Source organism: Rattus rattus, chromosome 15 (assembly GCF_011064425.1).
Source record: "Rattus rattus isolate New Zealand chromosome 15, Rrattus_CSIRO_v1, whole genome shotgun sequence".
NCBI classification, from domain to species: Eukaryota; Metazoa; Chordata; class Mammalia; order Rodentia; family Muridae; genus Rattus; species Rattus rattus.
Genome location: NC_046168.1, coordinates 52,823,412 through 52,967,590, shown reverse-complemented (window position 1 = coordinate 52,967,590; position 144,179 = coordinate 52,823,412).

The window sequence follows — 144,179 nt, the reverse complement described above, 5'->3', positions numbered from 1 at the left end:
CAGAAGATTCCTAGAGACCTACTGGTCTTCAGTTTCTAGTGGAACACTGGAGAGGTAGGTGACATAGGATACCAGTGAAACAGAGCTTCTGGAGCACTTGCCAATGACAATGAAGACAAGCGAGCAAACCACAAAAGCTTCCTTCTTCTATGTCCTTTGATGTGTCTTTCTCCACAGGTTTACAATAATCGTTTGTCATGGTGCTTACAAGATTCTCATTGTAGCTGTGTTGCCCACATTACTCTGTTGCAGGCTTGCAAAGTGGGCCATCCATAGGAGACAGTCCTGGGATGTCAATGCGGAATGAGGCCAGGTTGGACCTTTTAAAGTAAACTAGCAATATAACTCAGGTTTGCTGAGTTGCTGTTCTGGAATACTGTTTTTCAGGGGAGAAGTCTTCAGATAATTTAGGAAAAGTTAGAAATGTACACTTTTTCTTGTTTGAGATTTCTGAGCTGTTCTTTTTTTTTTTTTTATTGTAGAAGCTTAAAAATCAAAGAAAATGGAAGCGATATTTGATTACCAAAGAAAACAATGCTTGTGTCCTAGAAATAGGCAGGTTACTCTTTCTGAATAGCAAGGTCTAAAACATTGATTCTCAGCCTGTGGATCAGGACTCCCTTGGCAAATCTCTATCTCTCAAAAAGTTTATGTTACAATTCATAATACTATCAAAATTAGAATTATGAAGTAGCAACAAAAATAATTTTATGGTTGGGGTCATCATAACGTGGGGAGTTGTATTAAAGGGTCGCAGCATTAGGACGGTTAAGAAGCACTGCTCTGTGACGTCTTGCTGAGTGTGAACTCTCCATCTTTCCATAAACCTTCTTGGAATTCCTCCTAAGTTGTGTTACTTTGAGTGGAAAAGAAAAAGACGTTAATTGGAGATGCATGTAAATGCTTGATACGTTTTCATAGTGTCGATCATCAAAAGGCATTACTTTGCAAATAGCTTCAAAGAGCTCAACTGGGAAGCCTTAAGAGAAGGCAGGGCCCTTCCAATGGAGCTCCTTATAACACTTGGCTGCTGCTGCCACCTCCAGGAGCCACACTGCACACTAGTGCCCCTGTGCCCACAGACCCACCACTGTGGAATACAGCAATGTAGAGAAGCTTGCAGGGAGATTCTACCAAGATCAACATGAGCAAGTAACAAGAAGATTACAGGAAAAAAAATGTTTTTTATTATTAACTTGAGTATTTCTTATTTACATTTTGAGTGTTATTCCCTTTCCCGGTTTCCAGGCCAACTTCCCCTAACCCCTCCCCCTCCCCTTCTTTATGGATGTTCCCAACCCCATCCTCCCCCCATTGCCGCCCTCCCCCAAACAATCACATTCACTGGGGGGTTCAGTCTTAGCAGGACCAAGGGCTTCCCCTTCCACTGGTGATCTTACTAGGATATTCATTGCTACCTATGAGGTCAGAGTCCAGGGTCAGTCCATGTATAGTCTTTAGGTAGTGGCTTAGTCCCTGAAAGCTCTGGTTGCTTGGCATTCTTGTTCATATGGGGTCTCAAGCCCCTTCAAGCTCTTCCAGTTCTTTCTCTGATTCCTTCAACAGGGGTCCTGGTCTCAGTTCAGTGGTTTGCTGTACAGGAAAATGTTTATTGGCGACTTGAGCTGGGACATAAAGTGATAAAGATTTGACTGAGTGCTCGTCTTGATTTGGGAAAGTTATTGATTGCACAATTAAAGCAGATCTAGCCATTGGGAGATTGAGAGGGTTTGCATTTGAGCCTTTCAAAGACGCTGCTACTGATAATAGATGCTGGAAACGAAAGAATGGAAGCTGTGTCATAAACGGACACACCCTGAATCCTTGAGACATTAAAAAGGAAGGAATCCTTTAAAAAGATTTTAGGGGTGGATTGAATTCAGATAGTTCCAGAAGCAAATTTAAGGTTATTTTGGAGCCTTGGAAAGTGAAAACATGGAACTTCCAGCGGGTACAGAAACAAATGAAAGAAGAGGATTCACTCTGTAACTTATCCAGATGAAGTTTAAGGAAAGAAATCGTTAGGAACCAAAGAATATCAAATAGTTTCTGGGTAGCGAAGGTCAGAGTTGCACAACCCAAGGTATTTACAGGCAGCAATACCAAGAGCAGAAAGAGGAAGAGATGCTATTCCTGCTCGAAGGTCACACTAGGGGTCATAGATGAGGTGAGGGCCAAAACTGAACCCAAGGATTTAACAACTGCTGGGATCAAAACCAGAGGATTATAGTTGTGTTGATGATGGAGAGCAAAGTCACGGTGGCCATGGTGGCGTCGTTAAACTGGGTGTAACTGTGGTTCCAATGGATAGGGATGGGGACAGGCAGGGTATAGCAGTCAACAGAGCACATCCAGCAAAGCTTCCTGAGGGTATGGCAAAACAGCTAACAGCCAGAGTAAAGGAGGACACTGGAAGAAAGCAGGAGATATAAAGAAACCATCTTCAGGACCCCACTGGGAATGGCTCTATCTTTTACTACTGTGAGACAGTTGTTTGGTAAAACATCTTTTAGTGTACACGGCACAACCGTGTCCAGCTGTGCCCAGGCAGCAACTTGTCTCTTTGCCTTTATTTAGTCCTTTGCTCTCTGTGTTATGACTCAATGTAAATTTGCATTTATACAAATTTTATGGGAAAGATTTCATGCTAGACCTCAAAGAAACACTTTCTTACACGTAAAAATAATGTAGAAAGGGAAGAAAACTTAAGCAACCCTTTTTTATTCTTTGTTGTTGTTGTTGTTGTTGTTGTTGTTGTTGGTGGTGGTGGTGGTGGTGGTGGTGGTGGTGGTGGTGGTGGTGGTGGTGGTGGTGGTGAGCATACACACTTTAACTTTTAGAGGCTGTCTCTCCTGGATAATTAATCTTAGATCAGCCAACTAATCAATCTTATGCTCCACTGAATCAATTTATAAATGTAAGAGATGACTTCTACTCTTTTTGTTTTCTTCCTTAACTTACATGATATGCAAATACAATATGACACACAGTCATCTAACCTTACCCTCCTGCTTGTCCTTTATCTATTTTTGATTGTCATTCTCCAGGGTGACTGATGTCCCATCTCTTTTGATATGGTCCCCTTCTCATGTCACTGAACGTATTCTCTGGGGCTCATTATTTGACCTTTTTGATGTCTCAGCTATAGCTGAAGGAGATAGCAAGCTTCTCCCTTTGTGCCTATGTATTGTTTCCAAAGCTTCTCTGCCTTTTTGGCTCCAATAGCTCATGGAAAGGGGAGAGTGGGTGTGGCAGACAGTTCAGCTAAGGTGAACCATGCTTATTGCCCCAAATGATTGTTCAAAATAAAGTGGAAGGAGAAAGAAACAGGATTCTACATTCCAAGTTCAGAAGAAGCAGCATGTGGCCATGAGTAATATATATTAAACTAGATCCAGTAATGTTTGAATCTAAATCATGAGTAAAATCAAAGAGGCTTTGAAACTTCAACTACTGTCAAAGCTGGATCTAGGCTAAGGAGGCTTTCATTTAAGTGACTGTAAATTATTTTTAATGATCCCTTGGGTAGAGGTTGATATTGTGTTTGTGCCGCACTCTTGGTTAGGAACAAACTGATTGTGCATTTTTTATGAAAGGACTTAATTTCCTGTTTTTCCTGTTACCTCCTGATTGCAGTCAAGTCTAACTCGTCATCCTGAGTCCTTTGTGACTTGTACTCATACCAGTGGGTTGAGTCCATTTGTTCTGGTCTCAGCCTACTTCTCAAAAGAATGATACAAAGGCACAGAGTGGGGAAAAGGTAAATCAAGGCACTTTACTAAATTTGGGGTGAGTATCTGTTAGGTCCCCTATGTCAAGTCTCAAATACTCAGAAGTAATGTTGCTGCACTTGTGGAAAAACTTACTCTTTTGTTATTGAAGAAATTGAAGTTGTCCCTTTGAGTTCTTTGTTTAATAAAAATAATTTAAAAATTGGCCTGGGAGGAAGCTTGAGGAAAGTTTTATTCTCGTTAAAAAAAGAGCAACAGGGCAAGAAAACTCTAACATCTTGGAAGTGAAGAAGACGTGCTCTTTTGTAAGTAGCCACAGGCAGCCACATGGTGAGAACTTGGAGCAGGAGGGGATTCAGAGAAAAGAGAAAGCTCAAAGTGTGAGGGAAGACGTGCGCAAGAGTGTGATAGGAAATAAAAAGGGAAACTTACAGATTGTGCGTTAGAGCTGAGAAAAGTGAACACAGGCTGCAGTGTTACGGGTCTGGGACTCTGCCTGAGACCATACTGTGGGTGGAGGTCTGGGAAAGGAAACACACATTATCTCACTAAGGAAATAATTGCTTCAGTCTTTTCTCTAACTCCTCTATAGGGGTCCCCATGCTCAGTCCAATGGTTAGCTGCAAGCATCCTCTTCTGTATCAGTAGGGCTCTGGCAGAGCCTCTCAGGAGAAACCCATATCCAGCTCCTGTCAGCAAGCACTTCTTGGCATCAGCAATAGTGACTGGGTTTGGAGTCTGTATATGGGATGGATCCCTGGGTGAGGCAGTCTCTGGATGGCCTTTTCTTCAGTCCTGCTCCACTCTTTTTCCTTGTATTTCCTCCCATGAGTATTTTGTTCCTCCTCCTAAGAAGGATTGAAGCATCCACATTTTTGGTCTTCCTTCTTCTTCAGTTTCATATTGTCTGTGAATTTTTTCTTAGGTATTCCAAGCTTTTGGACTAATATCCACTTATCAGTGAGTGCATACCGTGTGTGTTCTTTTGAGACTGGGTTACCTCATTCAGGATATTTTCTAGTTTCATCCATTTACCTAAGAATTTCTTGTAGTCGTTTTTGATAGCTGAGTAGTACTCCATTGTCTAGATGTACCTACCACATTTTCTGTATCCATTCCTCTGTTGAAGGACATCTGGGTTTCTTTCTAGCTTTTGGCTATTATAAATAAGGCTGCTATGAACATAGTAGAGCGTGTGTCCTTGTTACACGTTGGAACATCTTTTGGGTATATGCCCAGGATTAAGTAGTATAGCTGGGTCCTCAGGAAAATCCAGACTGATTTCCAGAGTGGTTGTTCCAGCTTGCAATCTGACCAACAATGGAGGAATGTTACTCTTTCTCTACATCCTTGCCAGCAGCTGCTGTCACCTGAGTTTTTAATCTTAGCCATTCTGACTGGTGTGAGGTGGAATCTCAGGGTTGTTTTGATTTGCATTTCCCTGATGACTAAAGATGTTGAACATTTCTTTTGGTGCTTCTTACCATTTGGTATTCCTCAGGTGAGAATTCTTTGTTTAGCTTTGTACTCCATTTTTAATAGGATTATTTGATTCTCTGGAGTCTAACTTCTTGAGTTCTTTGTATATATTAGATATTAATCCTCTATCAGATGAAGGATTGGTAAAGATCTTTTCCAAATCTGTTGGTTGCCATTTTGTCCTACTGACAGTGTCCTTTGCCTTACAGAAGCTTTGAAATTTTATGAGGTCCCATTTGTTGATTCTTGATCTTAGAGCATAAGCCATTGGTATTCTTTTCAGGAAAATTTCCCCAGTGCCCATGTGTTCGAGGCTCTTCCTCACTTTATCTTCTATTAGTGTCAGTGTATCTGGTTTGATGTCTTTGACCCACTTGGACTTAAGCTTTGTACAAGGAGATAAGAATGAGCCAATTTACATTCTTCTACTTGAAAGGGTTTTCAACCCCATAGGAAGAACAACAATATCAACCAACCAGACCCCACTAGACCTCCCAGGGACTAAACCACTGACCAATGAGTACACACTGGGGGACCCAGGGCTCTAGCTGCATATGTAGCAGAGGATGGCATTGCCCAGCATCAACAGGAGAGAAAGCCCTTGGTCCTGTGAAGGCTCATTTCCCCAGTGTAGGAGAATGCCAGGGTGTTGAGGTGGGAGTGGGTGGGAGGGAGTGGGAGTATCCTCATAGAAGCAGGAGGAGGGGGTATGGGAGAAGGGGGAAAGGGGATAACATTTGAAATGTAAATACATAAAATATCCAAAAAATAAAGTTTTTTTAAAAAGGAAATAATTGCTTATTCTGTCTCCTTAGGATGTTAGCCTTTTTGAGGAGGAATCTCTTGGCCAAGTGACTGACAGGCTGAGTGTAATTAAGTCATGCAGGAGAAGAAAAAAAATATAATTTTCTATAATTTGGAGCAAATAAGAATGTAATATCTCCACCCAGAGTCAGAGGCATGTTTCATTAGATAGTGGTCCAATCTCAGTGGCCTTTTTTTTTTTCCAGAGCTGGGGACCGAACCCAGGGCCTTGCGCTTGCTAGGCAAGCACTCTATCACTGAGTTAAATCCCCAAACCCCCTCAGTGGCCTTTAAGGCTCCGATAACACTTTAAGCATCTCAAGTTTTCTCTACCTTTCTCCCTCCCTCCATTTCTCCCTGCCTCTCCCTTTCCTATTTAATTCCCTCCCTCCTTCCCTCCCTCGTCCCTTCCTTCCTTTTTAAAGAAAAAAGAGAAAGAAGGAAAGGAAGGAAAGAAAGAAAAATCAAAACATAAAACAAAGCAAAACAGAGACACCCAAACTCTAAACACCATAATTATTCAGTAAAAACTTTAAGCACTAAATAGTCACTTAATATTAAAATGGAAACAAGTATGCATCTACAAGTTAGTAGCTATCTGAAAAATAACCTTGTGAAGAGAAAGAATTGTTTTATTCTTAAAATAGCCCAATGTTTTTTCTAAGAATCCAAGCAGGCCTGTTAGGCACAATATAATTTCTCAAGCCGTAAGCACTTCAATTCTTCAGTTTTTGTTCTGATCGGGGCAGGAGGGGACAAGGACCCCTGGCTGGACCTGCAGTCCTGACCGACTCATTCTTTCCCCTTCCCTCATCCTTCTTTCTGCGTAAGTCCTTCAAAGGCCCCAGATTAGCAGCTCTCCCTGCCCTTGCACATGGGTTCTCTGTTCTTTCTTTCTTTGTGCTCCCTAAGCTCCCACCTATGGACCCAAAAAAATGAAATTCGCTCTAAGACATACCCTCTGTGGTCTTTCAATTTCATTCTTCAAATCCTTGAGGGAAGACCCTGAACACCTTTCTGGCTTGGGGCTTTGGTCGCTGTCAAGTTTCAAGTTTCTAGCACCCCAACTATCCACTAACGGCATCAATGCTTTCCAAGATACCCCAATATTTCTGTATAATTTCTGCCTTGGTGTTTGTTCAGTTTCTTTTTGACTCACTGGTACAGATGACCATCAAGCTTTTCAATGAAACAGGATGATCAAGAGGAACATAAAGCAATTTTGAAACCATGAACTCTCTGGAGCCAATAGTTCGTTTTGTGTCTGACAGACATCAATTATTGCTTTTTTTTTTCTTCACAGAAATGAAGAATATGGGAAAACATTTTGCTATCATTTCTGTAACATTTTGATACATCTTAGCTAATAAAAAAAAGGCCAAAGAATCAACTGTGAATCATAGCCCTGAGTCAGTTAGCTAACATTGTAACACTGGACAAATCATTTGAACTTTCTCCAGTATGTTTCCTTACTGCTCTGGAGGATGTTTGAAGGATTTGTCAACCCTTGTGGTTCCTTCTGTTTGGGTATCAAAAGTGGTCTTATTCTATGAGTGCCCCGAAGGAAGCTTAGAAAGAATTTCTTACCTATGTAGCAGAGAATCATACTTCTGGTCTTGAATTCAGACACCTCAATGCCCTACTACCCTCCCAACCTCTGTTAAGTTCTGCATGTTTAAATTCCTTTTGGAGGAGTTCTGTAAGGAATCCCACACGTGCTTACCTCCAGCCCCGAGAAGCAGGGGAAACAAAGGAGCCTGAATATTCTGATGCTTTGAAATAGTCTCCTTATTGACACACAAGAAACACCCTCTAAACACTTTTTTCCTTTTCAAAGAGACTCGTTTGAGAGGATGAAGGCTTTCTAATCAGCACCTGTGAAAGCATATGGAGTTCGGGCTGGAAGAGAGGATGATTTGCTTACTAATTTTTTAATAGCAAGGATGAATATTATCTGGAGTAGGTCAAGTGAAAAAGCCATATGTAAAAGTTTCCAAAAGGAAAACACGGAGAAAAATTTTCTTCACTGGTGTTTTTCACTAAAGAGAAAGCCCCACTTATTTATAAATCATTGCTCCTTTTTAATTTGATTTTCATTTGTGAGCCTCATTCCACCAGGTCTCTTGACCCTTACTTGTGTTTTTATTGTATGGCTTTGTGCTATGTATGAGCATAGAAGAGGGCAAATTCTCTATTCTTCAATTCATTTTTGATAACTTATCTCATTAGCTTGTTCCTATAATTAGATACCTTGGTCTATTTTGTGTCCCTATAATAGACAAGATGAAGCTGTGTTATTATAATGAAGAGAAATTCATTAACTAATGGCTCTAGAGGCTGATAAATCAAAGACTGAGAGTTTAGCCTTCAGTGAGGAACAACATGTTATGCCTCAACATGTGTGGGGACAAGACTGGGTCAAGGACAAAAGGGAAAGTAGGTAAAAGAGAGTCACATTTCCCGGTTTTATAAGGAACAAAAAATAATACTATTTATTTGGCCTTTCTGGCCTAATTATCAGGCATTTAGTCTTCTTTTCTGATACTGTTGCAATGAGAACTAAGTTTGCAATGTGTCCTTTTGGGGACACATATTGAAACCATAGCAGGAAGTAACACAGGGTTTCAGAGAGGTATCATATGGAAGATGTACACCATGGGATACAGTTAGAAGCAACAAGTTAGATAGCATTCCACAAAGTATCCTTAATAGATAATTAAAATAAGCAGGGAGAGGGGTAACAAAATGAGGTGTACAGTGCAATAGCTTTTATGAGAAAATTAAAGCACATAGATTTAAAATAAAATATACTTAATCTTAAGAGCACATCAAAAGGAGCAACAGAATCATTAAGCCTATCCGAGGTGCTCTCTGCTAGGTAGAGTAATAATTGTAAGTAATAAAGCTAGATAACAAATATTAAAAAGAAAAAATTAAAATAAAAAGGGGTTTATATTTTAATGTAGCAAACTATATCTAAAATAAAATATAATGGTGATTTTGAAAATAGAATAAAAAACAGCAGGACAAACTTCCCTTATTTTTCGGGTTGGGACTAGAGGGACATTCTTTCCATTATGTCATTTTTGGATGGACAGAAGGAGAGAAAGAAAGAAAGAAAGAAAGAAAGAAAGAAAGAAAGAAAGAAAGAAAGAAAGAAAGAAGAGAGAGGGAGAGAGGAGAGAGAGAGAGAGAAAAGTAGCAGAGTACCCAGTTCTACTCTGCAAGTCTGTGCTTATAAACAATCAACCCACTCAGTGAGTACTCAGAGACTCCTCACGGGAAGGGGTTGCGTCATTGAATAGTGTCTCTTGTTAGTTATTGATATTGCTCAGAACCAACCAGTGGGGGAAGACTATCCCAAGAATCTCCAGTGATCTCTCTGGGAGGCCCCAGATGTAAACATGAACAGACCCTGAAGCCACTCAGCATCCACTGCTTCAAAGAAAGTATCTCTTCATCCAGGAGCACTGTGCCCTAACAACACTGTCTTGTCTTTTTGTCAATTATCTTTAACTCCAAAATAAACACTCTTCCTTTAACGATAAGCTGCCTGAAGGTGCATTTTCGATGCAGTTGTCCTGAGGGTCAGAAAAGGAAACATAGGAGGAGAAAGAAAGCACAGAAATAAAGCTTAAAACAGAGTTGCGGGTCTTGAGTAGAATTCTACTGAAGAGCTTTGCGTGAGCCTCAGTCCAGGGAGGAGGAGAAGATGGAGATAGCAGGTGCTTCAGGGGTCTTCATTTGCAAAACCAGCCATTCGTATGGGGGAGCTATGAGGCAGGTCGTGTTTTCTTTACAAAGCCCGACTTACTAGTTAGTGAACCGGAAGCATTTTATTCACATGCATGTACACATACTTATGTTTGCTTCTATTCTCTTTGAGGGAGAGAATGTTATTCAAATTCTTATTCCCTATATTTTCCCATTTCCATCTTTCTCCCGGAACGGCACCAATGGCAGTGTGCTTTTCCCTTCCCTTCCTTCCCCGAGTCTCTCTGTGCTTAGCAAATATGAAATCCAGAAGTTCACCTGCTAATTAGTGTGAGCGTGATTTGCAGCCTGCCCAGAGTGGCCAGAAAGTGAAATGGAACCTTTTCAAGTTCCACGGCGATCATGGAATGCAAGTCAGAACAAAGATACAGCCCGCAGACGGAGCGGTAGAGGAGGGGTTGAGATTTGTCCAGTGAAAGTTCAACTGTGACGTGTCACCTGCAGGGGACAGTGTGCTAAAACGAGACTTTCTAGACCAAGCACAAGGAAGAACCTGTCTTATTGGAATGAGCTGTTAAATGTGGGAACCCGAGAACTGGGAAGCCTGTTTTTAATCAGATGCAAAGATTATTTGCCCTCCTCTTCAGTTCTTGAAATGACAGCTTTCAAATAGCTTTGGAGGAATAATAAATACTTGGTTGTCTAATTATTAGCTTAGATAGTTTTGGGATTTTTCTTCTCCTCCCCCTCCTGTTCCTCCTGCTCCTCCCCCTGTTCTTTCTGCTCCGCCTCCTGCTCCTCCTCCTGCTCTTTCTGCTCCACCCCCTGAGCCTCTTGCCCCTCCCCCCGCTCCTCCTCCTCTTTACTTCATCTCTCCTTACTTCTGCTAAAGTCAGGAAGATTTTTATTCTTTTAATCAAATCGCCAGTTCTTAAAACCTTATTTCTCCGGGGCGTTTTAACACAAGTCTTGCCCACCTAGAATTCCATTTTACTTTGTAGAGTCTGGGCTGTTAAATTTATTTTAACCAATGTTTGCACATAAACATGGAAGCAGTATTTTCCCTACAGGGAATTGTAAGGTAGACAAGCAGGCTGGCCTGAGCGGCAAACTCTCATTCTAGGGTTCACATAATAGTGATAATAGCATTTCGAGAATTAGAGTTCTTGGACTTAAAATCCAAATAGCTATTAAGGAGTTTTGGCTGCTACAGAGAAGCTTAGCCGGCTCGGGGAGTCTTTTTTATTGTTTGAGAATTTCACACATATATTTAATGCCTTTTGACCAAATCAACCCCAGCTCTGTCTCCTCTACAGTTTTCTCTGACCCTTCTCTCACTAGCGTTTCTGCCTAATGTCACACGCTCTGCACTTAAACCCAGCAAGCTGACTTTATATCAGATATGGATGTACACAAGCATCAACAATCTGCTGGATTATGAATATCCTAGAACCCCACGCTCCAGGAAAATGGACCATTCTTCGTTTAGAAGCTATCAGTTCCCCACATCAGTGCCAACATTTGTTCTCCTTCTTCTCCTTTTCCTCCTCCTACTCCTTCTTTTTGTTATTGGCTATTTTATTTATTTATATTTCAAATGTTATTCCCTTTCCCGGTTTCCCCTCTGAAAAGCCCCATCCTATCCCTCCTTCCCCTGCTTCTATGAGGATGCTTCACTCCCACCCACCCACCCACTCCTATCTTCCCCATCTTGGGGGTAGTCTGAATTGAAGACCCGGAAATGAACCCTATGGTCACTTATTCCTTGACAAAGGAGCTAACATCAGCCGGTGGAAAAAATACAGCATTTTCAACAAATGGTGCTGGTTCAACTGGTGGTCAGCATGTAGAAGAAAGCAGATCGATCCACTCTCATCTCCTTTGTACAAAGTTCAAGTTCCAGTGGATCAAAGACCTCCACATAAAACCAGATACATTGAAACTAATGGAAGAGAAAGTGGGGAAGAGCCCTGTCCCATTTTTCAGTTGTTGGTCTTAATGCTACAGGGGGTCTAGTTCAGAAAGTATTTCATTGTCTCTAAAAGAGGCAAACCCATTTTCTGCTTTTCTCTCTTTGACAGTCAGGGTGTTAGGCTTTAAGTTGAGGTCCTTGATCTATTTGGAGTTGAGATTTGTGTAGGGTGAAAGAAAATGTTCTAGTCCATTCTACATGAGGCTATCCAGTTTGCCTACTTGAAGATGCTGTTTTTCTCCAGTGTGTGTTTTGGGCCTCGTTGTGAAAAGTCTGGTGGCTGTAGGAGTACAGTCTTCTCTCTGGTCCTCTTTTCCATTCCAGTGTCAACGTGATTTCATGTCTTTCCCATGCTGCTTCAGTCTGCTGGATTTCTTCAAATCAGGGATGGTGATCTCTCCTGCAGTATTTTTATTGTTCAGGATCGTTTGGCTGTCTTCAGTTTTCTATAGGCAGTTTTAGGGTTTTTTGGTTTGTTTTCGTGTTTTGTAATTTCTGTGAAGAACTGTGTTGAGATTTTGATGATGAGTGTGTTGAATCTGTAGATTGCTTCGGGCAGGATAGCTGTTTTCATAATACTAATCCCAGCAGTCCACGAGCATGGGTCTTGCCCACTTCTGGTATCTTCATCTGATTTGTTCTTCAGGGCCATAGGATTTTCTTTCTGCCATAAGATTTTGCTTCTGTGGTAAAATTTATCCCAAGGTATTTTTTGAGGCTATGCGAATAGGACTATTTTCCTGATTCCTTTCTTATTACGGTTGTCATTTCTGTATGAAAAGACTACCAATGTTTGTCTGTTAATTTTGTGTCCTGTGGCCTTGTCGAATCTGTTTGCTAGTTTTAGGAGATTACTCATGAAATGTTTAATGTATATATTCTGCAAAATAGAATGTTTTGACTCATTTTTCCTTTCATATTTCATCCCCCCTTACCTTCATATTTCGTTTTCTTGTTCTAGCTAATACTTCAAGTACTATATTGAATAGAAATGGAGAAAGTTGCTATCCTCGTCATATTTCTGATTTTGTCGTTAATGCTTTGAATTTTCGTCTATTTGGCATGATGTTGGCTGTGGGCTTATATTGTCATTACCACCTTTATTGTTCATCTGTGCCCTGTATCCCTGGAAACTCCAGCATTTTATCATGAAGAAGTGTTGGTTTTGTTAAAAACAAACAAACAAACCTTTTCTCCATGTAAAGAGGTGATCCTGTGGTTTCATTCTTTGAGTGTATTTATGAGACGCATTACATTTATAGATTTATGTATAATGAATCATACCTGAATTCGTGGGAAGAAGCAGACTTCATTGTAGTAGATGATTTTTATTTTGATGTATTCTTTGCAAGTTTGCTTTGTTTTTTTGTTTTTTTTTGTTTTTTTTGTTTTGTTTTGTTTTCGGTTTTCTTCTTCTTCTTCTTTTTTTAACCTATGATCCTCAGAAAGATTTAACTACTTTAGCCCATGTTTGGGTCTCTATTTGGTTTGGGTACCAGGATAATTCTGGCTTCAAAAAAGAATGTGAAAACATTCTTCCTTTCTTTCCTGTTTTACAAAATATCTTGTGGAGCATCAGTCTTAGTTCCTAGAAGGTCTGGTCGAAGCCTATGTGGATCTCTCTGGCCTTGGGTGTTTTTCAGTTGAGAGGTTTTTAATTACTACTTCTACCTTATTGGTTGTTACAGATGTGTTTAAATTATTACATTTATATTGATTTAGATTTGGTGGTCATATCCATCTAGATATTTTTCAGTTCATTTTAGGTTACCCAGTTTATAGGAATACAGATTTTTAAAGAGCAACCTTAAAATTCTGTGAATTTCCTCAGTGTGAATTATAATATCACCTTTGATCTTATTAACTCAGGTCTCTCTTTTTCTTTCGGTCAATTTGACAGAAGCGCTGTCAATCCTGTTCATCTTTTTTAAGAATCATCCTTTTATTTTATTGATTCTTTGTATCTTTTTCATTTCTATTTCATTAATTATTTCTTTTTGATCTTGTTTTTCTGAGGCCTTCAGGTGTATCACTAAGTCATTAACTTGAGATCTCCCTACACCTTTTGTTTTTTAAACATTTTTTTAAAGTTCATTTTATTTATGTGAGTACACTGCTGCTATTTTCAGACACACCAGAAGAGGGCATCAGTTGTGAGCCACCATGTGGTTCCTGGGATTTGAACTCAGGACTTCTGAAAGAGCAGTCAGTGTTCTTAGCCACTGAGCTCTTCGGTCATTCCCTACATCTTTGAAGTAGGTCTTCACTGCTAACAACTCTTCTCTTAGGACAACCTTCCTTGTGCCTTGGTATGCTGTATTTTTATTTGTTTGAATTCTAGAAAGATTTTTAGTTTGTTTTTCATTTCTTTATATATCAAATTATAACATGTATTGTTTAGGTTCCATGGATTTGTGGGTAATTTTTATGATTTCTTTTCCTCTTGGTATCCATGTTTTTTGCATGTGGTCAGACAAAATTTCAGGATGTTATTTGACTTTCCTAATTTTTTTTTTGAGATGTGCTTTGAGTCCTAATATGTGGGTAATCTTGGAGAAAATTTCATGAGCTGCAGAAAAGAATGTGTATTCTTATATTTTTGATTGTAAGCCTAGACTTTAATGGCTGAGCAATCGCTCCAGCCCAGATTGTGTATTCTTTAGTATTTGAGTTTGAAAGTTCTATAGATATTTATTGGGTCCAATTGATTTATTATATCATTAACTCCAGTATTTCTCTGTTTAATTTTTCATGAATAACTCATCTGTTGGGGAGTATTGAAGTATCACTTGGAGTAATCTCTGGTTTTACAGCTAGTCTAGTTCTTTTTTTTTTTAAATGAAATTTGGTACATTCGTGTTTAGTGTATGTCTTTTTAGAATTGCAATACCCACTTGGTTTATTGTATCTTTGATGAGTATGAAGTGGTTGTCCTTGCCTCTCCTAATTTTAATTTGAAGTCTATTTTGTGAGCTATTACTATTACCTACAGCTACTGATTTTTTGCATCCATTTCCTTGGGTTACCTTTTCCCATCCTTATTCCCTAAGCCTATCATTGATATTAACCCATATGTGCATTTCTTGAAGCCAGTAAAAGAATGGATCATATTTTCTGATTCAGTGCAACTTTTTACTTTTTTTATTGGAAAATAAGGCCATTGACTATTCAGAATTATGATTGACAAATGTGTGTTAATTCACATTTATTGATTTTGTGCTATTTTTGGACTTCTTTTCATCTACTGATATGGTTAGTGTGACATCGTGTGTGTGTGTGTGTGTGTGTCTGTATGTGTGTGTGTGTGTCTGTATGTGTGTGTGTCTGTATGTATGTGTGTGTGTTTTCTCTTAGATTGAAATATTCCTTAGCCATGAATTCTTTTAGTCTATTTTATTATGAAAGTATTTTATTTCTCTTTATATTTTAGCAGACAGTTTTGCTGTCTATAATAGTCTGGTTTGACAGCTATGGTCATTCAGAATTTGGAGTTTACAAGTTTCTGGCAATAACCAAGCATTATTCTGTTCAGCTTGACTTTGAAAGTGACTTGACCTTTCTCTCTTACAGCTTTCAACTCACTGTCACTATTCTGTGTTTTTAATGTTTTAACTTTAGTGTAGTTCTTTGTTTCTTTGTTTGTTTGGTTGGTTTTTGTTGGAGCCAAGTAGATACTGAAACTTTTTTCTAGGTAAGAGAAAATTTTTGTATGACTTTACTTAAAATATGTTCTATGGTGTTCTTCTCCCTTTTCTATGCCTGAAGGATATGTCTTTTCATTGTGTTCTGAAGCTCTCCAATTTTCTATTCCCATATTTATACTTACAAAACTTTACCATTGACCTTTACTAGTTGATCCAATTCCTCTACTTTGTTTTCTGCTTAGTCCTTTCTGTTGGGAAAGCTTTTTACCGAGGTTTTTATTTGACTCATTGAGGTTTGCGTTTCAGTTTGCCTTCTTTGACAATTCTGTCTTTATTGAATTCTATTTCCATGCCTTCTATCGACTTTCTTATTTCAACCATATTTGTTTTGTTTTGCCCTATGTTACTTTTGTAAAGCAGTGCCATTTGTGTCAGTACAGGACACACCCAGACACCAAATTCACAGCTCGAAAGAGGTTCACTTCTCTGGAGGGGCCAGTAGGAGGGGGACATGAGAAGGGGGTGGAACTGCGAAGGCAGAAATCAATCAATCAAGCAGCAGCAGTAGCAACAGGCAGCAAGCAAGCAAGCATTTGTTGCAGGAGTGGGTTTTTAAGGAGAAAGGGGGAAGTAGATCTGTACTAGTGTGAGTTGGTAAAACCTGATTTGGACATATTAGCTAAATAATAAATTGAGTTTTAGACCTAGAAGTTTTTTTTTTTTTTTGGTTCTTTTTTTCGGAGCTGGGGACCAAACCCAGGGCCTTGTGCTTCCTAGGCAAGTGCTCTACCACTGAGCCAAATCCCCAACCCCAGACCTAGAAGTTTTATCTCAGGAATGAGCCAGTGATCAAATAAGGGAATGAACCTTGGGGACTAGATTTAGGAATGCCATCTAATAATTTTTAGCAAGGAGAGAAGGGTAAAAGGGGAAACTTATCAGCACCATGTTCGCCGTGTTTCAGCTTGTGTTTGCCATGCTGGGACTTATTAGAGATCCCTTCAACTTGAACATAGTTGTAACCATGTCTTGGATTTTTTTGTCTGAGAGTACTTTGAAGCCATTTCAAATTGAGGTCAATTACTGTGAGATTCGTAATTTTTGGAGGAGATGTGTTGTCTTGGGGTTTTCATACCGTTTCTATTTGTACTGATATTTATGTATTTGGATTTAGTTGGTTAGTGGAAATATGGCACTGGGAGTGATTACTAATCTGTAACGAGAGCTATGGAGCATGCAGAAGTGTGGGCAGAGTCAGGGACCCCTTCGATATCTGTAGCAGGAGATTGGTAGACAGGACACAGTATTCAAGGCTTGACAAGTTTTACTTATTTGGTGTGGATCGGTAGGTAGACAAGGAGGTGGGGGCAAAGCCAACTTGATGACTCTTAATGAAGGTATTCCTTTGAAAATAATTGATCCACAGTTATTCACTAGACAATAATGTTTGCAAATACATTATGTAAAATCTAGGATGTTTTTAACAGGCTCATGTATTATTAATAAAGAGGTAGCCCAGCATTCCTAATGTCTCTGAATATTGAGTAAGCTGTTAAACTCAGTGCAATAATAATATTCATGATGCATAATTGACAAATAGATTAAGGGACATGTCATATGTTATACAGTTAACATAGAATGGATCTGGGATTACAATTACAATTACAATTTAAAGTCTATTTATTCATCAACTGCAAGTTTCTTAAGAATGTACCATGCCTAAATGTATTTTTGTACTCAATTTATAATGCAACATCTGGTTCCTAAAAGAGGCTCAAGAAATATGTATGAAGGATTGAGTGTATGTGTTAAATAATTCTGTAGGCACTTGATTTAAATTTCTTTCATGAGCTCCAAATCTCATGTACGCTCCATTTAGTTTATACATTTTCTTTTGTTATATCAGACAGAAATCCAGAATTACAACAAAACTCTGAACTTGGTTTGAGTTTGTCTTTTCTATTCTTCCTGGATCTGAGAGTCTACAATGATTATATAATCTGGTGTTGATTTACTACAGCAGTGGCCATTGGCCAACTTGCCAGCAGTGGCTGGAGCTGATGTTATAACTTGAGGAGAATAAAGACACCCTCACCTTGTCTCTATTTTAAAAACACTGGTCTGGACGTTCCATACTTGAAAGTTACAGTCTTCACTGTTAGAAGGTCTAGCTCAGGTCACTCAAGACTTGAATTATTTGATTGAAGTAAGATATTTTCCATTCTTCTGCCCTTTCCTACTTCCCCACCCATTCAGAGTGGATATGTTCACTGATAGTTATTATTACTACTTATGTCTGGCAAGTGTTAGTGCTATAGACAGGAAAGTGTAATATTAGGATGGGAAAACAAACCACAACTAAACCAAGCCAAGCAAAAGCAACAACAGAGAGAGAGAGAGAGAGAGAGAGAGAGAGAGAGAGAGAGAGAAAGAGAGAGAGAAGAAGAAGAAGACAGAGGAGGAGGGGGAGGAGAAGGAGGAGGAGGAGAAGGAGAAGAAGGAGGAGAAGGGGAAGAAGGGGAAGAAGGGGAAGAAGAGGAAGAAGAGGAAGAAGAGGAAGAAGAGGAAGAAGAGGAGGAGGAGGAGGAGGAGGAGGAGGAGGAGGAGGAGGAGGAGGAAGAAGAAGAAGAAGAAGAAGAAGAAGAAGAAGAAGAAGAAGAAGAAGAAGAAGAAGAAGAAGAAGAAGAAGAAGAAGAAGAAGAAGAAGGAGGAGAAAACTGACATGGAGGTTTGCTTTTATAGGAAGTCTGTCAAAGCTAGAATCCTTTACAATTCATGTGTCTTACCATCTTGGATCCAGTACCTTACTTATATTTGTAGTGGAGAGCATTAAAATCCCGAAGGAAGTATCTTTTTAAGGCTCTTCAGGGAGAAAAGAGATAAGTGAGAAGGAAAGAAAGGAAGAACAGTGAGTGTGAGAATTGTCCATGTGCTGTGGTCAGAGATCTTCATATTTTGGATTATCTATGCCTTATTTATTTTCCTTTAGTTAAACATTGTTTTAGTTTATCTATTTGCAGTGTTGGGAATTAAGCACAGGGCCTTGTACTTGAAACACGAGTCCTCTAGCACTGTGCGCTACATGCCTGGTCTTGGTTTTATTAATTCTTTTCCATGACCTTCAGAGAGAAGCTTCTTTTTATACAGAAGAGATAACTCAGTCTTGGAGAGGGAAGGTTACAAGCTCGCATAACTAGAATGGTCCAGATAAGCTATTTATGTAATCCATTCTCCCAGGTCTCCAGTTTAGGATGCTGTCATCTGAATTCTTATCCATGGAAACTCACTGGGAATTTGTTCATTCTGTGCTAACTACACTGCTTGAGGTGACTCAATGCTATGCTTCTCTCCAGTTCATCAACCTGAGTTGTGCTCTGTTCAAACCTAGGCTGGGTATGCTTGATTCTGTGATTCAATGCTGTAAGGCTCTGGGACGAAACAGATACCAGCTCTCTGAAACCAAATTCACTTCAAGCGATGTCAACCAATAAGCAAAGGGAATACATACTTTGCACGATGCGATGTTGATGCAATGTTAAGAATTTAGAGGTTAGCGCGAAGGACAAGGATTTTTGTATTTATAGAGATTACAATATTAAAAGAAATAATGTAAATAAAATATGAGGGGAATTTTGCCACTGCAAGTACAATGTGTTGTGAGAATACATAGCAGGAAAACATAATATAGACTTGGGGCCAAGAGGAGGCTTCCCAAAGGCAACAGCTAGAAGAACAACAGGAGTTAGGGCCACGGAAGATGCAGATGAAGATCCTGGCTGCAGAGATATTCCAGAAGTGGAAATAGTGCTCGCGGATTCTAGCAGTCTAGACACTGTGTTCAGAAATTGCATTTGACCAGAACTGAAAGCAGCTTATTATGGTGGAAAGGGAGGGCAGCAGAGAAGCTGAACTACTCAAGGTAGGAAGTCTCCAGATGGACAAAAGCCACGAAAACCCCATTAAAGTCTTTGGATTTTATCCTACAGCATTGCTAAGCCACTGAAGTTTCCCAATCCCATAAAAATGATCTAAGGATTAAAACGAAGCAGTCACATAAACAGGTTTATAGTTTTCGGGATACTTTGATGGCAATGTGAGTGATGGATTGGGCTGGGCTGTGCTTGGAGGCGGAGAGGCCAGCTAGGAGCTGACTTCATTTGGAGACTGGAGTTGTGTTATTCATCCTCGCAGTTTCAGCACCGAACACACTGCCAGTGCCTAATATGTATTAAACAAACATGGCTCGAGTAGATGTGGAAAGAAATGTTCTCCGGGAACAAAACAGCTCCCAAATATTTCTTGCTCCTTCTCGGCTTCTTTGTTCAACTATTTTCTTCCTCAGCCGGGCGTATCTTTTTTTTTTTTTTTTTTTTTTTTTTTACCATTTATTTCAATGGCTCCCATTTAAACATGGTTTAAAGTTTAACTTGAAGCTCTGTGCTTCTTGAATTGTTCTTCGACTTATATTCATTTTCATTGACTTTTGAGCATGCTCAGTTACAGTGTGGCTTGCATTCTGCTTAAAGCTTTATGATGTCACGCAGCGCCGTGATTCTGATGCTCCTTGTTGTTGACTCCATTTCTCGATTTAGCTTTGAAAAATATTTTAATATTTAAGGCTATAATAATAATATCTATTTCTATGCTAAAATGTTGAACGAGAGAACGTCTTCTGTACAGATTCCTTCCTGGAAAAGCTAATGAACACTTTTACAATATTCAGATCAGTCAACTCAGAAATATTTTTAACTAATACATTTTTGGAACTAAAATATAAGTGCATCATTCCTCCCTTCCCCCTCCCCACTCCATGAAATCCCCATTCTTGCTCTCTCTCAAATGTATTAACTCTTTCTTGTAAGTGTTATGTATATGCCTACAATTTTTCTCTTAAGGGTCTCCGCTAAGCCGAGAGGGAGAAGTTGACACAGTACCCCACCCCTAACAAAGAATTGATATACACTGGCAAAGGGAAAACCTGTTTTCTCCAAAGGAGCCTCACTGGGTATATTAACCTCACTTCAGAGCAGGCCCCTTTCCCGGGAGTCATTGGCCAACACGAAATGAGTTTAATTGTGTTCTGTCTACTTTTAGTTTCATTTTGCTTTGTTTGTTTTTGTTTGTATTTATTTATTTATTTTTTGTTTTGTTTTGGGTTTTTGGAGGGGGGTTTTACTCACCTTTTGCCTTTTTTAAATTTTCATTTGTGTTTTGCAGGCTTTTGTTTGTTTCTCTTTATGGTGTTGTTGCTGTTTCTTTGCTTTTGAAAAAGAGAGAAAAAGAACATGAAGTCGGTGAGTAGGAGAGGATCTGGAAGGGACTGAGGGCGGGGAAAACCATAATCAAAATATTATGTATGGATTTTTTTCAATAAAAGTCTCTGCCAAGGGAATGGTCAGAAATGGTAATAAAATGATACTTTCATCCTTGTCTTTCGGAGTTCTGAGAGACCAGAAGCCGTCTTAGTCAACACGGGAGTGAATGTTAAGGATATCGCATTACATTCATATGTAAAATATGATTAAAAATAGGCTTCAGTGAAACATAACGAAGAGTGCCAATTGAAATGCTAAAATGATAATATAGTCATATGGATTTTTTCTATAATTTTTTTCACAATGATAATATAGTTAAACCACCCATAGAAATATTATGTCAAAGCACAATTATTTTCTGTTTTTCCTACTGCAAACTGCCCAAGTTGGCAAGTAGGACCAGCATTCCATTCAGAGACCGCACCGCACACCTTCTTGGCAGCAGATGCAAAGGGAGAAGAAAGCTCCTTCCAAGTTGGAAGGCAGCGAGATGGCTTTCTTTTCCTTTCCTGGTCTTCAGGCCAACCTTTGGAAGGACTGTAAGGAGCCAAGCCTAAGAGCACCTGTCCAAGCACTGGACTGCTCACATTTGATTTACTTTCTGCAGACGTTCAGAGACATGAAACACTGGCAGGCAGGATGTGGCTATGGCTCAGGACGACACAGGAGCTCCTTCTAATGGGATTCCAGATCTCATTACCTGCCAGGCAGTCTACCTTTCCAGCAACTGCCTATACTCCAGAAGCAATTACTATAGGTCAGATGATCATCCTCCTTTCCTACCTGGAGAATTGTGTTAGACCTGGTTCTTATCCTGTTTAACTGCATTGGGGCATTCTTATAAAGTGTTAGTCAGGGATGGCCTGGCTTATGGTGATGGGATTAAGTGCTACGAGAGTTGTTATCATAAATGTCTCTGAGGTAAGACCCTGAAGTACAGAGTATATCATGATTACACCTTCAGTGAGAAAAAGCAACCGTCTAATATGAAGCAGCAGCAGCAGCAGCAGCAGCCGCCAGACACAAGGACCAGCTTTCAACTCCCCTTTCATGATGCGATAGTCAAAGCGGATAGACATGTTTTTGCGGATCTCACTTGAAATATTTCTTATCTCCTAGGTATAGGCTCTTCTAGCTCTTCTGCAATAAATCAGAATTCAAACTTCAGTAATGAATCAGAATTCATACTTTGTCCTGGATTGAGTTTTAAGATGGACATCTCGCAATAATCACATGCGGTGGATAATATCATAGTCATCACTTCAAGTCACAAATGGAAACATGGAGGCATAAGCCATTGCCCAAGGTCATATAAGTAAGAATTAAAGAGTAAATAAAGATCAATCAATATTCTTGCAATCTGATGTTGAGCCCTACCATAACTATCATAGCTACCATATTGCATTACATTAACATATAAAAATGCTTAGAGCAGTGACTTCTATTCTGTTGATATAAAATAAATGTTAGCTACCATTAACTCATTTTAATAATTCTTATCAGTCTCCAGTTTTATTCAAGGGAATTAAATCACTCTCTCTCTCTCTCTCTCTCTCTCTCTCTCTCTCTTTCTCTTTCTCATACACACATACATACACACACACACACACACACACACACACACACACACATACACACACACCAAAAAATATGACTGATGCATGAATTATTGTCAGACTTCTTTGGATGAGGCAAGAAAGGGTTGTAAAACAAGGACATTGAAGCTGTCTTAGTCTTAGACTTTATACCAAGTTAGGAATGTGTTAAGGATGATGACAGGACATGTCAGGGTGAGGTTACAACCCCCAATTCCACATGACAGTGGCCCCTCAATAGTACATTGTTCCTTTCTTGTGTCAAGCAGGTCATAGAAGAGGGGTGGGGGTAGAAAGAGACAAATGAAAAATATCACTTACAGTCTTGAAGATACTGAGACTTTCATGATACTCACACACCTTTGATGGTCTGTGTCTTACCTGTATTTTATGAGATTATCTTTCCTTCAGTAACTTCTTTTACCTCAATTTGGCCAAACTCCTACTAAAGTATGTTGAACCCAGAAAAGGATCAGGAGAGAAGCAAAAAGTGAAATTCTCTCCCTGCTCTGCTGCATTTAAGGGAATGTTCATGCTGATGGAGTAATGTTAACGCTTCTTATGGAGCATAGAGAATCACTGTTAGGTGACTTATTGACTCCAGTGCCATAAAAGTAAGCAATCACAAGGACTTGGGGCCTTCTGTGGAATGTTTAACGTGCAACCAATATCAATACCTTGGAGGCATGAGTATTAGACTGAAGTACATAACGAAATGGTAGGAAAATCACTTTGAAGAAGACTTAGTCTACTGTTGCTTAGAAACGGAACAGCACCACAAAACTTGACATCCTTTGTACTTGGGACAAATATTTGATTCCTCCATGTAGCTGGATGGTCTCCCACAATTTCATGTTCATGCTATGGCCAAGGCCATTTGATGAAGAAACTCCCCTGGTTCCAGACACAGTGCAAGAGTGGCCAAGCCTTAGAGGACCTTAAACCAGCAATCAATGTTCTGCTTTGAGAGTGACACAAATCACTTATGCCCAAACTCTAGACATAACCCTTGAATGTGCCATTATTTCTTGTCATTGTATGGCTGGACAGGTAGAGATCCTTAGAGAGTAACAGAACTACTGTTAGTATCGGATATGCTGACATTTGATTGATATATTTCAGTCCAAGATGAGGAAGGAAGGGGAAGAACATCTAAGAACCACTGGGAGGGTTCGTGAGAAAATTTAGCAAGGTGTTCTGGCTCATGTGTGCACTCCTAATCCTTCCAACACAGAAGGATTGCTGTGTGTTCAAGGCCAACTTGGGCTACCTGGTTTTGCCCAGCATAGCCTCTATGCAGTGTGAGAAATTGTGTCAAAACAAACAAACAAAAAAAAACCCTACTCAACTCCTAATGAAAGGGCTAATTTAGAATTGTAAAGTCATTCCTTGGAAGAATCTTAAAAATTAGAATTTTGGATTTTTTACTTAAGGTATTGATTTCCAGCTTATATGCTTTTATTTTGTTTTTCAATAAAGATAATTTTAATACAAACTCTTGAGGATCCCAATATGTAAAGTTGCTTTCGAATACAAGGTCAACCTGCCTGTTGTCCTAAGAGAATAGAGAGGCCATGGAAGCTATACCAGTTCCCACTTTCCCTCTGTGGCACTCCCAGCCTTCTTAACACAGCTGAAAATGCCTAATTTTAGGATCTTAAAACCCTGTCTAGTACATTTTAATATCGGGGCTATAATGACAAATGACAACTACTGACTAATTTAAAAGGTAAGTTCAGCTGGGACAGAAGCCTGAAGTTGAGGGTTCACAATACAGCAGAAAGTACCAGGTGTGATGGCATTTAATAGTAATATCAGTATTAAAGATATAGAGGTGGGTGGGTCACTAATTGGAGACTACTTTGAGATGCATAGTAAGTTTTTGCTTTAAAAATAAAAGTAAATAGGACCAATTAATTGGTTCAACAGGTAAAGCTGGGGCTAAGACATCCGTGCCCTCCTTAGCTGGACCTAAGTGCCCTCCCTGAAAGTCACATAGTAGAAGGAGAGACTCAACTTCTGTAAGTTGCCCTATGATCTACACACACACACACACATACACACACATACACACACATACATACACACACATACACACACACATACACACACATGCATACACACACATACACACATACACATACACATACACACACATACATACACACATACACACACATATATACACACACATACACACACACATATACACACACACATACATACACATACACACACATACACACACATACACACACAAATAAATAAATAAATAAATAAATAAGCAAATATTCACCAAAATAAACAATTTTACAGCGTAAAATATTAAGATTCTAGACTCTGGTAATGACCAGGATGGATCTGGCTCAAAGAAATTTTGAGCAAACTGGTGATTGGTTGAACTTGAGAGTTCATAGAAAAAGCCAACCCAAAGAAGACAATATGCATAAAGGTGTGGCGGGATGATGGAGCAATTGGTGTTCATATCAAGATGAGTAGAAAAAAGTTATAAAATTATCCAAAAAGGTCCATTTAACAGCTTGTCTGATGTGAAGCGCTTTGGAAAATATAAAATTATCATCAAATATTTTAGTTTTAAGGAGCAGCCGGTTAGCCTCAGGTAGTTGGTAGCAAACCATTGTTCACAGCTGTAAATATGGCTGCTCATGAGCCAGGCCTAGGCTGGAGTTGTGATTTGGGGGCTTCAGAGGACAACGAAACCTGAAGACAAATGAAGTATTTCTATTTGGAACTGATAACTACAAATGCAGATTTATCCACATCTGACCCAAAGCGTATGCACTAAAGGGGATGGCTCCTCTGTAGTTCCCCTAAAACAGTGAACAGTGACCAGCCAGGGAGATGAAAATGAAGACAATGGGGTGGGGAGGGGACTTCTCCAACAAAATCTCATGCACTAGGGTGGGCTGAAAACGTTAATCTTTTCCTCTGGTGTCCTTGGTGGCGGGTTCATTCTTACAATCCTAAATAAGTAATTTAGATGGCTTCTAATTGCGTCTTCTTATTGAGGCCCTCAAATAGTTGTGTACATTGAAACCATGAGTCCTAGACTAAAATCTGAAGCAGAAGAGTTAGAGTCCATAGTCAATATAGTACTAAGACCTGTACGGGGAATAAGGGGGCCACAAAAACAAAACAAACAAAAAATGTGAATAAAGAAGCCATTCATATATTCTTATGTATTTAATGATCAAAGACACCCAGGTTATTGAGTTTTCTTTCTTCTTTTTATTTTTATTTTTTCTGGGGATGGGGCTATACTTGTCTACCTCCAGCTTTCCAAATGGGTTGAGGGCAAAGAATTCTTGTCACCCTTGTCTTTTGGTTCCATACAGAAGGAGAAGAGAGAAACAGGGTGCAGCTTTCATATATGCCCCCTTGAGTAAATGCTCCCCTCTTTCAATTCTAACCTGAGAGGTTCTATTGATCCATGCAAGACAATGGTGTAGAGGAACTTTAATTCAGCAACAAGACTGTTCTGGCAGGGATCACATCCAACGACCTTCTAGGTTTATGTGATCTGGCTGGAACACATACAGACATGCCCTTAGTACACACTTTTAACTCCTAACAATGAACGTAAGTTTAGTTTGTAGAAGGAAGCAGCCATATTTGAAAGTGACGTCTAATTGAGAGGCAGACAAAGTGACGAATCAGGGAAAGAGTTGAGAGGATGAGTCAGAGATAGCATGTACCCGACTCTCACAGAAACAGAACAGGAAAGAAAGGCTACTTAACAGCAGCACAGGGAGGGAGAAGAGGCTAGACACAGCTGTGGTGTGTGTATGGCAGTTTTCATGGGACAGTTTTACAGAGACAGGTTGCAGAGGGGACAAGTTAGACACAGGTGAAGACAAAATGAGTCAGAGAATGAGAAGGAGCCAGAAGACTGGGACATTTTGCCGAAGTTAGTATGAGGACAAGCAGAGCAACTCAGGCAGAAGCCAAGAGAAGCCAGATTGAAACAGTCAGATTGGAAGATTAGATTGTACAGAGGCTAGCAGCTACTAGGCCTAGGCCTAGGGATAGATAGGACAAAGAAAGAAATGTTCTGGGCTCAGCCTAAGCCTTGTATTCTCATGACTTGGGTATGACTCTCATCTCATCCCATCATCTGAGGAGTAATAGTGGTATGTACAGAGTGGAATGCTTGGCTTATTGGTAAGTCCTAGGAAAATGACATGGGGCGCATGAAGATGTTTCTGTGTCTTGTGTCACCATAATCCTTTTGTTCCTTTCCGTGTGTGTGTGTGCCTGTGTGTGTGCATGTGTGTGTGTGTTTGTGTGTGTGTGTGCCTGTGTGTGTTTGTGTGTGTGTTTGTGTGTATGTATGTGTGTGTGTATGTGTGTGTGTATGTGTGTGTGTGTGTGTGTGTGTGTGTGTGTGTGTGTGTATGGTATGTCAACAACACACATTTATTCAGTGACCAAAGACTGGAAAAGCAGGATTCTGACTTAGAAATCAATCTCTCAGTTCTTCATTTCATGGCTGGAGAAGTCTTCGTGTAGGGTAAACAAAATGTGCAGGGATGATTTAATAACGGGGAGGGACACACATAGATTGCCTGAGAGGAAGAAGAGGTTACCCAGAAATTTGGATGCCGTCTGTGTTTTCTCATTTCCTATCTGCAGAATTGTTGCCAGTTGTCATGGTGAGCAGTGGGGTTGGGGTATCCTTCAAAATGACGATGGAGATAGAGTGTGGTCCACTAGAGTTCGTTTAGGAGGCCACCATAGAACAGAGCATCCGATTGTTTTTGTCACAGAGAATGTTCTTCAGGTGAGCATCTTGCCATGCTCTTTGGTGATGGCAAGTATGCAAAATGGCAGGCCTGATTATTTTGTCAGGAATTTTTTCTTTGGATGACTTTGAATTAAATCTACTCTAGTTTTCTCTTCAGGACCCATTCCTCAGGAGAGGTGATGGAAGCAGAGGTTGAGAAGTCTCATGACCATAAGATGATAAGGCAAAGCAATACATTGGCATCAGATGAGTCCGTCAGAGCAATATGGAGTGGTCAGTGATGACCTGTGGGAAACAGAAAATGGTTTCTTCTACAGCACATACCTCTGGCCTTAGGAGACAAATAATGAGTAAGTCTTAGATCACAAAGTCATGCACAATCAATGAAACTTTAGTCTTCTGGAGTCTTATTTTATAGAGTAGGTAGGAAAATATTGGAACCTGTCCCTTTACTGGGAAGCTAGTTATGAGATTAGACCCATAAGGAGAATTGGGGAGCCAAGAATCTTTATATACACCCCTAAAGTATGTTAACAGTACCGAAGAAAGCTCAGTGGCCTAAATTCCTAAAGCTCAAAATCCTGCCTGTGCGATTACCCAGTGGTACCATCTGGGACAGTTTTCCTCTTTTGACAATACCCCTTGTTGATATAAAATTAAAGATTTGAATTCAAGGTAATTGATTATTTTCTTATTATCATTATCATTTCAAATTAATGTAATTTTTAGATTATTTAGTGTAATGTGAAACCCCAAAAGGTTTATACTAAGCATCTAAATCTCTACTAAGAACTATGCATATATTATCTCATTTAATCCTCAAGTGGCATTTGGAAGAGTATTGATATCTCATAAAAATGGGACAACCAGGTATCAGAAAGATTAAGTGATTAGCTGTGCGGCAAACACGGGGTAAAGCCGGGATTTCAACTTAGTGTGAGCTTCAGGCCTTACACTTTTATCCCCTAAGGTAGATTCCTCTAAAACTACTACTCTATTCAGCATAATCCTTGGCTCCAGTCCCAGTCACAGACTAGCTACAAAGATTTTAGTCTTAAGAATAATGCACTTAATGGTGGGAAGTTCGCACTTTGAACCCATGCTTAGTCTTTGAATCATCAAAATGTAGAATGACTATTAACAAATAATGTTCTTCAATTACCGTGTTATTATGCCTTAAGACATTCCTTGTGTGAAAACTCTGGCAACAAAAAGGCCATCATCTCTTTAGCTCTAAAGCCCCAAGTGTCTGCCCAGGACTCTCGGAGAAGCTCACAGGAGGAGAGAGTTGCCTTCTCTTCACAGGTGATCCCCTAATCCAATGAGAGAGATGTCATTTAAGGCTCAACTCTTCTCATCAGCGTTTGTTATTAGCTGCCCAGCTGACTGTCTTTGCAACCTTTGGAAACACCAATCCGTTTCCTACAGCTGGGCCTTAGAGGAGGCTTTTGGATTTGATAAATAGTTGTGTAATTTTTTATTTTGCACTGTGGGTCACATGCCTTAAGGACAGAAATCACTATGCATTTCTTTGAGCTGTACAGTGTGCCAACCGTAGAGTGCCTCCCTCACAAAAGGACTAAACAATACAGTTCTCTCCCATTCGTAGCTCATCTAGGATGGCCTTGAGGCATCCAGACTCTGAAGACTTCCAACAGGGTAAACACGAAGGTGAGAGTGAGTTTTAAAGATCTTCCAGCCCAACTTCCTATCTATTGACTGGGTATCTTCCCCTTCTGCAATGCTTTTCAGTCTTTCTCTTACAGACCTTGACCTGCCCCAACACCTCTCAGAGATGCTGGCTGCTGGTTGAACTGTTGTTGGGCATCAGTGGTGGTGCCCAGGAGTATCTAATTTTGAAGGAAATAGATGTGACTCAGCTATGAAAATTACATTTTGGCTTTCAAGCCACAGTATAAATTTTTCGAACCGGTGGGGAATAAAGTAAATATTATTTCAGGTCTAGTAAAGATTATTAATACTATGCTCAGAAGAAAAATTCCATCTTGGTGACTGGTTGAAATGAGCTCTCTTGGATATGAATTTTTCTCCAAAGTGCTCTTCTCCTCCAAGATAATATCGAATATTGCTTTCATGCGCTCCCTCTCATTAAAATAAATATTTCTTAGAGATTAGGAGCAGGGAACATTATGATTCGCTTTGTCAGCTGGACGCTGCTGAAGAATAGGAACGTTTTTCTTCTTCATCAGATCATGTCCTCTGTAGTGTCATGGCTGCCACCAGGTAGGACCGAATATGCTTGTTTCTTTCATGAAGCGGTCAATCTGGTGAGTGACAGTTACTTTATTCTCTCAGAGTAGTTGCTATTATCTTGCTTTGAGAGAATGGTGACAGTAGATTGGGATAAAGATAAGGGTTAGATAAATGGGCAAAACTAACAAATACTCTGCCTCCCAGCCTTTCAAGTTACTTCTTTTTACAACGAAGGAGCATGAATTTACACATTTGAGAGAAGAATAAACTACACCAGCATGCGTGACCTATAGGAAGGCAGAGGAAAAGGCAAGATGCAGCGCCATAAAAATAAACTAAACCCGTGGATGTCCTTGAGTTTGTCCATTTGGTGATTCTCCTCAGGACCGGATGCAGGAACAAGAAGGTATTAGTGACTTCTGTCGGGTGGCCTTCTCTTCACCCGTTAACCTCACCATGCAGAATGACAGCGAAATCTCATTTACCCCACCATCTGCTCAGCTGGGAACACTAGTGAGAGGCTGAGTGTGGCTAGTCAGAAGGTTCCCCACATTACCGTAAATGAGGAGGCAGTCAAGAGGGAAGCAACAGGCAGCGAAGCAAATGGCAGCGATTAACTGCAGAACACAAAGGGAACCCCTAGTGGGCTAATCGAGTCAATGCACTCTCCTGACTGCTATTTAATAAATCCTAATTAAATCAGATGCTACTAATTTGAAACTCTTGTTTATTTGGACTGGACCTCGCTAAATGCTGCTGCTACTCTACCCGAGAAAGAAAGGGTTTTCTTAGCAAATTATTGGAGTAAACAAGATTGTAGAGAATTAAAGTGTTTAATAGAAGAGTAGAGAATCAATTTGCAAGAAAACAATCATTGTGCTAATTTTAAGCTGTTCTTACCTGTTCATTAAAGCAGGCCATTAAGGACTCTGCCTCTCAACACTTCCTTCTGTTAGTCTGAGTCATTATGTTTACTAATGAAGAAAGAGAAAGAGTTGGGTCCTGGAAATGCCACAGGCTTCTTCGGAGGCCAGCCAAATGTGAAGTGATGACATCTGTCTGTGGGCAGTCTCAGAGAGACTCTTAAAAAGACACCAGTCAAAGAGTGCACATGGAGCTACCCATGGCTCCAACCGCATATGTAGCAGAGGATGGCCTTGTCAGGCATCAAATGAGAGGGGAGCCCCTTGGTCCTGTGGAGGCTCGATGCCCCAGTGTAGGGAAATGCCAGGGCAGGGAGGTGGGAGTGGATGGGTAGGGAAGCATCCTCAAAGAAGCAGGGAAGAGGGAAGGGATGGGGAGGTTATGGTGGAGAAACTGAGAAGGGGGATAACATTTGAAGTGTAAATAAATAAAATAACTGATAAAAAACTTTTTATGAAAAAAAAATCCTTACATGATAGCCATTTATCCTAAAGTTTAAAGTGGGAGTCATCAGATGTCACCCAGTCCTCTCTCTCTCTCTCTCTCTCTCTCTCTCTCTCTCTCACTCTCTCTCTCTTTCTTTCTCTCTCTCTCTTTCTTTCTCTTTCTTTCTTCCTTCCTTCTTTCCTTCCTTCCCTCCCTCCGTCCCTCCCTCCATCCCTCCTTTCTTTCTTTCTTTCTTTCTTTCTTTCTTTCTTTCTTTCTTTCTTTCTTTCTTTCTTATAAGGATGACATTTAATTGGGTATGGCTTACAGGTTCAGAGGTTCAGTCCGTTATCATCAAGGCAGGAGCATGGCGGCATCCAGGCAGGCACGGTGCAGGAGGAGCTGAGAGTTCTACATCTTCCTCTGAAGGCTGCTAGAAAAAGCCTGGCTTCCAGGCAGCTAGGGTGAGGGTCTTAAAGCCCACGCCCACAGTGACACACCTACTCCAACAAGGTCACACCAACTCCAACAGAGTCACACCTCCTAATAGTGCCACTCTCTGTTCTATACACAAGTTTCTAGTATATTTGGAGAAGGGAATGTCTGTGGTCATGGTTAACAGGAGGTCAGCTTTGTGGCTGAGGTCCATCTTCACACAGATTACTGACTCCTGGGTACCAGGCAGAGGACAGAGCTAAGCTGCTGAAGAAGTTCTAGGTTCACTTGGAAGGACTGATGAAGACTTTTAGAGTATGCCCAGTGAGACGGCTCAGTTTTAAAGGCCCTCGCCGCCAAGTCTGAGATCCCGACCAGGATCCCCGGGATCCTGACAGTTGACAGACCCCTGACAGTTGTTCTCTGACATCACAGCTCCACCGCCTCGCACAGGTGCCCGTGCATCTAATACAACAAATAAAGAGATGAATAAATATAATGAAAGTGAAAAAGAAATAAGTTCCAACACATTAAAAAAGAATATACTTAAAATTTCAATTTTAATTAAACTGTTCCATAAAACAAGTCCACTCTGGTCTTTTAGATGTTGACTATCTAACCCTACACTGCAGTTGTCATTTTGTTATTGTTTTATTATTGAATGTATACAAATGAGAGCTACCCAGTGATCATTAGGAATAATAACAGAATGGAGAAGGAATAAGAAATACAGAAGCAATGGGTACCCAGACAATGCCCTCCCAAGGAGTTGTCCAGGTAATACTTCCCTGGAATCAGAGACTAAGAAAGTCTACAATGGGAGAATTCCATCGCCCAGGGTGCACTGTATCTTGGTGAATTGCACCAGCACAGGTGCAGGGTGAGCTGTGATCTAATTCCTATCAAGCAGCCCAAGGTCGATATTGCTGACTTCACTTAATTAGTATCTTCGAGATGAGTGTGCACATTTGTTTGGGTTTCAAAGATCTCAATCAGAAAAATAAGAATTTTATAGGAAGCTTCATGTTCATTCATACTTAAGACTATAATAAATATATCCAAGACAGTGTTGGGAGTCAAAGAATGCTTTATTCTTTCAGTAGAAGTTGACCCACAGAGTATTGGAATTTGAGATTACTGTACTAGTTTTGAATTTCTAGACCTGGGTTCTAGGGACCTCTATGTTGTGAGCTACTTAGAATCAAGCTGGGCAAACAGGGTTGTGTGGAGGTCTTTCTGTCCAAAAGCCTAGGGAAATGAAGGGGTTCCTCTCTAGATAACTTGTAGGGCTTATCTACAGAATAAATCCTGCATGTATGCCAGAAACAGAGCCTTGTTTAGTTTTGTCACAGCAGTACTTTTCAGTCATAGCAACAGTTGGAACTTCTGGACAAAAAGGGTCTGCACAGATTCCGTATAGGTCTCTCCAGCAGCATTGCTCAGGAAGGCCAGGATGAGACGTCAGACACCAATACTCTAACTGAAAAATGGAGAAGATGCAGAAGGCTGAAAATTTATCACTCAAGGTCACGTGAACAGGGAAGCCCACACATGACCCAATTTGGAACTTAGGTCATTGCCCACAAACTAGTGTGGATCAAGTTGTGATCATTTATTTGAATGATTTTATTTATATTGAATTCACATCAGTGAATGTGCCGAAAGAAGGTCAAATCATTTGGTCAGTGATTAGTCTGTGGAAGTGTCTTTTGATGTGGTCAGTGTTCAGATTGATAGAGTGAAGTAGATGCTATCCGCAATGTAGGTGAGTCCCGTCCAATCATTTGAAGACATGGATGGGATGAGATAACAATCGCACAGTCTCATCAAAGTAAGGATTCACTTTCAGTCACTTTCTGCTGAGTCCCCCTCACCCACATGCACTTCTCTTAGAGTTAAAGGATTGGCTTTTCCTGAGTCTGTAGACTGGCTACCTTGGAGTAGGACCTTTGTCATTGGCCTTCCACTTTCTCCAGTCTGCACCTCATCTCCCAACACTTGTCAGCTTATCCATAACTGTGTGCGCTGATCTCTTGAATCTTTCTCTATATAAACACATACAGTCCATTAGATCTATTTCTTTGGGGGAATACTAATAGGGAAGTTTCACTGGATTACTGTAATCTCTACATTTAATGAGTAGTGTCAGTAGGAGGGGATAATTCTAGAGGAAATCGACTTGACGGCAGAACCATTAGAATGATACCAGTGAAGGTATCCTGGCAACCACCAGAAGGTAACAAGTGGCATGGAGCAGATCCAACACTACTAACACCATGACCTTGGATTTTTGGATTCCTGAACTATGTGGGGACACATATGGGTGCTTGAAGCCACTGAACTGGTTTCCTACACTAGGAAAGATGGGAGTGAAGTGACCAATTTATTTGAAAGATAGAGCTCGAGATAAAATCTCTGATTTTAAAATCTCTTCATTGACTTCATTTATATATTTTCAGTCCTATTTTGTTTTAGAAAATGTGTGTGTGTGTGTGTGTGTGTGTGTGTGTGTGTGTGTGTGTGTGTGTGTGTGTGTGTGTGTGTGTGTGTGTAAACCTAAGGGCAAATGCAGAAAAGTCAAGGCAAGAAATTGTATCTTAAGAAGCAGCAGCAGAATGATCACATAGGTAAACCACCAAGGGCACTCTGTAAGAAACCTGGATCCGTTAGCTGTGTAAGTCACCATCTGTCTATTGGATGACAGAATTGGTTGTTACAATTATCTTATTTAGAGATACGAACACTTTTCTAAAGCTAGCAGATTAAATTTTTAATACTGTAGCAACAACCTTGATGGTTTAAAATGACATGATCTATTACAATACTGGGGGCCAGAAATTCAACACCTTGCATGATGGGTTAAAATCAAGGTATCAGTAGGACTGGGTTTATTTTTTCTGGAACTCAAGGAGGAATCTTCTAGAGGTGAACTGCATTTCTTGGCTTGTGGCCCTGCATCAGTGTGCCCTGTAGGTCTGTCATCAGCAATCCTTTACACCTTTCAATTTCCTGTCTGTCACTTACAGGAACTCTGGCAATTACAGTGGGTTCACTTCATGGTCCAGGAATATCCTCCTGTCTCAAAAACATTAACCCTACCCTAACCGTACAATTCAATTCTCTATAAATGTCACATACTCATGGGCCATAGGGGTTGAATTTTATGGCGGTTTGAATTGGAATGGCCCCCATAGACTCATATGTTTGAATACTTGGCCCATAGGAAGTGATGTTATTAAGAAGTGTGGCCTCGTTGGTTTGGGTGTGGTCCTCTTGGAGGAAGTGGGTCATGGTGGAGGTATGCTTTGACCTGATGCTTAAGCTCCTCTCAGTGACACATCCAATCCCCTCTTGGCTGCCTTTGGATCAAGGTGTAGACTCTCAGTTCTTCTCTAGCACCATGTCCGCCTGCATGCTGCCGTGCTTCCTACCATGATGCTAACACACTAAACCTCGGAAACTATAAGCCAGCCCAATTAAATGTTTTCCTTAATAAGAATTGTCATGGTCATGGTGTCCCTTCTGTCTCTTCATAGCAATGGATACCCTAAATAAGACAAATTGGATATATTTTAAAATACATATTTTCATTTTTAAAAAATTGTGTGTGTGTGTGTGTGTGTGTGTGTGTGTGTGTGTGTGTGTGTGTGTGTGTATAGTGTATGTATGCAGATGCCCATGGAGGCGAAAGAGGGCATCAGACTCACTGGAACACAAGTTACTGGAGACTGTGAGCTGCCTTGTGAGTACTGAGAACCAGGTCCTAGTAATCTGCAAGAATAACAAGTGCTCTTAATCAATGAACCATTTCTTCTTCTTCTTCTTCTTCTTCTTCTTCTTCTTCTTCTTCTTCTTCTTCTTCTTCTTCTTCTTCTTCTTCTTCTTCTTCTTCTTCTTCTTCTTCTTCTTCTTCTTCTTCTTCTTCTCCTCCTCCTCCTCCTCCTCCTCCTCCTCCTCCTCCTCCTCCTCCTCCTCCTCCTCCTTCTTCTTCTTCTTCTTTTATCTTCTACTACTACTACTACTACTACTACTACTACTACTACTTCTACTACTACTTTTTAATTGATTCTTTGTAAAGTTCATATTATGCTTTCCGATCCCACTCATTTTCCCATCCCTTTGATCTACTCTCTGCCCTCACAGCCTCCCTGCCAAAAGAAAATAAAAAGTAAAACAACCACCCCCGCAAACAACAACAAAATCTTCTTGTGGAAGCTGCACTATGTCACAATGGGTCCCCACAATATTCTTTTTTTTTTTTTTGTACTCATCTTTACTTGCAAATGTTCGTTGCAATGAGTCATTGGTATGGTTCAAGGCCTCTGGCTTCTGCTACACTATTAATACTGGATCCAGGACCTCTATTAGATATCCTATGATTGCTCTGTGTGATGGAGATCCTGCAGCTTTGGGCTCTGCATGAACAGCCCCTTCACAAGCTCCAGCATTATAGATTACTCCAGTTTATAGATGGAGTAAATGTTGGGGTCGGCCAACTCAAAACCCTGGATCTGGGTCTGGGTGGTCTGGGTAGGCGAGCTGGTCAGCCCACCAGTTTGCTCACACTCACGCCATCAGGGCGCCCTCCCCAGTACTGCCTCAGCTAAGCTAGCTCACCCAATGTCACAGCTGGGAAGGGGGAAGGTCAGGCTCACCTAATGTCACAGCTGGAAAGGGGCAAGGTCAGCCATGCCCCTCTCGTGCCTTTGAAGCTGGCTCACCCATACCTAGATCTCCAAAGCCAGCTCTATTTTGCTGCCCAGGCAAGGTGCAGGGCCTGCTCTCCTAAGAACTACAGCAAGTGAGGGTTGGGGCCAGCTCTCATGCTCTCATGCCCCATGGGCCAGCTTTCCCACACTACTCAGGCTAGAGGACAGGTCAGCTCTGTAGTCTGCAGAGAGTGGTGGGAGGGAGGGGGCATTTCTCTTACCACCCCAAGGGACCTCATGGGTAGCAAGAGATAGGGCCAGCTCTCTTGCACTCATGCCCTTGGGGCCAGCTCACCTACAACCCCCATACAACCAGGGCTGGCTCTACTGTGCTTCCTGGGTGAGCCTCGAGGTCTACTCTACAGAGTGCTACTCTACAGAGGGAGAGGTAGAGCTAGCTCTTGGGCTCTCACAGCCTTAGGGCCAGTTCTCCCATGATGCTTGGTGAGGGGTGGGGCCAGTTCTCCCATGATGCATGGTGAGGAGTGGGGCCAGTTCTCATTGTTATAGCTGATGAGGGGTGGGGCTACCTTTGTGTAGCCCTCATACATGGCCCCAAGCTGTAGCCAGACCAGGATGTCCCAATGGCTTTTGGTAGTAACAGACGTCAAGTGCTTCAAGGCCAGAGACCCAGACATGGCCCCAGGTGGCAGCACTGGCCAGTACCATACCATGGCTTCAAGTAGCACTGCTGGATCCTCACCTCAGATTGTTAGTATCCTTAAGTCTTCTTTTATTGTGCACACAGACACACCATTTTGCTTTTCTTTCTCTCCCATCTTCCCCCTACTTACTTGATCATCTTAGTGGTGCCTGGGGTCCCTGGATATCTAGGGTCTTCTCAGGAGTGCTATACCCTGCTACCACCTCAGTTAGCCTGGGTGGGTTATCTCAGGCTCGTTCTGCCCATCTGTGCTTCATGAACCATCTTCCTAACTCTCCTCTTCAAATGTGAGTACCTTTCAGGGTAATTGTTATTCATACAACTGCTGCTTGTACTGGGACTGTAGTTAGAATTTATAGTGTAAAGACCTCAGTGCATTGTTCACAGTTATAATAAATGTCGTCACAAGTGGCCTTAAAAATCAGGATTTCTCTTAGAGTCTCAATTAAGCCACAAACTGTACGGAATAATGAACAGAAAGGATCAGAAGCCGCTTACAAACACAGTGCTACAAACTGGGTATTGCTGCTGCTCCATGTAGTAAAATAAAAGCCCCCATCTGTAGAATTAATTCCTCTCTTACTGCAATCTGTGCAGTGCCCCTGGTGGGTCAAACCACAGTTGTGCTGCTATCATGGGGCCTGTGTGCATTTGGCAATAGAGACAACCCTGGGTGATAGGTTATTTCTCTACTGGTGAAATGACTCAATTCAAGCCAGATTAGGTTATATTTAAAAAGGCAGGAGAGTTCACTGGCCCAAGGATTGAGGCCAAAGGATTGCCATGGGGGGGGGGCAGGGGGAAGAAAAGTAGAGATAGGGCAACTATGCACAGGGAGAGAAGGAGAGGGAGAGGGGGTGGGAGAGCTCAAAAGAGGCCAAAATGTCTGGATTGCCTTTTCGGGGAAGGGCAGCCCAGTCCCTGGACTGAAAAGTTTAGGGTCAGGGGCAGGGTATGCTTAGGGACTGAAGGATGCTGGGAGAGCCTAGAGGCCAGGTCTGCTTTGATATGCAAGATACTCAGGGTTGTTTCTTGAAAATGACCTAAGGGTGGTTTTGCTTGCTCCTGCAGGACAATGTTGCTTATGTATACTCGAACGCTGTACGTGTCCATGGGCACATTCATATAGGCAAACACGGGTAATTTCACAACAATACAGAGGGGTAAAGTGGGATAACAATTTATCCTAATGTTTTACACGTTAAAAACCTTGGAGTTGAGTTGAAGCCACGTACTTTGACAGTGAGTGGCTTCTGGGACTCAAGCCTGGGTTCCATGACTTCGACTATCTGGTGCCTCTTTAGATTAGCCTAAAATTATCTAACAGTAGTTGTAATATACAATAGAAATTACAAATTACAACTAAAACATTAGAAACTACCCAAACTAAAGTACACACAGAATAAAAAACAGGGGGCTATATGGAAAGATTATAAGAGATTAAGAGATGTATAGGTCTGTATAAAGATAATATATACATATATATAAAGATAATATATACATATAAAGATAATATATACATATATATAAACATATATATATATACGTATATATATAAACATGTATATATATATATATATATATATATACACACACATGAGCTGAGAGCAAGACGGGGGGGACTAAAAAATGGGTGAAGAGATAATGTCTGATGAGTTATGAGTTTGACAGAGACATAAAATTTTATACCTGAAAGTCCTAGAGGAAAACTTCAGGAAGTGCCTTTTGATAGACATAGGAACTAGTGCAGTAGTTTATCCAACAGGAAAGCTAGGCGCTACTCTGACTTAAAAGACTGGCTCATAGAATTCATGTGCTGTCATTGGATTAGCCAAGCGATCCATTGTTGATATTTAAAAGCAGGCCTTTTGGGACAGTTCATGGTTTTTAATAGGCTATCAAGGGAGTGGCTGAGATAGAAACCAGTTGTTTCAGGCAGAATTGTTTTATCTCACACCACTATGAAATACAGTGCCGAATGCACGAGACTCATCGATATCTCTTTTCTTCTCAAGTTTGACTCTTCAATAGCAGACAGGATCACATAGGATGAGGGACTATCCTAACAACTTGTTTAAACAAATCTTGATCATATCATTAAGATTGTATTTCAAAAAGAAGTCCCATTCTTTGATACCAAGGGTTGGTATCAAATCTGCTTTGAGTAATGATGCCCATCTCACTACCTTCACCATTTTTACTTTTTTTTTTTTTCTTCTGGAGCTGGGGATCCAACCCAGGGCCTTGCGCTTGCTAGGCAAGCGCTCTACCACTGAGCTAAATCCCCAACCCCTCCTTCACCATTTTTAAAGTGAACAGCAGAAAGGTCACAACCTGAATGACCTCAAAGCAGGTAGGGGTGCAGCAGAGGTTATTTTGCGAGTGCTGACAGCAAGAGAGAAAGCAGACTGTGGAGAATGAGTAATACAATGACTGGAAACAGAAAATTCCCAGTCTCTAGTTCTACGCCCATCGAAAACCTTCAAAAATCAATGTGAAATGAAAGCGTGTTTAGGCAAACCAAAGTATTAGCAGAAATGCTACAGGAGGTCTCTCCAATAGGATGACATTCATGAAGAGGAGGAAAGCACACCAGAGAGTGTAAAGTAGGTAAGTACTTCTCACTCCACGCGCATTGTGTAAAATAATAAAAATACCTGGTAATATATGTCCCAAAATTTATGTTAATCCTAATGCAGAACAAGAAGAACATATTAAAGTATGCAAGGCTCTTGCATTGTTGGGGAGTAATGAATATTATAAACCCTAGGAAAATTACTTGCTCAATAATAACAATGAAAGAATGAGTAACACAGAATGAAATAATGGCATGGGATGACAGAAATAGAAACCATTCAAACAGAAGTTGGAAAAGAGTAGAAAAGGGAAGAAAAATCATGGAACAAACAGATGTTAATAACGATATTTAAGACAAGCAGAATAAACATTTGAACAAAAATAAAACTTTTTACTAAATAAAACTTGAAGAGACAAATCACTGCTTCCAGGATTGGGGAAGCAAAGTAAAAGGTAGGCTGAATATTTTATAAAGAAGTGTTCAGAATATGGCATGACATCTCAAATGGGCAGGAGAGCCAACTTTAAAGGGTTCCCACTGGCTAAATCTAATAAAACCTAAGCTTAAAATTGTAGCTGAGTAAAATAATAATATATGTGGAGTATTTTTATAAAAATAAGTGAATGATGAAAAATGGAGTTCAGACTTTAATATCTGACAGTTTTATCAACTGATTCAAATAGTGGCTAAATTTTGAGGACTATTTTTATGTAGTCTCCAAGTCTCTCAAATATTAATTAGTTACAAATGGGATTATAAAAGCTCTACAGAGGAAAGCCCTAGAGGATGATCTTATCAGAGAATTGACAATGTTGTTACCTATAACAATTTGTGATCTCTAACCAGCCATGCCTAAATGAACACGATTCTATTTCTGTAGTATTCTTGCATTTAAAAAAAATCCCCAATTTAATCAATCATGAAGCTCACACACTCTAACAAGGGTTGTTCTGTAACCTTCAAATGGGTAAGCAAGCAATAATAGTATTGTCAATTTCCTTATTTTTCTTATTTTAATTACTTTTTTCATGTAATATATATGATTGTTTTCCTATTCTCTATCTCCTAACAAAGACATAATATGATAACAAACACAAACAAAACAAAAGTAAACAAAAGATCTACAAAAACATCAACAACAATAACAACAAAACATAGAGTGTGTCTTATGTTGGCTAACTACTCCTTGGTATGGGCCTGCCCTGAAATGTGGTTGATCTGTTCAGTGACTCCCCATTGAAGAAAACTGATTTTTTTGCCATTAGCTATCAATTGCAAACAGCTTCTCTGTTAAAGGTGGAAGACTATGTCTACTTCCTACTAACAGATCTGGGATCTCATCTGTATTCAACCTGTGCATGTTTTCTGTGTGCTGCCCATCTCTGTGAGTTCACATGTATAATCAGTCCTGTGGTGTGTGGTGGCTTTTTTTTTTTTTTTGGAGTTCCCCTATCATCTCTGGCTCTTATATTTTCTGCCTCCTCTCTGAGCCTGGATAGGGTGTGGGTTATACTGAAGACTGCCCACTTAAGACTGAGTGCCCCCCAAAACCGTGAAGATTTTACTTCTAGAGCTGATAGAAAAAATTCAGCAAAATTACATGATACAAAATTAAAACAGAGAAAGCAATAGCCACAAATGGCAAATGAGCTGAGAAAGAAATCATGGAAGCTATCTCTCAGAATAACCTCAAAAATACCTTGGATAACACAAGCCAAGCAAGTGAAAGACTATGATTCAAAACAGTAAGATGTTGAAGAAAGAAATTGAAGAAGATGGAAAGATCTCACATGGTCAGGATCAACAGGAATAATGCTATGAAAATAACTATACTACAAAAAGCAATCTACAAGTTCAACGCAATCCCCATCAACATAGAAGTTAAAAAGCAATCTCCAACTTCATATGGAAACAAGAAAACCCAGGATAGCTAAAAACAAAACAACATAACTTAAACATTAATACCAACAAAAGATAGCATCTTCTACAAATGGCGCTAGTCAAGTTAGATGACTGAATGTAGAAGACTCCAAATAGATCCATATCTATCGCTCTGCAGAAAACCAACCCCAAATGGACCAAGGCCATTAAATGAGATCACATATCTTACTCTGATGAAAGAGAAGGTTGCGAATGGTCTTGAATTCATAGGCTCAGGAAAAGAGTTTCTAAACAGGACACCGATTGCAAAGCGCTAAGATCAACGATTAATAAATAGGGCCTCATAACTGGAAAGCTTTGTATGGCAAAGGTCACCATCATTCAGATAAAACCATAGGCCGCAGAATGGGAGAAAAGCTTCCCAATTATTAATTTACATTTTTATGTTTTCCCTTTTATTGAAAATAGATTCTCATAAATCTATCCTGATATCAGTTTTTCCCCCTTCTACTCCTTACTGTCCTTCCCCATGTCTCCTCCACTCAGATTCACTCCCATTCTGTCTTTCATTAGAAAAGAAAAGCTTCTAAGAGATAACAAGCAAACATGACCAAACGTAAGATGCAGCAAAAAAAAAACTATTATATTCCAGTTGGTCATGACAACCCAACAAGAGGGAAAGAGCCCCAAAAACAGGCACAAGAGTCAGAGGCCCACTTGTTCTCACAGTGAGGAGTCCCATAAAAATACTAAGCTAAAAGCTATCACATATACACACATGACTTAATCAGATGTATGGAGGCCCCGTGCTTGCTGCTTACTCTCTGTGAGCTCATATGTGCCTCGTTGATTCAGAGGGCCTTTTCCTCAAGGTGTTTTCTATCCCCTCTGACTGTTAAAATTTTTGAAAATTCCCTGAGCTCTGAGAGGAGAGACTTGACAGAGACCACCTATGGTAATTTGAATAAGAATGGCTCGCATAGACTCATGGGTGTAAATGCTTGGCCCACAGGCAGTGGCACTATTAGGTGGTGTGACCTTGGAGGAAATGTATCACTGTGGAGGCGGGCTTTGATCTCTTATATGCTCAAGTTATGCCGAGTGTGGGTCACAATCTCTTCTGGTACCTGTGGATCAAAGTTGTAGAACTCTTAGAGCCTCTAGTCTACTTCCACACTGCCATGCTTCCCACCATGATGATAATGGATTAAACCTCCGAAACTGTAAGCCAGCCTCGAGTTAATGAGTTTCTTCATAAGAGTTGCTGTGATTGTGGTGTCTTGTCACAGCAATGAAGCCCCAAGACGCCATCCATTTAGACACTCTCTGTGTGTAGTATCTGGCTCTTGGCTTTTGGTTTCTGCATCTGTTCCCATATGCAGCCAGAGGAAGCCTCTTTGATGATGACTAGAAAAGTCACTGATCTATGCATGTATGTATGCAGAATACTATTAGGAGTCATTTTATTAATCCTTTTATTTTGACCAGTAGCATTTGGTTTCATCCTAAGTTTCTGGGCTATCTAGTCCCTTGTTCTTGATTACACTTGCAGTACAAGATATGGGTTTCATTTTGGATTTATCTATATATTTATGTATATGCATACTTTGTCTGCATGTATATCTTCATATCAGAAGACAACATCAGGCAGTTGTGAACTGCCTTGTCAGTGTTGGTAGTTGAACTCAGGACCTTTGGAAGAGCAGTGTGTACTTTTAACAACGGAACCATCTTTCCAGTCCATGGTATGGGCTTTTATCATGGAGTGGGCTTTTGATCAAATCAGATATTAGTTGGCTATTGCCACAAGTTATGTGCTACCATTGATCTAGACTATTTTACAATATTCTACAGATTTTGGGTCAAAGGTTTTGTGGCAGGGTTGGTGTTCATGCTTCTCTTTCTGTAGCATGTAAAGTACCTTCTTGTATCAAAGACACTAGAACATAGAGGTGAAGGCTTCATCTTGGCACTAACTTGACTTCTTCATGTTGAATGAGTTGTGTGGGTGTTATCTTTATCAATGGGGCCCCATTTTCAGTTTGCAGGGAGAATGCTTTGCTTTAGCAATAGCCCGGGTTGCTTTGAGATTTCCATGAGACCTTCTTGGCCAACAACTCAATTGAATGCAGCCAAGTCCTACCACTGAAAGCCTTGGCTGACAATAAGAGATATTCAGTAGATACTCCTTATTTCCAAGACTAGGAGGACCAAGAAACCTCATAAGAATCACCTTCATAAATTCCAGGCATTTTCCCCTGCACTAGTTTTCCCCCATTACATCCCAATAGCTCACCAATTCTAGTCATCTCTACTTACACTCTCTCCTTGCACCTCATCTCTCCTACTACCTGATACCCGACCACTTCAACATCTCCATCTTTTTCTCTCCTAACACCTTTCACAATAGTGTCGAATAATATAAAATATTTTGAGGTAATTCGAACCAAGGAAGTAAAAAACTTGTATGATAAAAAACTTCAAGTATCTGAAGAAAGAAATTGAAGAAGATATCAGAAGATGAAAAGCTCTCCTATGTTGATGGATTGTTAGGATTACCATACATGGCCATCTCAAAGATTCAGAACAGTTTCTATCAAAATTTCTACACAGACCTTGAAAGGACAATTCTTAACTTCATATGGAAAAACAAATAAACAAAAAGACACAACAACAAAAAAACAAAACCCAGGATGTCTAAAACAATCTTGTATAATAAAGGAACTGCTGCAGGTTTCAAGTTGCACCATAGAGCTATAGTAAAGAAATTCACATAGTACTCATGTAGAAATAGAAATGTTGATCAATGGAATTGAATTGAAGACTCAGATATAAAGACACACACATATGGACACCTGATTTTTGATAAGGAAGCCATAACTTACTGGAAAGAAGACAGTGTCTTCAAAACATAGTGCTGGCCAAACTGGATATTTGCATGTAAAACAATGTAAATAGATTCATTTCTATCTCACTGCACAAAACTTAATTCCAAGTGGACAAAAGTCCTCGATATAAAATCAGATATGCTGAATCTGATCAAGAAGAAAGTGGGGAATAACCTTGAACACATTGGCACAGGAGATGACTCTCTGAACAGAACATCAATAGCACAGGCCCCAAGATCAACAGTCAATGTGGCCTCATGAATCCTAATGGTTTCTGTAAGGCCAGGACTCCTTCAACTGGACAAAGTGACAGCCTACGGAATAGAAAAAGACTTTTACTTTTTACATCAGGTAGAGGATTATTATCCAAAACATGTAAAGAACTCAAGGAATTAGAAATTTAAAAATAATTAATCCAATGAGAAATGAGGTACAAACCTAAACAGAGAATTCACCATAGGAGAATCTCAATCAGCTGAGAAACACGTAAAGAAATGTTCAACATCTTTATCCATTAGGGGAAGATTAGATCAAAACTATTTTGAGATTCCATCTTACCCCTGTCAGTACGACAAAGATTAAAAATACATATGACGGCTCATGCTGGAGAGGATGTTGAGCAAGGGAGACACTCCTTTGTTGCTGGTGGCAGTACAAACTTGTATAGACATTATGGAAACCAATATGACAGTTCCTCAGAAATTGGGAATTGATTTACCTCAAGACCAAGCTATATCACTCTTGGGCATATACCCAAAAGATGCTCCATTCTACCACAAGTACCTTTGTGCGTCTGTGTTCACTGTGCCTTTATTCATAATAGCCCAAAACTAGAAGTAACATCTATGCCCCTCAACAGAAGAATAATAAAGAAAATAAGGTATTTTTCCACAATGGAGTATTACTCGGCTGTTGAAAAAAAAATAGAACATCATGAAATTTGCAAGCAAATGGATGGATCTAGAAAAAGTCATCCTGAGTGAGGTAACACAGACCCAGAAATATAAATATGGTATGAATTCACTCATAAATAGATATTAGCTGTTAAGTAAATGATAACCAAGTTATAATCCACAGACCTCTAGAGCCTAGATAAAGAGAGAGAGTCATGGATCTCCCTGGGAGGGGAACAGAGAATAGATTTTATCCATTTATACTTTGATTCAGTACTTTGTTGACAGCCATAGGAAAGAAAATGATGACAGATGGAATAGCCTAAGAAAATGCGTGCAACTCTCCCTTTGCCCCTGTGATGTTGCGTATAAAGATAAAATCTGCTATCTTCTGCACTAGTGTTTGATAGTCATGTGCTCCTGCTGGTTCAGGGTGAGAGCTATGATCAAATAGGATCTTTTAACTTGAGGCTTGTGATAAGAATCATGGAAGTCAGCATTGGTCGGTTTACGAGATACTCAAAACTTATAATTTAAAACAATCACAGAGCTAGATTAAGGTGGCCACTCAAACATTTGCCCCGTCTGAAAGTCTGTCCACCTCAGTGAACTATGCAATTGGAATGAATCTGGGGGGCTTCAGGTGGGGTTTCACACTTACACTGTGAATCATGTTCCATTTTGCCCAAATGGAGAAGATCATGGCAGAATGGAATCTGTAACAGCAATTACCTTTATGATTTCTTTCATGACTCAGGTGTCCATTTGCCTACCTGACCCATTGGCCTGCATCACGTTCTCGTGACCCAGTGACCCTCCTCTAGTCTCCTTACTGAATGTTATATCTGCTAGATCTGCCAGAATAGATTCCTTATTTCACCTATGAAAAATTTGTATGCAATGGATCAAAGACCACAATTTAAGACCTGGGAACGCTAGCAGGACACAGGGAAAAGGTTGCAGGACTTTGGAGTAGGGTGGGTAAGAACTTTCAGAAAGGAACTTCAACAGCACAGGAACAAGCCTCAAGTATCAGTCGGTGAGGGTCCATGGAGTCGGAAAAGTCTGCACAGACAAGACAAATATCAGCAGAGCACACAGACAGCCCACAGAATAAGGGAAAGTATGTATCAGCCACCTGAGATAAGGAACTGATATGCAGAATTTATGAAGAACTTCAGAAATTAAATACCCAAGAAATAAAATTGGCAATCAAAAAATGGGCTGGAAATTTTTTCAAAAGAAGAAGCACAAATGGCCAAATAGCTGTTTGTTGTTATTGTTGTTGTTGTTGTTGTTGTTGTTGCTTTGTTTTTATAAACATTGACAGTCATCAGGGAAACACGAAAATAGCCTCCTTGGAGATATTACTTCAATCAAAATGGCTGCCATTAAGATTGACGATGAATGCAGGGAAGGATGTAGGAGGGAAATAGAGCCCTTTTTACTGTTGGTGAAAGCAGAAATTAATACAGCCTTTATGCCAATCAGCTTGGAGGTTTCCCAAGAAGGAAAAATAGAACTATCATATTACCCAGCTCTTTCATTCTGGGGCATATACCCAGAGAACCCCATATTCCTCCGTACGACCCTGTTTGTGTTACTCCTGTATTTTCTATAGCAGAGAAATGTGAGATGTCCATAGATAGATGAATGGACAATGAAATACTGAGTGCGTACATACAATAGAATATTACTTAGCTTTAAATAAAAGTAAAAAAAATAAAGTTTTCAGAAAAACAACTGGACTTAGAATATGTAATATTAAGAGGTCGTTCAGACTCAGAAAGATAAAAACTGTATGATTTCTCTCATACACAGAATCTAACCTATTGTGAATACTTGCAAACCGCTGTAGGCATTGGCATAGCCTGTTCCTCTTTTAAGACTTGATGTGATTCATTAGCATTTAATAATAATCTTCTTTTTAAATCCCATCTAGAGAAGCTTTTCTTATTTATATTTTTATATAGTATATTTTATCACATTTCCCCTTCTAAAGCTAACTTGTCTATCATCCTACCTGCCTTTCTACACATTAAACTTCATTCTCTCTCTCTCTCTCTCTCTCTCTCTCTCTCTCTCTCTCTCTCTCTCTCTCTCCTTCCCTCCCTCTCTTTCCCTTCCACCCTCTCTCTCTCACACCCACACCCACACACACACACACACATACACGATAAATTTGTATTTTACATTAGATTATTCAGCTTACAGCCCTAAACTAAGCAAATAGCTTAGAAGATCAGAGAAAACAAAAGCAATCTATTTTTTTTATTTCTTCATATCTTACATGTTCTTAAAGCTTTCTCTTCATTCCCTCAATTTTATAGATATTTTGCATTTATGATTGGAATACAAGATGCTCAGAAATGCCTTGAGCATAGAGTTTGATCCAAAGTCTAACAGGAATGTTTGGTCCAGGGAAGAAGCATGGCACGAGTTGTGAGGACGCAGTGATCCACCTCGAGACCAAGCCTCAAATCCCTCCAACTCGTGCTGTAGCTGCACCCAGATGTGACTCTGCAAAGAGCATCTGTCCTCATGGAGCAGATAAAGGTGCTGCAGGAAGAAATGAACAGAGAGCGGAAGGTGAGATCCACCCATTACCACTGCCAGCCTTGGATTTGGACTATCTGGTATCTCAGAATCTGTGTGATTTCATTTCTCTATATTTACTATTTTCTTATCAAGTATGTTTCAAATGTTTATGTCAGGGTTGACAAATGTAAAACCTTATTATTGCTTGGGGGTACCTTCGCTTAGGGGGTACTTCTGAATATTTAAACAGAGATGTCTATGGCATTGCTACAATGTGGTGGTAGTTGAGTAAATCTTTGGCCCACCTTAAACTATGTGGATAATGGTGTCCATGATATTTCTAGATACTACATAGTACATCTGGAGCCAGACAGCTGACATTAAAGATACACACACATACAAACATATATAAAACAATTTTAATTTTTGGTGTGCCAAATTTTAACAAATTACTATTATTATTGTGTATATGCATAGTATGTGTGTATATGTGTGTGTGTGTTTCTGCACACGAGTGCCCACGTATGCACATGTGCTGCAATGGGCATACATATGTCAAAGGATAACTTTCAGTAGCCAGTTCAGTCTGCCCTCTTGAATCTGTCTCTCTTGTTTTTATTATGCAGTATATTTCAGGCGTTTCAGACCTTAGCTTCCTCTCTAATCTTCATCTTTACCTTGCACATTTATGTACAGGGCTGGGTTACATTGTGCATTCCTGCATCTGGCTTTTTTATGAGGGTTCCAAGAATTGAACTTGGGCTGTCAGGCTTTGGGAGCTGGTACTCTTACCAGCTGAGCCCTCTCCCTGGCCACAGTCTTCGTTTTTCATAGCTCCTGGTAAAAAGCAAGACATTTGAAGAATATGCCATTTGCACCTGCACTGTGAGATAAATGCTGTATTTTCTGGCATACAGTTTTCTGGCAGTTAAGACTTCGGCAATAACATAGAGATGAATTTAGTGGTAAAGGAAATACTAAATTGAAATCCAGCAACTTTGGATTGCTGTAGACTCGAGGGACGTGCATGAACCCAACAGATACTCGAAATAAAGTGCGTTTGGCAAAAAGTGAGGATGTAATGTGACAAGAAGACTTCTGTTCTCAATTACCTCAGGAAGGAAGAGGATGCGTGTGGAGAGCCAGGAAGTCAGAGACAAGGTGAGCGAGCGTGAGAGAAAGCCGGGGAAATTTCGAGAAGACTTTCATGAGCAATGTATACAGACAGTTCTGTGGATGTGAGAGAAAACATTAAAAGGGAAGCTTTAATTGCTTCTGCAGTTGAGCAAGGTCGAAGTTTAAGGCTGCAACAGGATCAAGATCTTACTCTTAGGAGATTATAGGTTCTGTGTGTTATCCCGAGAAGAAAACCTATTTTCTCTCAGGAGAAAACAGAAGAGACATCTGGAAGTTCCTTAGTTCCTGTTCGTCTTTCACATGTGTGCCTAATTTGGATCCAACCAGGAACAAAAAAGAACAGGTTCCCTTCTTGTTTGTGAGGAGGGACGATTTGGGACAAAAGACAGTCCTTGTTAGGAAGGACTGTCCTTTTCATGCAAAGAACAATATTGCGATATGTCTGTTTTCCCTTCAGTAATAAGGCGAGGTGGAGTCGTTCCCGGGAAGGCATTTGCAGAAAGGGGAGGATAAGGTGTTTAACCCATGGTGAAATACCTTTTGCTCCACCCGGACACTAAGCTGTAAATGTTTACCTCCTAAGGTCGCTGCCAGTCACTCCTGGGGCATAAGAGGGTAGGAGAGGAAGGGGAGAGGGAGGGGGAGAGGAAGGGGAAGGGGGACCTTTGATGGAATAACACCGGAAATGTCAGAAGCAGCCAGCAGACGACTGTGCTCCCCTTCTTGGGCCACATAATACGGGCTGCTCCTCCAGGTCTTCTGGGAAACAGCGGACTGGACCGGAACCTCTGCAGCTAGGTGTCCAAGGGAGCTCTTAGCGCTTAAACTCTCCAGTGTTTGCTCACAGAAATAAAAGTCTGACTAATTCAGTGTTGCCCTCAGGGATTTTGAAGATACGGAATGTGGTAAATATACCCCCAAAGTTGAGTAATGTCAACTATCTTTTTCAGTATCTGGGACAGAGCACAGGGACTGGCGCATCCTTGGGCAATCGCTGAACTGCTTAATGATACACATCGCCACATCTCTCCTTCAGCGTTTTGCGTCGTCCATTCTGTCTTTGAAGCTGCCTCAGCCTCCTAAGCTACTCGAACCCTAGTTCTATGGCATCAGGCCCAGATAATTAATTATTGGACAATTAATTCCAACACTGTTGATCACTGCCGTCACAGACAACTCTTACTTTTCCCTTCTACCTCCCTCAGAAGTGCTGGGAAATACAGTCAAGAGTCTCAAAATTCAACACGATGAGGTGAGAGACAGGTTTGAGCTTTGGAGTGAGAGTTACCATGGGCTATTTCCTGTATGTCATTGATGACGATAAGTATTCTTACTTAGTTCACTTATAGTTGACTTTACATGTTTGAAAACTAGCTATGATCCATAGGAAGTGACGGGGAAATGAACTCCATGAGGTGGTCCCTCAACACTGTGTAGCTCTAAGTTTAAGTGACGTAAGGCCCCACCAGGTGCATGTGGTAAGACTTCAGTATGTAGACCATGGCGGATGTCACAGAGCCAGACGACTTCTTCTCACCTCCTGCTGGGTTTGATTTGATGAGATGGTACTGCGTTTGAGTTTGTGTAGTACCCAAGGCCCATTCCTATCGTTTGAGAGCTGTTTAGGCTGGAAGCCTTGGATGGGTGTTGTCACTAAAGAACATCACAGGGTGGACTTCAAAATTATTAGTCCTGATATGTGAAAAGAATGCATTTTGATGACAAATCAGCATGCTGGCTAATTTCATGACAACTTGATAGGAGCTGGAGTCAATTTGGAAGAGGCCGCCTCAATCTTAAAATGTCCCCAGCAGAACTGCCTTTTTATATTCAGTCTTCCTCATTCTTTCATGCACTACTATGCACATGTACATTTGTTTTACATATATAGACATGTATGTTAATGCTACATATTGGCTAGACTCTACAAGAGAGAATATGTGGTTTATTTTTTTTTCTGACACTGTGTGACCTCACTTAATATTGAACAACCTGAGTCCATTAACTTTCCTGAAAATCAAAAAAAAAAAATTTAAAAATGTCTTCTTCTTGACCTGCAGAATAATCCTTCCTGCCCCAACTCTTTGCAATAACAGTAGGGTTTTTCTGTTATTTAATATTGATTGATTGATTGATTGATTGATTGATTGATTTTGTGTGTGTGTGTGTGTGTGTGTGTGTGTTGTCTGTCTGTCTGTCAGGGGTGTGGGCTGGGGACACAGTCTCTGGCTTTACACTTGGGGGCAAGATCTATACCACAGAGCAGTGCTGTTAGCCTCTGTTCTACAATATGTATTATATTAGGTGTGTGTAGAATTCCCATTTGTTGTGAATGCAGAAGCTGAGATATTTGCAGGGCTCACTCGTAATGACAGAGCTAGTGACAGAGCAGGCTGGCGTTCCAGTGAGAGCTGCCTTCCTCTGGACCCACTCTTTGCTTTCTACCTTGTGTATTTGTGTTGAGACAACACTTGGGTGGTGGTAAAAGCGAGAGGGTCAGAAAAGTTCTTGGAACGCACACCCGTGGGATGGGTAGCTGCAAAACAAGGAAAGCCATAGGCATGCGCTACTGAGGAGTGAACCATAGGCCCTGGAATCATTCCTTGGCTGCTCTCTCATCGTGCCTGGTACATGCTTGCCTAACGTAAGGCCAGCCTAGCCTGCGGGGGCTCATTAATTGGTGCGAAGAAGCTCTGACATGTTGTGTAACCGTTAGTTAAGGGATAAATAAAATAAAATAAAATACACTCACAATCTCAAATTAGCACCGGAGAACAGTGCTACCCTGTGAAAACCAAGGTGGAGGCGCATGGCTTTGGTGTCTCAGCTAGACCCAAGCCAAATAAAATAATTCATTTTCCATACCCACCTCACTGCTTCCATTTAGGCCCTCGGCACTTCTCCCCTACATTGATGTGACATCATTGACTAGGTCTTGGAAAGTAATGAAACCTACCAGTTTTTAAGAGGGTATAGTATAGGGCTGGAAAGCACTTGGGAGGCTCTGGCTTGCATCTCATGGCTTCATTCTTCAGAAATCCGTAAGATAGACACTGCACCGCACAAACTCCTTACTTACCCAACTCTGTCTATTGTTACATTTCCTCTCTCAGGTTTCTCAGTTTACATCCCAGGTAAATTGAGAAATACCCTCTCCACGGGAAGTATTCATAATTTCTCAAACCAACATGACTTTCTTCAGGGTTCTTGCTCTCAAATACCGTAAGCAGAATGTAAGCCTACCCTTTACAGTTCACATTTTCCCTGGGCTGATCTTTATTCAGTCTGATATAAGGCTCAAGTGTTCAACTCCCTTGGGATCCCTTGTCACTACACTTGATTCATTTCATATGGAAGCTAGACATAGTAGCCATTGGCGATTGGTATGCCACTCCGGGTCTACAGGTACCCTCCAAACACAAAGAGGATAGCGACACAGGTCAGAGGAGGTTACATCACTGAAGCCTATGTAAGCAGGGATTCCTCAGCAACTATGATTTTGTCATCAGATTCTATGAAACACACATTTGAAGACTATTGGTTTAAACTTCTGTTTGTGTTGTTGAAACTAGAAATGAGGTAATGAGAGAGAAGATAGGGTGTGGGTTTTAAATGTGTTTCCTTTTTTTCCACAGAATTTGTTGGCTGGAAAAAGGCTACTAGACAGAAGTACAGATCTTCTAGCTACTAATGCAGTCCTCTTTTATTCCAGCATAAGTCAATTATTTGGGTAAGTGTGATTAAAACTAATCATCGGTCTTCTTGGGGAAAGAAAGGCAAGGTTTTGAGAAAAGAAAATCACTCTGCTTCCAAATCATTATTGGAACTACTGCTGACCTCAGTTCGCCAACCATTCAATTTCATTAAACAACTAGAAATTCAGTTAAATAATTGAGTGGTCGAATATTCTCCATAGTCTACACAGACGGTACTCAATGGGCTGAGTATCTGCACAGATGATACTCAGAAGAGTGAGTGTCTGTTGTATAGATAGCCATAGCCTGATGCTTTCTGAGGTGGCAGCTCCAGAAACAATCACAAGGGAAGCCTATGCACAAAGCTTGGTTCCCCCGAACTACCAAGTCAAGCTGATCAAGCCGGTAACTTTGCTCTGTGTGTGGACTTGTTAGTTATGTATAGGTGTTCTAGGCTTCGCCACTGACAATCAGCCAGGCAGAAAAACCAATTAACTAGTGGATCTAAATCACAAGAAAGGGGAGTCATTTTCTAAATGACTTGGATACAATCTTGGTATTAAATTACTAACTTAATTAATGAATAAATTCCAAGACACTGTTGGTTTGCAACCTCACTCATCAATCACATTTTATGAATCAATTTTTTCCTTCTGCATCAGTCATTGAGAAAAATTATAATTAAAATATATTTCATTTCACATTAAAGAAGGAGATGCTCCAAGTTGATAATTTTAAGTTGATTTTTTTTCTGGACATTTCTTGAATGCATAAGCCTGGGAAGTGAAAGGAAAAGAGAAAGAAAGAGACATCTTTTTATACACTTGATTATAGCTACTAAATGCACCTCTTCATTTTTTATTAATCATTCCATTCATTTACATCTCAAATGATATCCCACTTCCTGGTTACCTCTCCACAAGCCTCCCCATCCCACAACCTCCCTCTCTTCCCTTCCCTTTATGAGGGTGCTACCCCTCCCATGCACCCTCTCCTGCCCCATCTCTCCAGCATTTGCCTATGCTGGGGCATCAAATCTTCATAGGACCAAGGACCTCCCCTCCCATTGATGTGAGACAAGGTCATTCTCTGCTATCTATGTATCTGGAACCATGGATCCCTTCCTATACACTCCTTGGTTGGTGGTCTAGTCCATGGGAGTACTAGGTGGTCTGGTCAGCTAATGTTGTTCTTTCTAATAGGTTGCAATCCCCCTCAGCTCCTCTAATCCTTCCACTAGCTCCCCCACCGGGGTCCCTGAGTTCAGTCTGATGGTTGGCTCCAAGCATCCACAGCTGCATCGGGCAGTTGTTGGCTGGATTTCCAAAGGAGTGATCATACCAGTTATCCTGTCAGCAAGTGCCTCTTGGCAATGGTAACAGTGTCTGGTTTGGTGTCTGGAGACAGGTTGGATCCCCAGGTGGGTCAGTCCTCTGATGGCCCTTCCTTCAGTCTCTGCTCCAGGTTTTGTCCCAGTTCTTCCTTTGGACAGGAACATTTCTGGATTAAAATCTTTGAGAATTGCCCCATCTCACCACCAGGGGCCATGCCTATCTATGGGAGGTAGTGCACCCTCATTTAGAAGATCAGGTTTCTGAAGAAAGGCAGTGACAAGTGACTCACGAAGGTATCACACACATCTTCAGGTAATTGCTTTTTGTTTAAATGCTGATAACTAAATTAGATAATAATTGCTGGAATTTTTTTCTGGTGCCTTTCACAGTATCACATACATTTCATCTTAAATGACTTTCTTTTTTGTTTTAAGAGAAATAGGACAAACACTACCAATTCTGTTTTAACAATGAGAAAACAGACCTAAGACCAGTTACCTTATGTCACAGGCTGCATAACTCAGAGCCATTTATAGCATGTCATGTTGCCTTCTTCAAATACATGCCAATCTTTACATGGGCACTCTTTTACCAATGAGAGACAACTCCCTGCTTATTTTGCTTTCATATAAATGTCTGGATTTATTTAGTGTAGTGATGAGAGACCGTCTCACACTCTCCGTGTTGATGGCTGATAATTGATGAATCCGCATCTTGAAACATTGCTCAGTAACAACTGTCTTCATGTTTCTCTTCTTCCATAGCTGTGTCTAAGAAGGTTCCTTTGAAGGTGACTGTGAAACCTTTCCTACTTCCTCAAAAACACACTGCTCAGTTTAGTCTCTGAACTCTTATAGCAGTACAAAAGAAGACTATTGGAATAGGTAATAGACTCATATTTAATCTACTAGTTAATATTTGTATATAATGCACACACATACACACACACACACACACACACACACACACACACACACACACAGAGGCTTGAGACAACCAGAGATGGAACCATGAAAATTTAAAATATTTTGATGGATTCCAGGCTCTAAAGAGCAAAGGTCTACTGTGCATAGAAAGTGAGAAAAGGTGGGTGTTCCTTGTTTGGTTACATTGACTATTCTAGCTGTCTTCTAATAGTCTATTTGCCTCATCTCTATAATCTCAGGTTTTATGCTTGAATCTGGAAATAAGATTTTTCACCCAGGGAAAAGTTCACAATGGTGAGCGAGCCCAGTGCATGTTAAATCATTGAGTATTAAACCAGGTGAGCGTAAGCTTCCTTCCTCCTAAATCTAAGATGGTCTTACCTGGGAGAGCTACCATCCACCAAAGGCAGTATTATGTTGACATTTCAAAAAGACTGTTTTAAAGGGAACATTTTGGCTCTGAGTTACCTCACTCAGGATGATATTTTCTAGTTCCATTCATTTGCTTGCAAAATTCATGGTGTCCTCTTTCTTAATAGCTGAGTAGCATTCCATTGTGTAAATGTACCACATTTTCTCTATCCATTCTTCCACTGTGGACTATCTGGGTTGTTTTGAGATTCTGGCTATCACAGATAAGGATACTCTGAACATAGTGGAACATGTGCCCCTGTGGTATGTATGGTGGGACATCCTTTGGTTATATGCCCAAGAATGGTACAGCTGGGTCTTTAGGTAGATCTATTTCCAGTTTTCTGAGGAACCTCCAGACTGATTTCCAGAGTGGTTGTACCAGTTTGCAATCCCACCAACAATGGAGGAGTGTTCCTCTTTCTTCACATCCTTGCCAGCATCTGCTGTCACCTGAGTTTTTTATCTTAGCCATTCTGGTTGGTGTGAGCTGGAATCTCAGGGTCGTTTTGATTTGCATTTCCCTAATGATTAAGGACTTGGAACATTTCTTTAGGTGCTTCTCAATCTTTTGAAGTTCCTCTGGTGTGAATTCCCTGTTTAGCTCTATGGCCCCATTTTTGGTTGGGTTGGTGGTTTTTGCTGTTAGCCTCTTGAGTTCTTTATTTATTCTAGATGTTAGCCCTCTGTTGAATGTGGAGTTAGTGATGATTTTTTCCAATCTGTAGGATACTGAGTTGTCCTATTGACTATGTCCTTTGCTTTTCAGTTTCATGGGGTCCCATTATCAATTCTTGATATTACAGCCTGAGTCACCATAGTTCTGTTTAGGAAATTCCCCCCACCCCATGCCAATGAGTTTGAGGTTCTTTTCCACTTTCTCTTCTATTAGACTCAATGTATCTGGTTTTATGTTGCGGTCCTTGATCCACCTGAACTTGAGCTTTGAGCAAGGTGACAAATATGGATCTAACTTTATTTTTCTATATACCAACTGCCAGTTAGACCAGCTCCATTTATTGAAGATGTTTTCTCTTTTCCACTGTGTATATATACACATTGGCAAAGATTTCATGTCCACAAGTTTGTGGGCTTATTTCTGGGTCTTCAATTCTATTCAGTTGATCAATCAGTCTCTCTCTCTGTACAAAATGTAACTTCAAGTAGAAAGAGCATGGAGCAATAAGAGACACATGTTTTATTCTTTGTCCATGTCCTTAAAATGAGGAAAGGTAATTGAGGATACATGGATGAGCTCAAAATGCCAGGAAAAGTTTACTTTATCCATTATTTAGATAGCATTATTGTTAGATAGCATGTTTTTAGATGCTACAGTAATGTAGTCCGTTTGGCCTTAAACTCATGATCCTTCTACCTCAGCCTCCTAGTGCTGAAATTAGTTCTGTGTCTCTGTGTCTGTGTCTGTGTCTGTGTCTGTCTGTCTGTCTGTCTCTCTCTCTCTCTCTCCCTCTCTCTCTCTCTGACACACACACACACACACACACACACACACACACACACACACACACACACACACACATTATATCTAGGATAGTGCAAAATCTCTTTCCAAAACTATGGTGACTATTTTGACAGTTTCCTAAATAAAAAAAAATCACTCTTACGGACGAGAGAAGATTGTTGCATTATAAACTGAAACAAAGGTTCTTAAAAAAGCAACAGAAATGAATATTTAAAACATACTCAGATTTCCTCTACAGAATGAAGCATGCTCAAAAAGTTTAGAAAAACTTGGGAAAGAAAAATAATGAAAATTGCAACTTGGATTCTAAACTTACAATGGCATTTTACAAAACAATGAGAACACAATAACCTTACAAACGCTCGACAGTGTCTTTCATCCTTCTTATCCCTCATGCCAAATAATATTTACTGAAAATTGTAACTTACATTTGTTATCCAACCTCCCCATGAATATTCAACTAGAAAACAAAAATACAATGGTTCTTTTATTCTTGATGGTAGAAGATTATTGCGTTAGAAAGTACATTGAATATTTACAAACAAAAAACATTTGCAAGCAAGTATGTTAAAATTAAGTTTGTTGAGAAGAGAAGGAATCTTGTTAATGGAGTAGTTATCCAGAAAATTAACATAGTGTGTATTGTAAATACATGGGAAACAGACTTTTCTTTCTAGCATTAGCTCTCAACAGTAAGTGACAATCCCAGTTTTCCCCTGCCCCAAGATAGAAAGCTTACAACGATGATGCTTAACTTCCACTTGTGTATCCTTGCATTCAAATGTGGGTTCTTTTGAATGATCACTAATGTTAACTCTTACACTTTTGTTTCTACTTTTGACCTTGGATGCTGCGTGAGCTCTCTGAAGTTTATATTATCCATTAGTTGCTCCAATATAATGATTAGCTTGCCTCCTATTTTTTTCTTGAAAGAAGCAACATGAGACTACACATAACTAGTTATCATTGGCATTTAATAAACTTATGAATTAATTAGAACACAATCTAACGCATTTTAGTTTCCTTTCTATCCAAGCAGACTGAAATACATTCCCATTCCCCTGTCAGGTTCCTAGGTTTTCAGTGTTACTGCATTTTGTATCCTTCCCCTGATGAATGATTCCAAGTCAGTTGTACTGGTGAGGTTGTTTTTGTTGTTGTTGTTGTTTGTTTGTTTGTCTGTTTTATCAACTTGACACATACTACAGTCATCTTTGACAAGGCAACCTCAATTGAGAAAGTATCTTCATTAGAGTGGTCTCCAGGTAAGTGTATGGAACATTTTATTGATTGATAATTAATATGGAATTGCTCAGGCCACTTTGGTTTGGACAAATGGTTGTAGGGCCTCTAAGTCTAAACAGACAATGGAGAGCAAGCCAGTAGGTCATAGTCTTCAATGGCTTCTCCCTCGGTTCTAGTCTCCAGGTTCCTGTCTTGACTTCCTGCCTTGATTTCTCTCTCAATGGACTCTGACCTAGCATATGTAAGCAAATTAAATCCTCTGCTCTTCATGTTGCTTTTGGTTATGTCTTTATTACAACAGAAAGAAAACTAGAGCATTGGTACTTTATTATTGGTACTTTATTGGTTTGTTATCATTTTTTCTGTTCAAATGAGACGTCAGGCTTATCTACAGGATATAGGATGGTACTTTTGGTCCCTCTACATCTTCAGCCAACTTTGTTAAACGCTTCACCCTTAGTAAGCTGGAATTGTCTTTACTTGCATTAAGTGCATAGTTAATATCTATGTAAAACAAAAAAAGAATTAAAGTCACATTAGACTTTTTGCTTAGAGAACAATCATTAATAGATACTCAATATTTAATAAATTGATAATTTCGTGTATCAGGACAATTTTTACTACTAATTCACTTGGAACAAATCAAATTCAAATTAAATCTATTAAGCACTCTATCAAACCATGTTTGAATCAGTCCCCACACACCTAGAGAGAAAGATAATAGGATAGAAGACTGAGAGAAATCCTACAGAGCATAGCCACTTAATATTAAAAAAAATAATACCCAAAACATACATTGTCAAAAGACTGAAAAACTAGTCTTAGGAGAATTCATATATAGAAGACTGAAGCTAGATTCCTATTTCTTATCCTCTACAAAAGTTAACTCCAAAGGTGCGAAAGATCTTAAGACAAGACCTAAAACTCTGAAATTATTAGAGAAAAAGAAAAGGGATAATACCTCAAGTCACAGGTCTAGGTAGGGATTTTCAGGGAAGAACTCCACCACTCAGGGCACAATGCCAAGAGTTGACAAATGAGAATGAATGCAATTAGAAGCCTTTGCACAGCTAAGAAAACAATTGAGTGGAGAGAGAATCTACAGGGTAAGTTAAAAAATGTCTGCTAGCTGTATATTTAAAAAACAAAACTAGTACAAGGGAAAGGGGAAGGGAAGAGAAAGAGGAGACTCTAGAGAAAGGGGACAGAAAATAAAGGAAGGGTGATAGACAAGAGGGCCATACGGTGATCAAGTAACAGTGTGTGTGTATACGTACATGTATATATGTGTGTATATGTGTTGTATAATAAATTTACATATAGAACATATATATTTCCCTATATCTAATACACTCACATGAAGAAAACTTGTGTTGAAGTATCTGTTTTCTATAGCTAAACAGATGATATAGAGGTACGTATGACGTATATGACAGAGAAGTTTCAATTTCATTGGAGAGTGTGAATACTTTAAACACAGAGTAGGTTTTGGATTTTTTAAATCAGGAAAACGGAGAATGCTTCTACCTAGAAGGCAATAGTTTGATTAGGTGATACGTAGTTTTAATTATTCTAAACTCGGTGTAATAATCAAAAATGTAAGCTTCATATTCAGACAAGACAATTTGAATTTTTAAACCCATTACCAAATACTACAGTCAAAGATAAATTACTAATTCCCCTAAGTTTTAGTGTCTTCATATGTAATGAATAGGGGGTGCTAAAAATAACCTACATGTAATTTTAAGACTACACTATAAATATAGGGTACTTGGCATAAAGACTAGAACTTAATAAGTATTTAACAAAACACGATTATGTACATATTAGGGCATCTTCTCTGATAGGTTAATTTATTAAATATTTGGACTAAAATCAGTTAGAAAAAAATTTTAGGTACCCAAACACTGTCTTTGAGGGGTTTATCAGATGCATATGATGATGAAAACTGAAACTAAATCGTGATTCCTGAAGATATTGTAAATCTGAAAAGATAAGCTTTGTGTAGAAATTCAAACTTAAAATGGAAAACATTAGGGTGTCGTTAAATAAAATTAGAGATTCTGTTAGATTTTGAAGTAACAAAATACTTGTTGTCTATCACTCTCATCAGCCACGGTTACGATCCTGATCCTCTGGAGCTAAGGAACTGAGTTTAACTCTTAAAACATCCGTTTCTAGTCAAGTCCCAAATGCGTGTTGTTGGGACCTCTTTTCTGTACCCTCTGATCCAAGGAATTGAGAACGAATTCTTCTTCCACTGGCAAAGTCTGGTGGCCACAGGGAGTGCTCTCAAGTAGTTCCTGCTAAACTCTTGCTCCAAGTATGCTATTGGATGTTGCTTCCGTTCTTTGGTCGAGCTTAAAGGCAGCAAATCACAATTAAGACTGGAGATGGTGTTTACACGACTTGCTTCTAAAGTAGCTTCGCCATGAAAACAAAATAAAAAGACCGGGAGAACGAGGTATGAACTTCCTGAACAGTTAAAGAATATAATCATTGCACTAGAGAGATGTTTCACTGTGAGGATCGCAGGTGCTCCTGCAGAGAACCCACGTTCAATTCTCAGAACACTCATGGCAGCTCAGAACTGCCCGTAACTTCATCTGGCCCCCTCACACAGACACACATAAAGGCAAAAACCAGCAAATAAATATTTTAAAAACAAACAAACAAATAAATATTTTAAAAGTATTAAAAAGCACTCTACCAAAAAAAAAAAAAGCACTCTACCTATTTTGAGGGTAATAAATTTTACGGTAATGTGATGAGTAAACATATTATCTTTTCAAATCACCAATGGGTCATTTGTTTATAACTTCGGCAATCTTTTTCCTCCACTCATATATCTATCATATGGATTGAGCTTATTAAACTTCAGGGAATGTGTACCCCCCCGCCCCCCTAGATTTCATTCAGTTTAATCATGACTCTGTCCAGGACCGGTGTTGAGAGCAGTAGGGTGACTTTTTGCCAAAGCCATTCAGGGTCGTATATTAACCATGCTACCTGTGGTTGCTAAGGCTCCTGGCAGGGCTGTCATGTAGAAGTTGGAAGAACCCAGAAAGAAACACGGGGACATCTGCAGGGGCCAGTTGTGAGAGAGATGATAGCACAAATTATTTAGATTGAATTGTATTGGCTTACATTTCAGACAAAAGGCAGGAGCAAGAGAAATTTGAAGACATTGCAGCTGGGGGGAGGGAAGACCATTGCGAGCTGGCAACAGGCACGGGTGGCTACCCTTCTGCTCAGAAGAACTACTACCCATAGCTATGTCAGGTTCTCAGCAGCTTGTCTTATAACTTAGCATGCTTCGCCTGAGTCAGTATGCAATGACAAGGACACGATTTTGAATATCTCTTATGACACCTTCCTTCAGGGTTAGATGATACTGTCAGTAGGGGATTTGGGGATCTTATTCTCATAATGATATTTCCCACGCCTGCCTGTGATCTCACGCTCTTATCGTTTTTAGTCATGTTTTGTAGAACCAGTAATGGAGCAGTCCCCGAGGACTAACGACTATGAGCGACTGTGAGGTTTTTTACAGTTTTTGAGACATTTCATGGCTACCCGGATGTCTTTGTTAGTTTAAGACAAATCACCACAAGTCTGAAGTGACTTTAATTTGTTCCATCAAACACAAGGCATAAAGAAAACGCAACCACTATTAAAGATTATCCAGCATTGGTTTTTACAGTTTTATAACTTTAGAGCTCAAAATTTTTATATAAAAAAAAGCAAATTTGCTAGCAAACAGTATTTGCAAGACTTCAATCTTGCCGGTGCCTGTGGAGCAACTGGCACTTAAGGACCTTAAGAAATGACAGTTTCTTCGGCACAGCCAAGACCAGATTATGCCAAGATGGGACGCGAAAGTCCAAGGATGGTTCTAAGTCAGAATGTGATGAACTATTTAAACTTCAACTAGCAAGGCACACAAGACCCTTAGGTGACACATCCTCCATTTTAACCAGCTACACATGGGAGCTGCTTACAGAAAAACGTAACGGTAGTAACTGAGTGTGTACAGAGCCATCTCCCTAGCAACGAGTCCCTAAAAAATTCAGTGTAACAACTATTTCTACAGTACTTACAGCCATCCACCATATGATTATAAGTAGTGCAGAGATGATCGAAAGCCTGCAGAGAGTGTCTGTAGGTTATATGCAAAGGCGTGATACCTTACAGACTTGAACATTGTGGATTTTGGTATCCTTAGTCGAGTTCTTCTGGACCTAGCCTCACCTATGCATATCAAGATCCAACTGCCTTTTATTTAGCTTTAAATTTCACATTTGTGTATTTAAAATGGAGTATTAATATCATCTTCGAACATTCTTAAAGTTGTTAGCATTTTCTAAGACAAAAGTTAAAGACCTTTAATTTCATTTGACTTTGACCCGTCAACATAGTCAAGTAGAGCCCAAGAAAATGTGTGAAGAAAATATGTAACCAAGGCAGTGGAGAATATAAAAGTGTAGCAAAAGGAATTATAGAGAGCATTTAGATCAAAGGGGGGGATATAAACAGGTAAATTTGTTTCAGTAAATTTTATAAGCATGTATGTTCTCTATAAAATCCGCATATGAACTTTAAGGCAAAGTTTGAGTTCTGTATTTTTATAGATTACACAAAGGTTAAGACAATATACATTTATCAAACAGATATGTATTGCCTTACTGCCTTACTAGTAAGAATGTGTATAAATGTGTGTGTATACATATATATGTATATATATCTATACATATACATATCTATATATCTATCTCTCTCTATCTATCTCTCTCTATATATATATGTATAAAACCTGTTGAAAGTCTTTGATTCCAGGTTGATTTGCTATTTAGTATTAGCTATAAAAGTCACATCTGAATTGCTGTTACTGTCAGTATCAGCACACCGAGGGAAACATAGCTTATAGACTGTGCTAGAACACCAGAGCTTTTATTCAACACTCTGACTTGGTCTGACATTTACATAAACAAAGCCAGTCAGAAATAGACACGGTGTCTTCAGAGGTCACTAGCCACTTCCTGTGTTCCCTCTACCTACCATTACCTGACTTCTGATCCATGCTGAGAATGTACTCGGTCAGCTTTAAGCCCGTAACTGCAATCAGTGACTACAGCTCAGTGGATAATTGCAATTGGCTAACCCAAGCAGATTGATCTGTTTCACTGAGTGGGACCACACTTGTTTCGTGGTAAAGATTAGAGAGTGATTCAGCATTCATGAGAAAATGTAGCATCAAAAGGTTAGTAGAACAGTCCTGGAAATGAAGCCATATTGGGAGCGATTGCGGAAGGAAATGGTCTGGATTTATTATCTTCATTAAAGAAATTGTGGGTCCCATGGATACCAGGAGTGTCATGGAGACCCAGCTAATAGGTTTTTTATTGGATTATTGTCAGGCTGCTGCACCTGCTTTGAGGAGGAATGCTCGCCTGTTTCCTGGCATAGGCTACAGGCCATGAAGCTGTGAACAGTCACTGGGGTGGGAAGTGAAACTTACTGTTCTTCAGAACATTCTCAGGGGCTGTAAGTCTGACTGCTTAACTGTGGAAATAAATGGGAAAACTAAAAGTCTAGGAAACAGAAAATTCCATTTCTGCTTTCCTATTTTACTTTGAATCCGTGATATTTCTCTAAAAGAAGTTTGCTTAGATAAAATCGTGAAGCCTTGTATTTAATCCGTGAAATCCTTGTGAAGCCCAGAGGTACTCCTGTCCCTCATGTTATATAAACATTGGCTTTAATTTTGTTATTAATACATGTTACTTATACAGAACAATGTACCACTGTGACATTATGGTTAGTGATACAGAACAATGTATCACTGTAACATATTACAGACCCCAATCCTGTCTGTTTCCCATTACCCTAAACACTCCCTATATAGGTGAACATACCCTATATACCCGGTGTGCCTCCACCCATCCCCTGGTTTCCTCTTCTCTTGTAGTGTCTCTAATCCTTTCATGTCTTCCCTTTGATTCCATATGAAAGAAAAAATATGTGGATTTTTTTTTGCTCTAAGGCTAGTTTATTTCACTTCACATAGTGATTTCCATGGCCACCCATTTTCTCACATCTTTATGGGGGAGTAAGACTCTGTTATTTACATAGACCACATTTATAAAAAAAATCCATTCATGCATAGATAGGCACCAAGGCTGATTTTGTAACTTAACTATTGCAAACGACACTGCAGTAACTATGAATATGACAGTATATCTATCACAAATTAATATTGATACTTTATGCAGATATTATTAAAATCTATTTATAAATATGCAATATATATCAGAGTGGACAAACATAAAATATACCTAATGTACTCTGTTTTTTTTTTCCTCTCCCTTATGTTCCCTCTTGTATTTTTTAAGATGCATCACGGATCTCAATTAGTTTTGGAACTTAAGGGTTAATATGAATAGAGGGTCTGTTACTGTCTGACACCTTGTTCAGTAGCAAGCATTGGTAGAGAGCACACAGAAATATTCATGATACTGTGATCTAATTTAATAATTACGTGAATTATCTTAAGTCATTTGGTAACAGGAAGTTAGCCAACAGGAAAAGGACTCCATGTTCTTTCTTCTTCTTCTTCTTCTTCTTCTTCTTCTTCTTCTTCTTCTTCTTCTTCTTCTTCTTCTTCTTCTTCTTCTTCTTCTTCTTCTTCTTCTTCTTCTTCTTCTTCTTCTTCTTCTTCTTCCTCTTTCTTCCTCTTCCTCTCCTTCCTTCTTCCTCTCTCCTCTCTCTCTCTCTCTCTCTCTCTCTCTCTCATATGTTTTTGTGTTTATGAGTGGGTGGGGAGACTCTAAGAGGAACATGGAAAGGGGAAAGATTATGATCCAATGAACCCCGCAGAAGAGGCAAAGGAGGAGTGAGAGGCATAGAGGGGCATGGGAGACCCGGGCTAGTGGTACCAACTAAGCAGGGCTTATAGGGGACTCACAGAGACTGAACTGGTATTCATAGAGCCTGCGTTGGTCTGTGCTGGGTCCTCTGCATACATGTTATAGTTGTTGGCTTGTTTGGGGGGACTCCAAACATTTGGAGTGGGGTTTCTCTGACTCTTTTGTCTGCTCTTGGGATCCTTTTTGTTATTGGGTTTGTTTGCCTAGCTTTGATGTGAAGTTCTGTGTTTAGTCTTATTATATGTTGTTGTGCCATGTCCCTTTGGTGTCCCTGGGAGGTGTGTTCTTTTCTGGGTGAGAAGAAAATTTGTAGTCAAGACGTATTGTATGAGAGAAGAATAAACACAAAATTTTAAAAGAAAAATATTAAAAATTAAACGCCTTACACGGTTGGAGATGATGTTAATAATGAATAAAGCCCATGGTGCCTTGAGTCGGGTCTGCTTCTCTATGTTCCTTTTCATCGTTACCCATGCTTCCCCTGTAGCCTCTTGCCTTTCAAGTAGATCACATTCTCCTCTGAAAAGTTTACATTTTTCCAGGTAGTTCCTCAAAAGGACAACATAAGTCTTTCATAAATCACAAATGTATTCTATGTGAAGTTCCAGGTACATTAGCATGGATACATTTTAGGACAAGCTGCTCCTGAGTCCTTATACAGTAGGCCACTGTCCATTCAAATTTGTACAGCAGGTACAGGTGAGAGGGAACATATATACTCATACTAATTAATCATGATGAAAAGCTCCTTTGAGCCACCTCAGATAGGTAGGACTAGGCTCTTTGACTTCCAGTGAGTACTCCTGCTTATCTGGAAGATATTCCTCTCAATAAGACCCACCTTGAGATGCGAGTCACTAAATCAGCTTCTACTCACAACCAAGGATCAGACACCCAAAACCGCAAGCCATCTTTGCAATGGTTCCGTCACAACTACGTTCAATTTCTTATTTGTTTAATCTAAGTTTTCTTGTGACTTGATTGTGGAGAATGAAGATGTTGGCCTTGGGTTAACCTCTTGCAGCCATGTACGATGTATATACAAGCATATAGAAAGTTTAAGGGCTAGAAACACAGAGAGTCACATCCCACTCCGAAGTCTGCCTGTTGCCAATTACATCTGTTGGTAGAAGGACAAGTGGCCTTGCTTTCTTACGCCTAGTTTCTTCATTTATAAATTGAAGTCATTGGTGCCACATTTTCCTTCCTGTCCTATTTAATGTTTTGCTTATTTATTTTACTACAATAAGAACACTTACCAAGATATCTACTGTGTAAGTTAGGGTTTTACTGTTGTGAACAGACACCATGACCAAGACAACTCTTATAAGGACAACATTTAATTGGGGCAGGCTTACAGGTTCAGAGGTTCAGTCCATTATCATCAAGGCAGGAGCATGGCAGCATCCAGGCAGGCATGGCGCAGGAGGAGCTGAGAGTTCTACATCTTCATCTGAAGGCTGCTAGCAGAACACTGGCTTCCAGGCAACTAGGATGAGGGCCTTAAAGCCCACACCCACGGTGACACACCCACTCCAACAAGGCCACACCTTCTAATAGTGCCACTCCCTGGGCCAAGCATATACAAATCATGACATCTACCTTTGATAATATGTTTTTCCTAATACTGAGGACCAACTGCAGGGGAGCAAGTATTCTGTAATAAAGCTACATCCCCAATGAAGCAAGAGAACAAAGACGTGGTCTATGGATACATGGACAGGAAAGCTGAGATCAGGGTGACAGGGCTCAGATGGAGCATCCTGGAAGCTCAGAATTTTTATTACATGGAATGGAGCAGAGAGGTTGGGTTATTGTGTATAGATAAAAGAGAAGTCATGATTTTTCATACAGATCAACATGGAGGAAGTGTTAGTAAATATAACTGAGCAAGGAACGTGGCTTTGCTCATCTCTGTAGGAGCAGTTTCTGTAGGGAAGCAGTCTTCAGGCCGTAAAGAGGGAGCAGGTTGTGGTGGTTATATCCTGCGTACACTGTCACTATCTATACGTGACCAGAGGAAGGCTTTGCCATCCCCCTGAGTTTCACCCTGAGGGGAAGGCTTTGCCATTTTTCCATGTCTGATACCCAGGCCCTTGACATATCTGTGCCCTTGTCCACAGCACACATTCACTCAGAACTTCATTTGCTCAGGCCTTTTTTCCCTCCGATTCCTACAGTAACTGTTTACAGAGTGTTGTATAGAGTAGCTTATTCATCGTGTACACTTGAAGTATTTCATACGATACCTCTCATTTGCTCCTACCCTCGGTCCATGGCAACTATTGTTTGGGTCTCTGTTTCCATGACTGGTTATTTTAGATATGATTTATAAATGTCATCATGCCATGTCCAGCCGTCTAGGATATTAAGGATTGGATATAGTCTTAGATCCTTGTCATGGTGCTGAGTATAAAATACTTTGATGACAGCTACTTAAGGGAGAAAGAGTTAGTTTAACTCATAGTTCAGAGTTCTAGCATGGCAGGAAGTCAACATTACATCTCTAGTCAGCAGAAAAATACAATGAATGTATCCACGCTAGTGTTCTGTTCACTTTCACCTTTTCACACCCACCAGGATCCCATGGCCAAGGAATAATGCTGTCAACAATTAAGGTAGGTCTTCTCAAATCAATTAGCAGTGAACTTATCCCATTACATTCTGTACACACACACACACACACACACACACACACACACAGACTTGCCTATTTGCTAATACAACACAAAAACCTTCTCACATGTGTGCCAGGAGCCTAAACATCAGGTGATCCTACATCCTGGCAGTTTTACAACATCATCACAAACACTAAATGTCCCAAGGTAATTCACATGTCCCTTGGTCCCTAGGTAGTGGTACAACTGAGACACAGTTGGAGAACAAGGAATCTGATCTAAGCAATGGGTTAACCCATTGGTAGACTCTTATCAGTTCTGTATTAGGCTAACGACAATGACCGTGTAAGGACTTAATGGGAATGAGGTTCGGTGTAGAGCAGGCTGTCCATCACTGAAGCATGCTTGTGAAGAAAGTACTTTGGCTCCTCCTGTTCCTTCCTGCTTCCTGGATACCATGTCAGCAGCAACTCTCCTCTCCTGCACTGTCACCAAAGATGTTCTGCCTTACCATTTCATGTTCAAAACAATGAAACCAGTGAACCATGGACCGAAGCATTTGAAACCATGGGCCAAAACAAAATGTTCACTCTTTCCACTCTTTCTCTTAGGTACTTTGTCACACGCAGGGTAGGCTGGGTGATTTCACTTAATTTAATCTCTTCCAGGTTCTCTCAGCTTGGCACATATGACAGGAAGCAAATTCTCTTTTATTTCATCATTTGATTTATGCCTGGGGCATAGACACTTTGAAAAAAAAATCAGTATTGTGAACACAGAGGTGTGTCATTCCAGGAGGTCAGCACACTCACTTGAGCATGTTACTCTATCAAGTTCAAGAGCTGAAGAGGAAGGAGAGAGCCTTGCTTGATTATTGCTCAGCGAAGCTCTCAGCTTTATGGAGACCGCTGATGTTTGCAGTCGGTGCTGGCGAAACTGTGCTGCTCATGCATCCTCTGCACAAGTGAGCATTTAAGAGCCTCCTTACAAATTGCACTACCTGTTAGTCTGGTATAAGGTCCCATGAAGACCTGCTCTTAGAACAGGGAAAACTCCAAGAAGATGTACAGAGGAGAGGTGCGGGGGAAAGCCCAGAATCTTAGCACCCTGGTCCCTTTGACTGCAGCTCTGGGGTGTTCTTGCAGAGATTATCCAGCCGCTGTGGTGCTTGGCTTCACATGAAAATGGTGGTCCATATTCAGTAAAGTCCTCGGAAAATTTAAGAGATTAAAAATAAGTCCCAAAAAGGTAGAGTGCACAAAAAGCAGTAGATATAAAAAAAATGAGGAAATATTTCGTCAGAAAAAACATGTTCCCTGGCTCAGCTTTAAATGAGCCAGATGTTGTGGGATCTGAAACAGTCATAAATAAGGGGAAACAAACGTGCTTTCTCTTTGGGTCTAGTGGCAGCTGTAACTGGACCCTTCCTTTGTTTCTCTGTGATTCATCACTGTGCACTGAGGAGAGCTGAGACTGGACTTGGCTTGGTAGACCAGAGAAATATTCAGATCCCCCACTGACTAGTTTGAAGAGACTTGGGAACTATGCATTTCTGGGATATATGTATGTATCTGTATATATGCATACATATTTCCCAAAAAGCACAGGTGTTCAGGGGGAAATACTTTCTCATGCATGAAAAACTTCCCAAAGGCTTTTCTTCTTAATATTTTCCCCCTGTTTTTCTTTGGGCAACTTTAGTGGGGGACATCTTCAGAAGGTCGCCGAACACTGAGGTAAATGAAGAGAGGGCAGTGCAGTTTGCCTTCTGAAAGCTGACAGAGAAAACATAAGCGTAAGGGGAAAGCATGATTTACAGCAGAGCACAGAACGTGGTACCCCTGGGTTGTCAGCACAGAGCTCAGGTGGGGCCACAGTTATGATGGCTGTCACTCAGATGCACATACTCAGTGGCAAGGTATAGAAAGGACAGAGTTATAAAAGTCCTCTACCCGTGGTTTTGCTTTGCCATCCAAACTCAGTGCAGAATCCACTCTTGGCCTATGCGAAGCGGGGGGGTTTCTTTTCACATCTTGCTGATCAATGATGACCTCTACCCACTCTCTCCCTTAGAAAACCGTGGGGGCTTAGGCTCCATCGTGGTCTCATACCTGGATCTACCTTCTGCCTGTCTTCTCTATTCTCTTCTTTCTATTGTGAGTGTAGTCACTGCAGGACCGACCAGTGGTCTTCACAATCTTTCTGATGTAAGGTATTGCAAGCACTCGGAGCAAAGTGGAAGGCAAGTAGGAGTCAGAGCTGGCATGTGCTAAGCGCTCTGTTGGAAATGCCACTGGGTTCTTAAGCAAGCCCAGGAAGGTACAAACGCCATTCCCCAATCTGTTAGTGTAATGGGAATGGCTATAAAACCCTGCACCACTTATCAGTCCCCACCTACCTGTCCCTCACGCATGCAGCCTGCATTGCTCGCACTGTTTTGTGGTTTTCCTTGTCTCCTTCATGGTTGTTACATTCTGTGGACCACCACAGCATCCTTAGATCCTTGATCTAACCTAGCTCTCCTTATTTGACACTTGCCAAAGAATCCCTACTTACTGTCCTTGAACTTCCTGCTTTTGTCTCCAGCATTTCCCTTCCCGGTCACCCCTTGCACTCAGCACACTGATGCTCTTTTTTTTTTTTTTTTAACTTGGTGGCTTTCACTCTTGTTCATTTCCTCCCATGAGTCTTCTCCACCCTCACGGCCAAGTCCAGTTCCTCTTACGAACATCTGTTGTGCACCACACCTGGCAGCCACTTCTTGCTCGAATGTCAGCACCTCAACGATTTTCTTTCTGAGGAAATCCCTATTCTCCATTCAGGGAACAAAGGATCTCTAAGGTGACCCCCTTGGAGGAAAAGTGGGGGTGGGTCGGAAGTGGAACACACTAGACTTTCTGCGGAGTCTGTCTTGGAATGAACTGGTACTCAGAGTCAGGGATGAACAGAGCTGATTATTCTGATAACAAGTCCTCCCCTCCCCCCAAGTCTCAGGGAAATGCTCTGTTTGAGGCCTTACTCTTTTGTAAATCATCCACGTTACCCTGCTCCTTTTATGTGTGGCTACATAGGCCGCAATGCATGTCTGCACCTGAGAAGAATTCAGACACACACGATGGAATTACCAGGAGCAAAGCTTACATGACCTGCTGCTTCTCTGTCCTCCTTGAATTCTGATGGACTCAAATTCCTTCACCCTAAACTGTTCCACTGCAATTCTGTCCCCCAAGAGTCAAGTCTTCAAGGACACTATCAGTGTTGGCCTCATCTTTGTGTCACTAGAAGTTGACTAATAAATCGTAAGGTCAGAGGTTATAGCTAATCGGAGTTAGTGAACCCAGAAGGAAGAAGCTTATCTGACTATGGAGTTGGCTGAAGGAAACTGAGCAGGAGGTTGTAAGTCAGAAACCACACAGCCCACAGGGGAAGGAGGAGGACTTGTTCACAGAGGAAGTAAAGAAGAAGAATGGGCGTGGCTTGGAGATCCTGAGACAGAGTCTGGAAACCGAAGGCTTACTCAGGTGTCATTCTACTTTATGGAGCAGGAAGTACACTCATTCTCGGAAAGGATGTACACTGAAGAGCAAACTTTCTTTTGGAAGCTTAGGTCAACAGTAACAGATTTCCAGGGAAGACTGGGCAGTAGGACTAGGGTCTGCTAGTTAAGGTTACAGTGGTGTGTGTGTTCTCCTAAATCTTTACCACTGGGCAGCCACCATCATGGAGCCCTGGCTGCACAGGTTGTGGACAAGGAACTCCAGAAGCTCTGACTTGGAAAACCAATGCTAGCAGGCCCGGTGCCATCTTCTCTGCAGGATTTTCTTGCAATGATAGAGCAAGAGAGGCCGCTGAAAGCCTGTACTCCAGAGGCTCAGAAACAGCAGCCAGTCTGGATTCTCTTGTAGTCTCTCTGGCTGCTCATCCTGCTATCATCTATTCACTGGGTACATTTTTAATATCTGTTACATTGAAAGCTTCCAGAGCTCTGGGGGATTTGTTGAAATCTTGTAGCAGGAACTGCACAGCCACCTCTATGTAAAGGCCAGGGGCCGGGCAGCCACAAAGGCATCTCCTGCAGGAGTACCTAAGTGAGGACTGCCTGAGAGACCAAGGACTGCTGGTGCAGACAGTGTCAGCCAATCGGGAACTGCTGTTTAGAAGAGAGGCTTTCTTGGGACCCCACGGGTGGGGGTTATTAAAGGAGCTAGCAGCAGCGTTCAGATGATCTTGCTGTGGTTGGCATTCTCACCTGCTCCTGTTTGTGAGGCGACACCACCTCACCTCCAACCCTCAAGGCCAGGGTGGGTCAGGCATCGAGTAGTCTAGAGCACAGGTGGCACAGTCTAATGACTCTTTGGAGTCTCTATCCGAAAAAATGAAAAAAGGGACTAAAAAGTGTCCTTACTATCTTAAACATGGACAGAAAATGTTGAGATGTGGCAGAGGATAGTAAACTTTTCTGGAAGCAAAATGCTATTGTAATAACATTTGTTATTATTATAATAACATTGTTATTGCTGCTTCCCACGTAGCCATTCTGCTCTGAGTTCGTATTATGTTTCAGTAGCAGTCACCTGCTTCAGCCTCTTAGAGAAGATGGCCTGGGACCTAACAATACCAACTGAAGTGAACAGGACTTAATATTCCTTCCCCCTTCTCACTCTTCCCTAACCATGTCCTGGTGTCCAGTGAAACACAGCTCTGAGGGGTCAGAGTTTCAAACTTTTCACTTTAGTCTAAGTTGAGGGTAAAAACCTATTTTTTTTTTAATCTCAGCCTTGCTTTTTTACCCCCCTCCTTCAGAAAAGAACCTTAAGAGGCTTATGCAATATATCAATGTATTAGTGTATCAAGATATCAATGTATTAACATATCAATGTATCGCTGTATCAATGTATTAAAATATCGATGTATCACTGTATCAATGTATCATCAATGTGTCAATGTATCAATGTATCAATGGTATGCTTGCCTCTTCTAATTCTTTAGGGCTGCCACAATGGAGTACTAGAGACCAGGTGTTTTTTTGTTTTAGTTTCGCTTTGCACTTATGAAATCCAGGACTTCAAAGCTTTAAAATGGTCAGCTCCTCCCTTCTCTCTTAACTTTGGCCTGTGGTTAATTTTTGCCATTCTATGGCCTCGTCTTTATCTTTACTGGGATATTTCTCTGCCTCATCTAAAAACAACTTTAATTGCGTATACGGATGCTTGTGTGTGTGCACGTGCAGATAGCTGTGCTCAGAGGCCAGAAATGGGCATCAGATCCACTAGAGTTGCAGTTAGTGGTGTCTCTGAGCTGCCCAAAGCCGGTGCTGGGAACTGAACTCGAGTCTTCTTTCAAAGCAGCAGTCACTCTCTTCCCCCTGCTTTCAGAAGACTGTAGACATCTCTTTCTAAAAGTGTCTGCAAGCCCAGTGAGCTTTGGGCTTCAACTTTGCAGAGTACAGAGAAGAAACTACCACACTGATTTCCATAGTGGAAAGTAAGGGCTCCTCTTTCCCCACAACCTCCCTAGTGTTTCTTACTATTTATTTTCTTGAAGCTGTAAACGAACCACTCTTACTAGGACTCTCAAAATGGTGTCAATTTTCATTTCTTTGCCAGCTAGGAATTTTGCATAATTAAAATATTTACTTATTTTTTGTTTTTTGTTTCTTTTTTTAGAACTATTTGTTCAGTTTCTTAGCCTATTTATTGATTGGCATTTTGTTTGGTGGTACATATTTACTATGAACTTTTGGAAGGAAAATGAAATTATGATTTTTTTAAGGAAAATAGATCTGAAACTTATTACATGGAGTAAAGCAGTTCAGAATCAGAAGGACAAGAACCGCGTGTTCTCTCTCATATGGAGAACCTAGCGTTTAACCCTTCTGTGTGTGAGTATGAATGATCATGGGTCAAGAAGCTAGAAGTGGAATGAGGGAAGGTACCGAGGAGGGTCATAGAATGTGTGCAGTATAAAGCGGAGAGGGGCCTGCCCACTCAAAGCAGATGATTCTCTAATGGGGTAGGAAAGGAGCCGAGACAAAAGCCAGAGCAGGAAAAACAACTAAAACAAAGAATGGACAAACTAATCACCATAAAGCCTATTACTTTGAATGCTAGTTTTTAAAGAATATGCTTGCAACACAGAGAAAAGGCTAAAAGGCCAAGTCAACCTACACAGTCAGTTCAGAACTCGAACCTCATCCAGCAGATTGAAGTCTGTAGTTTTTGCCTGAGTCACTGTGGGTGGAAGCATCAACCTGAAGGGCACGTTCTCATTTTTGCAACAACTTATGGAGGTGGCGTACGTGCCACATGAATATTCTACTCATGAGATAGCGCCACGGAGGTCTAAGTTTATTAATGGTTGTTTGTTTTGCTTTGTCAGTGATTCTGACAGAGTATGTAGACATAGAACGTAGGCAGTTGTGCTTGTGAGAGAGGCTCCAGTCAGGTTTAGCCGATGGCGGAAGACTCACCCTGGATGTGGTTGGTTCCACCCATGGCACAGTGCCTAGACTAGATAAAAAGAGAACAGGGAGTATAGCACTCCTTAGCACCCAGTGCTCTCTCCTTCTTGACATCAGACTCTGCGTGACCAGTTGCCCCTCTTCCTACTGCGTGCCTTCCCTCCCATGATGCCCTGTGTCCTTTCAAACCCTGAGCCCAGATTATACATCTTCATTAAGTTGCTTTGGTCAGATTTTTTTTTTTTTGCAACATTCATAAAAGTGCCATGGATGGGATGGAGACCGAATTGTATGTACCATGGATGGGATGAAGAGCGAATTGTATGTATTGTGAAGATACTAAGTATTTGTGTGTGTGCATGTTCCTGTGATACAGTGAACAGTTGGAGCTCAGAGGAGAATCCGTGACATTTTGTTCTCTCTTCTTATCTAGGGATCAAACTCATGTCATCAGACTTGGTAGCAAGCTCCTTTATTTGCCGAGCCAACTTGTCAGCCCCTAGGACATACTTTAAAACCTAAGTTAAAAGTCCTGAAGACATCACAGATCAGTTTTTCTCTGGTGCTTTGTGAAACGTGCTGAGGGGAACAATAAAGGGGAAAAATGCATGAATGAATAAATAAAATAAAATAACACTTGGACAAAATCTTCCCATAGATGCACGTTCATATTCATTCATTTCTCTTTCTGCCAGTCCATTACATATCTGGGTAATGCTTGATCTGACGTTGCAAAAACAACCAGAAAACACAGGATGTCACTAAGTCCAAGATAATTACATAAGTCTGTAAGTTAGACTTATATTCCATTTAGGAAACATTCCATTTGGTTGGTTGTTTAGTACCTGGGTGCTCTGAGGTGTCCAGTGAGTTGATATCATTCTTCCAATGGGGTTGCAATCCTCTTCGACTCCTTCAGTTCTTCCCCTAACTCTTCTATTGGGGTCCCCGGGCTCAGTCCAATGGTTGGCTGTAAGTATCTGCATCTGTCTTAGGTGCTGGCAGAGTCTCATAGAGGACAACCATACCAGGCTCCTGTGTGCAAGCATTTCTTGGCTTCGGCAGTAAGTAGACATGAGTCAGTCCGGGGTCTGCTACATATGTAGCAAATGTCTGCCTTATCTGAGAGCAATGGCAGGGGAGGCACTTTTCCCTGTGGAGACTTGTTGTCCTAGGGAAGGGGGATGCTAGAGGACTGTGGCAGGAGTGGGTGGGTGAGTGGGGAATCACCTTCTTAGAAGCAAAGGGGATATGAGATGGGGTGGGGAGCTTGCAGAGGGAGACTAGGAAGAAGTACAACATTTGGAATGTAAATAAATACTATTACTACTACTACTATTAATAATTAATAATAATGATAATAATAAATAGTTTATTTAAAACATATTTTCAAATGTATTTATTTTATGTGCATGAGTATTTTGCTTACATGTACGCACATATACCATGTGGGTGCCTGGTTACATGGAGATCAGAAGAAGCCATGGGATATCCTACAACTGGAGTGAAGGATGTTTGTAAACCATGGTGTCAAGGATAAGAGTCTAACTTGGAACCTCTGAAGAGCAACAAGTGTTCTTAACTGCCGAGCCATCTGGCCAGCCCCTTTAAAACAATTTCTAATAGTGTTCATTCTATGAGTCTCCTAGTCCATTCAGATCTGTTGGAAAAGCGGTTTTATTTATTTATTTATTTATTTATTTATTTATTTATTTATTTATGTATTTATTTATTTTTGTCCTGTTGACATGAAACATGGTGTCTAGAATGTTGTATGCTCCCGTATCTCCTCCCCCTCATCTCTTCCTCTCTCCCTTTCTCTCCTCCTCTCCCTCTTGTTCCTTTTCTTCTGCTGCTCCCTGACCCCACCCCTTCCAAGTCAGAGTCTCCTGACACAGCCTTTCCGAGACTTACTTATTATGCAGCCACACCTGACCTCAAAATCATGACCGTCCTCTTGCCTCAGCTTCCGAAATGCTGAGATTCCAGACATGTGCCCCTGTACTCAGATGCCCTGTGTCTGGCTGGTGGTCACGTGCTCTGCGCATGTCTGCTACGTTGTGTGGGTATGGCAGAAAAGCAAGGCGGCCACCGTATCCAATGGATTCACTTCTTTCCTCCTGCGGACTGTGTGCAAGCCACATGGACAGAGCAGCTACACTCTAAACTACATGGAAACATTTCCCAATAAACCCTTCTGTTCCACTCTCCTGTTGGAAGGGCTCACCTCCTGAATGGTGCTGCCATGTGCAGAGCCGCCCTGCTATGTAGGCAGCTTACTGCTCTATTCTCTGCTTACAACGCTACAACTTGATGATTTACTCACATTGTTTGCAATGAGGATACACTGAAAGACTCTCTCTCTCTCTCTCTCTCTCTCTCTCTCTCTCTCTCTCTCTCTCTCTCTCTGTGTGTGTGTGTGTGTGTGTGTAAAGTGGCGTGTGTGTGTGTGTTGGAAATCTTTCATTGCAAAACTATTTCTACGCTTTGAAGACAAATATTTCTCTTTCTCCTTCAGTCTCCGCTCCGTTTGTATCCTCCAGGTTTACCTTCCTATGTTCCCTTCACCCTCCAAGATTCCCTTCCAAACACAGACAGGCGTATCTCTGATGGCCCAGTTACAGAAAACAGCACGCACGGTAAATAATTTAAGCACTAGGGTTTTACGTCAGGGCATTATTAAATGACGCACTAAATGAGACACTGAACTAAAAAAGCCAAAAATACATATTAAGGCTCTGGGAATAGCTCCTGAGGCCACTATACTGGATTTGCCCACCAGGAAGCTGCTCATTTTCCATGACGACCAATACTAGCAAAATCCTAAGGTGACATGACTGAGAACGTTCATTACACCCCCGAGCTGCTATTGCTAGAAAGCCACCACTATTGTAGATCTTAGGACTACAGTTGAACAAGCTATAATTTCCATCAGGAAAATGAAAGTCAATGTCCTGATTCTTGACATACATGAAACTGTTGACTAGAGCCACGATCCCTGGTAAGCCCTTCCTGTAAAAGCCAAACATCACTGTGTCCTTGCCTGCTGACAAAGCAGCACAGGCCGGCAGTGGAGCCTCCAATTCATCTCTGCTTTCAAATCACACACATATACATCTCTTTGGCTAAATGTTCTTACTGAACTGTAGCTGCAAGGGCTTCTGGGAAATGTAGTCTTCTGTCTTCTGCTCAGCAGACCAGGATAGTATACTGGGCACGGTGTGCGGGTGCTAGAGAGTGAAATAAATATGACGTGCTCAACCCCATGTGGTGGTTTGGATGAGAAACGTCCCTCATGGCCTCTGGCATTTGGATTCACGCACCCAGTTTGTGACACTGGTGTTTAGGAGGTGAGGCCTTGTGGAAGGAAGAATGTCACCGGGGTGTGCTTTGAGAGTTCTCCCCTGCTCAGCTTCCTGCTCCTGCTGCCTCACCAGTGCTTGCTTGCTGCCATGCTCCCCTGTCATGACCCTTGCAGCAGTAGACACATAGCATCTTCCTTCTGTACGTTGCCTTGGCCATAGCTGTTCCTCACCCCTGTCCCTCCCCGTGGTTATTGCTTCTGCTTTTGTTTCGATCACAGCAAGAGAAAAGTAACCACATCACTACATCTGCTGCAAGCATCTTTTACTTCTTTATCAGTTGTAGCATTTAAGATCGGAGGATGTCCATTGTTGCCACATTGTACGAAGCCTTTCAAATCATGGGGGAGCCCCCACTGTATTCTTTCTGTCTAGCTTAGTTCCGTAATGCTGAAGTCCACATTGTGTCTGGAGCTTGTTGCCTGCTGCTCCACTGTCTACTATTAATGTCTTCTCATCAGTCAGCTTGTTTTATCTGATGCATGTTCTTTGATCTGTTCACTCACGCAGCTCCTTAGTCATTTCCTGACAGCCTACTGTGTGCTAATGAGTGGGCACTGGAAGTCCAATTAGCCCCACTACCTGCTTTTAGGATGGTCAGCCTTCTTTACAGGGGAGGTGGGAAGTGCAGTTCTGGGAAAGAACAGGAAGTTTCTCTCAGCGGAGGAAAGCGGATAATCGGCAAACAAGCAAACAAATTATTTCTCTGCTATCGAACTAATCTTGTAGACTCCTCAGTACTCTCTCCGAGAAAGGAATTAATTCGCAAAGCTCGAGCTTGACCTTCAAAAATCCTGACTCAGACTCATTTATCTGACTCAGTACTTCCCTGTGAAACACAATTCAGGGCTGTTTAATATTCTGCGTGGTCTACTCAATTTGCTAGTTAAGATGTCGCTACTGTTTTATCATTTGTCTATGAAAATCGATTTCCACATGCTGTTCATTGTGCTTCCATAAAGACATTGTTCATGTCACAGCCCTCTCCTGACTATAACATCCCCATAACTGCTTATTGAAATCAGGGCCGAAGTCAAGTCAGGTGCTGCACCTTTTGTAGAGCCTTCCTCAGCGATCCCTGCCCCTGCCCCATGGTACCATCTTCCTTCCTTCTCTTGAACACCTGAGTTCATCGACACCTTTCGGCCTGAGAAACTCTTCCCTGAGAACTTCCCCTTTCAGGTTCCTTTCCGTCTCCCAAGTCTAAGGTCAGGAGCCCCACTCTAAGAGCTTCTGTTGGCTTATTAACGAAAAATTCTAGAGTGGTAGAAGGGAATGGGGTTGTTCATTTGTCTTAGATTGTCATGCTTATGTTTTTTGAACTACTAAAATCCCCGTGAAACCATTCGTCAATTTACTGGTTCCATGTCTGGAGGCACAGTCTACAAGGAGCAGTAATGTGCTTCATTGCTGTGGAATCTAGAACCGTGTCTAGAATGATATAAACATTTGTTCAATTAACAAATTACTGACACCTACATCAACATGTTCTTGATCTTGTATGATGCTTTGTTTTTAAATGCATTTCTGATCAGATCTTCCTGCTCACCGAACTCCTGAACTTCCCTGTTGCTGATTGGCTGTGCCTCTCATTCGAGGTTTACCGCAGGTGCTCCTGGGTATTTTACCTGAATGCATTAAATCCCCATGTCTTGCCGTTTCAATTCCAAAGACTGATTTTGGGGGCCGTCATCCAGATATGTACTTTTGTGCCCTATTCCTGTCAAAGACCTGTTTTCTAAGGCACACAAACCTACTTGACCCTCAGAAGAGAAGGGTAGTGTTCTGACATTGAACTCTTTTGAATTCAATTACTTCTCAAAGTTGTCGAATGAGATAAGAGAAGTGTTGGGGCTATGGGGAGGGCCTGGCAAGGCCGCGTCGTTGGATTAGCTCGCTGTTTCAGAAAGTTACTTCCATATTTGCATTTCCACAGGAGTCGACTTGTCTCAGCAGCGTACTGACAGTTGCAATGATCTCTCTATCGTCTTCAGTCCCCGATGCCTACAGAATTCCTTGTTACAAACTCATCTCTTTGGCCTGGAATGGAGAGCAAATGACATCCTGAATGAGCGTGCATTGTTGACATGAGCAGACCGTGCCTCGGATGCATGGAAAGGCCAGAGGATGATAAGGCCCGAGTACAGATGTTGACAGTGTGCACACCACAGCTCCCTCCTCCTGGATGAATTGTCTAAACTCCATGCCACAGCAGGCAAACTGGCAACTAGAAGAAAGAAAAAAAAAATGGACACATGTTTAGTTTGACGTGAGCTGTATTTTTATAAATTTGATTCAATATTCCAAAATTAGAGCTCTGCATAAAAACTTTCACATTCAAATTGTGTGGGGAAATTAGAAGTTATGTCAATCAGTGGTTCACATTTCCACATGGCAACTGCTATCCTACAGAGATTAGCTAAGCCACTCCCTGTTCATCTGTGTAGAAGAAATGTGCTGAGTTTCAGGGCTGCTGGTGTATGTCAATCAGGGTGCATGGCCCACCCAGTCCCAACTTTTCTATACATGTGTCTGTTATTTTTTTTTTTTTTACTCCCCATATGCCCATGTCATTTCCAAAGCCGAGCAGGTCATCACAACCTTCCCATTTGATTTTCCCCATACTGACTCCATTTCCTAAAGTTAACTCCTATATTAGCAACCATGAAAAAAAAAATGTTTGCAGACACCAACTGTAGAATTGTCCAGTCTCTGTGCCAGACATGAACTACATTTTTAAAAATTTGACTCAATATTCCATATTTTGTACACAATAATTTCACATTCGGATTGTGTGGAGAAATTGGAAACATGTCAACCAGCAGTTTTCACTTCCATGTGGCACCGCAAGTGCACGAGTGAGCAGAAAAATCACTCTCTAAGTGGGTCACACATTAATTTCGAACGGCCCCACTGATCCCGGAACATATGTTGAGTGCTTATGGTCTGGTTCCCTAGGATCGTGTGTTTGAGACACTTGCACCACAGGAAACAGAGCTATCTGATGTGAAGTCACGAGAGGAATTTCCACAGGAGAATGATTCCGTTTGAGTTGTATTTAAAGATATTCTTCTGAATGTTTGTGCGTACTAAGGATGAAAAAGAGAAAAGATTATTTAATGCCGTCCGATTTTCAATTAAGATTCACACGGAAGCCTGCCTGAAAGTCTCAGTCTTGAACTTGACCTGTAGAGATTTTCCTCTTCGTGGTGGGCTCAGACTGGAATGACAGAAATAAAATTGATCTTGTTTTTTATCCGTACATTTTCTATGGGTGCCTATGGAGAGGTTGTGCGCATGCGTTCTCGTCCTCTCTGCTCAGTCCTCTTTCCAGCTCTTCACTCTGCTGTGTTACCTGGGCATAGCTTTCGACAGGATGTGGTATGTGGTTCCTCTATACTAGAGCTCACTGCCTTCTTGGGTCCCACTAGTCCAAAAGTTATAGCTGCCTTTTGTGCTTTACTCGGTGAGGTGAAATGGAATCTTTGCAACCTGGAGCAATCTGGTCATTACTGACCTGAGACATCCAGATGTGATGCACAAAACAGATGATGGGATATGCAGGTGTGTTTTCCTTCTTTACTTTGGTGCATTGGACTAATCCGCTCTAAAACACAGACCTGCTGACGCGGGTCATCCCCGTGTTCTGCCTGGGTGCTATAATCAATCAAAGCTGGAACACAACCGTCCCGTGCAACATGTGTTTAAAGAGCTCTTCCTGGTTTTGTTTAAGTCACTGCTTACTATACTCCTGATTTCAACCAGGGGATTCCTTACATTATCTCATGTCTTTTCCACTATGCAGATACTCTTTCAACAGGGTCCTTCCAAACTTTTACTGCTTTAGTCTTTATACAGTCAGTATCCCAAAACCATTCACCCTGAGAAAGGAATGTTATTCTGTGGTGTTACCTTATCTTAGAGATAGAAGTGCAGGCAGCCAAAATAGTTAATGTGGCACCAAGCTGCTATCTAAAAAAAATATGCATAAACCCACAACTTAATAATGATTAAAGCAACAGTAATTAAAGTGAAGCAAATTGTACCCATATGTATGGAACATGATTCCTCTCAACCAATTCATTTTTATTAAATATTTATTGCACACACAGTGCATGAGGCTAGAAGTTCTGAGAGAAAACACCAAAGGCATGGTTCCTACCCTTTGGGAACTTGTGATCTAAAGCAATTTAGATCTCAATTTGAGACAATCTGTTCTAGCTGTGACTCTGTAGATAAAACAAAGACTCTAGTTCAAAGCACCTGAGTTCCACTGCTCTCTTTTGCTCAGATTTCAAAACCTCTGCTTTACTCTCTCTAGTTAAGAGAATTCTCTTCCTGTCGTTTAGGCATCAGTTAGGAGCTCACCTCTGTGCAGCTTACACTGACCCTCACAGCAGCGTCGGTACCATCATTGATACTTTGACTAAAGTTGGGTGTCTTGTTATACACTGTGTAGGGTTGTCTCGTCCTTTATTTCTATGCTTGTCTCCTACGACACTCGATTCTGAGTTCTCCAGGATCTGAAGACGGTGTGTTATTCTTCATAGCTAGATCAGCACCTGAAAACCTGGGGATCTCTGTTCACATGTTCAATAACTTACAATCACCTCTGCGCTCTTCAGCACTAAATGTATCTATTGGTGGACATGGGAGATTTCAGCCGCGTGATATGCAAGTGCTGGGGTGATGGACAATGATTATGGCATCAGGAGTATAAAAGACACATCTGACTTAAATGTTCTGTAGAAGCTTCCTTACCAAGGTGAAGTGGATAGGGGGATTGAATAAGTAGGACAAGAGCTGGAGAGATGGCTCAGCAGTTAAGAACACGGACTGCTCTTCCAGCGGTTCAATTCCCAGCAACCACATGGTGGCTCACAACCATCTATAATGGGATCTGATGCCCTCTTCTGGTGTGTCTAAGGATGGCTATTGTGTACTCATATAAAAATAAATAAATCAAAGAAGAGGAGGAGGAGGAGGAGGAGGAGGAGGAGGAGGTGGAGGAGGAGGAGGAGGAGGACGATGACAACGACGACGACAATGACGACGACAATGACGACGACGACCCCGGCCTAGAAATCAGATGCTACTCTCTCAAGGACTAGAGAAAGGAAATCATTTTAGCAGCAGGTGACCTCTCATGATATGAAACTCATTCAATCCCTAGAGCTTTGAGCTAGAAACCCATTCTTCCTCAGCTGAGAAGTACCTAAAGAAATATTTAATATCCTTAGTCATCAGGGAAATGCAAATCAAAACAACTCTGAGATTCCATCTCATTCCAGTCAGAATGGCTAAGATCAAAAACTCAGGTGTCAACAGATGCTGGTGAGGATGTGGAGAAATAGGAACACTCCTCCATTGTTGGTGGGATTGCAGACTGGTACAACCACTCTGGAAATCAGTCTGGAGGTTCTTCAGAAAACTGGACATTGTACTACCTGAAGACCCAGCTATACCTCTCTTGGGCATATACCCAAAAGATGCCCCAACATATAACAAAGACACGTGCTCCACTATGTTCATAGCAGCCTTATTTATAATAACCAGAAGCCGGAAAGAACTCAGATGCCCTTTGACAGAGGAATGGACACAGAAAATGTGGTACACCTACACAATGGAGTACTACTCAGCTATCAAAAACAATGACTTCATGAAATTCATAGGCAAATGACTGGAACTAGAAAATACTGTCCTGAGTTAAGTAACCCAATCAGAGAAAAATACACATGGTATGCACTCACTGATATGTGGATATTAGCCCAAAAGCTGGAATTACACAAGATACAATCCACAGGCCACATTAAGTTAAAGAAGAAGGACAACTAAAGTGTGGATGCTTCAGTCCTTTTTAGAGGGAGGAACAAAAATATTCATAGGAAGAGATATGGCGACAAAGTTTGGAGCAGAGACTGAAGGAAAGGTCATTCAGAGCCTACCTCACTTGGGGATCCAGCCCATATGTGTACAACCACCAAAACTAGACAATATTGATGAATCCAAGAAGTGCATGCTGACAGGAGCTTGATGAAGCTGTCTCCTGAGAGGCTCAGCCAGAACGTGACAAATACAGAGGTGGATGCTCACAGCCAACCACTGAACTGAGAAACGGAGTCCCCAGTGGAGGAGATAGAGGAAAGATTGAAGGAGTTGAAGGGGTTTGCAAACCCATAAGAACAACAATATCAACCAACCAGAGCTCTCAGGGACTAACCCATTACCCAAAGAGTACACATGGACAGACCCATGGCTCCAGCTGCATATGTAGCAGAGGATGGCCTTATTGGGCACCAATGGGAGGAAAAGCCCTTGGTCCTGCCAAGGCTATACTCCCCCCCCACCCAGTGTAGGGGTATGTCAGGGCAGGGAGGCTGGAAGGGGAATAACCTTATAGAAGAAGGGTGAGGGGGATGGGATTAGGTAATGTAAATAAAAAATATCCAAGAAGAAAAAAAGAAAAAAAAAACCCATTCTTCAAAATGGCATCCTGGGCTTTATTAGTTCTTTCTATTCTCTTCCATATTTCAAAATTGTACTTTATCTCTACAGAATATTATGCATTGATTCTACGGTCTAAGACTTCCTTGAGTAAATGAATTCCGAGCCTATCGAAACATACCTCCAAAGACATCCAAAGCGATATGTCTAGCAACCTGCCCTACTTAGGCAGCAACACCACAGGGGCCATGGGTAGCCCCTTCCTCTGCTCTATGTGGCCTTTGCTGTTGGAAATTGGCCTTTCATTCCTGACTCACCTTCTTCGGGATGTGGCTTTCAGGTGTCTTTCCAGATTCCATCAGATTTTGTTTTACATATTTTAATTTTTTTTCCCTTTCTCTCATCAACTTTGTGAAAAATTGTCACAAAAACAGAGACAAACTTGTCTTAGTTCTTTTTTATTCTATAGAATATTCAGCATTGAGTCCAGAAATTTCTAGGGACTGTTTTTGTCAGAAACAATGAATACAGAAAACTCAATTGCAGGCAACAATCTTCGTTCAATGATTTTTCAGAAAATATTAACATCAGGAATCATCTCCAAAGTAATGCACAGTCCCCTACACAGTCCCCACATGGTACCCACACAGCACCCACATAGTACCTATACAGTACCCACGCAGTGCCCACATGGCACCCACACAGCACCCACACAGTGCCCACATGGTGCCCACAGCACCCACACAGCGCCACACAGTGCCCACACGGCACCCACACAGTGCCCACACGGTGCCACACAGCACCCACACAGCACCTACACAGTACCCACACAGTGCCTACACAGTGCCTACACAGCGCCTACACAGCGCCTACACAGCGCCTACACAGTACCTAAACAGTGTCTACACGGTGCCTACACAGTACCTACACAGTACCTACATCTGCTCAGTACCATCCAGTTACACCTACTGAACACTAACATCTAAAGCTATGGAAGCAGCAAAGGTTTTGGCAATGGGAGAAGATGCAAAAACAAAGCTACAAATGTAAAATCAAACACACAGTTAATCCAAGGTGTTTCTGGAAGTGTTCCCACGTTGTACCACATACATCCACTCCAGCCCTGGTCCTAGAGAACACACGTGCAATTTGGACAGCATATATTGTCACACCATGCCATGTCAATGAACTTCGCCTGAAACACGTTACCCCAGACTGTGATGCTATAAATTGCAGTGTTTATTTCTTCCAACTGCACACACAAAGCTTTTAGTTTAATTATGTAAAACAAAGACTCTCAATATTTCTTATCATCTTTCCTTAGAATGAAAGTATCAAATTAGTAATTTTAATGAAACACAGTAGGCAATTCAAAAAGCATTTTTTAAAAGTTACACATTTTAACACAGTCCAATCCAAGGAATATACTAAGTAAATTTGACTTGGGGTAGGTCAGAGTTTTCAAGAATATCTGAAGTGTCTCTAAAACCACCTCTGCTATTTTGCACTTTATGTAAAGTGGAATTCTCGGCGTTGGTGATTATATATCTCTATATTGATCAACTCTGAAAAGTTCTATGTGTCCTGTGGTACTAAATAGCCAAGATGTAAGTCTTTTTGTAGAAATAAACAGGCGGGGGTTGGGGATTTAGCTCAGTGGTAGAGGGCTTGCCTAGCAAGCACAAGGCCCTGGGTTCGGTCCCCAGCTCCGGGAAAAAAAAAAAAAAAAAAAAAAATAAATAAAAAGGCATTGCCATTTTTTTTTTTTTTTTTTTTTTTTTTTTTTTATTAACTTGAGTATTTCTTATATACATTTGAGTGTTATTCCCTTTCCCTGGTTTCGGGCAACATCCCCTAGTCCCTCCCCCCCTCCCCTTCTGTAGGCATTCCCTCCCCATCCTCCCCCTTGCCGCCCCCCCAACAATCTAGTTCACTGGGGGTTCAGTCTTAGCAGGACCCAGGGCTTCCCCTTCCACTGGTGCTCTTACTAGGATATTCATTGCTACCTATGAGGTCAGAGTCCAGGGTCAGTCCATGTATAGTCTTTAGGTAGTGGCTTAGTCCCTGGAAGCTCTGGTTGCTTGGCATTGTTGTACATATGGGGTCTCGAGCTCCTTCAAGCTCTTCCAGTTCTTTCTCTGATTCCTTCAACGGGGGTCCTATTCTGTGTTCAGTGGTTTGCTTCTAATGGGCCTTTTTTTTTTTTTTTTTTTTTTTTTTTTTTATTAACTTGAGTATTTCTTATATACATTTCAAATGTTATTCCCTTTCCGGTTTCGGGCAAACATCCCCTCCCCCTCCCCTTCCTTATGGGTGTTCCCTCCCACCCCTCCCCCCATTGCTGCCCTCTCCCCAACAGTCTAGTTCACTAGGGGTTCAGTCTTAGCAGGACCCATGGCTTCCCCTTCCACTGGTGCTCTTACTAGGATATTCATTGCAACCTACGAGGTCAGAGTCCAGGGTCAGTCCATGTATAGTCTTTGGGTAGTGGCTTAGTCCCTGGAAGCTCTGGTTGGTTGGCATTGCTGTATATATGGGGTCTCGGCTCCTTCAAGCTCTTCCAGTTCTTTCTCTGATTCCTTCAACAGGGGTCCTGTTCTCAGTTCAGTGGTTTCCTGCTGGCATACGCCTCTGTATTTGCTGTATTCTGGCTGTGTCTCTCATGAGCGATCTGCATTCACATTTTGATCATCCGTCTTGAGTTTCATTTGTTCTAGGCATCTAGGGTAATTCAAGCATTTGGGCTAATAGCCACTTATCAATGAGTACATACCATGTATGTCTTTCTGTGATTGGGTTAGCTCACTCAGGATGATAGTTTCAGTTCCAACCATTTGCCTCTGAATTTCACAAAGCCATTGTTTTTGATAGCTGAGTAATATTCCATTGTGTAGATGTACCACATTTTCTGTATCCATTCCTCTGTTGAAGGGCATCTGGGTTCTTTCCAGCTTCTGGCTATTATAAATAAGGCTGCGATGAACATAGTGGAGCACGTGTCTTTTTATAGGTTGGGGCATCTTTTGGGTATATGCCCAGGAGAGGTATAGCTGGATCCTCAGGCAGTTCAATGTCCAATTTTCTGAGGAACCTCCAGACTGATTTCCAGAATGGTTGTAGCAGTCTGCAACCCCACCAACAATGGAGGAGTGTTCCTCTTTCTCCACATCCTCGCCAGCATCTGCTGTCACCTGAGTTTTTGATCTTAGCCATTCTCACTGGTGTGAGGTGAAATCTCAGGGTTGTTTTGATTTGCATTTCCTTATGACTAACGATGTTGAACATTTCTTTAGGTGTTTCTCAGCCATTCGGCATTCCTCAGCTGTGAATTCTCTGTTTAGCTCTGAACCCCATTTTTTAATAGGGTTATTTGCCTCCCTGCTGTCTAACTTCTTCAGTTCTTTGTATATTTTGGATATAAGCCCTCTATCTGTTGTAGGATTGGTAAAGATCTTTTCCCAATCTGTTGGTTGCCGTTTTGTCCTAACCACAGTGTCCTTTGCCTTACAGAAGCTTTGCAGTTTTATGAGATCCCATTTGTCGATTCTTGATCTTAGAGCATAAGCCATGGGTGTTTTGTTCAGGAAATTTTTTCCAGTGCCCATGTGTTCCAAATGCTTCCTAGTTTTTCTTCTATTAGTTTGAGTGTATCTGGTTTGATGTGGAGGTCCTTGATCCACTTGGACTTAAGCTTTGTACAGGGTGATAAGCATGGATCGATCTGCATTCTTCTACATGTTGACCTCAGTTGAACCAGCACCATTTGCTGAAAATGCTATCTTTTTTCCATTGGATGGTTTTGGCTCCTTTGTCAAAAAAAAATCAAGTGCCCATAGGTGTGTGGGTTCATTTCTGGGTCTTCAATTCTGTTCCATTGGTCTATCTGTCTGTCTCTGTACCAATACCATGCAGTTTTTATCACTATTGCTCTGTAATACTGCTTGAGATCTGGGACAGTGATTCCCCCTGAAGTCCTTTTATTGTTGAGGATAGTTTTAGCTATCCTGGGTTTTTGTTATTCAGATGAATTTGCAAATTGTTCTGTCTAACTCTTTGAAGAATTGGATTGGTATTTTGATGGGGATTGCATTGAATCTGTAGATCGCTTTTTGGTAGAATGGCCATTTTTATTATATTAATCCTGCCAATCCATGAGCATGGGAGATCTTTCCATCTTCTGAGGTCTTCTTCAATTTCTTTCTTCAGAGTCTTGAAGTTCTTGTTGTACAAATCTTTTACTTGCTTGGTTAAAGTCACACCGAGGTACTTTATATTATTTGGATCTATTATGAAGGGTGTCGTTTTCCTAATTTCTTTCTCGGCCTGTTTCTCTTTTTGTGTAGAGGAAGGCTACTGATTTATTTGAGTTAATTTTATACCCAGCCACTTTGCTGAAGTTGTTTATCAGCTTTAGTAGTTCTCTGGTGGAACTTTTGGGATCACTTAAATATACTATCATATCATCTGCAAATAGTGATATTTTGACTTCTTCTTTTCCGATCTGTATCCCCTTGACCTCCTTTTTGTTGTCTGATTGCTCTGGCTAGAACTTCAAGAACTATATTGAATAAGTAGGGAGAGAGTGGGCAGCCTTGTCTAGTCCCTGATTTTAGTGGGATTGCTTCAGTTTCTCTCCATTTAGTTTAATGTTAGCAACTGGTTTGCTGTATATGGCTTTTACTATGTTTAGGTATGGGCCTTGAATTCCTATTCTTTCCAGGACTTTTATCATGAAGGGTGTTGAATTTTGTCAAATGCTTTCTCAGCATCTAATGAAATGATCATGTGGTTTTGTTCTTTCAGTTTGTTTTATATAATGGATCACGTTGATGGTTTTCCGATATTGAACCATCCCTGCATGCCTGGGATGAAGCCTACTTGATCATGGTGAATGATTGTTTTGATGTGCTCTTGGATTCGGTTTGCCAGAATTTTATTGAGTATTTTTGCATCGATATTCATAAGGGAAATTGGTCTGAAGTTCTCTTTCTTTGTTGGGTCTTTGTGTGGTTTAGGTATAAGAGTAATTGTGGCTTCATAGAAGGAATTTGGTAGTGCTCCATCTGTTTCAATTTTGTGGAATAGTTTGGATAATATTGGTGCGAGGTCTTCTATGAAGGTCTGATAGAATTCTGCACTAAACCCGTCTGGACCTGGGCTCTTTTTGGTTGGGAGACCTTTAATGACTGCTTCTATTTCCTTAGGAGTTATGGGGTTGTTTAACTGGTTTATCTGTTCTGATTTAACTTGGTACCTGGTATCTGTCTAGGAAATTGTCCATTTCCTGCAGATTTTCAAGTTTTGTTGAATATAGGCTTTTATAGTAAGATCTGATGATTTTTTGAATTTCCTCTGAATCTGTAGTTATGTCTCCTTTTCATTTCTGATTTTGTTAATTTGGACACACTCTCTGTGTCCTCTCGTTAATCTGGCCAAGGGTTTATCTATCTTGTTGATTTTTCTCAAAGAACCAACTTTTGGTTCTGTTGATTCTTTCTATGGTCCTTTTTGTTTCTACTTGGTTGATTTAGGCTCTGAGTTTGATTATTTCCTGCCTTCTACTCCTCCTGGGTGTATTTGCTTCTTTTTGTTCTAGAGCTTTTAGGTGTGCTGTCAAGCTGCTGACATATGCTCTTTCCTGTTTCTTTCTGCAGGCACTCAGCGCTATGAGTTTTCCTCTTAACACAGCTTTCATCGTGTCCCATAAGTTTGGGTATGTTGTACCTTCATTTTCATTAAATTCTAAAAAGTTTTTAATTTCTTTCTTTATTTCTTCCTTGACCAGGTTATCATTGAGTAGAGCATTGTTCAATTTCCACGTATATGTGGGCATTCTTCCCTTATTGTTATTGAAGACCAGCTTTAGGCCGTTGTGGTCCGATAGCACGCATGGGATTATTTCTATCTTTCTGTACCTGTTGAGGCCCGTTTTTTGACCAATTATATGGTCAATTTTGGAGAAAGTACCATGAGGAGCTGAGAAGAAGGTATATCCTTTTGCTTTAGGGTAGAACGTTCTATAAATATCCGTTAAGTCCATTTGGCTCATGACTTCTCTTAGTCTGTCTCTGTCTCTGTTTAGTTTCTGTTTCCATGATCTGTCCATTGATGAGGGGTGTTGAAATCTCCTACTATTATTGTGTGGGGTGCAATGTGTGTTTTGAGCTTTAGTAAGGTTTCTTTTACGTATGTAGGTGCCCTTGTATTTGGGGCATAGATATTTAGGATTGAGAGTTCATCTTGGTGGATTTTTCCTTTGATGAATATGAAGTGTCCTTCCTTATCTTTTTTGATGACTTTTAGTTGAAAATTGATTTTATCTGATATTAGAATGGCTACTCCAGCTTGCTTCTTCTGACCATTTGCTTGGAAAGTTGTTTTCCAGCCTTTCACTCTGAGGTAGTGTCTGTCTTTGTCTCTGAGGTGAGTTTCCTGTAGGCAGCAGAATGCAGGGTCCTCGTTGCGTATCCAGTTTGTTAATCTATGTCTTTTTATTGGGGAGTTGAGACCATTGATGTTGAGAGATATTAAGGAATAGTGATTATTGCTTCGGTTGTATTCATATTTGGAAGTGAGGTTATGTTTGTGTGCTTTTCTTCTCTTTGTTTTGTTGCCAAGACGATTAGTTTCTTGCTTCTTCTAGGGTATAGCTGGCCTCCTTATGTTGGGCTTTACCATTTATTATCCTTTGTAGTGCTGGATTTGTAGAAAGATATTGTGTAAATTTGGTTTTGTCATGGAATATCTTGGTTTCTCCATCTATGCTGATTGAGAGTTTTGCAGGATACAGTAACCTGGGCTGGCATTTGTGTTCTCTTAGGGTCTGTATGACATCAGTCCAGGATCTTCTGGCCTTCATTATTTCTGGCGAAAAGTCTGGTGTGATTCTGATAGGTCTGCCTTTATATGTTACTTGACCTTTTCCCTTACTGCTTTTAATATTCTTTTTCTTTATTTTGTGCGTTTGGTGTTTTGACTATTATGTGACGGAGGTGTTTCTTTTCTGGTCCAATCTATTTGGAGTTCTGTAGGCTTCTTGTATGCCTATGGGTATCTCTTTTTTTAGGTTAGGGAAGTTTTCTTCTATGATTTTGTTGAAGATATGTACTGGTCCTTTGAGCTGGGAGTCTTCACTCTCTTCTATACCTATTATCCTTAGGTTTGATCTTCTCATTGAGTCCTGGATTTCCTGTATGTTTTGGACCAGTAGCTTTTTCCGCTTTTTACATTATCTTTGACAGTTGAGTCAATGATTTCTATGGAATCTTCTGCTCCTGAGATTCTCTCTTCCATCTCTTGTATTCTGTTGGTGAAGCTTGTATCTACAGCTCCTTGTCTCTTCTTTTGGTTTTCTATATCCAGGGTTGTTTCCATGTGTTCTTTCTTGATTGCTTCTATTTCCATTTTAATTCCTTCCACTGTTTGATTGTGTTTTTCCTGTAATTCTTTCAGGGATTTTTGTGTCTCCTCTCTTTGGGCTTCTACTTGTTTATTTATGTTTTCCTGGAATTCTTTCAGGCATTTTTGCGATTCCTCTCTGTAGGCTTCTACTTGTTCTCTAAGGAAGTTCATCATGTCTTTCTTGAAGTTCTCCAGCATCATGGTTAAATATGATTTTGAATCTAGATCTTGCTTTTCTGGTGTGTTTGGATATTCCGTGTTTGCTTTGGTGGGAGAATTGGGCTCCGATGATGCCATGTAGTCTTGGTTTCTGTTGCTTGGGTTCCTGCGCTTGCCTCTCGCCATCAGATTATCTCTAGTGTTACTTTGTTCTGCTATTTCTGACAGTGGCTAGACTGTCTTATAAGCCTGTGTCTCAGGAGTGCTGTAGATCTGTTTTCCTGTTGTCTTTCAGCCAGTTATGGGGACAGAGTGTTCTGCTTTCGGGCGCGTAGTTTTTCTTCTCTACAGGTCTTCAGCTGTTCCTGTGAGCCTGTGTCTTGAGTTCACCAGGCAAGTTGTTTGTAGCCGAAAAGTTTGTCTTAACTGTGGTCACCAGGCTCAAGTTTGATAGTGGGGTGTTGCATATGAGCTCTCCACGGCCTCAGCAGCCAGGAAGATCTGCGCCGCCCCTTCCGGGAGGTTCCGTGCACCAGGGTTCCAGATAGCTTTTGTTTTCCTCTGGGGTCAGTACTGTGTGCAGCGTGCAGTCTCTTCTGGTTTCCCAGGCGTGTCCGCCTCTCTGAAGGTTTAGCTCTCCCTCCCACGGGATTTGGGTGCAGAGAGCTGTTTATCCGGTCGGTCCCTTCAGGTGCGGTGTCTCAGACGCAGTTAATCTGCTGCTCCTGGGCCCTCCTCTACGGGTACCCAGAGGCCGTATACAGTACCCTCCTGGGCCAGGGATGTGGGCAGAGGTGGGCGGCGTTGGTGGTCTCCTCCGCTCTGCTGCCTCAGGAGTGCCCGCCCGACCAGGCGGCGAGAACTCCTCTCCAGGGGGCCTGGGAGCAGAGAGCTGCTGCAGGCCGGGATTCTCCGCTGGTCCGGGACTCTGGCCAAACACCGGAAGTGTCCGGCCCCAGAGGAACTCCGCCTCTGTGTACCCGAGATCACCAGGCAAGTCGTTTGTAGCAGAAAAGTTTGTCTTACCTGTGGTCCTCAGGCTCAGGTTTGTTCGCGGGGTGTTGCCTATGAGCTCTCCACGGCCTCAGCAGCCAGGAAGATCTGCGCCGCCCCTTCCGGGAGGTTCCGTGTGCACCAGGGTTCCAGATAGCTTTTGTTTTCTTCTGGGGTCAGTACTGTGTGCAGCGTGCAGTCTCTTCTGGTTTCCCAGGCGTGTCCGCCTCTCTGAAGGTTTAGCTCTCCCTCCCACGGGATTTGGGTGCAGAGAGCTGTTTATCCGGTCGGTCCCTTCAGGTGCGGTGTCTCAGACGCAGTGAATCTGCTGCTCCTGGGCCCTCCTCTACGGGTACCCAGAGGCCGTATACAGTACCCTCCTGGGCCAGGGATGTGGGCAGAGGTGGGCGGCGTTGGTGGTCTCCTCCGCTCTGCTGCCTCAGGAGTGCCCGCCCGACCAGGCGGCGAGAACTCCTCTCCAGGGGGCCTGTGGTCCTCAGGCTCAGGTTTGCTCGCGGGGTGTTGCCTATGAGCTCTCCACGGCCTCAGCCAGGCATGGCCATCTTATCACTTAGAATTTTTTCTCTGGTCTTCAATAAATAGTAAAATTAGGTATCACACAATATTGTCTTCAAATAGGCTTCTTTCTGATTTCTTATTCTTAAGTGTTTGACTTCTGTGTTTGTCTTACATGCCAAAGTACCCAGACCAGCATAAAATTTGGGAGAATGAATAGAGGTCTTGAGTGAAAACAATTGAGAGGCCCTGGATTGGACCATGCAAATGACAACCCTGGGCAAGGGCGTCCATGAAGCTATACCTTTCAGTTCATAAGCGAAAGCAGATAGTCTATCTCGTTTAGCCAAATGCTGCAGGATGTCTGGCTCAGGCCACATATGTTTTTTCATATGGAAGGCAGCAGATATTTGTATCTGTCTTTATAGACTTAAAAGTTTAAGGGACAACATTTTAAATTTTCTATGTGTGACTAATTACAGAGTACCTAACAACGAGGGTAAGTACACACTTCGCCATTTTAAAAAGTTAAGGGCTTTTAGTAGCTTATTCTAATTGCACAAAACACGATTTCATGTTGACATTTCATACATGTATATTACGTGCTTTGGTCATACTTGTGCCATTTGGAAATGAGAAAGTCAAAGCTCCAGAAAGTTGTGCTGTGCTCTAGGTACCAGGGGCCAGGCCGTGAGTCCTCCCCAGCTTTCCCCCATCTTGAGCAGGATATCCACTGCTAGACAAAAGGAGCCTGTGTTCTCTGAGGGCTTTGAGAATGAACTTCGCTCTTGGCCGGGCCATAGCTGAGGTTTCACACGTTGTTCCATCTTGCCCTGAAAAGGGTTGTTAGTGAAGCCCTTTCCAAACTATTCCTGTAATAATTTCCGTCCTGAGTCCCAGAAAAAAAATTGAGAACATGGGGTGGAGTTGTGTCGCTCCAGCAAACCTCTTGGCTTGTTGCTATTTACTTAATGATTAATCCTTCAGCACCGCTTCATTAAATAGAAGGGTAATATTTTCCTTCTGCCTGCACTGGACAGGCTCCCAGCTCCAGTCAGGTACCTTCAGGCCACGGACATGACAACATAGAATATACTTCTTGTGTTAGCTTTTGGAAACAGAGCTCGGGTTGGGGGAGGGGTGAGAATGAAGGATGCTCCAAGCAATGAATTTCCTTCAGGTTTTCAGCTCTAGGGTCAACTGGAGGCCTTAGCAAAACATTTAAAGATAATTTAAGACAGATAGAAGCGAGAGAACACAGAATCAACACCGGGCACGTGTGTCTATACCCTGTAGATACCGTAGGCCACCATACAACCAAACCTCCAAACTGTTGCTTTTGTTATTGTGGAATGTGAAAATCATTATTTCAGTGTGTTCGTCATGAGTGATATTACTGGTATCTGGTTTGGTTGCATTTGTTATAAATGATTCAATCAGAAGGGAAACTAAATCTTCTAAAACTTTGTAACTTAGTTAATTGAGTTCAATATGGAATATGGAAGAAAACAAACAAACAAACAACAACAACAACAGCAACAAAAAGCTATAATAAAAAACACCTTACTGATCTATCAGGCAGTTTGGAACTCTTGGGTATCATGGAGAAATGAATCTGAAAGCATGCTGATATAAAAAGCTTTTCCTAAAAGCACATGAGCATTTCCGGGTGTGTTGTTTCCCGGCTTCCATCTGGGTAGAGAGCTTGCACTGACTCTGTGTTCTCAAACATGTCTATCTGAAGAACTGAGCTTTTGCTTGTGTGGTGGGCAGTGGTATGACACTGTCTGACTATTGTGTCACTGTGGCTTTCTATGATCTCTGAGAATTATTTATTTTTACAAACTTGGAAGCCGTTATGAATTAGATTTTTCAGTGTCTCTTTTTCCTTTAAAATATTTATTTATTTAATATGAACGTATGCATGTGTGCCTTGTGAACTTATGTACCATGTGCGTATAGATGCCTCTGAAGGTCAGAGGACAAGGATCCCTTGGAATTGGAGTTAAAAGTTGTTGTGAGACCCCCGATGTTAGTGCTGGGGACCAAACCTGTATCCTCCTCAAGGATAGCAAACACTTGTAACACCCAAGCCATCTCTCTAACCTCTCTTTTCTCTTTCACATCTTGTTGATTGAAGTTAAATAGTAAAGTTTCCAAAGGACTTTTACAAAATCAAATTTTAAGCAAAACCCCAAACTAGGAGAAATCGTCCTGTAGAGTTATATTTTACAAAGCCATTCAATCTGCAGTGGAATGAAACCAAGCTTGCTACTTTGGTCACTGTTAAATAGGACTAGAATGGAGATGGTTGGTAAGGAATGTGGGCTAAGGTCATCAAACCTGATAGAGCAATAGTTTTACCAACACCCACTCTCCAGAGGAGCTCTGCCAACAACAGTACAATGTACCTCTCTTTAATGGCTCTTATAACCCTTACCAGTCATACTCTACTTCTGTATCCCTACTGTATGGGCAATGTTTACTTACAAAGTAAACACATGGCAATAAAATGTTGTATCTGAAAAACCTGTGCCTTCTGCTACTCTAGCACAAAATCATGCGTATTGTCTTGTCCATACTTCTTTGTAACTTCATGACTTTGTTGAGTTCTGTGTCATTAAGACAGTGTTTAGGATTTCCGCTGTAGCCATTGAGAATGTGCTCTGTCCACATTTGCAGTAGATTGTATAATGTGTCCAGACACAAAAAGAAACCGAGAACCTGATCTTGTACTCGGGGATGTTTATAAGGAGATACATATATACATTCTATATGCTTTTCTTACCCTTAAAGAAATATTAGTTGGACTCTTAATCAAGGAATGAATATATTTTTGCAATTAAGTTAGTTACCCGTTATTACTGTTCAGTCAATATTTCTCTTGCTAACCCTCAGATTTATTTAACAGGGTGAACTTGAGCCTATTTTTAATGAAGTTGAGAAGAAATACCTTCAAGGAAATAAGTAGTGATGGACATTAATTGGTTTACTTTTAACATATTTAGATATGTGATATTCCACCCAATACTCAATGCCATGTCCCATGCAGTGTAAGCTATGCTGGTGGGCAATGCACTGACAGCTCTTTTGTTTTCCTTTGTGGAAATTCCGTTCACAGAGGCTGTCACAAGGCAGAATGGAAACAATGGGAAGACTTTGCTAAGTGTTTTTGAGACTCGGTTGTTTATAAAGTGGCGTTTAAGAACTTTTTTTCTGAGCAGCGGGATTATTATGAAAAGGAAATGGAATAGAGGGTGCCAAGCCTCCCTGGGGTTTCCCTTTCCTAACTGCTAGGGCGTTGTTTTCAAAGTTCAGTAGCCGCTCTATAGGGGAATGGCTGGCTGATGGCTTTTGTCTTAGGAGGCACAGACATTTGAAACTGACTCGACTCTAGGGCCAGGATGTTTGTTGAGTCCATCGTGTGGGACAGGCTGTGGAAAGAAAGCAATGGAAGGAAAAAGGAATACTTTTAAAAAGTCTATGGTCTGTCTGCTCTGATGAAGTTCCTTAGTGTGGTTCTCTGGTGAGATGGGTAAAATCAGACAGCCCTTCAATTATACTTTGGACTTTTAAAAATCTAGGAGCTAGGGGCTGGGGATTTAGCTCAGTGGTAGAGCGCTTACCTAGGAAGCTCAAGGCCCTGGGTTCGGTCCCCAGCTCCGAAAAAAAGAACAACAACAAAAAAATCTAGGAGCTGAAGGGGTTTGCAACCCCATAAAAGCAGCAATACCAACCAACCAGAGCTCCCAGGGACTAAACCACCATCCAAAGAGTACATATGGACGGATGCATATGTAGCAGAAGATGGCCTTGTTGGGCACCAAGGTGAGGAGAGGCCTTTGGTCTTGCCAAGGCTTGATCCCCCCAGTGTAGAAAAATATCAGGGTGGGGAGGCAGGAAGGGGTGGGTGGATGGGTGGGGAACACCCTCATAGAAGAACAGGGTCGGAGCTGATGGGATGGGGGTTTATGGATGGGAAACTGGGAAAGGGGATAACATTTGAAATGTGAATAAATTTTAAAAATCCAATTTAAAAAAAAAGAATGTCGCCAGGCCTCATACCCAAAAGTATTGGCAAAAAAACAAAATAAAACAAAACAACAAAAAAAGCTATAGTCATTATTCTTTCAGGAATTCATATAATAATTCCTTCCATATTCACACTCATCTCCTTAGTTTTATGTCCTCTTTTATTTCCCCAAATAACCTATTGAGAATGTGTTACCCCTAAACTTCTGTGTTAAACCATCCACTAGAGCCTGGTGGCCCACCAGGGTCTACATTTTGAAAGACAACTGATTCTTTCATCCATAGAAGCTATCAGCTGTTCATCTCGCCTTGGTAAGCAATGGATAACTATGGCTCCCTTACCCTTCAATGCTAAAATGTTGACTTGTTTGATTTTGTGCAGGTCTTGCAGAGGCAACCACAGCTACTGTGAGTTCATAAGTATAGTGATCTTGTCATGTACAGAAGACACACTGTCTTGGTCTGATTCTTCCCAATTCTACCCTCTTTTCCATTATGGTTTTCGAGTCTTGGAGGGAGTCTGATACAAATCTTCCACTTGTGGCTGAGTACCTCACAGACACCAACCACTGGACAACAAAACTTCCCTAGTGGGATCTGAGGGGAAAATTAATCGATGCATATAGAGATGTGAATACAGAGGACATTTGATACTATATACATTGGGCAGAATAATAGTAGTATATTCCTTCTAGGTCCTATGAGCTTCCAATCCTAGAAAAGTACAAAAAAGCACACATGTACATAGACATACACACCCATAAAAATACAAGATCAGAAAGCAAAATATATAAGCAAAAGTTTAATAAGGAAAAATAATAGTGCCCAAAGAATTATGAGAAAGAAATTTCCCAGAGTACCCTTGATGTTATTTTGTGTTGTCCATCTACTGCTGGGCATGGTACCCTCCATTGAGTGTGGTTTGTATAGCGAATGAGATTACAGTGGCGATAAGTAATTTCTCTTTTTGGGACTGTGTTAAAGGATGGGGATTTGTTGTGTCCACATCCCCTCTCAGTGCTGGGCCTCCCTTTGGTTTGGATCTGTGCAGGCACTGTGCGTGCTGGCATGGTTTCTGTACGTGTATCGGTTCCGTTGTGTCTGGAAGGCACTGTTTCCTTGGTGTCATTCATTCCTCTGGCATTCACCAATCTTTCTGCTTCTTTTTCCGTGCATCCTTGAGCCTTGAAAAGAAAGGGTGGATGAACACATCTCGTTTAGGACAGTGTGTTCCGCAGTCTCTCATTCTCAGCACATTGTTTCACTTGCTAAAGCTTAGTCACTCATTCCGGAGTAGCATAAAACATCAAGGTACCTTTTATTTCCTTTTTACCTTTAAGGTTGTTGCGGTAAACACTTTTATTGAATTTCTCACCCTTGTGTTTTTCTTCTTCTAGAAGCTCTATTCAGTTCCACAGCCTACTTTTTAACTGGATTGTTTTATTGGTGTATAGGTTTTTTTTCCAGTTCTTATATATTCTAGACACTAACCTCTGTCAGAAGTATACTGTCAAAGATTTTTTTCCCATTCCGTAGGCTGCCTTTTTAGTTGGTTAGAGGCTTCCTTTGTGATAGAGAAGCTTCTTAATTTCATGACATCACACCTGTTGATTTTGTTTTGTTCTGTTTTGTTTTGCTTTATTTCCTGGGCCTCCAAAAACCTCTCCTGGAAATCCTTACCCAAAGCTGTATCTGAAGTGTGGACACCCTGCTCTTTCCTCTAACTTCATAGTTTCTAGTCCAACATCAAGATCTGTGACCCATTTTGAATTGATTGTTCAGGGTAAGAGTTTTGTTCATCTGCATATAGATAACCATTTTCCCCAGTACCATTTGTTCAAGATGGCTTTTCTCCAATGTATGTTTTTTGAATATTTCTCAAAAAAAAGGTAGGTATAGGGGCATCAACTTATGTTTGGGTCCTGATCAATGCTTTCTTGCAAGGACCACATTGTTTTAATGCTACGATTCTGTAGTATAATTGGAAATCATGATGGTAATACTGCCAGCATTTTCTCAGAATTAATCATGCCAATCCATATGTATAGGAGGTTTCTCCACATACTGGTGTCTTCTATCTCTTTCTTCAGTGTTTCATTAATAGGTACTTTACTTCCATTGTCAGATTTATTCCAAGATGTTTTGTTTTTTTCTATTGCTAATGATAGTGTTTTCCTGATTTCTCTTGGTCTGAGTCTCTCTCCCTTTGGTATATAAGAATGCTACTCATTTTAGTATATTAATTTTGTAATCTTCTAGACCATTGAAAGTGTTTATCAGTTTTAGGGATTTCTTGGAGTATTTGAGGTCTGTCTTACGTAGAATGCCATCTGCAAATCACTATACTCTGGCCTTGTTTTTTTCCTGTTTTTATCCATGTTATTTCCTTCTTTATCTTACTGATTTAGTTGAGACTCCAAGAACTATATGGCATTGGACAATTAAAGTGGTCACAATTCCCCTTTTCCTAACCTGACTGGGGATGTGTTTAGTCTTCCTCCGTTTACTCTGATGTTGGTGATCAGCTTGTTACACCAAGTTTGTATATACTTTGCTCATCCCTAGTCTCTCCAGACCTTTCATTTTGAAGGATGCTGGACTTTGTTCAAGGTTGTAATTTGTGTCCTTGAGCTTAGTGATGGTTTAGATTTACTGATTTATGTACATTGAACCATCTCTGGGATGAAGCCAACTCCATCATGGTGAATGATCTTTTGGAGGTGTTCTTGAAAATGGGTTGTAAATCTTTTATTAAGTTCCATACCTAGGTTCATCTAGGACATTGGGCTTGAATTCTCTCTTTTCTGTTGTTTCCCTTTGCACTTTGGCTTCACAGAAATAATTTGAAAGTATTCTTTTCTTTCTTGTAAATTTCGTAAAACAGTTTGAGCAGTATTGCTACTGTTAGTTTTCTTTGAAGGCCTGGGACAATTCTGTGCTGAATCCACCAGCCCTTGTGAATTTTTTAGTCGGGGGATTTTAAATTATGGCTTCTATCTTCATTGATATAGGTCTGTTTAAATTATTTAGGCTATCGTTTAATTTTGGTAGGGCATGTGTGTCTAGAAACCCACTCATTTCTTTTAAATTCTCCAATTTATTGGAATATAAAATGTTAAAGTTATATCTTTATGATTTTCTGAATTTCCTCACTGTCTTTTGAAGTGTCTCCCTTTCCATCTCTACTTTGCTTTTGTTTTTTCTAATTATTGCTCTTGGATCTGGATTGTTCTAGTTTTGTCAATGCTTTAAGGTTCATCCCTTGGGGCTTTCGTGTTCATTTTTGGGTTTTGATTTTTATGTAGGCACTTAGGGATGTAAACTTCATCCTTCAGTCTGCCTTCCTTGTATGCCACAGATTTGGACATATTATATTTTCATTTTTATTTAATGTTAGCAATTAAAAAATTCTTGATTTCTGCAAAGAGTCATTCATCATCTAATAATGCATTGTTTAAGCATATTGAGTTTGCATATTTTCTGTAGTTTCATTTGCTATTGTTTTCTAGTTTTATCCCATTATGGCATGATAAAATATAGGATCATATTAGTTACTTTTTGTTGCCCGAATAAAACACCATGACCCAAAGCAACTTATGGAAGAAATAGTTAATTTGTGTGTTTTTGGCTCTAGAAGGAGAATACGTAATGGTAGGAGAGACATGAAAGCAGTCTACCGGAACAATCCACTGAGAGCTCACATCTTTAACCATCAGCACAAAGCAGAGACTTAGTACATTAAAAGTGGGTTCTGAGGATCAAACGTTCAAGTGCATGATCCTGTGGGAGACATTTCTCATCAAACCAGCACAAAGATGTTTCAGCCTCCTTGGAACTTGGATTGTGCTTAACATGTGCTCTTCTTTACCGACACATCTATGATGTTCTGAGAAAAATGGGCATTTTTTGGTACTTGGGTTGAGTGCTCTGTAAATTTCTGTGAGGTTGATTTGATCTAATCGATGATGTTATTTAATTTCACTGTATCTTTGTTCGTTCTTTTGCACAGTTAGTTTGTCTGATGGTGAGAGTGCAGTATCACTATCACTAGTTCTGGTTAGTCTGGACTTTCAAATATATTAGCGTTTGTTTTTATAAAAGTTGATAAATCTATATCCAAATGGTGTATATATACTTAGAATTGGAATTTCTTATTGTTGGACTGATCAATATGAATTAACCCTCTTTAACTCTTCAGACAAGAATTGCTTTGAAGTTTATTTTTCCGGATGTTACAATACTAATACACTTTCATTTCTTGCTTCCATTTGCTTTGAATACTTTTCTTGATCATTTCACCATAAGATGATATTAACCTTTGGTGAATGAATGAATATACATATATATTCAGTGTGTGTGTGTGTGTGTGTGTGTGTGTGTGTGTGTGTGTGTGTGTGTTAGAGACAGTTAAAAGGATTCAAAGGATTCTACTTTCTAATACAGTCCATAGGTTTGTATCATGGGTATGACTGAAAGGTATATATTGTTTCTTGTCTTAACTTGGTTAAGTCCTTTGTAGTGTTTAAGAATTTCTTAGTTTTGTTTTATGTAATGGATAGCATATCATCATCTGTTTTTTCCTCCTCTCCTCTTCTTGGTGAGTATATTTTTCTCTTATACTGGAATATTCCTTCTAGTGTCTTCTGTAGGGCTAGCTTGGTGATCTTGAATTTTTTCACTTGCTTTGATTGGGGAATGCTTTTATTTCACTATCAATTATGATTTATATTTTGCTGGGTATGGAAATTGGGATCTTTCAGAATGCAGGCTTCATTGCTTCTCTGATTGGGATGGAGAAGTCACCTGTAATTTCAATGGATTGGTTTTCATATGCCACTTAGTCATTCTCTTTTGTTGCTTTCCACATAGTTTCTTTGTTCTTTACATTTAATGTTTTAGCTATAATATAAAGAGAAAGTTTCTTTGCTACTCCTGTTTGCCTCTATCTCTTTGTGGTAGTCTAGTTTCGTATCTTGATTGGCTTCATTCTTTTAAGCGGATCTTATCTTGAGTTCTCTTGGAAGCCATTGAAGTCCTCTTTGAGTAGGCTTATCATTTGTAGACTCATTCCCTTGAATTCTTGGAACGTTGTCTAAGTCATTTTGAAAAGTCTTCCTTTCTCTTTTCCCATACCTATTACTCTTGTTACAGAGCCGGAAGCCCCAAATATAGAATGGGTCATTCTTGGAGGAGACACATTGTCTTGGGGTTTGTACATGTTACTTGTGTTCCTGTGTTAAGACATGCATCACTCGGGTTGGGTCATTAAGGTTCTATATTGTTCTTGCTCTTTAAATTTGGTTTGCCTCCCATTTCAGTGGACATATTTTCAGTGTTCAGAAAACTCGGGGTTTCTGTATAGTTATGGTGATATTTTTTTTCCGCCATTTTGCTGTTCCACATCGCAGGCTCTATTGCCAGTTTGCCCCTGTTGGTTGAGTACTGTCTGTGCAAGAGTCACAATCGAGTAGTTATCTCACTCTGATAATAAAGTAACAGGAGACTATAAGTCAGGTATGTGTTGAGTATAGATCAGTGTAGGGGTAATGCGGCCAACTGTACAATGTATCCTAAAGGATTAGTGTGCGTGGAAAGAAAAAGGCGAGCAATCAGAAGGAGATTACAGGTATTGGGTGGTTAGGTGGGAAGTAGATTAGAGAGACACACGGAGGAGTGGAAATCGAGCCAGAGAGATGAAATTGGATGAGTATGTAGTAGTTTTGGTTCCTGCTAGATAAAAATAGATAAATAATCAAATATTATTCAGCATGCCTGTGCCTGGGCTTTGGACATTGTAAAAAATAAAAATAAAAAGAATGGGAATAAAGGGTGTGCTAAAAGAGAAAGGAAGAGAATAAAAATAAAAGATGAAACCAGACAGACACATAGAGACTAGTAAAGGGTGGTAGGAGGTGAGGAGCGCTGTGGGCCTGCTACAGTGCTGCCCTGCCCTGCCGTGCCTTTGTATGTGAGTACATGGGAGTATGAGTGAACACATTATCAATGACAGTTAAGGGACAGCTGTATTGGTAATGGACAGCTGGATGGAAATACAGGGACATTGGACCACTGGCCTCAATGTTGATTCCCTCTCTTGCTGTATCCCTTGATTCGTCCCTTGACCTTGGCCCAATCTATACTCTGTTGATTTTACCTGTCTGTTCTTCACTTGTGTGCTCCAGGTCCCCTTGTATGTGGTGTCACTTGACTGGGTTCTGTGGGCTATGGAGAGGAGAGGTAGTAAACTACACGTAGAGCTACAGTTGATGCTCTCTTCCACGAGGGTTGGTTAGTGGATGTGCAGCCTCTAAAGTACTAGTGAGGCTTTTATTTCCTCCTATGGCTTACCCTTTCCCTCCCAGAGTGGTATGGTGGCCCTGGCAAGAGCTGCCAGGAGCCTGTTGTATGAAAACCTTGCAGATGCTTCTTTTGTAGATTTCCTTTGGCTCAGTTTGCCTGGCAGGAGTGAGGGATACTGATATGTGCTTGGCAGTAACTACAGTGGATACGGTTGCAAAAGCAGGCTCGGTCTGATGGTAGAGGAAGTCTGTGGCTCTCAAAGTAGACAAGGGGGTGTCTGTTGAGCAGGCTTATATCAGGAGTAAAGAAGTAACAGATGGGACGATGAATGTTCCTTGTCCCTTCACATCCAATCGTGACCAGTCACACGTTCCAACAGGGTTTCTAGTCTGCCACGTTACCCAGAAGTAGCCCCCATACTTCTTCACCAGAGAAGTTTGAGAGACTGGCAGCCCACACAATGAAAGTATCTCATAAGAAGTTTAAAATGTGAACAAAAACCATACAGGTAAAACCTGAAGCACTGATAGACAGGTCAGGGTTAGATGGAAATATTTGGTAAACTGATGCAAAGAGGTGAGAATAAAATCAAAGGACAATATTGGGAACCAAATCAACAGGATAAGTTTTCCACCACGAGACTTTGCATAAAAAGAAATGTGAAACAAAATGTAAAGCTTTTCAGAATTCCTCCATTAACCATTCGGTTCAATTCAGTTTAGTAAGTGAGTATTTATTATGTCAACAATACGAGTTAGTTCCGGAAGTGTAGACAGAATAAGAGGTAAAGACACATTCACCAGTCGCAGCCACTGATTGCAAACAAGAGTCGAGGCTCCAGCAAATTAATCGGAAAAGGACCTCATTGCCAAGATCCTGGACAAGCCCAAGGAAATCGGGAAGGCTTAAGAACAAATCTCAGAAAAGTGAAGTGAACAAGAGAATTGTAGCTGAATTACGTACGACAAGCGGCTACAGGAAGAACCTGACCTGTAACACTGACTATGACTGCTGCTGGCGCTCGCTGCCACGGTTGCCAGGAGATGCATGTCCTTAGCGCTGCTCAAAGGCGTCCCATTGGCTCCCTCTCCCTTTGCCTTATTTGACCTCAGTTAAAGTCTCAGCAGAAACACGTAATTGATTGAGCTTCAATGAAGAGCCCGAGAGTGAGTTCCAGTACCAGCGGACCACAAGGGCGAATCTCGTTCCCATTGCTCTTCCTTCCAACCAATGACGATTTCAGTGTGAACGACATTGTCATCTTGTAACATATGGTAAATTCAATATATCCCAGCTAGTACAGGTCAAGCACATATTAAACCCGTCAGAACACAGTTCCCTTACAAGTTGACCAACCACTATAACTGCTTCTGTTCAGTAGTTTCACTGTAATTATCTGCTCGCTTCTAACTCTTGAAACCTTTTTAGGTACCAAGTATAGCACATCCCAGAGGAAAATTTCTCTCAGATGCAGTTACCAATGATTTCTTCCTCCTGCGAATGTTCTATCTTACTCTTCTTCCACGTATCCCAGAAGCAGGAAGAGCTCTGCTCAGGCGTCTAATGTAGGGCGTGATTGGAGAAGTAGTGTTTAATACAGTTCAGTCAGGTGAAAGAGGGATGTGGATTCTAAATCAAATTGCCACATCAAACCAGTTAAATACACAATCCCTAATTCTCTTATACACAGAAAGTTCTAAGGAGGGTGAGATATGATAATTGGAGGATAAAATTTTGGATAGAAATATTGATGTAGTTTTTCTCATGTGGATTTTCGTGAGATGGAACTTGGTAAGAGTAATTGAAAAAGTTAACTGAACACATTTACTTCCCTGGCTTCAGGCTTTGTTTGCAACACCCTGAAATTGACACATGGCTTGGGGCTTTCAACTTAAAGATATCTAAGAATACACACACACACACACACACACACACACACACACACACATATACAGTTAAGAATATACATATACATATATATATCATGTATAATACATATGGCACAGAGTTTTATGCTCCTAGAAGTGTCTAATGCTAATTGTATAATATGAGAATGACTGGTGAAGCCCTATCCCAGACAAATTCAGAGACTGAGTAGAGGTGTTCAGGAGACAGAACGCTAAAGGATTAAAAAATATGATGATTTCTGATTATGTTCTGTAAATATTTTTTCTGATATTGTAATTATGTTTGTCATGAAAAAGTCTAATAATAGTGACAGTTGTAGGATGCTGTGGATGGCATTTGGGCAAAATGCTTTCCTCTTAGAGGCATGAATTTTTCTGTCTTGCCATTTTTATCGTTTGCCATCACCACTCTTCAGTTCGTGCCTAACACCACAGGGGATGCCTTTGTCGGAGTGCGTATTGTATTGCTGTTTCCAGAATGTTCGTTTCAGACAGAGGATGAACTCAGTTTAATATCCTCCACTTCGATGAGCTGATTCTGGCTGAAGATGATCCTTCCACTAAGGATAACTTCCAAGTTTCTGACATAATTGCTCTGTTTCTTGTTTCGCCTCTTGACTTCTGCTTTCTGTTTTCTTAAGGAGAAACCATTGTATTTCCAAACGCCTTCATGAGCTAGCAAATGTTCAATTCCCAGAAGGCAACAATCAAGTTGTTTTCAATTATTCCTTCATAGAGTCAGTCATCTAATTTAAGTCTAGTTAAGATTTATGTGGTAGTTAATATGCAAGTAATTTTAGAGGTCAAGAGGCCACCTGCTCTCAACTATAATATTACAGGACACAGAAAAAACACCAGGCATGATACTGTCAATAAAAAGGTTAACTACTCAAGTACATGATTAATTCTTTTTAAAATATCACGATATTTAGGATCCATATTCCCAATACTGTGAGTCACAGCTATGGTCACCTCCACTAGATCTTGTGAGCCTTTCATATCCCAGGTCTCCATCATATCCTCGATATGCTACCCACCTACCCAACCCCATCAGTTACAGACTTCCATTCTTTCTCATGACCATCAGGCTATCTCTCTGTCCTACCTCACACCTGATCCTGAACCCCCTCCAATTCCTCTCCCCTCCCCTCTCCCACTCAGTTCTCTCCCTCCATCTGCCTCCTTTGACTATTTTATTCCTCCTTCTAAGTGAGAGTCAAGCATTCTTGCTTGGGACATCCTTCTTGTTTAGCTTCTTTCGGTCTGTGGAGTATAGCATGGGTATCCTCTATTTATGACCGATATCTACTTATAAACAAGTACATACCATACATGTCCTTTAGGGTCTGTGTTTCTTCACTCAGGATGGTATTCTCATCATACATACATTTGTTTGCAAAATTCATGATGTCCTTTTGCTTCTAATAGCCGAAAAGTATTCAATTGTGTAAATATAACACATTTTCTTTATCCATTTTTCAGTCAAGCGACATCTAAGTGGTTTCCAGTTCCTGGCTATTATGAATAAAGATGCTATGAACATGGTTGAGTAAGTCTCATTGTGGGATGGCAGAGCATTTTGGGTACATGCCCAGAACCTGAAGAGGCTACCTCCTATAGCCAGGCAGGAATAGGGACCCAGTAGAGCAACAGGGACACCAACCCATCCACATAATTTTCAACCAAAAATTTATCCTGTCTACAGGAAATGCAGGGATGGAGGAAGGATTAGAGACTGAGGGAATGACTAACCAGTAAACTGCCCAATTTGAGACCCATCCCATGGTCAAGTACCAATTCCTGGCACTATTAATGATACTCTGTTATGCTTGCAAACAGGAATCCAGCATGGCTGTCCTCTGAGAGGGTCTACCTAGTAGATGACTCAGAAGGGTGCAGAGACCCACAGTCAAACAATGGATGGAGCTTGGGAACTCTTATGGAAGGGTTGGGGGAAGGATGGTAGGCCCCAATGTGATAGGAACGCAACAAGAAGACCAACAGAGTCAACTAACCTGGACCCTTGGGGCTCTCAGAGATCACCAACCAAAGAGCTGAGCACCTCCTACCCCTGACACATATGCAGCAGATTTGCACGTTTGTCTGCAGGTGGGTCCTGAACAGCTGTAGCTGATGCCTGTCTGTGGGAAGTTTGTTCTTCTAGATGGGCTGCCTTATTGGGCCTCAGTGGGGAAGGATGCACCTAGCCGTACAGAGACTTGATGTGCCAGGGTGGGGAGATACCCAAGGGGCCTCCACCCTCTCAAAGAAGAAGGGGGAGGGACGGAAGGATTGTGGGAGGCAGCGACCAGGAGAAAGGGCACTGAGTGGGATGTAGAATGAATAAATAAAAATTAAAAAAGGAAAAAGCAAAAGCCATTTATGGAATTTATGTTCGTGGCCATATATCATAGAGATATTTAAGACATTAAGAATTTGGGGAGAAAAATAAATGCCTCATAATATGGGGGAAAACTTACATATTTAAAGGTTTAATCTGCAAAAATAACTTTTCTAATTTCTTGGAATGAACTTATGTTGAGCGAAAATGAATGAGTGAATGGTAATCTACCGTGACAAGTTGTAGTTTGCCCCTTCTCCATGTTTAGGTACAATGAGGATTGATACTTCAATCCAGTAGAACCAGTACCATTACGAATCTCTCCTCATACAAACTGTGCCTGCTCCTTCCTGGCTGACCTTGTTTATGTAATACATTTAACTTGTGGTTTATTGCTAGGATAGATGTCATTTTTTTGACCGTGGGTCTTCAAGATCAATTAGGAGTTTCGCATCCTGTATCACTGTCTTTGGCCTAATATATTATATTTTCAGACTCAAAATCATTTAATTAGCACTGGAATAAAATTCGGAGTTTGTTAACTACTTCAGAATTTGAGGATAAATATATTTTATTGTTTGCAATTTTATTTATAATTCAGTTTCAGTGTGATTAACTAGTTATATAAACAAACATCTCAGGAGGGAAGGTAGCAACAAATACTATATTTTCTCTCATGTGTAATCTGGTCCAACAATGAAAGCAGAGATCTCATTGTATTTTAGGAAAATCATCCTTCAAAGGAACAAAAACCTCAAGCGAAACCGGTCAACCAAACGGACAAACCCAGGATGTCAGCTATACCACCCGTGAGAATATACTCAGAGGACACTGTGTCCATTCACTGCTGCTCTCTTCCCAGTGACTGGGATATAGGATAAGCCTAGTTGTTCATCAAGAAATGAATGGACAACTGAAAATGTCGTCCACATACATAATGGAATTCTACATAACATTAAAACATTAAGTTATGAAATTTTCAGAAAAAGATAGGGAACAGGGACAGATTATAGTACGATTTCCTTGTGTAAGTCGGAGTGAGGGAACAATAGGCCAGGAAACGAGGAAGAAGTCCTGATGATTAATGCAGAATCTCACAAGTAGTCAAAGTGAGGACAATAATTGTCTGTGAAATGTTCAACCACAATGAAGCGTCTAGATCACATCCTCTCCTATTAAAATTATTTTAAAAAGTAACATCTAGGAGGAGGGAGTGAAATGACTTGTAAGAGTCAGAAGTTTGGGTAGCAGAGACAGCGTCTTTTGAATGGGACAGGACCACTGCATTCAGGAACTCACAGCACCTGTGGTTTCCTGCACAGACCTGCACATGGTCAGCGCTCCGACACAGAGTCAACTAATTGATGTCTTGTCAAGATTTAGAGAATGTTTAATATGTAGGAATGGTCAGGTCGGAAGTCATGAGGGCTATTGCTCTAAGCCATAATGTTAAGAAACAGAGAAGAAATACAAGGTCTGTCACAAGTCAATTTGTGGGAAAGAAGGGGGGATTTACACACTCTTACCTCTAGTTGAGAAGCTCTTGATAGCAGAAGGCCTCTGAGGGATAGAGATTCTCTTTTCTTTAAGATATGAGCCCTGGTAACTTTAAGATATAAGCTCATGCTCCAGTGGATAACTCTGCAATCACGAATATATTTAGGCAGCAAAATTAGAAATCAGTATACTATGAAAAAGAGAGGGCATGAAGTTGGGAGAGGTTAGGACCTCTGTGAGGAGAGGGACAGGAAAGGCAGTGAAAGGGTGTGATCAAGATGTACTGTACAGATGTGATGAAAGTATCAAAAATAATAAAATATATTTTGTTAACAAAGAGAACAGTCATGAAGTGTGGTGATGGAGGGTCTTAGTGGGTAATATGAAAATGGAGGGTGAGGAATACTTATTAAAGGCAGAAATGATTAAATGGCTACTGAGGTGGAAGGCACGCTTTGGATACAAGTCACAGAATTCAAGCCAGAGCTGGACTTGAAGCATCTTCTCTGGCTAGTGTTCATAATAAGGTACTCCATAGGCTGCTGGGTCATAAAAGCCATCAATAATTGTAATCAATTATGGATACTGAGTGTTACAATGATGACGATGATGATGATAGTGGTGGTGGTAATGATGATGATGATGATGATGGTGATGATAGTGATGATGATGATAGTCCAGACAAAAATACCCACTGCTGCTACAATGGCATGACAGTTCAGGGAATAACCTACTATATTCTGATTAGATCTGAGGCCCATTCCATAAGAGTGAATACATTGTGGGCCTGTAAACTTAGTCAAAAGCTTGTGACTGCAGAGGTCACAGGTCCTATAGGTAAATTTACTACTGACGCTTTGCTAAACAGACATGTAGTCAAACTTTCCTCTAAATCCACATGTGAAAACACAAATACTTGTAATTAGTGCTCTCTGCTATGATCAATAAAGCCTTTTTACTGCAGAGAGTGACAGTTTAAAAAATCATAACTGGTCAATGGGAAGCAAAAGTGAATATTCAGTCCTTAGACTTGAATGGGACATCTATAACACCCTCTTCTGAATCTACCAGCAAGATCCAGGGAACATCATGAAAAGGGACAGTCAAATGGCAAGGGCAACTATTCAACACTGTTTTCTGGATATGATGTGGCTATCACAATCTATGCCTACTTGCACATCAGGCATATGTGCACACACACAGAGATATACATGCATACATAAATAGACTCATATATACGTGCACACACACATATATACACACACACATATATACATATGCATGCACACACATGCACACACATACACATATTACATGAAGGTAGGCAAGTAATAGGAATGCCATGGTCAATAAGAATGAGAGGGCACAGGGTAATAGAATGCTGGGAGGTGAATATGATCACAATGAATTTTACATGTGTATGAGGCGGGCAACAATTAAATATTAAAAAAGAGTAGAAAGAAATAAAACATGACCTTTTTGATAAAATTTGAGTCGTATGGATAACTCAACATACTTTTATTTATCTCACCCTTCTTTTCAGTTGCATTTCTCAGTGTCACCTACTTCTTTGACATATTAATAGCACTCACTTCTTTTTTATATATTTACACTTATGTATATATATGTATGTATATATGTACACATGTGTATGTGTGTGTATGTATGTATGTATGCATGTATGTATGTGTGCATAGTGTGTGGAGGCCAGAGGACAATTTGTAGGAGTACGTTCTCTCTTTTGACCATGCGGATTCTGGGAATCAAACTGATCTACAACTTAGCAGCAAGCGATGTACTCACTGAGTAATCTCACAGTTTTCAGTTCGTTTTGAACATACTGCCTACATAGATGGATTAGCCAATGAAGCTACTTGCTTGGGGACATAATGGCATTCAGCCTCTGCTTTCTTTTTCTTTTTTTTCTTTTTCTTTTTCTTTTTTTTTTTTTTTTTCGGATCTGGGGACTGAACCCAGGGCCTTGTGCTTGCTAGGCAAGCACTCTACCACTGAGTTAAATCCCCAATCCCCAGCCTCTGCTTTCTTAATGGCCGTTAATGTTGTGATTGGCCAGACATCATAATTGAAAGATAGACGCTGAGAGGTGACATGAGGTGGGACAGCCTCGGTGAAACAGCTCATTTAGTGAGGGAAACAAAATCTGTTTAATCCTTTGGGGGTACAAAGGGGGTTTCAGGATAAGTGTACATCATTGGCCAGGGCCTGAATGCTAGCGATACCAATTAGCAAGAAAAAAAAAAACAACAAAAAAACAAAGGAATTCCAGGTGTTTCTGCCCTTGACGTAATAAGGGGGAAGGGAAGTTTAAGTGGGTTACTGGGTTACTGGGTTACTGGGTTACTCAACCCCTCTAGCAGGCCAAGATGGAGGCTTAGCCAAAGGGCTACATTCACCTGGACGTGCAGGCCGAGCGAATGGGGCAGCAATTCTACTCCCCTGGATCCAAGGACGAGAAATTTCTGCGGTTTACAGATAACTCACCCCACTCTAACTCAGGGCCTGCTCCCTGCAGCTCCAAGGCTCCTTGGCCCAGCAACTTAAACAAGAACCATCAATAAGTGTTAAAATAAGTCTGATGTGAATACTTTACATACTTTCTCTGTTTATGCTACTCTGCCGTTTACAAAAGAGGCTTTCCTTAGCGAGAGGGAATCCAGCGGCAGCCTTGTTAATCCAAACGTGCGTCATAGTAATTAGTGTTTGGGGCCTTCGGATGATGGTCTACGATGCATACAATATCATGTCTGGATCTAACCTAATTATGAAAAATGACTGATAAGTCCAATTTGAGGGACTTTTTATCAAGTAATTAAGCATATTTATAGAAAAAAAAACCAAAGACAAAAGACTTAGGAATTGTTATTGAAGTGTTCCGAGATATAAACAGTAGCTACCACATGTGGTCATTGATGTGTTGAAATACATTTATTAATTATTAAATAAAATTGATTTATAATACTTATTCTTATTTAAAACGTTCTGTGATCACATGTTCGAGGCTGGTCTGGATGGTGAGAAGAGTCAGCATTTGAAGCATTTACCGCATTTGCGACAGCGACGGCGACGATTCTGTGAGACAGTTTTGTTTTAGATAAAGAAAGTAATGTGAAATGATAGCAGCCTATAATACTCGTCCTAAAATTTGATTTTACCATAAAGCAGACAATTGGGAAAATCTGGATAGTATACGGTGTCCATTATGAGTTGATAATAGTTTTGTGGCTATTCATACGTTAGGAAATATGTCTTCATAAAACATTTAGCAATAAAGGGGCATCGCTTCAGAAAATTACTCTCGATAGTTTTAGAAAAAAAAGTTGTATGATCTCTATCCGCACATGGGATATTTATAAACGAATACACATAGCATCAAAGTGCATAATACAAAAAGAAAGGCAAGAAACCTATACTTCTCCAAAAGACCAAGTGCTTCCAAAATCTATGCCCCCGAAAGACCAAATGGGAAAATGAACCATATTTCCACAGATTAAGAAGTGGACTTGCAGATTAGTGTATATATTACCTGTAGTAATTATCAATTTTATCAGAGGCAGAAGATTTCTTAACCGAAGTTTTATTTGGAAACTGGAGATATTATGCAGTCAATAAAAGGACTCAAAGCCCTGCGGAACACAGTGACAAAGCAGCAGGGGGCTCTAGACACAGGTCCACAGACACACTGTCAATTGACGTTTGATAAGGATGCACCGACTATTTAGTAAGGGGTTGAGAAAGCCTTGTAACAAATGATGTCTTGTCAGAGAAGAGCCTAGCCGTGTGGCCAAGGTGTCTGAAAATGTATTTTGAGTCTGAGTCTTATTTCTGGGAGCGTAGGATTGGGACGTAGAACCAAACCTAACTGCTACAGTAAAGTCCAACGCTCCTTGTTCATTTTTAAAAATCTGAATCATTTCATGGGAGAAATAGTTTATTGTCTTTTGACTGTGGTCAATAGGTAGATAGCTATTCTGTCTGATCCTGTTGTCATGGCTTGATGGCATGTTTTGGGCTTGGGTTCTGTACTTACAAAGCTTCTTCCTAGTTGCCAGAGACGGAATAATGATGCATTCGTATCACTATTGTTCTTGTAGAATTCGACGATAGCCCCCTCCATTCTCGTCATTCGGCCCTGTTGGGCCATTTGTGTAAGAGACCATTTTTTTTTTTCTCCTCACAAAAACCTGAGGTGTTCTATTTTGGAGACAATGCTTCCTCTGAGTAATTGCTTTTGGTTAAACTCTTTCAGATCAAAATGATTTTGTGGTGTAATTACCCATCCCCATAAGGACCGAATACCACATTAGGATGTGAAACAATTAATTGAGACAATTAAGTGGATTTTTAAATCTTTATTTTATGTTTTATGTGATAGGAGTTCAGCTCATCCTTCTTCCGGTGAGTTAGGTTTCAAATAGGCCCAGTGTTCGTTATTTCAGGGTAGGAGGGAAATACACCTCTACCCATTTCTGAGAGAATATGCTGATTTCTGTATGTGTTCCTCCCTCTGATATATAACTTTCGCTACTAGGTATGAGGAGAGTTCAATGTCTTTGCGCTTACCTGGAAACTCTCACCATTTGGAGGGTTAGGTCTGTTTTTTTCCAGAATGTTTCCTTATTAACTCTCACACTGGATATGCACAATCCTAGGCAGTAAGGTTAAATAACATTATTATTTTAATTATTGGATGAGGACATTGAGGATCTAAAGGATTATTAACTGGTAGCCAGTGAGTGAGAGATCTATATATTAGGGACCTGGGTCTTTGATTATTTATTCCTAATGAACAAGTTTAATAAAGATGAAGTAGGAGGAGGATTCAAAGAAAGAAAGGAAGGAAGGAAGGCATAAAGCATTTTCGGGCTATAAATGATAGCGTTCTAATATGATGCAAAGACAACCAACACAATTAAGTGGTAAAGGGAGAACTTCAGAAACTCTTTCAGGAAATTGCCTGATTACATTTGGTAACTTCTTTCAGATAAATAAATCTTATTTTACCCTGCTACTTAAGTGCCTTTCTGGCTTAGTCTCACAAATGGTACGTTCTGCTCCTACAAACCGCACCGAAACACTTGTGGCTCTGTCCCCTGGCTCTCGTGTTTCTCTCACACACACTTTTTTTTTATTTTTTATTTTTTTAATGTTATGATTATGGCAACACTGACAGCTGTGTTCACTGTGATCTATGGCTGGATGTACCTTTAAGTACCTGGCTTGGAAATCATTTTTGTCCCTCTAGACTTGAAAAATTACACTCCATCTCCCAATTCAAGACACAGAGACAGAGCTGTGCTGTCTGCGAGAATATTAGTTCTGAGACTAGGATTACAGTCCGCTCCACACACTGGGCTCTCTTGCCAGCCATAATCAAAGCGTGCTGGAATTTCTTTAATGACAAAACCTCCCGCTGTGTTAATTTGGTTTCTCTGTGACACTACATCTTGTCAGAGTCGAGAAATAGGAAAACACACATTAATACTGCTGTCAGATGGCTTGTTCGTTTTTCTGTGCTGATCGTCTCTAGAATGAGAAGGCCTTTGCCTGGCTGCCCCTAGGAAGATCACTCAGTTTTGAGAGTGAAAGGAACTCAGACCTCTGATTGTAGCCAAGGGGGAAGCTTTTCCACTACTACTCTGTTCTGGCATCAAAGGAATTCGAGTTTTCTATCATGATATATTAGTGTGCTATAGAACATTTCATAGCATCCTTTAAATATATCTTATCCTGTGGCATAGCGGAAGAAAAAGGGAATTTGTCAGACATGGTTCCAACTGACTCTCTAGAGACAGAACAGGCGCTCCATTCTTAGGGTACTCACTGGTGAGATTATGACCAACACTGCACTCACTAGACTACTGCAGATGGTCAGAACAAGGTCCAAATGCCTTGGTTATCACAAATCCTGCTCTTTACTCAGAGACGAGAGAGGCCCGAAAAGCAGTGGCATGATTTAGCTAAGATCTGATGTTAACTGTAGTCACACATGCTGTAAAATGTGGCTAAAATAGGGAAATATTGTCTAAAAATATGTCACACGCTTTAGAACTAAGTATTCTCTTGGTCCAGTATGTAAATAGCAAGTGCTATCGCTACTGGATTTACTTGTGTTGCCAAATCATTTTAAGCATCGATATTTTTCTAGAGTTCCAAAGAGCGTTTTCTTCTATGTTGTGCTTTTGAGAAATCTTTATACCATCAAGCCTGGGTTTCTTTTTCAGATGTCAGTGCTCTACTGATGGAGTTTGGTATGAGAAAGCCTTATTATTCCTTTGAGTTAGAAACGGATCCCCTAAGTAGTTTGTTAAAGGGCAGCTGGCACTTTTCTTCTTCCCTTCCCACATCTAGATGATCTAACTTCACAGCAGCCCCTGGAAGCCCGTCAGCATGCCCTTCTTGCTTGCAATCAAGCCGAGCCTTTTGTGAGAAGTTCTCAGGGCCGGTGTTTGGTTTGCCTCTTCCTGTTTGCCTTGTAGCTTTAAATAATGTGGTTGCTTCACGGCCACTTGTTTTTTGAGTAGAGAGCAGGGCATATTTTTCTAGCAGATAAAACGACTTCCCACCACTCACTCTTTGTAATTTCCCCTTTCTGAAGGGCGGTCTGATGAACGCGGGGCACTGTATAATGCATGTTTTCCTGTTTCCTGCTCTTTCTCCATTGGGCTTGTCAGTCAGTCATAGGCTCGGTTCTGGGGAGGATGTGGCATTCGTATGAGAAGGAAGTTACAAAGAATTTGTGTGCGCTACAGTTTTCAGAGTGCCTGGTCTAGTTTGGGAATCAGGCGGTGCTGGCAATGAGCTGTAACTAAGAGGCTACATACACAGACACTACACCTGGGAGCTATCATTAGTCCAGGGAGAACTGACACCAGGACTACATCAGCAGATCCAGAGCTGTCACACCACACATACCTTTACAGTAATCCACAGATGCATCGGGATGTGATGCACAACACAATGAGGATAATTATGTTTAAAATTTAGACTTTTGGGGGCAAGTACTCCTAAACCATCGACTTTTTGTGACCTCTTAGAGCCCAAATCCCTCTGGATAGTTGCCCCCCTGCCCTATCTTTTCTGAAGGCTCAGGATCTAGACAGCTTCCTCTCTTGGTTTACTCTTAAGTTTGTCAGTAAATTTATGCCTACATTTCTCACTTGTTGTTTGAGAGAAGGATGGCACTGACTGCTTGTACCATAGCCAGTGGCCCTCGGAGGTCTGATCGCCATTATAGACATGACCAAGTCTTCCTTATGTTTTTAAAGATTTATCTATTTTATGGGGATGGGTTGTGGTTATATTATTTTTTCTTCCAGCAGCGGTAAGCATAATAAGCACTAATAAAGAAAACGATCTCTGGGTTTCTGGATTAGAGGAGAGGCAAGGCTCTGAGGATCATAGGTTCATGTACCTCTTCCAATTGCAGCATAACCCAGGGGGAGAAACCTCTACAGAAAATAAGTAAAGGAGATGGAAGAGGTTACAATTCCTAGAGTAATAGCAAGGTTTCTTTGGATGCCAGATGCAGTTCACATTTCCCAAGCTCTTGTCCAATACCACTATCATCTCTCAGTAAGAATCTCACAAAAGCCACCGTTGATAGATGAAGGACTGTATAAAAGTTCATGCAAGACTGGGAGGAACATGGATCTTAGTTCAGGCAGAGTCTGTGACTTTATTCATCCTGCAGTGTGACCACAGAACCGGATGTCAACCGGAGAAGGGTTTAGCACATTTATGCAGAAACCCAAAGCAGTATGCTAGGTCCAGCTTGCACTCTCATGTGGCAGAGGGCACGGGGGAAACCCTGAAGGAATTCAAGCTGCTTTATGCTGATGATCACCAGACTGAGGGCTTGAAAACTAAAACAAAATATAGTTTGTTGAATTCTAATAAAAACAACTCTGAAAAAGGAAGCATTATTGCACCCCAAGAAAGCAACGGAACATTCTTTTAACTTGTTTTGGCATTTCCCTTAAACATCAAAGAATTTGGGAGAAGAGAGAAAAGAAATATAATGTAAGGATAGATAAGAAGAAAAGCAACTTAGTTCCTCTGTACTCCTTGCTTGATTGGAAGTTTTGTATTGACTATTTTATATATTTAAATTTCAAATGCTGCCCCATTTCCCAGTTTCCCCTCTGCAAATCCCCTATCCCATCTCCCTCCCCCTGCTTCTTTGAGGGTGCTCTACCACCCATCCACCCACCCATTCCTTCCTCATCATCTTAGCACCCGCCCCCTACTCTGGGGGATGGAGTCTCCACAGGACCAAAGGCCCCCTTCCCATTGATGCCCACCAAGGCCATTCTCGGCTGCATATGCAGCTGGAGCCGTGGGTCCCTCCATGTGTACTCTTCTGAGCTCTGGGGAGGAGATCTGGATAGTTGATTGTTATTCTTCCTAAAGGGTTGCAATCTCCTTCAGCCCCTTTAACTCTTCCATTGGGGTCCTCATGCTCAATCTGAAGGCTGTCTGTGAGCATCCACATCTGTATCAGTAAGGCTCTGGCAGTGTCTCTCAGGGGACAGCTGTATCAGGCTCCTGTCAGCAAGTGCTTCTTGCCATCAGCAATAGTGTCTGGGTTTGGTGGCTGCATATGGGATGGATCTCCAGGTGGGGCAGTCTCTGGGTGGCCTTTCCTTCAGTCTCTGCTCTACTTTTTGTCCCTGCATTTCCTTTAGACAGGAACAATTCTGGGTTAAATTTTTAAGATGGGTGGGTGGCCCCATCCCTTAACTGGGGCCTGTGCCTAACCACTGGATGTCATCTCTACAGCTTCTCCTCCCCTTTGTTGGGAGTTTCAGCTAATCTCCTCCTTGTTGAGTCCTGGGAACCTCTTGCTTCCCTGGCCTCTGGGACTTTCTAGTAGCTACCCCCAGTTTATTTAAAGAACTTTCTCCAGTTTGATAGAACCCAAGTTTTGAGTCTTCCCCTCCTCAGCTGTGAACAATTCAGTTGTTCCAAGATTGTTAAGTTCTCTTTTCTTTTCCATCAAGACTGAGTTTACCATTCTTACCCATGGAGGCCTCTTTCTCATTTACTTAATCGCTTACTCTCGTTTGGTCCCCAGTTTCTGATTATGTGGCAACACTTGGTCTAGCAGATCTCAGAGCATCTAAGAGAGAATCTGAGAGCTACAGCAGAGCATGTGAGGCAGGGAGGCTATCTGTGAAAATGAGAGCAAAGTGGATCATGTTGTAATTGAAAGAACTTCAACGTGAGGAAAGAAACATTGTAGAGAGCACAGAAATGGTTCCCACCAGTGATGGAGAAAAGTTAAAGGTTCCAAAATAGAATGCAAATCAAGTTTATAACCCTTCAATTGCAGTATTTAGAACAATCGTGATTGTCATGTATGAAGAACGCTTGTCTAGGGAATTCTTAAGCTAAGCTAGGGAATTAGATGTTATAATTCCTTCTAGAGCTGAGATTCTATTATGTCAAAGTTATAGAATATCTTTTCTCTCCTTTACGTACTAAAAATGTATATACTCTTAATTTACTGTGCCTATTTATGTTATATTTTGTACAACTTACATTTCATATATAATTACATAAATATGAGAAAGTCTAGAAAACATAGGCAACTCTTACAATGCCTAAGCTCATGTATGTGTTGTCTATAAGAGCAGTGTAGGAATTCTTTAATAGCAAAGAGGGAAAATTACTCTCCAACTGATGTCGTAGCAGTTCTAGAGATAAGAGTAAACAAAATGGCAGTAGGTAAGCAGTTAAATATTTTTTGAAAAATAAAGTAAGGGTTAAGGACTGTGAGATGGGATTTGATTCTGTCTTCCCTGCAAGATGCTGTGGACCTGGACCAAAAGGATGGCTCAGCAGTTAAGACTACTTTTTGCTCACCCTAAGGACCCAGATTTGATTCTTAGCACTGATGTAACTCAAAAGCATCATTTGCTCCAGTTCCAGGGTATCCAATATCCTCTTCTGGCCTTCATGAAATAACAGGTATACATGTGTTGTGCATATATACATGTGGGCTGGACATACAATCACATTAAAAAAATTAAAAAAAAATAAACCTGGGGACCATGCATTTGAGATGGAAGAATTCAAAGTCTAGAAGAATCTTGACTCCTGATTCATCAGTTGACAGAATTTACAAGAAAACCACTCACACACTACATGTGGTATAAAATCACTGCACTATGCCACTGGTTTTTGGGGTTGCTCTGTTTTTATTCAGCTAAAACCTTAAAATGGCTGAGAAGTGGAGAAGTCAGAAGAAGTCCAGGAATTTCTGCTTGCTTTCCCTCCAAAATCCAAGTTAAGAATTTTTCTTCTCTCGGGAATGTTGGTTTTAGCACACACATATCACACTCGCTTAATGGTCATATGAGTTTTATGCCTGTCTATTATACTACATGCTTCAAATATGCATAATGTACTTTCTGTATCTTTATGTCTCTTGAATCTAACCTGAAAAGAACTACAAAGAACAAGCAAAAATATTCATTTTGTTAGTTAAAGACAAACATAAGGTGGTAGACTTGGAAAAAAAACTGTAATTATCATCAATGCATTTTATTTTCAAAGATGAAGAAATTGGTTCCAGAAATTGTAATCATTTTGTCTAGTATCATTCACCTGGGTAGAAGAGGGTATTATAATGAAACCCAGTTCCCCTGAAATGCTATTTCCACTCTATTGTGCATTTCTTCCACTAGGCTGCAAAACAAAGGGCATTTCAACAAAAAGGCCAGTGGATTTTGCTTTCTTTGAAGGTTTCTGTGAACTGCTAAGTCTGCCCAGCAATACACCTTAGAGTTCTGAAGTTCTCAGAAAGAGGAGGGGGAAGATGATGGAGAATCACTGAGAGGAACTGAGTCTTGGACTTTTCTTGAAACTTAGCTGATTAGTATATGCACCTGTTCTGGGGCATCAAAGGAAGTTTAAAAAACCACAACTAGACTGTCTTGTTTCCTTTTCTTTTATTATTATTTTTTTTGAGAATGTTAGATTCTTCCTGAGGTTAGGGGCTCGGAAAAATGGAATAGCTTCCAGGAGACACCACTTCTACTAATGAAATGACCTGAAATTCAATATTCGTCATAGAAGGAGGGACTACAATGGTTCTGTCACTGCAGAGATGTTGCAGGAGGCTTTGATGAAAGGAAACTAAATTAAGAACAAGAGTCCTCTGCCTTTTCGGCCCAGCCCCACTGATTTCAAACCTACTGAGCAAGTGAGCAATTTAAGAAAACAGCTGTCACGCTGGAGAGAGATGAGCAAGCCAGAACAATAGATAAGTCAGTTTTTGAACACATCTGTTGGGGCCTGCATATAATTAAGTCATGATGTTTGCATGCCCTGTAGATGTAACTGATAATACAAACCAAGAAAGACTCTAACTGGTTGTGAGGCCAGAGTCCTGATAGTAAACAGGACATGCATCCACTCTCTGCAAGAACGTGGCTGCAGTTACACGTAAACTCCACAAAACACAAGGGAAAGAGAAAAAACACCAGCGGTCTTTCTGGGATGAAGACGGGAAGTGCCTTCTTTGCTTCTTCGTGAGTAGGATGTGCTCCTACGTAGAAAGAAACAAGAATGGTGACATTTGTACAACATCATTGCATTGTGGCATTAATTATGTTTTAGAGGCTCGAGCGAAAAAAAAATATCATGGGCTGTTGCCAAAATGCATCTTGTGATTAATATTGTATTTAGATTAAGATCCTGAGAATTACCCCTTTTGGGCAAAAGCATTCATTTCAGTGTCTGAGGTCTCACCTAAAAGGCTTCGTATCACCAACAGGCTGGTATCTGTTAAACGACTTCATGTGCAAATATATTTTTATTGGAAAATCAAGTGTGGTTCTGCATCTTGTTTTTGTTTTTTTTGATATAAGCTTTCTTGATATTAAGCCATATAGACTTAATACGTAATGTAAAATGCAGGATCTGCGAACTGTGACCTCACTATCAGAATAATCTTTCTCACTTTTACCTTATCCTATTATCATCACCCCTTCTCTTTACCACATCCAAGAAATTCTTCGCCAAGTTAGCCCAAGATATGATGATGATGATGATGATGATGATGATGATGATGATGATGATGATAATAATATCAAAGCTGTGATATCATTCAGTTTCGTGCTAACCAAACTCAAACCAGAAGAACTGAATCCACTTTTTTTCTATATATTGAGAGCATTTATTGGAATGACTTACAGTCTGTAGTCCAACTAACCCAACCATGGGCAGCTGTGAAAGGGAAGGCTAAGAATCCAGTAGTTGCTCAGTCCATGAGGCTGGGTGTCTCAGCTTATCTTCTGGCAGGTCAGTGCAAGCAGGTGAAGAAAATCGAGTCTTCCTTCTTCCAATGTCTTTGTGTAGGCCTCCATCAGAAGCTTAATCTCAGGTGGCTCTGATTAAAGGTGTGTACAACCATGCCTGGATCTGGGACTTATTCTGTCCAAGGCTGGCCTTGAACTCAGAGATTTGCCTGCCTCAGTCTCCTGGGATTAAAGGTGTGTAGTATATTGTCTGGACCTAAACTTTTCATGGCTACTATGCCTTAAGATCTCCATGTCAAGGTCCGGGTCAGAAGTCTGTGTCTTCAAGCCTCAAGATCTGGATCACAAGTGTGCCCTCTACTTCTGGATTGTAGTTCATTCCAAATGTAGTCAAGTTGACAACCAGGAATAGCTACACAAGGACCCAGATTTATCACTGGCAAAAAGAATGATGGGAACTGTAATTCTGTGGCCCAAAGAAGAAGGCGACTTTTGATAATTTAGGCATTTATATGAAAGCATTTTAGAGTGAAAACCCAGTGCTAACAAAGACTTCAGCAGTGTTCTGTAGCCAACTGAAATGGCTTTAAAAGACTATTATATCACCAATCCTGGATTTCTGATATGCTGTTTGTCGTTTTTGAATTGCATGTCTTGCTTTGCAGCTACAATGTCTATGAAGAAGAACTTAATTGAGAGGTTCTACTCCTCCTGATTTGACTTCAGGATCAAGCAAACTCTGGTCCCTGCATAAGGCCACTCTATAACGGTAGTGAGATAGACAGTGCCCATGCAGATGTATTGTCAATGTTAGTGAAGAGGAGATATTAGGCCCATGCAATCTTTAGTTGAAGGAGCAGTGAGGAAGGTGACTTCTGTGGGAAGGACTTTGGGTTTATTATGAAATTCAAAGTAATAGTACTGCTAGAACCAGTAAAAGTAGCTGGAAAGTCAACAGAAAACAAGCAAGAGCAGGAGCTGGAGAGATAGCTCAGCGGTTAAGAATACTCATTGCTCTGCTGGAGGTCCTGAGTTCATTTCCCAGCAACCACATGGTGACTCACAACCATCTGTAATGAGATCTGATGCCCTTTTCTGGTGTGTCTGAAGACAGCAACAGTGTATTCACATACATAGAATAAATAAATAAATCTTTTTTAAAAAAAGAAAAAAAAAGAAGCTTAAGGTTCCCTGTTTATGGCCTGCTCTCCATCTCCCCTCTGGTCTTCATCGAGCTTAACTCTAGAAATGCTAGCTCTCTTTTGAATTTTAGATTGCATTCAGATATGTGAATCTACTGAAATACATAGATACAGGGTGATTACAGGTCTGTCAGGTCCCTTTTTTTGTAAAAGAACTGATCACCCAAGTACCACTATGTCTATGGAGAACACAACAAATTGAAATAGATCAGAGCCAAGGTTCAGATTGTTCTGATCTGGAATTTGGCATCAGTGTTGAAGTTTTGAACGGCTTAGAATCCCCAAGTAAATTTTTAACTAAGAAACTGTTTCAGAAGTTCTCTTAAGATCTGGTGTGTGTGTGTGTGTAGAAGTGTGATTGCCTGTGTGTGTGTGTGTGTGTGTGTGTGTTCATGATATTTCCTGGATTCCTATGTAATGTTCTATATGTATATCTGGTTCACCAGGTAGCTTAAAACCACACACATCATTGTTTTTCTTTTCTCTCTTTTTCTGTACCTGCCCCTACCTACCACCACCCTGACCTATGCCAGCTTCAACCTGAGTCTTGCTGTTTCTTATATTCATGATTTAGACTGTCAACTGGCCAGTGGAATTCACTGTTTTCTTTCTGCTGCATATTATTTTTGACTGCATTTGCAAAAAGTCTGGAGACTGATAGTGAGAAGGCCATGAACGAGAAATCCAAGTCCCTAATATTCAACCCGCTCTAACCATGATGGCAGTCAAGTCTAAGAGAAAGTATGTTGAAGGAACTAGGGAAGGAACTAATGATTTATCAAAAATCAGTTTGGTCCCAGCCCTCCAGAATAAGGATTGAATTCAGCCACCCTGCTCTTCCTCTCAACCTTGACGGTCCGATGTTGTAACACAGGGAGAGCAGACACAGTGCAGAGGAAAGTTTGCCAAGGGATGAAGTCCTTCATCTCAGACTAGCAACAGCTGCATTAGATACATGTCATCCACTGTTTCTTAGTCCACTAAGGACTGAGGTCTGTTTACAAACTGAAAATGCCAGGATCCCTCACTGTGTGTGACTTCATAAGCAAGTCTCATGTTTTTGAAAAACAGTTTTACCAAAAATGACAAAAGGCAAGTTTCATAGAGGATGTAACACCCAATAATGATAGAAAGGTTTGCCTTTGTGGTGTCATAAGCCTTGCGATCTTTCTAACACCTACAAGGAAATGTGTTACTGCCAATATTTTTACTTTCCTAGAACTGAGCTTTGAATGAGGTCTAGAGTTTCTGGTAGTAAATAGATCCAACTGATTTATTAACCAGGGCAAAATTTAAACGACAGGAGTTAGAGATGCTCTTTCCTTATTTGTAGTCATATTCTGATTTAGTTGGTTGGGCACATGTTGTAAACATGTTTGCAGATAGACAGAAAGCAGAGGAAATTTCAGATAAGGAGAGAATGTACAAAAGGAGCCAATAGAAAAAAATAATAAATCTATGGGCTTTTTTTTTTAATCTGTCAAGACAATTTCTTTGGAAAAAGAAACAAATAATTATGCTTCAGAATGTCCAAGTAGATGATTCATACGTTCCACAGAGTGAAAATGTTAAATCTTGAAGCCTCTAGGCTGTGATTTTCTTGTCTTTCCTGTGTCTTAAAATAGATGGGGTGGAGGGAGGCAGAGGAGGAAAGGGGGGTTAGATGAATCAAGAGGCATACCTTCAAAGCTGCTACAAAATCTGCGGGAAGGCAATGGCAATGCGAAAAAAGTAAAAAGGCTAAAGCCATAAAGACGATGACATTTGTGGAGCAGAGGAAAGAAATGTCAGGAAGGGGCTCCCTGAATTCCAACAACATAGACGTCAAATGTCCTGTAGTCTACATCATATTAGTGGTGCGGCCCATCCAGCCTGCGCTAATTTTATTTATTGTTTTAATTAGTATACAAAGTAACGAGTTTCATTAAGGCAATTTCATGTTAGTATACAAAGTAACATGCATTTCATGCATCCTGTGCTTTAGCACAGCTTCTCCTGAGATCTTTTCTCCTATGCCTTCTCCCCCATCCACCTGGAACCTTTCATCCCCAGGGCACTCATTCCACTTTCTGCTTTCACTTTTCTTCCTGATACCCCCTGTTCCCTTCTCGTGGGAACTTTTATACTTTCCTGACTTATGTCCACAATCAGTTCCCCTACAATATTTATGTATAAAAATTAGAGGTTAAGACCCCAAAGGAGAGAGAACAGGCAGTATTTGTCTTTGCGAATCTTGGATAACTCACTTCATACAACACTTTCCAGATCCATCTATTTTCCCCCAAAATAGCATAATTTAATTTCCCTTATAGTTGAACACAACTGCATTGCGCAATCATAGTGTGCACCACCGTTTTTATTAGCCATTCATCTGTTGGTGCAAATTCACATTGATTCCATCTCCACGTTGTTGTAAATAGAACCCCAGTGTACGTGCACATGCAACTCTCTCTATGGAAGGATACAGGGTCCTTTAGAAATAGGCCCAAGAGTAGTGTAGCTAGGACATATAGTGGATCCATTTTAGTCTTTTGAAAAACCTCCACACTGACTTTCCTAGCTACAGTGCTGGATTATGTTTTCCCCTTGCACTCAGGCTGCTTCTCGCTCTACCTCTGTCAGTGCACTCTTACCTACCATTTGTCTTTTGTGGTTGTCCTTCTTCTCTCCATAGTAGTCATTCTGAGCAGGTATACAGAGAATATGTTTAATTTACATTTTCTTAATGACTAAGGGTCTTAATGCCTTTTCCTGGTGCTGTGTTAAAAGACTCTGGCAGAAGCAACTTAAGGCAGGAAGGATTAATTTGACTCACCGTTCAAGGGTGCAGTAAATTCTGGCTTAGATGGCGAGTTGGAAACAGCTGGGACAGACACTCACGATCAGCTGATCCCAACATTTTATGCGGCGCACGACCCAAGCCCAGGGGATGGGTTGTCAACATTGGGGATGAGTCTTCCCACTTCAATTAACTTAATCAAAATAATCCCTCAAGGTTGTCCACAGAAGCTAGCCTAATTTAAATAATCATATAGGTGTACCTGGGAACCCAACTTCTAGGTGGCTCTAATTCCTAGGTCCTATTAGGTTGATAAAACTAATCAACTTGATAAAGGAGGCTGAATTTAAAACTATTTATTGATCATTTCTATTTTCTGGGGACCTGCTTGTTCAGTGGACTGACCAATTTTATTGGTTATTTGTGCGTGTGTATGAGTGTGTGTGTGTGTGTGTGTGTGTGTGTGTGTGTGTGCCTGTGTTTATTTTATACATTATAGATGTTATGCAGATTCTAAAGATTCTACTGCTAAATTATATATATATATATGTATATATTACCTATATAATACTTAAGTTCTTGTTCTGCATATGAATAATTTGGTACAAACCCCATTGAGAACATTTTGAGACTGGGACATGAGAACCAGTATTACTTTAAAGTCTTTTAGCTTTGGATGTAAGCATCCAGGTCCAGAAAGTTGGCGTACTTGTCTAGGAGCAATAAGAAGAGGTGGATTTAGAGAGCTCTGGGAAGGGCAGACCTCATCCTCATGCACCTACAAAGTCACTGCGCTTCTTGCAGTTCGTGGCAGATGTGCAACATCATCATTGTGAGGTCGGTGAGCTCCTCCTCTTGGTCATGATGGCCAGGTAAGCTTCTTCAGATGCTTATAGAGTTCCATGAATCTTTCACTCTCTGTAGCCCCATGAGCCGTCCTCCCAGCCTTCCTCCCCAGCATGACTTGTTCTCTGGTCACTTTTCATCACATACAGTTGGAAAAGTGTTATGTCATTAGGGTGCATCTCCCAAGTCAGATACCTGATGTCATTGTGCTCAGGGGTGAGCACTTCATGTTTGTCCTTAGCAAAAAGCAGCATAAATTTTCCAATGCCATTTACACAAACAAGGCCATAACGATGGGCTAAGTTTAATTCGGTTTGGTGTCACCAAGCAACCGTTGAGCATTAAAGACAAGTGACCACTGATACTGTCACACTCAGTATTGTGGTGAGAGACCAGAGCCACAGATTTCTTCATCCCAAAGTCCTCTAGTTCCTTGGCCACCAAAACTACTTCTACAATGTCTTCCACAATGTCCTCCTTATTTTTAACCTCTGACACTTAGTAGTTCAGTGAAATACCTCCCCTCCACCTCTGTCTTTTTGTCTTTCTGTCTTTCTCTCTGTCTGTCTCTATCTCCTCTTTCTAGGACATTGTTAAGATCTGACAGCTGGTTTCTCTTTTAATCAACACTCAAAACTGGCAAGCACTGTAAAAAATTATCACCTGTAGCGTCGATATGGATCTCCTACTTCACAGACTCTAGAACCACCGAAGAGCAAACTTCCAGGCATGTCTATAAGGAAGTTTCTAGGTTGAGGTAAATAAGGTGGGGATACCAACCTAAGTTAAGGAAGCCCCATGCCACAGGCTGGAACTTTGGCTAAATAAGAAGGAGAAAATAGAATGAGCGTTAACATTCATCTCCCTGCTTCCTGAGTGAATATAATTTGATCAGCTTCCTCATGCTCTGGTCACAATGTCTTCTCTGCCCTCAGATATTATATTTTCACATGGGAAGGCAAAATAAACTCTTCTCCTTTAAGTTGCTTTTGCGGGATATTTTTGAATAGCAATGAGAAAGGTGACAAATACATCACCTTTTAATTTTGAGATTTTAAGGAGCAACCACAAGAGGGAATACTTTGTCTTGTGTGGCCAGTTGGAGGGTGGGTCATTTGGTCACCTGTGTTTGGTTAATAGAGGCTTCTAGTTGCTCTCACATGAAAACAGGTAGACGTATATTAAAGAGGGTAAACTCGGGGAAATCGGACTTGTTGATGGATATGGAAAAGGAAGAAATAAAAATTAGAACAAACATGTTCAAAGTCATTTGCAACCAGGGAAGTAGCTTAGTTTTCTTTTCTTTAGTCTAATCAGATTGGGTTAAAAAGTAATGGCAATATTTCTTTACATTTAACATTTCCTGATCAATAATCTACAGACTATTATATTTTAAAACCAACACAGTAAAGCATAAATTGACTTTGTATCAATATACTTTAAGTTTCTTTAAGCTTTATATTTTACCCATAATTGACACTACTTAGCTTCAGTTACAAAGGTTCCAGTTCTTTGAATTGCACTTGGTCTATAAAATAAAAGCCCCGCCAGGGGAGCTGATATCTTCTGTATAAAAGTCCTTAAGATCCTGACTTCAGTCTTCTGGCTTTATCATGTCTCTTGCCATTCTTAAACAATTGTGCATTAGCAGCTTCTGTCCATCTTAAATTATTCATCCATTCCTTAGACAATGTCAAGTGTCAGAACTATGCTAGGTCCTAAGGACACCAACAAGTAAGGCAGGTGTGTCCCATGCCTCAGAGCTGCATGGGTTAGAAGGATGTTTAACGATACAACTTCAGAACCAATCACCTGTTTCAAGTGCGATGAGCCTTCTGAAGAAATAGAAGTCAAGTTAAGGTCTAGGGGATCTTTAATGATGGACTAGATCTGGACTAGGCCAAGAAAGACAAGACGATACAAGACAAAGAAAGGGGTTGTGTAAAAGTTTAGTGGTTCAAGATGATTGTAAGTATGAGAAACAGAAAAGAAGCCAAGGATTCTGATGATGACGGTGAGCACTCATTGGCAGTCTTTAGCACACGTGTCCAGCAGTCCTCTAGGCACGTGTTAGGATGCTGTTTACCTGCCCCTTAGTAAGAGCAGCCAGCTTCTGCCGTCTTTTTATTTTAGGCATTTTAGCAGGTGAGATGTGTATGAGATTGCATATGGCTTTAATTGCTTTTCCCTGGTGAATAAGGATATCAAGATATTTCACGATTTTTCCTAATAATTTATACCATGCCTTCTACAGTGAGCATTTGTTCAAATATGTTGCTATAATCTTTTGTTGTTTTAAATTTAGATTATTTAGTGTATTATTAAATTTTGGCAATGGCTCACATGTTTTTTTGGAAACAGTATTCTATCAAAAGACAAAGAAAATACTGTTTAATGGATATTTTCTTCTGTTCACAACACGCCTTCTCTTTTTTTTTGGGGGGGGGTTCTTTTTTTTGGAGCTGGGGACCGAACCCAGGGCCTTGCGCTTCCTAGGTAAGCGCTCTACCACTGAGCTAAATCCCCAGCCCCGCCTTCTCCTTTTCTAAATAAAAGTCATTAGCTTTATTTTACTATCCATTTAATACAAAATTTTCAATCTCTTTATTCATTTGAAAGAATACAAGGCTTTTGTTTATGCGTAAAATATATTATTTCCAACTATCATATAAATCTAGCATTATCCTAGGTCCTCGTTTTGAGGATTTGTAAGTTTACCAATAGGGAAATTAATCTGTTATGTAATAATGAACATTATCAAAATGTATCATAATGATGTATTAGTTTAGTTACATTCTGCTTCTCTTCACCCGACACATTCCAGAAGTTACTCATGACTTACTATGTTTTTATTTTGAAACATATTCTCACCCACTAGCCCAGGTTAGCCTTGAATTAGTGGCTGCTCCACTCGGAGAGTTATCTGGGCATGGTGGACTGAGACTCAGCCGCAGGGTTTTTCCAACAGTAACACTGGTCCACAAATATATAAAACCATATCTTTTTTAAATTTCAATTAAACAAGGGAGATGCAAAAGACTGATGGCTTAGAAATGCCACTTCTCTGCTCTCCAGTTAGTGCAACCAGTGTTACCTACTCCCTTCCCACCTCCGTTGTTCCTACAATGAAATAAACTATATTGGCAGAACTGTTAGGAAACAGTGTTCTCACACAGGCAGGAGGGATTGAAAAGTGATATAAACAGTGTGGAGAGGAATTTCACAACATAAAACAAAATTGCATGGCACTTTTCCTTTTAATTTTAGAAATCTCGTTTTGGGGAATTATCACGAAGACACAAATCAAGGTAGCTGAACAGACAGAAGCACAAATGTGTCCCTTTTCCAGCAATAAGAATTGTCCGATGGACTTTCTGTTCTGCTGCACAGAAGACCTTAGTAAAAGCCCAGGAAAGCCTCTGCGGGCTGCTTTGGAGTCTTTGGTATCGGTATCTGTTGTTAGGGGAACAAATCAAGGCTTTGAAGAGTACCCACGCAATGCCTTTGTTCATGTAAACCACTGGATCTCAATTGGGGGTGGCTTTGTCATCTAGGGATACTTAATAATGCCAGGGCACACTTCTGTTGTCATGGGGGTGGGGGTGGGGTGGAGAGATGCTACTGTATTCATTGGTTAAAGTCCAGGAATGCTTGGATAAAATCCCTAACAGAGAATTATCAATTCAAACATCTAACAATCAGACCTCTCTCCTTACAAAAAAAAAATGTCTAATATTGGATTTGGGATTGGAAAAGTGGAAATTGAGTCCGGACTCTCTTATACCAGAATGCAAAGATACACCAAGAGTCTAGAATGGGCGTGTCAAAAGAAATGGCAAGTCAGCTTGTAGGGACTTTTATTGTTTGACATTGACAAATCTGAGCATCAAGGGTTGCACAGAAAGGGATGAAAAGGTGGTTCAGTCCTTAAGAGCACTGATTGCTCTTCCAGGGAACCCAGCCTGGATTCCCACACCCGATAGAGGCTAACAATAGCCTGTAACTGCAGTCTTACAGCATCGGGGGCTCTCTTTAGGCTCCTACAGGCACTATACGCATGCAGTGCATAGGCAGACATACAGGCAAAACACTTTACACATAAAATCAAAATAAATTAAATCTCTGAAAGGGAGAGTTGCAAGGAAATAATATTTATAATTCATGGATAGCATGAATTGTATCTTTTATTTAGTAACAAGTTATCAAGAAAAATGATTAATAATGAAAAAGCCCAATTTTACTACAGTTAGTGGTAATTATTAGAGTTACTCCTTTTAGGGAGGAAAGGGGGAAAGGAAGAGGGTTAGAGAGCATTGAAAAGACTTCGTCGTTTACCCCTGCTATTTTAGGGAAAGAGTGGTTCATCCTTAGTAGATTATCTCATGGGCCGGAATAACTAAATCATGTACCTTAAACCAAAGACATTTCTTTGGAAGTTAGAAGTCAGGGTGCCAGGTTTGGTAAGGGGTCTTTCTTTAAACTGCAGTCACCTCTAGCTTTTCTCTTTTTATGAGAGTGTAGTGTGGCGGGGGGTCCAGTGCTTTGTCTTAGAGGAACGCCAATTGTTTCGTGAGATCTGTAGTTTTCATTGTCACTTCTTACTCCACTCCAGGTATTACTTACGGGTTTGTGGCTGTGACAAAAGAAATACCCAATCCAAAGAAATTTAAGAGAGGAAGAGTTCATTTGGCTCCTGATTTGTGAATATAATACATCATGCCAAAAGACACAATAGTGTACTTTGGCAGGGAGGCATGGGAGTGGAAGTGAGGCAGGAGGCAGGTGGCTACACGGTGTTCAGTCAGGAATAGAGATGAACACTAGTCACTCACTAACATTATCCTTCAGTACGAGGTCCCAGACTTTGGAACTGGGCTGACCACATTGAGAGACTCTTCTCCCCTCAGTTGAACCTCTTAGGAAACACCCTCATGTAGGCACATGTAGAGGATTACCTCCTAGGGGGTTGTAAATCCAGGCTATCTCACAATTCTGGCCTCTGGGACATCTATAACCCCATGCTTATGTCCATACATAGGCACGTGTCTGTACACATAAATTAAAAATAATGACACAAGTCCTTTAAAAAGAAAGAGGAATAAAGAGAAACGGTTACATTCTCAATGACTCAAATTCCAATCGCCATCACATTCAAGGTTAGAGCTTCAATCTATGGACTTTGGGAGACACAAACTTCCAGTCCATAGAATTTGTTAGGGGAGGATTTCATTGCGAGCACGCCAGTTACAAACACTCGGTTTGCATTAAAAATCGCCAATATTTGCTAAAATAGTTAGCTTTAATTTGCTGAAGATAGGAGGTTTGGGAAGTATCAAATCCTGTTTCCAACTATTATCATAAAAGAAAATCATTCCTCCAGAACAGAGAGAGCTGATGTTTTCCTCATGATTAAATGGTCAGCATAGGTAATGATAGTAATTAATGATTGTTAATGATTGATCTCTTTATCTTGACAGTAGGGAATTCGAAATTTACAGCAGCACTCTAAAGTGCTTTTGTCAAAATATTTAATCTAGCTTTTAGACTTAAATTCCACATAAAGAAACACAGATGTTAGGGATAACACAGTGAAGCAGCAATCAGACAACTCCAGAATATGTAATTATTTATAAAATAATTGACCAGTTCTTTTGGTGAGGAAAAAAATCAATATTAGACTTCAAAACAAAACTTTATAGTCATATCTGGGAGATAATTGAATATGAACAAATTTGAATATGAACAAAATATTAGTTCACTGGAAGATATTATTGATTTACTCAAGAATGGGATTACTATTGAAAGCATGTAAACAATGTATGTCCCCAATTTGCTCTTGTTTTTTGCTTGTTCAGTGCTGGGAACCAAACAAAGGAACCACATAAGTGCTCTATAGGCAGTTTTCTACTGAGCACCATCCCTGGGCGTGATGGTTTTAATGAAAATGGCCCCCTTAGGCTCACAGGGAGTGGCTCAGTTAGGAGATGTGGCCTCTTTGGAACAGGAGGTAGCCTTGTTGGGGGAAATGAGTCACTAGGGATGGGCTTTGAGATTTCAAATGTCCAAGCCAGACCCAGTGTCCTTGTCCCTTCCTGCTGCCTGCTAATGCAGATGGGAACCCTCTCAAGCTACCTCTCCAGCACCATGTCGGCCTGTGTCTCACCATGTGTCCTGCCATGATGGCAGTAAACTGATCTCTGAACTGTAAGTCATCCCCAGTTAAGGGATTTCCTTTACAAAACTTGCTGTGGTCATGGTGTCTCTGGACAGCAATGAAAACTCAAAGATACTGCCTGAATGTCCTTAATTATGTAAAATATAAACTAAAATATTTCACAGAATATTATATCATAAGGTCAGAAATGTCCCTGAAGTGGTTCATCCTATACATGATAATAGAGTGAACAGAGTAAAATTTCATCTGATCTCTAAGTTGAACACAGTATTTTACATTTTCTAAACTTTGAAATTTTATAATAACACAGAATATATGTGAGAAAGATAATAAAAGAATAAAAGAAATTTTGGTCAAGATAGAAATTTCTACAACAGTGTAGTTTTCCTATCATGATGTCAAACATGTATTCACACTGTTTGGGTATGAAATGTGCAAAAATTCCTGCACTAGAAAGAAAACACCCCATGTTGAAGAGGAGCAGCATGTGGTGTGGAGAGCAAGTGTGGGCAGTCCACAGTGCAGGGCTTCTGAGGCTTGTAGGTCACGGCGATGAGTATTTGCTGAGTTCAGTGCTCCTCTGGGAATTCCTAAGGACCAGGGTCAGAAGAAGAGCCCTTTCCCTGTGATCTATGGAGGTAGGGATGTACCAATGGTGTGTGTGGGACCTACAAAAGAAACACCAAACTTAAATAACAAAGGAACCATCTAGAACATCACTACAAGAATTACAAGAAGAAGGGGGGGGTGGTAAACAGTACTTGTGAAGGCAAAATGTGCAAAGGACAAATGTTAAGCGTGCTCTGGAATGTGACAATCCAGAAGTGGGAGCCAATGTGCATGGTCCAGTACAGGACTTATATTGGAGGTCATATTAAGAATCCAGAATAGGAAAGTAATTAGGTTTGTAGACAAGAGAAGAATTTAGTAAGGAAACAGCAGTTATGGAATGAAATGATAGAACCACTAGAAACTAACATCATATTTGTGGGACTAAAATGTGGTAGCAGTAACTCATGGAATGGCATAGCTTAAAAGGGCTGTCGGTGAGTCAGTTGGAAGTGACTGAAGAAGGTTGTTGAGAACTGAGCGGCAGGTAAGAAGGTTGAATGCTGAGTTCTGATATGCTTCTTGTAAGACTAAGAGAAAGGAAAAGAAGATAAAACAGAAGTTTAATAGTTTCCAAGGAGAAATAACAGGTAATGAATAAGTTTGAGTAAATACACAAATATTTATCAAAAATGAGATCACAGCTCTCCTTTTGTTTAAACATGAAGATTATTACTTTTTATTAAAGGTGTTTTCTGAGTCTATAAGACTTTTCTATTACGTGCTAAAATGATGTTACCATTAATGTATTTTTTTGCATTCTGGAATGTCAGTAGAAAAAAATTAAGCTGTAATGGAAAATGAAAAATACCTATACTCTGAGCATAATAATATCAAAACTTAGAAATATCCTCTCTAGTTATTCCATGAATTCAGTTCAATATTAATAGAATTTATATCTGGTGCCCCAGAGAATTTAATACCCATTATTTTAGATTTTATATGATACAGCTAAAACTCGGTAAGAGATAAGAATATATTTGGCACTAAATGTGACAGAAGAGAAAGTGGCGGATAGTCTTAAACGTAATTGGCACAGGAGACGACTTCCTAAATAGATCACCAACAGCTTAGCACTAACATCAACAATTATTAATGGGACCTCATGAAACTGAAAGGCTTCTGTAAAGCAAAGGACACCATCAACAAGACAAAACAGCAGCGTACAGAACGGGAAAAGATCTTCACAGAGCCAAGAGAGAGCTGATATCCAAAATATATAAAGAACTCAATAAATTAGACACCAATAAACCAAGTAACCCAATTTAAAAGTGGGGTACAGATCTAATTAGAATTCACAACAAAGGAATCCCCAATGGCCAAGAAACACTTAAATGTTCAACGCCTTTAGTCACCAGGGAATGCAAATCAAAACGACTCTGAGATTACGTCTTATACCCACCAGAATGGCTGAGATCAAAAACTCAGAGTTGTGAAGCAAGGGGAGCATGCTTCCATTGTTGGTTGTAGTACAACCACTGTGGAAATCAACTTAGTGCTTTTTCAAAATCGAGAATAGTTCTACCTCAAGACCTGATTACAGATGCTGGACAAGGAGCTTAGGGGCCTACTAAACATATCAAGCAGACCTGATCTTCAGGTTCTCCCAGCATCCCTCACTCCCTTACCTATTGCAAAAGTGACTGGCATACCTATTCTCTGCTACAACTTTCCAGCCCAGGGGCTGGTTTTCCTCTTATATATCCAGATATTTTGGTCTCTTCCTACTTCCAGCTAGTGCTCTCTCCCTTCCTCTTCTCCCTCTCTCCCTGTCAGCATGCAATTTCCCTGACCCGTGGTTGGAACTAATGAACCTGCCTGAGAGCTGCCCCAGTAAACCAGAATTTTTTTTAAGTTTAATTTACCTTGAATTGGCTTATTTCTTCAAAACCTATTACCAGCTATACCACTCCTAGGCAAATACCAAAAAGATGTTCTACCATACTACAAGAATGCTTGCTCTACTATGTTCATAAGCAGCTTTATAAGCATTAGTGCTTTATTCATAATAGTCAAAAACTGGAAACACAGTCCCTCAACTGAAGAATGGCTAAAGAAAATGTGGTACATTTATATAAATTATCCAGCTATTAAAAAAAAAAAAAGACGACATCATGACATTTACAAGTGGTGAACTAGAAGTGAGGTAACCCAGACCCAGAAAGATAATATCACTTATAGGTGGATGTTAACCATAAAGTAAAGGATAACTATGCTACAATCCACAGACCCAAAGGAACTAGGGAACAAAGAGAACTCAAGAGGGGGCGCTTGACTATCACTGAGTAGAGGAAATAGGATAGACATCTGGGGTGGATGGATGGAGGGAACTGTGCAGGGGAGGGATAGAGAAGGGGACAGGAGGGATCTAGTGGGGAGACAATGGAGGGAAAGAGTACTGGGAGAGCGAACTGGAATATGTATGTGTGTTGTGGGGGTGTGGAATCTCTGGGATGAGCTAGAAACCTAGGACAATGGAAACTCTCAGGAATCTATGAAGGTGACCCTAGCTAGCTAAGACTCCCTGCAATGGGGAATTTGGAGCCTATCCTCGCCATCTTCTTTAACCAGGCAAGATGTAGAGTGGGGGGAATTGGGACACCATCTCAGCCATGAAACCTTTCACCCACAGTGTCCTGCCTGGGAGAGGTGCAGGGTAAAGATACAGCAGAAATTGAGAGAAAGGGTAATGAAACCCATATATATATATATATAGATAGATAGATAGATAGATAGATAGATAGATAGATAGATAGATAGATAGATAGATAGAACCCCTGACATAGTTAATGAAATTCTGCTATACTGGCAGACAGGTGCTTAGCTGTCTATAACTATGATCTGAGTGGTTTCACCCAGTAACTGATGGAAACAGATGCAGAGACCCATGGCCAAACCTTAGGTAAAGTTGGAGAATCCTGTGGAAGAAAAAGAAGGAGGATCGAAGGAGCCAGAGAGAGAGGTCAAGAAGACCACACGTCATGGTGCCCAGGAGGCAACTGGGAGGGGTCAGGACAGGATAGCTTAGCCAAGGACACACTGCCCAGTGATGTATTTCCTCCCACTAATATCACGCTATGACTTTATCAAGAGATTAACATACATTAACTTATTGCCGGGACACTCACAGAGATATACTTCTCTAATTTCCTAGGCATTTATCAATCCAACTGGACTAATGTTGAAGACCCTTAAGCTCACGTATTCATTTTGAATCCTTGCAAGTCATTATTTGCGTATTCTTTAGCCTCACTTCCCAAACTGCCCCATACTTTGTGTGCGTGGGCTGTGTTTTCACAAACTTACAGATAGTTTTGGCTATTGCATTTTTATTTTATATTTTATGTATTTACATTTCAAATGTTATCCCCTTTCCTCCCTCTCCCAAAATGTGGATGCTTCAATCCTTCTTAGAAGGGAGAGCAGAATTCTCACGGGAGTGTTATTGGTTTCCTGAATTTCTTAATATTGTTTTCTATTTTCTTGAACATAGGGTACATATTTTCTCTTACTTTTTATTTTCCCACGTTTTGGTAAGTCACTAGAGATTTTTTCACCGAAATTACATAACAAACCCAGTGAGGAGGACAGTGCATCTACTAACTTAGGAATTCAATACACTGGAATAGAGAATCCCAAGAAGACAGACAACACATTTTTATGAAGTAACAAGCGAAATAGAACATCTGTGTTTGAGTTGACAGAGGATCTTTTAGGAAAAAATTATTTATTGATTTTTCTTTGAGGGTGTCTACTTTATGGTTGGTCACTTTTCTTAAAATTCTCATCCTCACAACTTGCCATTGAGTTTCAATAAGCTAAGTTAAAAATAACTTACAAACAAATGACACATATATTTTTCATTTTATTTGAGAATATACTGTGATTACCCCATATCTCCCTTCCTGCCACTCCCTCTGAACCCACTCATATGCACCTCATTGGCCTTATTTATGCCCTCTTTATTCATTAACTGTTGTTACATGATTATATGTAAATGTATACACATATGTTTCTAATATAACTTGCTTGACACATAATTTTATTAATTTTATGTTTTAAAAATGCCATGCATTTGTATAAATTTTGTATAATTTACATAATTTATATAAATTTTGTTCATAACCATACTCTGATGCTCCCTCCAATAATTTATACCCTATCTCCCTCACAATATCATGTTCTTTTTTTGTTGTAATTGTTATTAATGAGCCCAAGGCCACTTAGTGCTGCCAATTTATCCTCATGGGTATGGAGTCATTTACTGGAGCATGGACTATTCTCAGTAGCCATATTCTCAGAAGAGAGTGTCTTTCTCTTCTTCCATAACCATTAGCCAACAACAGCTCTTCTGCCAAGGGTGGGGCATCAGGAGCTCCTCTACAATCAATGTTAGACTCTGACTAGCTTAATCATGTGCACAACTTATGTAGGCATCAACAGATGTTGTAAGTTGATATGTCGAAGAGCCATGTCATATCCAGAGGTCATCATTTCACATCTTTCTGTCTGCCGGCCCTTACATTATTTCCATCCCCTCCTCACTGATGTCCCCTGAGTTTTTGATGTCTCTTCTACCTCAGAGGACTTCATAGTACCTTCCACAGCTATGAAAGCCAAGCAGCACAGAGAGTTCCCTGGTTGGTTGATGCTCATTTCTCTATCTCCCATATCCAAAATGAATGGTGCCTTATGAAATAAGGTCTTGCCATCAGAATGGTGAGCAACCAAGAACAATGGCCACAGACTAAGTTGATGTGGGTGCCTTTGGGACTTCCCTGAACAGCAGATTCCACAGAGAGATTTTCAAAGACTAGAAATACGATTTTTATTTAATAACCCATATCTTTTGTGAACAGCATGGTCTATTCATACAAGATATTCCTATTCAAACTTCTTTATCAAAATATCTTTTTAATTTTAAATATATTTTATCAGTAAAATATAATTATTTTATCTCCCCCTCTCCCTTTATTCTCTCCAACATCCCCCATGTAATTTCCTGGATCTCTCTCAAGTTTATTGGATTTTTCCTTTTTCTTTAATTGTGATATATAATTTTAGGTATGTCCTAAGAGTACTCTCAGAATTCTGCTCAGTCTGTATAATGTTATTTATTATAAGTATATGATTTCAAGGCTGAGCACTTGGTGTTGGATAGTTGGTTTGGGAACATGAAGGTCTTCTCAGCTATCCGTCATCTATCTATCTATCTATCTATCTATCTATCTATCTATCTATCTATCTATGTGACAAGATTTCACTATGGAAACAACCCCCTGAGATATCTTGAAACTCACTATGTAGACCAGGTTCCCAGCTGAGTAAAATGCTTGTTCTCTTCTTGCAGTATTAATAGCACCTTCCAGCACCATGAAAGCTCTTTACCAAAAATATCTAATCAACTAATACTGGTGAGAAGCCAGGAACCTGGATTGTTGGGAGGATTCTGTAACCTCCATTACTAAGCGCCATGATGATGTATCTAAAATCTGGCACTGGAGGTCTTGTTTACTAATCTTTGGCATATGGAATCAGCTTTATCCAGTCATGCAGGTTATGTCTCTGCTAACTACCTCTCGTGTATGTATGTTTCTGTATATTCATGCATATACAGGCTTAAAGTGGAGTTATTTCCCCTAATAGCTTGTTTATATACTCTTGGTTTTGATTGGTTCATCTTCTTTCTCTGCTTCTCTATCTTCATCCCAGATTAAACTTTCCACAAGTCATCTTTGTTCTTCTATCGCCTACGTTCATCTGTCCTCTCTACCCTTAGGCATCCTAAACTCCATTAGCACTTTCCACTTATCTTCTGCAGGTACTTTACATTAAAATCACAAATCTAAAGGTTTAAGGCTAGGATCCATGTATGAAAGACCACATGTAACATTTAGGCTTCTTAGCATGAGTTACCTTTTCATCACATTGTCCCAGTTTTATTCACTTACCTTCAAATTTCATAATTTTTGTTTTCTTTAAAGTTAGATTCCACTGTATATATGGAGCACATTTCCTTATTTATTAATTAATTGATGTATATCTATGCTGATTCCAATTTCTAACAAATGTGAATAGAAGAGTTATGAACATAGTTGATTAATTATCTCAGAAATAGGATTGAGATACTAGGGTGTATGCCCAAGAGTGATAAAACTGGGTCATATTGTAGTTATACTTTGAACTTTTTGACGAATTCCGATGCTGATTTTCACAGTGTCTGTGCCAGTGTACAGAATTACATAGAGTAAATAAATGTTCATTTTCTAAGAAACTCTTCAGCATTTATAGTCATTTTAAGGCCTTGATTATATTTTGATTAAAAAGAAATTCAACAATATTTCACTTCAAATATCTATAAAGATGTTATGTTTAACATTTATACATGTTTACTAGCCTTTATGTATTTCTTCTTTTAAAAATTCTCAGTTGAGCTTCATATGGTCTATGGATTGTTTCTTGGGTATTCTGACCTTTTGGGCTAATATCCACTTACCAGTGAGTGCATGCCATATGTGTTCTTTTGTGATTGGGTTACCTCACTCAGAATAATATTTTCTAGTTCCATCTATTTGCCCAAGAATTTCATGTAGTAACTGTTTTGAATAGCTGAGTAGTACTCCATTGTATACATGTACCACATTTTCTGTATCCATTCCTCTGTTGAAGGACATCTAGGGTCTTTCCAGCTTCTGACTATTATAAATAAGGCTGCTATGAATATAGTGGAGCATGTGTCCTTGTTATTGGTTGGAGCATCTTTTGGGTGTATGGCTAGAAATGGTATAGCTGGGTTCTCAGGAAGAAGGAAGACCAAAATGTGTATGCTTCAGTCCTTAGAGGGGGAAACAAAATACTCACTGGAGGAAATACAGGGAGAAAGAGTGAAGCAAGGACTGAAGGAAAGGTTATCTGGAGACTGCCCCACCTGAGAAGTCATCCCATATGCAGCCACCAAACTGTCACTATTGCTGATGCCAAGAAGGACTTGCTGACAGGAGCCTGATATTGGATGTCTCCTGAGAGGCTCTGCCAGAGCCTCACTGATACAGCTGAGGATGCTTGCAGCTAACAATCAGATTGAGCATGAGGACCCCAATGGAGGATTTAGAGAAAGGACTGAAGGAGCTGAAGAGGTTTGCAACACCATAGGAAGAACAACAATATAAACCAACAAAACTCCACCAGAGCTCTCAGGAACTAAACCACCAATCAAAGAGTACAGATGGAGGGTCCCATGGCTCCAGCTGCATATGTAGCAGAGGATGGTATTGTCTGCATCAAAAGGAGGAGAAACCCTTGGTCCTGTGAAGGCTCATTTCCCCAGTGTAGGAGAATGCCAGGGTGTTGAGGTGGGAGTGGGAGGGTGGGAGAGGGAGCATCCTCATAGAAGCAGAGGTTCAGGGGAGGGAGGATAGAAGAGGAGGAGGGGATGACATTTGAAATGTAAATACATAAAATATCCACTAAGAAAATTCTCACTTGAAGTACATGGCTTTTAAATGACGTGGGTTGTTTGTTCCTTTGTGTTATTTTGTTTTTTAAAGTATTTGTCTATTCTGCATGTTTATCCTGTATTGAAGGAATAGCTGAAAAGGTGTTTCTCCTATCCTGTGGACTGCCTCTTTACTCAATTCTACTATTTCCTTTGGTTTGCAAAAGCTTTTTAATGTGATGAGATTTCATTTTTCAGTCACTCCAACTTATTTGCTGTGCTACCAGAGTTTTATTAAAAGTCTTTGCTTACATTTTCCTCAAGCATTTTAAATTATTAAGTCTTATGTAGAGAACCTTGGTCCCTTTGGGGTTGAGTTTGTTCGAGATGAGAGATAAAAATCCAGATTCATTTTTCTACATGTGGATGTTCAGTTTCCCAAGCACAATTTATTGACGATACTGTATTATCACTACAGTATTTTCTTATTGTGTGAGAAATTATCCCAAATGGTTGGATATAGCCTAAAAAGAAGCATAATAAATTATCTAAAATAATTTCATCAATAGAAGATAAAATCATTTTTTTAGATGTACAGCATTTTCTAAATAAGCCAGTTAAAGTAAATGAACAGAGCATGGTGATCCAGGTTTACAGCCATAGGTTCTAAAGAGGCTGAGGTAAGTAGGGGCTACACAGCCAGTCCACATAATTAAAAACGTGGATTTTCAGTTTTGGTGTTTTAAATGAGTAATTAATGAAGGCCAGTTTTACAATGTTTATAAGCAGAATAAGGTTATTGATATTTGCCTCTCATTCATGTATAGTTTAGCATGGTTTCATTCACTATTCTGATTAAGAGAATAGACAAATTGTGAATGACAAGATTAAAGTCATATGGCCATTCGTACTCCACATTAAGAAGCCAAAGAAGGCAAGATAAAGGAGGGCAGTTGCCATGTTCCCTGGGACAACTCAGACTGTCAGAACTCTACATGCTATTTGGTTTCTGTCAGTCTGAGGCATTCAGTTGAGACCACTTTGGAAATGAGCCACTTGCAAAAAGACTTGGTGTGTGAAGCATGACTTTATTGGCCTGGCTTTTTGCCCAGAGCCAACAGATGGGGTAGAGTGATGGCTTCATGATTTGGTAGCAACTTTCCAATTTGGTAGTTTTCTGGTAATTTGTTAGCTGTCATCTTAACTTCCCCATCCGAAAAGGCTTGTGATAAGAACAGAGGTAGGAATAAACACGGGGAAGTGTCCTTCAGTGAGGTTGTGTATTTACAGGACGTTCAGCTCGTTGTCAGTGTCATTACACAACATCACATTTCTGCAACCCCACCTGGTAATTAGCTACTGTTGTTGTTGAACAAGCTCTTTGTGACTGCCACGCGACTGTGTATCAGTAAAACGTAGGAATAAAATAAATTGTCAACATCCTCTACTGGGGAATGGGTGCACCCATTCTTGGGCCTTGCTCTTCTGCAGATGATAAAATAGCCTAAGAAAGATGAAGTGCTGTAAATGTACAAATGGTTGTGTTATACTTTGCCTGATTTAGCTTTTAAAGAAAATTAGATGGCTAAATACTGTACTGTAAACATTGACACTAAACAAGGCTAAAAGAAAGCAGTGTCCGCTCATATTATAGACTAAATGCTTTTCTCCCACCTACAGGAAAACAGGAACTCAAATTCTGAGTCTTTCAAAAATAAATACCTAATCACTGAAATGTATTTAAAAAATGAATTATGAATAAAAGGAAAATTTAAAGTCATGTATCTATTAGCTCTACAGAAATTAAAAAAAAAACATTTGCTAATTGAATCATTTGTTTTCGTTTGATTACAGCAGTGAAATATACATATCTAGAGAAAGCCACCTTATTCACCATCTTGGTAAGAATAGTTTTCGTTGGCTCTTGAAAAGTCCATGAAATTTGGAAGTGACTGGTGGGTAGATTTTATTGTTAAAGATTATTTCTAATGAATTTGAGAAAACAGTGATTCACTGGAACTTGAAGTCTAATCTGTTAAAATGTAATGGCTAGGGGCAAAAATTATGTATAAAGCAGGGGAATATTTGCTAGAGCATATGAAATATAGTACGCTGAATAATGTTCAATGTGTTATTCGCTGGCAGAGACTTGCAACTATTTAAATACTGCATATGTCATGACGTCATTGTTGACAGTCTCAATGAGAAGTTCATCGACTTTGTATGGCTTACTCATCATTAGCTTTCATATTCTCATCATCAACAGAATGTAAGTTTTCTGACTTTTTGTCATACAAGGTTTTGCAACATAGCACACAGTTCTATAATAATATTTTGTTACAATTGTTTGAGCTTAGGACCAATATTCAAATTTTTAAAAATGAGAATCCCTATCTTCAACTTTATTATCAAACATTGGCTCAGAGATTAAGTTAGTGGAGGATTTCATGATTTGAAAAAACAGAACTAATAATACAGGGGGGAAAGGCATTTATATGCAATATATGTATTGGTATGAATATACATATTTAAATTTTGATTCATAAGTAACTCCAACATAATTTAAATACTTCCTGTACTGTTAAAATTAAAAGAGGGATTCTACCCTAATTTGTACAAGATATATTTTTCAAATTCAAGTTGTAGTATCACAGTATCTTTCATACCTTAGTGCAGACACAAATAAAATTTCTGTATTGCAAAATTAGTTTAATGTACAATTGCAAGGCTTTTAAATGCACTTCAACTGGAAGTAATTAGTATGGAGTGCAATGGCACACTAAAAGCCAAAATATCCAGAAAGAATCTAATTTCATAACTTTTCTATAAATTATAATTATTCTAAATTAGTGCAATAAGATCTTGGATTAATAAATGTATTTAACAGTGCCTATTAGTGTAAAAAAATATTTCAAAGCTAAAATCCAAATAGCTTCATTACAGATCATGTTAACATGAACATTAATAATTGATTTTGATCATAGGGTATTAAGTTAAAAACCACCCAAGTACAGTGTCATCTTGCCCCAAATTCTATTCTCATTATTAGACTTTTAATATAACAGTAAATTTTTACTATGTTTTGAATTTTTATTATCTTGAATATTTTGGATAAATCATAGAAATTTGTTTCCTTTCTTCTTATGTGCTGCCTATTTAATATTCTTGCTTTTCCCTCCTGATCTAGCAAACTTACAAGATCCATTATCCTGCCTTTTCCAGAGATCTTTTTCTGACCTTTGCTCAAGTGATTTGCAGTATATATGGCCACGTTGACACATGTGCATCAAAGTGTGTTTTAGGGGGGATCATCCTAAATACAAATTGAAGGTGGTCTAAGAAGGATAACATTTCCTGCGTGGGCAAGCCGATATCAATGGCGCCCATCCTATCTGAAACTCTCTTGACTTCCAGCACTTTCCAGCGTAGCTCTTGTACTTTTAACAAAGCCCTATCTGGGAATGCAGAGCACTGTAGGACGGTTCTCCAAAACTGAGAATGGCAGCAAAGGAGTAGATAGACGAGTGTCCCCTGAGCCCACCCCACTCAATGTGAATGTCAAGGCACTGCCACAGTAACTGTGAAAGTGCGCTGTAGCTCCCGAGGTCTCTCAAAGAGCTGAGTGCCAGAGAATAAAAGTTTCTGATGATTCCTGTCAACCACCCTGGGCCAATGGACAATCCTGTTGCGATGACTCCGAAATGAGTGTGCCTCAGTGGCTCCTGGCTTTTTAAATAGTGAGAGAAATCAGTGAATTGCTACGATAATATATCCTTTAGAGACAGCTTCCCCCTCTGTTTGACTTTCCTGGTCTAAACCACTTGCCCTTGACCCCTGTCTCCACTGGGTCTAACTGATCACAGAAAATCCTGGAATTTAAATATTTGGTTTTTGAAACTATCCAAAGCTTAGAAACCGGGAGCAGCAGTTACATAATCCCCTTACTCGGTAATCCGCTCTTAACATCATGCTTTCAATAAAAGTTAAAATGAATACACACTGATATAGTTAGCATAGTTTAAGAGGATAAAAATATGAAAAGATAATCTATCATTTTTGTTCCCTCCCCTCCAAAGTCAGAGTTCTGTTCATTCTCTAGATTTTTTTCCTACAGGGTTGACCCCAAGAGACTGTGGTTGACAAAATTGGGTAGATTTAAGTTATTAAAGTATTGATATCAAACCTTGTTTTTCACTTTCTTCTGTTCTTATATCTCTTTCCCACTTTGTCCTTGGCGCCATTAGCTTTTGTTTCTTACAAAAGTGCATTAGTTTAGTTATTGATAGGATGTTGGGTTCTATCGTTTGGTTCAGTGTGCGGCCAGGTTTGGGGAGGCTGACCCTGAAGACGGAACGAATCTTCAAAGTAGAAAATGAGAAGCCTGCCTACCACTTGGCCTGCCTGCCTGCGGTGGGCACCACTAGGATGTGCAAGGATGTCGTGGAGGGATGGGAGAGAAAGAAAAGCAGAACCACAATGTGAGCACTATGCGG